Here is a 144,179-nt window from a genome sequence, read left to right on the forward strand (position 1 = left end):
GCGCTCTGCAAATCATAATAACAATAATAATAATAATAATAAGAAGAAGAATGCTATGACTACAAGAGATGAATATGCTCAAGGATAATCCAGGTGCTATGAGGACGATGCCAGTGCCCTAGTGGTTATTCTTCTGACCACAAGTGAGGTAGGATGACTTTGAACATAGAGGGCGGATTTCTTCAAAGTACTCTTTGACCCAGTTGAAGGTCAGCTGTGGGTTGGCTACCAGTCTCCGCACACAGCAGTATCAGTGGTATCCTTTGGTGGAGGGCTGGTGTCCCGCTTGGGTGACTATGCTGGACACTCCCGGGTCCGGCTGACTTTCGTGCATCTTCTGGCAACTTGAGTTTCTTAGGGCTTCCAGCATCAGTCACTGGGGAGTCTTACAAAGTGGCTACTAACTTTTCTGGTTTGGACTACTTCATTTCTTTTGTCCCCGGAGTTGGTTCCAGGGGGTCAGCCAACTCACCCTTGGAATCACTTCTTTGGTCTAGGGCATGACTATACCCCAAGCCAGTAGCCACAGGTACACTCCTCTCTTCGTAAGCCCAAGGTTCAGCAGTTCCAATCCAGCACATGGTGCAGCCTCGTTTTGTGTAGTCCAGGGGTCAGTAGGGCAGTTCTTCTTTGGTCCTTGTTCCAGTTCCAATGTGATCTGAGGCACATGGAGCAAGGAGGTGCCATATTTATTCCCAGAAAGTGCCCTGGGGGAGGATGTGGTCACTAGCAAATCTGCTACCAGGTCATCTACCTCATGGTGATGATTTTTCAGCAATGTGTGGCCTCTAACAATCCCAGAGTGTACTCTCCTGCCCACTCCCATGATGTCTGCACTCATCCTTGTCTGTTAGGAGCTTGGCAGCCCACCCTAGAGGTGTGGCTATTTGTGGGCTACATGCCCACGGGAAAACCAGTTTGAGCACTGGTCTTCCTATCAGTCCCTGTCACCAGCCCCCCTACCTGAACAAAGGGCAGCCCTCAGGAGTGTGATCACAGTTTTCCCCCAATGGTGACTTTGCCTTTGAAGATTACCTTTAGGGTAACATCTTAAGTGGCTTCCTGCGAAGAGGAGGTAACACTTTGCTCTGCAGCAGTCTGCTGCTGCTCTAGCTATTGTTTGCAAGCCTGGGAGTCATTCACACAGCTCCCCAGGAGTCACACAACTTCCCAGGGGTGCAGAATGATGTCTGTTGTCCAGTATGGAGAAAATTGGGTTTACAGAGAGGCACATTTCTACAAATTGCATTTTTTAATAGTGACATTTAATTCGACTTGGGCATTAGGTCGGGGTTACTGTCATGATTAATTATATATTTTACAGTACTCCGATAGGGAGTCCTATTCAGAAGTAAGATGGGGTGAGGGGTCAGCCGGTAGCACTGTGTCAGCCAACGGGGCTACTAGCAATTCCACAGCAAACCAACAATTTAGAGGTATTGCTGTTAAGACATATATATATATATGTGTGTGTGTGTGTGTGTGTTCTACTTAACAATATATAGCTCACTGTCACAGGGCTCCATAGGCCTTTCTTAGGGGAGACTTACATATTATGGCTAAGGGGCTGGTGGTTTTGTCCTTAGTTTGAATGGCAAAATCAAGTTAGAAGTGTAACCACTGCTCTTCTGCTGCTATTGCTGTCTGCAGTGGCAGGCTGGGAGCCAATTTGTACTCAGAGGGTGGCACAATATGTGCTGCAGCCCTTAATGGACACTCTGCCCTACATGCCCTCGATACAATGGCTACGGTATACTAGGGACTTGCAAGTGAGTTAGTACTTGCCAATTGGGTACAGCCAATTCAACATACCCTTTGTAAGGAATTAGAACTCTAGCACTGAAGTCTGGTTAGCAGGCCTTAGTGCATGCTCAGAGCTGAAAAAACAGCAGCACCAGCCAAAAATGTGGGGGTGAACATGCAAAAAGAGGCATTTCCTTACGCATACACCACCAGTAAATTTGGGGGTGGTCCATTACAATTCCCATCCTAGAATAGGAGTTACTCCACTCTTAACTGTGACAGGAAATATACCCTTTCTATTTCATTTTGTGAACACCCACGTATGTATAAATGTGTGGGTTTTCACAAAGTTAAAAGGCTAATCATGACTTGTAACATTCAGGTTCCACCCTTTTGAATGGATTACTTACTGTGGATTTCTCCTCACTGATGGCAGAGTATTCTCAGCAGTAAGTCCATTTATTTCTTCCAGAAAGAATTTTGTGAAATCCAAGCAGATGTAAATAAAAGCATGTCCTACTGCAAACATATCTTTCTGGCTAAAAATACCCTTGTGATTCGGCACCTTGATCTTTACTTCTCTACTCAATGAGTAGACTTGGACTTGTAATTGTGGGTGTACATATCACTTTAGCTTGTAAGCCAGATTGTTTGTTGGTTTGTTTTCAGTCTGTTCCTTCGGGGATGTAGTTATATGGTCATTCCCTAGAGTCTTCTCACGGGTCTTTGAAAATACACCCTTTGGAAATGTACCAGTAAATTGAAATAATTTATGGAATATGACCATTTCTTTCCATTTTGGAAGGTTCTATTGTTAAAATAAAATATTTGCAGAGCAGCTGCACGAAACATGGCAGTCACTCAGCAAACTTACAATGACTTTAGAAGAGCTGCCATGCTGCGCTGTACTGAAGGCACACTGATCTTCTCCAGGCTAGCAGATGTCTTTAAATTTGGCGAGTGGTTATCCACCAGGGTGCTGAAGGTTATGGCCTCCATCCAACCCAGCAAACAGGGAGTAGCCTGCCCTTATTCTAAATAATTCCATAAGCCATATGAAATACTGCACCAACAAATTAAGACGATGTCCCAAGACAAGACAGATGATTTATTATCTTGCAATTATTGGAGAGTGTATTTTGTTACAGACATTTTAGATTATTTTGAGACAGATATGTAACATTTTGTGTTAAAACTGTTTTTGATACAAGTAGGTATTTTACATGTATTCTGGCAGGATCTGAAAGTCTTGATTTGTTTGCTAAAACTACAATAATTTATTAATTGATTGGACTGTACATAAACACCTTGGCTTTACTCCCCAGAGTTAAAATACTTTGTGTTGTATATAAATGCATGTCTGCAGCATTTGTTTGTATGGTCATCTTCGATTGCTGCTTTCCTCATATCTATATAGGCAATCTTATGCTTATCTGCTAGGTTATCATTTGTAACTTTATGTAAATCTGACGCTCCTTTCAACATCCCATGACAATTGTTTTGGCACCTTTGTCTTTAATCTCTGTTTCTATTGCGTTTCCTTTGGTCTTTTCTTTCCTTCAACTCTGATTTTTGCCACATGCCTTAATGACGCCATTTTGGCTCTTTCATTCTTTTTTCACATGCAATCATGACCCTGTGTTTTCACACCTGAGATTTTAGTAGAAAATAAAAATTCATTAAACTAAATAAGACATATGATTGAAAACTAGGCCTAACCAGAAGTGCTTTTTAAAAGTGCACTTTCCTTTCTAAACTTTGCGTGACCCTTATTTTCTTGACTTGCTCGATTTGCGAACGTTGACAAATTCCAACGAGCTCTTACTCAAAAAAAATGTTTCTATCGTAACTTTTCACAGCCTATTCATGACGCAAAGTTCCTTCACTACAAAGAAAATTATATTATTTTATTCTTTCTAACTTCCTGACTCTTGGTATTTCAAAACTTGCTAAACTAATCTAAAACTTGCTTCTTTGTGAACAGGCTTTAGTGTGGAGCTGAATGGTAAAGGCATGATCTAAGTTAATTTGTATAAAATATTTATGTAGGTATCTTTTCTTTTAGAGACAAAGATGGGTGGGAAATTTATCTGGTGTAACAACTAAAAGTATCTTGTCATAGTGTATATATAAATTGCTTTAAACATTATAAGATAGTCGTGCACATTATTTATGGCGAAGTGCATTGACTGTGTTTTCTGTGTCACTAAATGTGAAACATTCAGCATCTATGTTGCTGAAATACAAGGGGGATCAAACCAACAGAGATGGGACACAGACACCCTCTGCCCCCGAGAAAACAATGTTTAATTAAGACATCCAAGGTAAATAGTAACTTCCTTTAGCAATCTGTAGGAGGCTGGTCTGGCTTGTAGTGGGTACCAAAGGTACTTACACCCTGTGCCAGGTCCAGTTATCCCTTATTAGTAGAATAGAGGTGTTTCTAGCAGCTTAGGCTGATAGAAGGTAGCTATGGCAACGCAGCTTAGGCTGAACTAGGACATGCAAAGCTCCTACTATACCACTTATATCATATACACAATATCATGAGAAAACACAATACACAGAGTTTACTAGAAATAAAGGTACTTTATTTTTATGACAATATGCCACAAGTATCTCAGTGAGTACCCTCAGTAAGAAGGTAAGTAATATACACAAGTTATATGTACACAAACGAAAAATCAGGTAAGTAAGAGTCAGAAAAGTAATGCAAACAGTGTAGAATTACAATAGGTTGCAATAGGCAAGCATAGGTATAGGGGCAACACAAACCATATACTGCAAAAGTGGAATGCGCATCATGATTGGACCCCAGACCTATGGGAGCTTGTAGAGGGTCGCTGGGACTGTAAGACAACAGTCAGGGTGTCCATGATACCCCACCCCAAGACCCTGAAAAGTAGGAGTAAAGTGCACCTACTACCCCAAAAGCGCACAATAGTCGTGATAGGGGGATTCTGCAAGAACAACAAACACCAGCCATGCGCTGACAATGGATTTCCGGACCTGAGGACCTGCAAGGCAAGGGGACCGAGTCCAATAGTCTCAACGGTGTCCAGGGGGGGCAGGAGCCCAGGAAACCCCGGATGAAGGTGCAAGGAAGCTGCCTCCGGTTGGAAGAAGCTTGGAGTTCTGCAAGAAAGAAGAGGACTAGGAACTTCTCCTGTGGAAGACAAATGTCCCGACGCGGAAATACCGCAAACAAGCCTTGCTAGCTGCAAAGGTTGCGGTAGAGGCTTTTGGGTTCTGCTGAGGACCAGGAAGGACCAGGATGTCGCATTTTGGAGGAGGAGACAAAGGGGTCACTCAGCAACACAGAGAGCCCTCACAGAAGCAGGCAGCACCCACAGAAGTACCCCAAAAAGCACTTAGAAGAATAGTGAACCGGAGTCCATGCAAAGTTACAAAAGAGGGTCCCACGACGTCAGAGGCCAACTCAGAGAGTTGTGCACTGCAGGGCGGAGTGCTGGGGATCCATGCTAGGCTGTGCACAAAGGAAATCCTAGAAGAGTGCACAGGAGCCGGAGCAGCTGCAAATCACGCTGTACACAGCTTTGCAGTCTAGTGTGGGGAGGCAAGGACTTACCTCCACCAAACTTGGACTGAAGAGTCACTGGACTGTGGGAGTCACTTGGACAGAGTTGCTGTGTTCCAGGGACCACGCTCATCAGGATGAGAAGGGACCCAGAGGACCAGTGATGCAGTCTTTTGGTGCCTGCGTTAGCAGGGGGAAGATTCCGTCGACCCACAGGAGATTTCTTCGGAGCTTCTGGTGCAGAGTGAAGGCAGGCTACCCCCAGAGCATGCACCACCTGGAAACAGTTGAGAAAGCGGCAGGATTAGGTGCTACAATGTTGCTGGTATTCATCTTGCTACTTTGTTGCAGTTTTGCAGGCGTCCTGGAGCAGTCAGCGGTCGATCCTTGGTAGAAGGTGAAGAGGGAGATGCAGAGGAACTCTGGTGAGCTTTTGCATTTGTTATCCGAAGAAGTTCCCCAAAGCAGAGACCCTAAATAACCAGAAAAGGAGATTTGGCTACCAAGTTAGGAGGATTGGCTACCAAGAGAGGTAAGAGCCTATCAGAAGGAGCCTCTGACGTCACCTGCTGGCACTGGCCACTCAGAGCAGTCCAGTGTGGCCCCAACATCTCTGTTTCCAAGATGGCAGAGGTCTGGGACACACTGGAGGAGCTCTGGGCACCTCCCCTGGGAGGTACTGGTCAGGGGAGTTGTCACTCCCCTTTCCTTTGTCCGGTTTCGTGCCAGAGCAGGTCTGGGGGATCCCTGAACCGGTGTAGACAGGCTTATGCAGAGATGGGCAACATCTGTGCCCATCAAAGCATTTCCAGAGGCTGTGGGAGGCTACTGCTCCCCAGCCCTTCACACCTATTTCCAAAGGGAGAGGGTGTAAAACCCTCTCTCAGAGGAAATCCTTTGTTCTGCCTTCCTGGGCCAGGGCTGCCTGGACCCCAGGAGGGCAGAAACCTGTCTGAGGGTTGGCAGCAGCGGCAGCTGCAGAGAAAACCCCAAAGAGCTAGTTTCTGTGGGGACCCCGGAAAGGCAGTTTGGCAGTACCCGGCTTCTGTGCTAGAGACCCGGGGGATCATGGAATTGTCACCCCCAATACCAGAATGGTATTGGTTGGGGTGACAATTCCATGATCTTAGACATGTTACATGGCCATGTTCGGAGTTACCATTGTGACGCTATACATAGGTAGTGACCTATGTATAGTGCACCTGTGTAATGGTGCCCCCGCACTCACAAAGTCCGGAGAATTTGCCCTGAACGATGTGGGGGCACCATGGCTAGTGCCAGGGTGCCCACACACTAAGTAACTTTGCACCCAACCTTCACCAGGTGAAGGTTAGACATATAGGAGACTTGTAAGTGGCTTATGTGCAGTGGTAAATGGCTGTGAAATAACATGGACGTTATTTCACACAGGCTGCAATGGCAAGCCTGTGTAAGGATTGTCAGAGCTCCCTATGGGTGGCAAAAGAAATGCTGCAGCCCATATGGATCTCCTGGAACCCCAATACCCTGGGTACCTAAGTACCATATACAAGGGAATTATAAGGATGTACCAGTATGCCAATGTGAATTGGTATATTTAGTCACTAGCCTGTAGTGACAAATTTGGAAAGCAGAGAGAGCATAAACACTGAGGTTCTGGTTAGAAGAGCCTCAGTGATACAGTGAGGCACCACACAGGGAACACATACAGGGCACATACTATGAGCACTGGGGCCCTGCCTGGCAGGGTCCCAGTGACACAAGGACTAAAACAACATACAGACAGTGAAATAGGGGGGTAACATGCCAGGCAAGATGGTACTTTCCTACACAATCCGTCTACTAGGCCCTGTTTTGATTTGCAAAAAGTTGGGCCTAATGCTCATTTGTCACGAGTTCTACATTTTGAACTATTTAAAACATTCCAAGAACAAACCTACTATAATTGCTCCTCTTCTGTCATCATGTGGAGGGATCAGTAGCATATTAGAATATTTATTTAATATCAACTCATCACATTAATTAAGTTCTGAACTGCATCAATCCATAATGAAGAAACGTTTTACTAAGAATTCTAAGAACTGCAAAGCACCTCCCCTTTCATTAATTCCAGACAGAAACACTAACAATGACTGAGGGGTTGAATAGGACTATCCTGCTGAAAGCTGACATATAGGCTAAGCTTGCCAGTATACTGTGCTAAAACGTGTTGCGACTAGGCTACCAGTTCGTGATGTAATATTTCAGTTCCCCTTCGTTCTCACTTCAAGTCTTCCCTACAAGTCACCTAACCAGAGATTATTAAAATCAGAAACAAATTGAATGGGGTCTTGGAACTGAAATATATAATCCTTTGCATCATAAATCACTTCCAAGACGAACGCACTAGAGTATCGGGTTAAAGGAAGGGAGTAAACATTCACTTCATGTATACCACATTGTTGTTACTTTGCTAAAAAATATTTTTAAATACTAGAGTAACCAAGTTCATGGAACCGAAGCAGCTCAGACCCTTCTTACTATCCTCACCTCTGGGTCACTTCTAAGACCTGAGTATTTATCTGTGCTCCTTCAAAAATTACATCTTGATTGACCTCATAGCAACTTCCCTGCCAGTGTTGGTACAACTAAGCACCTAGAACCGGAGTAATTTTTTCAGAACTCACTTCACTCTAACCTTTTGTTCTCCTTTAGGGCAGACCACTGTCATTATCTGCATTCACTAAACATCTTATCTGGGTTGACAGTACATGGACTTTTGTATTTGTCAGTATTAGTTTTAAAACCTGGAACCAGGAGACCTCTTTCAATTCATTGTTAACTGCAACCTGGTTGACTTTATAGGTATAGGCTATTGACATTAATGTATCTGGGTTCCGCAGAACAGAAGTAGCTTGATAGGGTCCTTGTATGTCACATCTAGTTTTACATTATTATTGCAGTTTCTTTACATGGTGCAAGCTTTGCCCAAGGGCATTAGAGCTCTTTACATAAGCACCCGATTAAATTGCACACAGTAAATCGTTTTTAGGCACAGGCAGAGCAAGAGGTTTGCCCAGAAACACAAGATATTGAGCCAAGGCTGGGATTTAAATATGGATCCCAATTTCCAAGGTTTGCATCACTAGTCAGGTCAGTTCTTATCTCCCTGGTATTGGAATAACCATGGCACCTTGAAAACCACACATATTGACCATTAATCTGAAAAATCCAGTTCATGCCACTCACGATTCTAGGTATGATCTGGAACCAAAACATTTACCAGTTATCATTGCAGATCAGATTTCATTAACTTTTGATGGTGGAGATTTATATAATTTCTTACTTGATATATGTGGGAATGATTTGCCTTTTTAAAGCTCTAGTGACTAAGCTCGACCAACTTCACACGAACATTTCAAATATTTTGCGTAGAACCCTTCCTATTTATTTTCTCCGCAAGCAATTGATGGCATCTCTACGTGGAATTGAAAAGAGCTAATTACTTGCCCACAAAGTAATCCTCAAAGCATAAATGCTCAAAGAACACAGTATATTATCATGCTAGTTAAAAACAGATTATAACATATTATTCTGTAACTTGACAACCAAGATCCTGCCAAGCAAAAGTGTTTTGCATTCTCGAAGCCTTCAATTCGCAAAACCACAGTGGTTTGTGACCGCTGAACACTTTTTCCAATGTACCAAGGCCGTTTTGTGAGCAAGACATATTTTTCCACACACAAAAAGGATTTTTTGATCCTTTCTGAATCACAAATAGGTGTGACTTAAAAGAGGTGTACAGTATGTGGCACAACCATACATCACATGCAAACATTTACCAGAACATATTACTCAGAACATCTCTTATAGATTAATCATAACACAGCAGTACTATATTGCTTCAATGGTGTTCACAACATCGCTGCCTAATTTTATACAGTATTGGGGGAACTGTGTTTTTTTAACAATCAGCCTTTTACCACTGTTGTCCAGAGGTTGTCCGTACTACTGAACCCACAGCTGAGTACGAAGTACATTCCTTAGGTATTCAACCCTAAGGGTCATGAACTCGAGTAGTTCAAGGCTTATTCAGGGAGGTGGTGTGGGATTAGGGAATCAGCACTGAATATACATCAGGTAGAAATCAATAAATCAAGGTCCATTCAGTTTTAAAAAGAAAAGTATTTTCATGCTAACATACACAATGGACAATTAATGTACATAATAAACAGAAGGCTTTCATTACTCGTACTGATGAAACAGAACCCCCCATAATCTTGGCACAGGATCCTGTGCTAACGTGGAATGGTACTTCATCCTTTGTGGGGATCTCAGTGAGACTTTTGTAGTTCATTCTCTCTCAAGAACAAGGTCTCAGCTCCTCAGATAGATGCAACCTCTGTCACCCACTTCTCAGGTACAATGCATTAAGACGTTCCTGTCCTTGGTGTAAGGCTCGTGAAGTTCTTCTGAGGATGCTGAACCAGCAAGTGTCATTGTCTGCAGGAGCAAACCCTCTCCTGACGATAATCATTCCACATAGCCCACATAACAGGAATGATGCTCTCCTTGCGCCCCCAACCTGACAGGATCGTGCTGCACACCACAGGTGCCTGCAACCTGAAGTTAGTCACAACAGTTTCAGCACCAGTCAAAAGGATTACGGTGACCATGGTCTAGAAGCTCTTGTCACTTGTGTATTCCTCAGGCCCAATAAAAGAAAAAAACACCAAAACAAGCAGGGTGCCCACCCTAGGTCATGGCAGTGATCCTTCTTTGCAGGTTCAGTCTTCTTCAAAGGTGTTGCCTTCTTTCGACTCTTGACATTTCTTAACATGTCAGCCACCAAAAGCATTTCAGACACTTCTTGGCACTAATTCAAGCATTATACCTCTAGTATTTCAAGATACCCTCAGCCTCAGGTATCATGTCAGCTAAATACCCAAAGCTGTAGGGACTCCTAGGGCCACATGCTTTATCCTTAATGCATCAGTGCATGTCTCAAACCAGAGTGGCAGTGCTGATTCTTCTTACCTTGGCTCCTTCACAGCCCCCTCTCCTTTAGAGCAGTGTCTTCTTTATGCAAGTGGACACCCGATGGACCTCATGAGCAGTCAGTCAGTTCTCTCATTCAAAGCACAACCCAGGCACACCACTCTGGCAGACTAGTTGACTTGCTGCCAGCTTACTTGTCCAATACATTGTAAGGGCAGTTGAGAGGTCAGGGTGCCAGCCATTATATTCAAAGGATTCCGCCCTTGTCTGCACTTATGTAGAACTCCAGAATTCTGGTCAGAAAACCTTGTCCCCTTGACAGAAAGCATCAGTGCCATCTTTATACCCAAATTGCAGAACGTCTTTGTGTTTCCCAGCAGTTCACTTCAGTTATGTGAAGTAACTAGTTCTTGACATTTTTGCTCTGTTTATATTTCCTTGCAGACTGTTCCAGTCAAGGCCTTTGACAGGGGTGAGCAGGAAGGCAGGGAGGAGCTGGGAGTCTGCTTCCAGAAGCAACCCAAAACAGCCTCTTTCACAAAACAAAGGACAGGAACGAACAGAAACTCCTGTGTCTGGGCCACTATAAAGAACCCCTGGAACATTCTGGGTGCAAGCTCCGCAATTCACGACTACTGCCTGTGCATTTCCCCTCAGACTTCGATCTTAGGTGCCGCTGCAGTATAGCCGATTGGAAATAGCACCCAGTATGGTCGCAGCAGTGTGTCATACTGTCTCCACATGCGTCCTCTACAAAACCATGTGATGTGCACACTCACAACATCCTTGTCTCACTTGGATAGGCAAAGGACCTTTTTGCAGGGGAATGGCGAAACAATGATAAAACAATGGGAGAGGCTTGTAGACTGCTTTCGGTAGCAAGTGACAGATACATTCTACGTTTGTAAAAGAAAAAGTAGTGCGGCCCAAATGTTGCTCAACACCCAGCAGGCGATGCTATCAAAGGCCGGGATGCTGAATAGCAAGGCTACATAGCCTTGATTCTAGCTCATGTCTGCCTAATCTACCACCAGATACTCTCTACCTCTTTATATCTCTCTTGGAGCTTCTTTTGCATAGCCGCGTTCTCCCATTGTCACATTCCTTGTCTTTCTCTTCTGCCTCCTTTCCCTCTCCTGAGTTTTTCTCTCTTTTGCTGTGAATCAAGTTTTGAGGGAAAATAAGTGCTGTTCTACAAAAATAAGTGCTGGTGGTGTCCTCCTACAACTATCAGCTCAAATTAAACATGCCTGACCTGTTGCTGTAGTCATGCTGCTGCCACCACTGCCAGTGCTCTACTGTCTGATGCGGAGACAGTAGTCACATTTACCAGAAGGAGGCCGATCTTGGGGTACCCCTCCGACTACAGAACCATGCTTTAGGTCTCAATCCTTGCACATGCAGGATAACCATGTGTGCTGAGGTTTGAGTCAAACAACTTTACCACGTACTATGGGGAATTCGAGGCAAGGGAGCACACTCTTCAGAGCCAAACGGGAGACCTTCCTCCATCCCACAAGATATAGAGAAACACTTTCTCTCATTAACCTAAAGTTAAGAACACATACACAGAATGTTTCTCATACATCCACAACATCGTAGAATCTTCACTCTTTCGATTTCTAACGTCATTGTTGTAACGAAAAATCTACTCATCTTTCTCGATTGTTCCACTCCTTTCAACATTGTGCATTAATTTATACTTATTGGTTATTTTTCTGGATTTGGGAGCTCTGCTACTTTGATTAACTGGTTCAGGTCTTACCTTTAAGATTGCTTCATCGCAGTCTCCTGAAAACGAGCTGAATTTCCTGCCCACAATGTTCTTTATGGTGTTTCTCCATGCTTGGGGCCAGATGTACGGCCCAGAGTTTTGTGACTTGCAATTTGCGACTCATTTGCATGTCAAAAATTGCGAGCCGCAAAACCATATGTACAACAGTGTACTTTACACTGTTTGCGATTCCCAATAGGGTTGCAAATGACCTACCTGTTTGATATTGCTAACGCTTCCCTTTATGATAAATTATTACACGTTGGGACTCGTTTTAGTCCAATGAATCTTTTGACCCTCTTGAGAGACACGTTAGGACGAGATAGCTAATCAACATGTCAATTAATACCTCAATAATGTCATCAATATTTATCACAACAATGCATTTCACCTTAGTCAAAGACATTAATCAAACTCAAGACGCCACCATGACCTTGCAGTCACGAATAACCACACCAGTTTAGTATGAATTTAGTGATATTTATTCCCTATTGGTTACAATGCTACTAGCAAATTTATTAGTCTCAAAACCAAGAAACATAATAGCATAGTCACAATATGGCAACTCTGATACGATTTCATCAAAGCAAGAATCACAAACATTAGAATATAGCACTGCGTGAACATAAACTATCATTAGCAGAGTATATCAGCGTATGATTCAACAAAGCGTAGATTCAGTCATTTGTCCATTTGCGTCAGTTTTAGTGAACCCCTCACCTAACCTCTAATTAGCATTGGCATGTTGGGCTTCATGCAAAACAATTTCGCAACACCAATTTGGAAAACATCTAACTATGGCTCCTGTCAAAAGAAAAGCAGTTGGTACCTAGAAAGGAAAAGCAAACAGACAATCACAATTTCATTGTCACATAGTTACCCTCCAAGTTTGGTCAGCACTCAGGTTCGGTCTTCGTCCTCAGGACACCAGTTGATTCGCCATCAGGAATTCAGCTCGGGGAAAAGGGGGCACTTCTCTCATAAGGAGGTAAAGTGTAAACGGGTAATCTAAGGGCAAGGATGGTTCTAAGTAAAATCAGCAAAGTCACTAGGCAAAGTAACAAAGTCTCTGGATCATATCAAATAGCATCAGTATCTCCCTAACTAACTAACTAACTCATTTCCGTGTGTCAAGGGGTTTTATCCCTTTTTCATTGTACATTCCCCTAAAATCTAATTGGACAAGGGGTTGCAACCCACTATCTATAACCAATTAAAAACACATTAAGTCATCAAATTTGTCACCCCATAACAGTTCCCACGTATTTTATTGGTGCTTATGATTGACGTCTTTAGCGGGTGGTGTGTCCGGTATGATTTCATCGTCTTGTGGTCCTTTGCACATCTTCGGTCAGTGGCTCCATTGCCCGTACCGGTTTAGGCGACCTTGTTAATCTACACTGTTGCATTTAGCTAAAAATGTTACTATAGGTAGGGTGAATTTCATGAGAACGGATCTCCTACAGTTCCATTCAGCTTCTAACTTTTGAAAAACAAGAGTTCATGTCTTTTAGCAAGTCAGCACACTGCGCGTTAGAAAAATACGTTTAATATGAGAGTCAGGCAGCTAGGCCTCGACTCATGCTAACTAAGGCCTACTGCTTTATTAGCAAGAATCTAATACATTTAGCCTTTCAACATTAATGTAAAATCACAATTTAATAAACATTTCACCATTATTAGTCAGTTTTATTAGTCCTCGCATACATTGGTGGCCACTCCCCGTGGTCACATTTCAAGTGCACTTTTTAGCAAAACCTATTAATACAGTTTCTATGCGGAATTAATATACATTAGTTCATAAACATTTCATGTTAATATAGCTACGCTCTCTCAGTCCCTCCTCTGATGACCCTAGTCATCACACAAACCTTTCCCTTCTAACCTTTCACTTTCAATTTTTCACCTTGCGCATAATGCGCATTTCAACATCTTGCCCTTTGTGTGAGCTTGCCCAAATTTCATTAAACATTTTCTCCCTTTCACTTTCTTCATTTCTTTTGCTTCGTTTTGTCCAATTTCTACTAATTCTTTCATTGATTTTGCATGCTCCCCATAAACCCAATAAACAAATCAGGACAATTAATAGACCCCCTAATATTTTTGCAAGTACCCCATTCCAAATATTACTAAACCAATTCCCTATTCTGGCAATTCCCTTTCCAACTTTCTCCCAAACTCCGGGTTCCTTCAGCTCCTTCAAATCTGCACTCTCTCTAGTTAGGTTAGTAAGCATACCTCTAATCTTTTTACTATTATCAGGAATGAACGAGCAACAATGACGCTCGTTAAGCATCTTACAGACTCCGCCGCTCTTTGCTAAAAGAATGTCTAAAGCAAGCAGATTTTGAAGAGTCATAGCTCTTTCCGCAGCAAGTTCAGTATCCATCAGGAGTATAGCTCCTGTAAAATTTGTCAGCATGTTATCCACAATAGTAGACAACTTTCGAATCTTTATGGAGTTTAAGATAACCCCTAGTGAAGGAATTATGGCTCCAAATATGTCACCAACAACAGCAGCCGCTGTCTCTCTCTTTTGTCTAGCTTGTTGTAATTCAGACATTTTAGGTATTTGTTTTAAGTCGTCAATATGGTAAAGCTTTGGGAAAACTATCCCCAAATAACATGTCCCATACCATCCCTCAGGGAGGCGGTAATAAACATTAAGCCAACATATATTATAGATCCCAGGGATCGCTGGATCCTGTCCATTTTACATGAATGTCCATTTACTCTGAAACAAAAACACATGCCTGCATTCACTCGTTCCCACAAATAAAGTGTCATGATCAGATTTCGGCCTATATATACAAAGCCTACCTACATGTAATGCATCTATAGCTAATTTGCCCTGCGTCTTTATTGCGGTGTAAGCATAATCATTTGCATATGTGCATTTTTTTTAACCCCTTTTCTAGCCTTTCTTTCAGTGATTTGCGTCTATCATCAGTGTGATCTAAGAAGCTCTTCTCTACAGGTGTTAGTAGTCAGGTCAAATTATTGCGGTGTGCATAAGCTGTGCCAAAGGTTAGTATCGGCTCAAAGAAACCTCTAACTAATTTTATGCTATGCTCTTTAGCTAACTTGTTCAGAAACTCAATCACAGGCACAAAAGAAAATACTACGTCTAGATTTGAGTAAAAATATTGCACATGTTCTTGGTCATAGAATCTTGTTAGCAGCAAACTACAGCTTATCCCGTACGTTAGTGGCAGGCTATGGTAAGTGACCCCTTCTTGTACTGATGAAGGAATCTTTGTGCACACATAACAATTTCTTGCATCCATAGTATCAACATACTTATTCAGCAAGCGATAGAAGACATTCGTGGAAAGTTCCCCTCTTGAATTAGTCCCCTCATGCAAGTATTTTGTATCCTGCTCAAACTTTTCCCACGATGTTAGTGTAGCAGTCTCAGGTTTTGAAGCATTGTCAGTCACCTTTTTATCCAACCAAGGCATTCCCACAATCACACCTATAATTATTATTGCACATACAATACCTAATATAACACTTAACCAACCACATACCTTACCCTTTTTGCTACTACCTCTAGTGTAAGCCATGATCTGTAGAGAATCAGATAGCAGAAGATATAAGACAAACAATCAACTTGAGGACGATTTAAAGCTTTTTTGTTTTTGTTTCTAAAGCAAAGTCTCTCTTTCTTTCTGCGAGTATTTACAGCGTTCCACTCACCCCAGGACCCTCTAGTCAAATCAGGTTAGCAGCTTGTCATAATCGGTTTTCAGAGTCAATTCAAGTTATCAGTGTCACATCCGGTAATTTCTTCAGTCTCTTTTCTCAGCTTTTCAGCTTTCAATTTCAATTTTAACACAGACTCTTTCTCTGGTTGATTTCAGGTGCCGTAATATTGGCCTGGTACCTCTTGATCAAAACAGAACTCTAAGAATTCTTGTTGCCATTCAGATGTCGTTGCATATGCCCATTCAGGACCTGCTTACCTTCTGTTTGCGACTCTTTTTCTTTTCAGTCTGCATTCGCTTTGCAACTCTCCTTCACTAAGATCCTCCCTTCTGGTTGTATCAATTTCTACCTCTATTGTATCACCTGGGACAACCTTTTCTCTTGTAGTTTGTTTCTTCGGGCAGTTATCACCATTTCTTCCTGCTTGGCTTTTCAGCACGCTGAACAGCACCCTCCTCTTGTGCTATGGTGTTTTCTCTTGATGGACCTGCAAGTGGCTCAAGAGGAGTCGGTATGCTTTGACCTCCCTCTGCTCCTTCCCCCTCGTCTTCAGGGTCTGTAACGGGTTCAAGTTCTAACCTGTATCCGTCTACTTCTGGGAGAACCTCTCCTTGACTTAGTTCTCCTGCTGCCCCTACTGAGATAGGCTCATTGTCACCTCTCTTGAACTCGTTTACTGTTTGAGCGACTAAGCCGTCCTCAGTGGGCTCTCCTTCAGTCTCAGTTCCCCTTTGAATATTTTCCGGCCCTGAGACTTCCTTCTCTGGAGTTGCTGAGTCGGAAGCTTCAAGTTCCTCATCAGTCAGACATGTCACCTTCTTTGTGTGACTGGCTTGTATCCAGTTTGGAACGCCTGCACATTTCACAGCGGTGGTTGTTGTCAGTATTACTTGATATGGACCCTTCATACACGGCTCCAAACTCGACTTCCTCACGTGTTTCTTGGCAACCACCCAGTCACCGGCTTGCAGGGTGTGACCTGGATCACTGATCGGTGACAATGTGTTAGCCTCCACCTGGTGGGAAAAAAAGCGGACCACATCAGCCAGACCCTTGCAGTAGTCCAACACCATATCATCCGTGATATTCACAAGAGCATTTGCAGGTACTGCGGGCAACCTCATAGCTCTGCCCATCAATATCTCATGGGGGGATAGTCCTGTCTTCTTATCAGGTGTGTTTCTCATTGACATCAGCACTAAGGGCAATGCATCTGGCCACTTCATATTGGTAGCTGCGCACATTTTTGCCATTCTCGACTTCAAGGTACCAATCATTTGTTCCACTAATCCTGATGCTTCAGGACGGTAGCTACAATGCAGCTTCTGCTCAATGTCCAAAGCAGCACACAAGAGCTTAATCACCTCATTGTCGAAGTGTCTGCCCCAATCTGATTCTAAAGAGACCGGAAATCCGAACCGTAGTATTAATTCTCTAAGCAACAGCTTTGCTGCTGTGATACTGTCATTCCTACGTGTAGGATATGCTTCAATCCAGTGACTGAAAACACACACAATCACCAACACGTACCTCAAGCCTCCACACACAGGAATTTCAATGAAATCCATCTGCATCTTGCTAAACGGACCTCCAGCTCTCCCTATTTGGCTCAAAGTCACCACAGTCCCTTTTCCTGCATTCATCTGTTGACAGATGATGCACCTGTGACAGGTAATCTCTGCAGCTTGTCTGAATTTTGGATTGAACCAATCAATTTTGAATAACCTGATCATTGCGTCTCTTCCAAGGTGTGCCTGACCATGATAAAGTCTTGCAAACTGGGACAAAAGGCTGTTTGGCAAAACTAACTTCCCCTCCTCTGAGACCCACAAGTCGTCAGCCCTCTGTACACATTGCATTCTCTGCCAGGAGCATTTTTCCTCTCTGCTAGCTCGGCCCTGCAGTGATTTTAGCTCATCTAATGTATCAACCACTCTTAATGCAAAGTTCAAACATGTTTCATTTTCAGTTTCAGGTAGTAGTTCCCACTGTTCCTTGAACGATATACAGTTCAATGCGCAAAATCTTGCGACTTGATCTGCATAGCTGTTTCCCATTGACACAAAGTCTTGTGACTTGACATGAGCATTTCATTTCACCACGGCAATTTCAAGAGGTAACTGAATCGCATGCAACAAATCCTTAATTTGTTCGCCATTTTTCACTGGTGAGCCAGAAGAGGTCATGAAACCCCTCTGTGACCATAATTGGCCAAAATCATGTACAATTCCAAATCCGTATCTGCTGTCAGTATAGATAGTGGCTTTCAGGTTTGCAAGTAATTCAGCCACTGGTGCAGAGTACACTCTTTCGAGCCAGGAAGCTTCTGTAATACCGGTGATTGTACACACAGCATAACCAGCTCTCAGTATTCCGACTGAGTCTCTTAAACAGGATCCATCAACAAACATAATGTAGTCATTTTCTTCTAACTGTGTATCTTTGATGTCAGGTCTGGGTTTGGTGCATAGTTCTATTACCTCAAGACAATCATGTTCCACTTCCTCTGTATTGCTAATCTCAGCATTTTCAATAGGAAGTAGAGTTGCCGGGCTCAATATTGTACACCTCTTGAGAGCGACATTAGTAGACCCCAGTATAATGGTCTCATATCTCGTTAGCCTAGCATTTGTCATGTGCTGAGTCTTAGTTTGGGTCAACAGAATTTGAACTGAATGTGGAACCATTACTGTCAAGGGATGTCCCATCACTATGCCTTCACACTGTGTGAGGCTCTGACCAACTGCTGCAACTGCACGCAAACAACCTGGTAAGGCTGCTGCTACTTGGTCCAAATTGGTGAAAAATATGCTACTGGGTGGTTTGCACCTCCATGGACCTGTGTTAAGACAGACAAAGAACAAGCATCACGTTCATGACAAAACAGTAGAAAAGGCTTCGTGTAATCAGGCATACCCAAAGCTGGCGCCCTGCACATGCACTCTCTCAATTCCATGAATGCCTCAAGCTCTTCTTCGGACAAAATTACGGTACTCGGGTCATCCTTAACTTCCTTGCCTGTCAGTTTTATCAATGGTTTAGAGATAATCGAGAAGTTGGGGATTCACTGGCGACAGTAGCCCACCATTCCCAAAAACATCCTGACATCTCTCTTTGTTGTCGGTGGATTCATCTGCAGTATGGCTGTCACACTTTCTTTTGATATTCTCCTGGACCCTTTCTCAATCAAGTGCCCTAAGTACTTTACCTCTTTCTGAAAGTACTGCAGCTTCTTTGGGGACACTTTATGTCCATTCTTTCCCAAATGGTTCAGTAAGGCAATTGTGTCATACCTGCAGTCGTCTTTCGTTCTGGACGCAATCAACAAATCATCAATGTACTACACTAGAGTCGAACTGAAAGGCAGCTCTAACGACTCTAAGTCGTCCTTCAATATCTGATTGAAGATGGATGGTGACTCAGAAAACCCTTGAGGAATTCTGCACCAAATGTACACCTTGTCCAAGAATTTGAAACTGAAGAGAAATTGGCTGTCCTCATGAAGAGGCACCGAAAAGAACGCTTGTGACAGGTCCACAACCGTGAACCACTCTGCATCACACGGAACCTGAAATATGATTACTGCTGGATTTGGCACTATGGGGCAGCATTTTACCACAATATCATTTATTTTCCTCAAATCCTGCACAATTCGAACCTTCCCACAAGGCTTTTTCAGACCCATTATTGGTGAATTACACGGGCTGCTCATCACTTCTTTCAGAACTCCTTGCTTTACAAAGTCTGCAATTATCTGTGATACCTGGATGAGGACATCTTGTGCCATGTGGTACTGCAGCACCTGGGGAAACACTGGATTCGGTTTTACCTGTACTTTAACCGGTTCTACTCCTTTTATCAGTCCCACTTCCTTTTCTGTCAGGTCCCACACCTTCTCTGTCACTGTTCCCTGCAACTCGGCTGGTAAGTCTGTCACTGTAAGCATCGGGAATAAGGTTATCAAAGGGTATTCCTCATTTACGGTCTCTGTTTCCAACTCTGAAAACTGCCCATCATCCCCCTCATCATCACTGTTTGTCTGCACCTCAATCCCTTCATTAGAACAGGTAATTGAACATTTAGTTTTGCACAGTAAGGCCCATAATTATACTTTTTGACGCAAAACTGCGCCAACGCAGTTTTGCGTCAAAAAAATTAGCGACGGCTAACGCCATTCTGAAGCGCCATGCGGGCGCCGTATTTATTGAATGACGTTAGCCGGCGTTAGCTGCCGGCGCTGTCTGATGTGCGTTAAAAAAAACGACGTACACCAGGCAGCGCCGGCGTAGGGGGGAAATGGCGTATGGGCGTCCACAAATGGTGCAAGTCAGGCTGAGGCAAAAAAATCGCCACAACCCGATTTGCGCCATTTTTTTACGACGCCCATCCCCCATTGAAATGACTCCTGTCTTAGCAAAGACAGGAGTCATGCCCCCTTGCCCAATGGCCATGCCCAGGGGACTTCTGTCCCCTGGGAATGGTCATTGGGCATAGTGGCATGTAGGGGGGCACAAATCAGGCCACCCTATGCCACAAAAAAAAATAAAAAAAAATACTTACCTGGACTTACCTTAATGTCCCTGGGGTGGGTCCCTCCATCCTTGGGTGTCCTCCTGGGGTGGGCAAGGGTGGCGGGGGTGTCCCTGGGGGCAGGGGAGGGCACCACTGGGCTCATTCTGAGCCCACAGGTCCCTTAACGCCTGCCCTGACCCAGGCGCTAAAATCCGGCGCTAATGCAGGTTTTTTAGACCCGCCCACTCCCGGGCGTCATTTTTGCCTGGGAGTATAAATCCGACGCATATGCATCGGAGTCATTTTTTAAGACGGGAACGCCTACCTTGCATATCATTAATGCAAGGAAGGTGTTCACGCAAAAAAATGACGCTAACTCCATGAACTTTGGCGCTAGACGCGTCTAACGCCAAAGTATAAATATGGAGTTAGTTTTGCGTCTAATTTGCGTCGAAAAAAACGACGCAAATTCGGCGCAAACGGAGTATAAATATGCCCCTAAGTCTCTTCCCAGTAGGGACACTGGACTAGAATCACAGACTACAAATTTATGTAATCCCTGGAAGTTTCCAATCTCAACTTGAATTGGGTCTGTGATCAGGTTTGTCATATACTGATTTGACACACCAACCACCCTTATGGTACGTCCTGAAAGTGGTAATTTCGGAACCTTTGCACTTCTGACTGTAGAGCATGTAGCTCCTGTGTCAACCAAGAATGAAACCTTGTGACCCATCACCTTACCCTCTTCATAGGGTCCCCTCTTATATACTTCTAGGGATGCTGCAAGCCTGCACTCCTCACTGTGAGAACTGTCATCCGACCATTCATTATTTATTCCATCCTCACCACGCAATGGGAATTGCTGCACTGTGTTATTTTGACTCATCATTGTTTGGCCTGTGACCTGCTGAGGAAGCATCACCTGTTGCGGTCCCATTGGAGCTAATGGTAGTTGCATTTGCTGCCTAGGTACCGTTGGAACATGGTGTTGTACCTGTTGCATTTGTGATGGTTGACCACGCAGCATTTGTATTTGCTGCATGGGCTGTAACCCCTGCATCTGAACCATGTTATTCTGGAAGTTCTGATTTTGACCTCTCGATTTTGGACCCCTCATATTTTGAAATGTACCGACATCAGTGCTTTGTTGAACGACACCATCATGTACCACATTTGGGCATTCCCGCTTCCAATGCCCCACGCCCCCGCACACGTGACATGGTGACATCTTTTTCATCCCCTGCGCATCATTTTGAACCACCACAGTATTCAAATCTGGACCGCGATTCACAAAACCCCGACCTCGGCCTCTCGGCTCTGCCTGAAACATGCCATTCCTTTGCGGTTGCTGCTGTACCATCTGCTGGATTCAATTTCCCTGCATACCTGCCTGTGCTGCCTTAAGCTGCATCACCATCACTTTCTCCTTCAACTTTCTCTGAATCAGCTCAATCTCGTCACTGCAGTATTTCGCATACTGCAACACCTCATCAATCGGCTTTGCCTGCCAACAAATCAAATGATTCTTAATCATCTGGCTAACCTCTGGTCTCAGTCCTTCAACAAATCTGAACACGAGATGGTTCATGTCTTTCGGCTCAATAGTCACAGTACCACTGTAATGCTTGAACGCTTTCAATAACCTCTCATAATAAGCATGGATTGACTCTTTGACCTCCTGTGAGGTCCGGTCGATTTTCTGCCAATCAGTCACTTTCGGCGACACTTTCTGCTTCAAGAACTCAATCACTTTATGATAGTACTTCATCACCTTCTCAGATGGTGCTCCAGTCACCTTATCCCTTGCGGGTTCCTGCGTCGGCCAGTCCACACCTCTTTTGCACTCAAGCCATAAGTCAGGTGGAACAATGATCACAAACAGGGTATTCAAGTCCTCCCAGAGACACTTCGCAAGCTTCACAAACCTGTCTGTCTGCTGATACCACTCTATCGGTTTCTCCCTCAACCTGGGATAATCATTTGTAAATGACAGAATGTCTCCCCTAGACCACGGTACATGGACTAGAACCCCTCCAGCTGTTTCTCTTATTGGTAACATCTTTACTGTCCCCGTGTCCGATGGGGTTTTAACCAGACTTGGTTCTGGGCTTTCGCCCTTTTCTTTATCTCTTTTCTTTGCCCATCTGCCTTCCCACTTCTCTAAAGCTCCCCAGATTTGCGCACTGTGCAGCATCTCTTTAAGATGCGCTTTCATTCCGGTAGATCTCATGTGCTCAAAATCTTTAGAATCAAAGTCTAATCTGTAGCTTCTTTTCAAATGTTTAGTATTCTCAATGTCTATATTGTATTTAACTGCCAGGTTTGCCAACCTCTGATGCACCTTGCCCACTTCTTTAGTGATTTTGGGGCACAGGTACCTCAATTCTGCTTCTGTGTATGACTCTAATTGGTTTACCCCCATTGTCCCTTCTACTAGTTCTGCAGCTTCTACTCCCAGTCTCACAAAATTTAGGTATTCTTCCCTTTCTGGCTTTTCTGCAGTTACCACAGTGTTTTGTGAAACATAGGTCTTTTCTAACCACTCATTCAATTGTTGAACAGAAAAACCTTGCAGTGAGATATTCCCTGCATGCATCATTGGTGACTGTGAAGAGTTTGTACTTATTGTCTGTGGGGTCAGCACACCTAACCCTGCTTGCCTCATTGCCTCTAAAGGTGCTTTGATCGGACTAAGGTCTATCAAGTACATGGGTCCTTTAGCTGATTGCTCCCTTGGTGCCATTAATTGGGGAGTTCCTATGGACCCTCCTCTTATTGCCTCTTGGGTCATCACTCCCTGATCACACACACCAGGCTTACCCTGTACATCCAATGGTACCGGGGGATCAACTGCAATTGGTAGTGATATGGCAGATGGTGTCTGACCTGGTCCCAAACCCCGTGGAGCAGTAACTCCCAGAGCTTGACTCACTGTGGCTGGTGCAGGTACTAATGGAGGTCCTGCCGCTGGACTATAACCCGGAATCAGCTGTTGCTGCGGCTGCGGCAGCAACTGCGGAGTTGGCTCAATCTGCACTAACCTTGATTTTGTGTATATCGTGTTAGGCGGCACCATCAGACTCGTAGTAGTCTCTAGGACTGGGACGTCTGGATAAATCCTTTGTATCTGTGGCGGAGGTTGCAACTGTATCTGCATGTCTGGCACAGTGGGTACACTGACACCATTCTGTATCAAAACCGTATCACTAGTCTGCACTGTATTTGTAACTCTCTTACTCTGTGTCTGGTTCCCAGGACCCGCACTAGTGCTTGGGGCATTGTCATTTATTGCATAAGATGGCGGGCGATCATGCAGCAACTGGTTAAGAAACTCTTCATCGTCTGAGTCATCTTCATCTATCCAAGACCTTTTAGTCTCTTTTGGCTTACTAGAGCCCCTATCTGTCTTACAGGTGGCTTTCTTTCCCTGCGTCTCATCTTCTTGTGTTATTGCTGGAAACAATTTGAGTCCGTCAACTATTCCCCTTCTCCACATTTTGCTCTTGTTGTCCCATCTATTCTCGGCTAAAGTCTTCTCTGCCCTTTTCATCCTCCTCTCAAATTTTTGCAGTCTTTGTCGTATGGCCATTAAATCCCAGACTGCTAATGCCTCATACTGGGCTGGTCTCGGAGGTGGTTTCTGCACACTTAACATCCACCTCAAATTTTCTAAAATTCTTATATTGAACGTTCTGTGCTCCGGAAATGCCAAACATCCCTCCTTCTCTGTTAATTTGCGCCACTGCTTCATCCATAGGCAAGGCGCGACTCCCTTTTCCTCCATTACTATATAAGCTGGAGTACCCTCAGGCGGCGTAGGCTCCCTCCCACTCGCCATAATGTATGCGTCTCCTTTCAGAGCGCTCATCAAAGCTTTAAGAAAATTAATTTTTGCGTCCTTTACTTTTGTTTTGAATTTAATCAGGAAGTGACTTTAATTCCCAGGACGCTCTTCACCCACCTTTCTCAACATATTGCATCTCACGGACGGCTGCCAATCCGTGCGCGACCCCTCTCGGCAACTGACCTATCCCAGCGCGGCACTACTGATGTCACACTCATACACTGCAGCTGACAAAGTCTTGCCGCTTGTCCTCCTTACACTGGATTCACACCAACTAATGCAAAAATTAAATGTGAGCACCTTTAACAACAACAACTCAAATTTGCCGGTTTACTACAGGAAAGGTATACAATCGCTTCAGAACTTGACAGAGATTTCACTTGAAGCCTCGGCCGCTACTCTCTCCTTCTCAGTTCCCGCATACACAAGCAGAATTCGACCCGCAAATCCTACTCTCGATTTGTCAATGGTTTGTTCTAGTGCACTATAGAACTTGCTAAATCTCCATCGAAGGTTTCACACACACAATTTGACTCAAACTCAACTTGTCAACCACGCCCGATTGACCTATTAAACCGCACAGATTACAACATAAACCCAAGTGTCTCCTACACTTGTTAATATACTCCGGAGTCTTAGACCACGCCGGGTCCGTACATTGTGAGAAAGTAGCCTCTTTCTAGCCTTGTTACCCCCACTTTTGGCCTGTTTGTGAGTGTATGTCAGGGTGTTTTCACTGTCTCACTGGGATCCTGCTAGCCAGGGCTCAGTGCTCATAGTGAAAACCCTATGTTTTAAGTATGTTTGTTATGTGTCACTGGGACCCTGCTAGTCAGGACCCCAGTGCTCATAAGTTTGTGACCTATAAGTATGTGTTCCCTGTGTGATGCCTAACTGTCTCACTGAGGCTCTGCTAACCAGAACCTCAGTGGTTATGCTCTCTCATTTCTTTCAAATTGTCACTAACAGGCTAGTGACCAATTTTACCAATTTACATTGGCATACTGGAACACCCTTATAATTCCCTAGTATATGGTACTGAGGTACCCAGGGTATTGGGGTTCCAGGAGATCCCTATGGGCTGCAGCATTTCTTTTGCCACCCATAGGGAGCTCTGACAATTCTTACACAGGCCTGCCACTGCAGCCTGGTAAAGGTTGGGTGCTAAGTTACTTAGTGTGTGGGCACCCTGGCACTAGCCAAGGTGCCCCCACATTGTTCAGGGCCAATTCCCCGGACTTTGTGAGTGCGGGGACACCATTACACGCGTGCACTACATATAGGTCACTACCAATGTGTAGCTTCACAATGGTAACTCCGAATATGGCCATGTAACATGTCTAAGATCATGGAATTGCCCCCTCTATGCCATCCTGGCATTGTTGGCACAATCCCATATCCCAAGGGTCTGTAGCACAGACCCGGGTACTGCCAAACTGCCTTTTCAGGGTTTTCACTGCAGCTGCTGCTGCTGCCAACCCCTCAGTCAGGTTTCTGCCCTCCAGGGGGCCAGCCAGGCTTGGCCCAGGAAGGCAGAACAAAGGACTTCCTCAGAGAGAGGGTATTACACCCTCTCCCTTTGGAAAATGGTGTGAAGGCAGGGGAGGAGTTGCCTCCCCCAGCCTCTGGAAATGCTTTCATGGGCACACATGGTGCCCATTTCTGCATAAGCCAGTCTACACCAGTTCAGGGACCCCTCAGCCCTGCTCTGGCGCGAAACTGGACAAAGGAAAGGGGAGTGACCACTCCCCTGACCTGCACCTCCCCTGGGAGGTGCCCAGAGCTCCTCCAGTGTGCTCCAGATCTCTGCCATCTTGGAAACAGAGGTGCTGCTGGCACACTGGACTGCTCTGAGTGGCCAGGGCCAGCAGGTGACGTCAGAGACTCCTTCTGATAGGCTTCTTCAGGTGTTGCTAGCCTATCTTCTCTCCTAAGTAGCCTCTTTTCTGGCTATTTAGGGTCTCTGCTTTGGGGATTTCCTTAGATAACGAATGCAAGAGCTCATCAGAGTTCCTCTGCATCTCTCTCTTCACCTTCTGCCAAGGAATCGACTGCTGACTGCGCTGGAAGCCTGCAAAACTGCAACAAAGTAGCGAAGACGACTACTGCAACTCTGTAACGCTGATCCTGCCGCCTTCTCGACTGCTTTACTGGTGGTGCATGCTGTGGGGGTAATCTGCCTCCTCTCTGCACTAGAAGCTTCGAAGAAATCTCCCGTGGGTCGAAGGACTCGTCCCCCTGCAACCGCAGGCACCAAAGAACTGCATCACCGGTCCCCTGGGTCTCCTCTCAGCACGACGAGCGAGGTCCCTTGAATCCAGCAACTCTGTCCAAGTGACTCCCACAGTCCAGTGACTCTTCAGTCCAAGTTTGGTGGAGGTAAGTCCTTGCCTCCCCATGCCAGACTGCATTGCTGGGAACCGTGACTTTTGCAGCTACTCCGGCCTCTGTGCACTTCCGGTAGAAATCCTTTGTGCACAGCCAAGCCTGGGTCCACGGCACTCTAACCTGCATTGCACGACCTCCTGAGTTGTCCTCCGGCGACGTGGGACTCCTTTGTGTAACTTTGGGTGAGCACCATTTCACTCCTCTTTGTAGTGCCTGTTCTAGCACTTCTGCGGGTGCTGCCTGCTTCTGAGAGGGCTCCTCGTCCTGCTGGGCGCCCCCTCTGTCCCCTGATGCAATTGGCGACATCCTGGTCCCTCCTGGCCCACAGCAGCATCCAAAAACACTAACCGCATGACTTGCAGCTAGCAAGGCTTGTTTGTTGTCTTTCTTCAGGAAAACACTTTTGCACGACTCTCCACGGCGTGGGGCATCCATCCTCCAAAGGGGAAGTTTCTAGCCCTTGTCGTTCCTGCAGAATCCTCAGCTTCTACTGTCCAGTAGCAGCTTCTTTGCACCCACAGCTGGCATTTCCTGGGCATCTGCCCATCTCCGACTTGCTTGTGACTTTTGGACTTGGTCCCCTTGTTCCACAGGTACCCTCGTTTGGAAATCCATCGTTGTTGCATTGCTGGTTTGTGTCTTTCCTGCAGAATTCCCCTATCACGACTTCTGTGCTCTTTGGGGAACTTTAGTGCACTTTGCACTCACTTTTCAGGGTCTTGGGGTGGGCTATTTTTCTAACCCTCACTGTTTTCTTACAGTCCCAGCGACCCTCTACAAGGTCACATAGGTTTGGGGTCCATTCGTGGTTCGCATTCCACTTTTGGAGTATATGGTTTGTGTTGCCCCTATCCCTATGTGTCCCCATTGCATCCTATTGTAACTATACATTGTTTGCACTGTTTTCTAATACTATACTGCATATTTTTGGTATTGTGTAGATATATCTTGTGTATATTTGCTATCCTCATACTGAGGGTACTCACTGAGATACTTTTGGCATATTGTCATAAAAATAAAGTACCTTTATTTTTAGTATATCTGTGTATTGTGTTTTCTTATGATATTGTGCATATGACACTAGTGGTACTGTAGGAGCTTCACTCGTCTCCTAGTTCAGCCTAAGCTGCTCTGCTAAGCTACCATTATCTATCAGCCTAAGCTGCTAGACACCCTATACACTAATAAGGGATACCTGGGCCTGGTGCAAGGTGTAAGTACCCCTTGGTACTCACTACAAGCCAGTCCAGCCTCCTACATACATTACCAACCAAACACGTGGATAATGTTTGAGCACAAAGCGCCACACTCATATGAAGTACGCCGACTTCCCTACTCTCATACTGCAGAGTACGCCCACTCCTCCTAAAACAACATAACCTGGCATAAACACACACAACTTCACAAATCACCTGCAAAATGCATAAGCTGAGCAAGATCAATTCTATACCACACATGCTAAAACGCAGAGAACATTCCCAACTCACTTAGGCAGGCTCCGAGATCCCGGGAAAGTCATGGGAATTTAGAAACGCATCATACCTCTAATTTGCATTATCTCAGAAAAACAATTTAAACAGTAATTCTCCATCCTAAGGCCCCAAAGGGCCTAAACCATCCTCTGCTACCAGAACTGCTAACGCGTCCCTTTATGATAAATTATTACACATTGGGACTCGTTTTAGTCCAATTAATCTTTTGACCCTGTTGAGAGTCACCTTAGGACGAGATAGCTAATCAACATGGCAATTAATACCTCAATAATGTCATCAATATTTATCACAACAATGCATTTCACATTAGTCAAAGACATTAATCAAACTCAAGATGCCACCATGACCTTGCAGTCATGAATAACCACACCAGTTTAGTACGAATTTAGTGATATTTATTCCCTATTGGTTACAATGCTACTAGCAAATTTATTAGTCTCAAAACCAAGAAACATAATAGCATAGTCACAATATGGCAACTCTGATAAGATTTCATCAAAGCAAGGATCACAAACATTAGAATATAGGACAGCGTGAACATAATCTATCATTAGCAGAGTATATCAGCGTATGGTTCAACAAAGCGTAGAATCAGTCATTTGTCTATTTCCATCAGTTTTATTGAACCCCTCACTAACCTCTAATTAGCATTGGCATGTTGGGCTTCACGCAAAACAATTTCGCAACACCAATTTGGAAAACATCTAACTATGGCTCCTGTCAAAAGAAAAATAGTTGGTACCTAGAAAGGAAAAGCAAACAGACAATCACAATTTCATTGTCATATAGTTACCCTCCAAGTTTGGTCAGCACTCAGGTTCGGTCTTCGTCCTCAGGACATCAGTTGATTCTCCATCAGGAATTCAGCTCCGGGAAAAGGGGGCACTTCCCTCATAAGGAGGTAAAGTGTAAACGGGTAATCTAAGGGCAAGGATGGTTCTAAGTAAAATCAGCTAAGTCACTAGGCAAAGTGACAAAGTCTCTGGATCATATCAAATTGCATCAACATCTCCCTAACTAACTAACTCATTTCTGTGTGTCAAGGGGTTTTATCCCTTTTTCATTATGCATTCCCCTAAAATCTAATTGGACAAGGGATTGCACCCCACTATCTACAACCAATTAAAAACACATTAAGTCATCAAATTTGTCACCCCATAACAGTTCCCTCGTATATTATTGGTGCTTATGATTGACGTCTTTAGCGGGTGGTGTGTCCAGTATGATTTCATCGTCTTGTGGTCCTTTGCACATCTTCGGTCAGTGGCTCCATTGTCCGTACCGGTTTAGGCGACCTTGTTAATCTACACTGTTGCATTTAGATAAAAATGTCACTATAGGCAGGGTGAATTTCATGAGAACGGATCTCCTACAGTTACATTCAGCTTCTAACTTTTGAAAAAACAAGAGTTCATGTCCTTTAGCTAGTCAGCACACTGCACGTTAGAAAAATACATTTAATATGAGAGTCAGGCAGCTAGGCCTCGACTCATGGTAACTAAGGCCTACTGCTTTATTAGCAAGAATCTAATACATTTAGCCTTTCAATGTTAATGTAAAATCACAATTTAAAAAACATTTCACCATTCTTAGTCTGTTTTATTAGTCCCCGCATACATTGGCGGCCACTCCCCATGGTCACATTTCAAGTGCACGTTTTAGCAAAACCTATTTAATACAGTTTCTATGCGGCATTAATATACATTACTTCATAAACATTTCATGTTAATATAGCTACGCTCTCTCAATATTCATGAGGTGGGTCGCAATTTGCGACCCCAATGGTTATGGCTGCACTCACAGGGATGATGGCATGCTGGAGACAGCAGACTACCATGTCTGTGACTGCTTTTAAATAAAGCAGTTTTATTTTTTTGAATGGAGCCTGTTTTCTTAAAAGAAAAACGAGATGCATTTCAAGAACAAAAATGACCACTGCCTGCTCTGAAAAAGGATTTTCGCTACCATTCACAAGAGGGAAGGGGCACCATGGGGACCCCTTCCTGTTTGCGAATGGGTTAGCACCAATTTGAAATTCACGGTCACAAAACAATCCTACATTGCACCGCGACTCGCAATTAGGAAGGGAATGCCCCTTCCTAATTGCGACTCGCAAACCATTTTGCGCTTCAGTAAATAGATTACCGAATCGCAAAACAGGGTCTGTTCATCGCAAAATGCTTTTTTCTCATTGCAAATGCCCGATTCTGTGAATCAGCCCGTTTGCGATGAGAAAAAAGCTTTGTACAGGAGGCCCTTAGTCCTTCAGTCTTCTCATTGTATTCAATTCCTTTAGCGTCTGCCATTTTGTCAATTGGTTTCAGCTCTCATTTCTAAGCTGAACACTTGCAAATCTATTTCATCAGCTCCCACAGCTGTTTACAACCCTCGTTCTATTTCCTTTTCCTCCTCCGTGAGAAATCTTGGTGTCAGCTTTGATTCTTCATCCAGCTTTTCAGTGCAGCCTTTTCTGGAAGAAAGTCGCATCAATCAAACTTCTGCAATGTTTTGTTTCCAGATCTCCGACTTATTTTCTCAATATATGCATTTTTTCGCGCATGTAGAATTTAAATAGTGCAAAATCAGCTGTTCATGGTCAAGTGCAAAGACACAGTTAGAGGGCATCACTGCATCATGACGTAGTGCTTCCTAGAGAGGTGTTTTCTCAGCCCTTTGCTAACTTGGAGCAGGTTTGGGGCAGTTATAATGGAGACAGGGATGTTTTCCTGATACTGGAGATATGTAGGGGTGCACAGTGAACTCCGTTCCACTCACGGAGTTTGCAGAGTTCGAAAAACTCTGCATAGCAAGCAGAGTGGAGTTTTTTCCTTGCTCACGCTCACCAACTTAAAGTTTGCTAGTGTCCAGACCACCTCCTGGTGAGATTTCTCAATGCTGGTGGTCGTGGATGGTCAATACCACTTGCATTGAGAAACCTTCTGATTGCATTGAGGAAGCTGCGGCTGGAGTAGATAATCTACTTGAGCGGCAGAAAAGAAGCAGCACCCTCTTGCACTGTGTGTGGTGAAGCTTCTGCTGATTTTACAGTGTGGGACAAACATCCGGCGCTAAAAATCAGTGAGAACGGTATAACCTAACAACCTTTGCCACTTTACAGAACTCCTCGTAGCACTGTGGAGTTTTTTGGTCACTTTGCGGAGTTCCACATAGCAGAACTCCTCAAACTCCACCCAGGCCTAATGATATGTTCTCTAGCTTGTGTAGAGACACGAAGGTCAGCTTTTTATACTTCCATTGTACTGAGGACTTAATCAATGTGCCAACCTGACTCATAAAACCAGTTGTACTGCAACCATTATACAAAATTTTACAACTCACTGAGCAACGTCTAAGCAAGTTGTAATCTAGCTAACGATCAATCACTTGAGATATTACAGCAACGATTAGTGGAACCCCAAATTCTCTTTCATTAAAGGATCAGACAGTGAAGAATACTAGAACAAAAAAGATACATTTGAAATGGTTATTTTAAAATTAAAAACGTATTCTGATGCACCCAATAGGAATTGTAACCACATTAAAGACAAATATTAAGGCAGCAGCAACGATTACCTAAATGTGAATAATAGATACAACTCTAATATGATTGCTGTTATTAATAAATAGCAATTGTATCCTTTTTCTGCTGCTTCCAAATGCTGTTCTAATTCCAGAATTCTAGCGAAACACAAATTGAGCCCATTGCATGTTTTAGAGGTGATACACACCTCCTGTATGCTTAAACAATTAAGTTCTGTGTTCACTGAAATACCAAGGTCTGCTGTTCTCCTTGCACAAGGTGGCTGCACTTATAACTCACAGCACAAAGGCTAGATGCCTCCTGTTCTGGTAAGCTTCAGTAGAAAGTGGAAATGTGATGTACAACCTGTCCCAGTGTTGCCGGTGTCAACTGAGGCTGAAGAGTTTATCTCTTTCTTCATACTAAAGTTGCTTGGGCAGTTGAAGGCACTGAGGATGGTGGCAAAGGCATATTCAATAGATGAGGTGGTGAGGAGGTCTGAGAATGTATCTGTGAAGTTCCTGCTCTGTCCAGGATGTCGTTAGATGATGGAGAGAGTTATAGAGAACTATGGAGATTGAAAAGCGGCATATGGAGAACTCCATGTAGTTGAATGTAGTTTGATTGCTATGATGAAGAGCCAAAGTTGAATGTAGTTTGATTGCTATGATGCAGGGCCAAAAGGATTTACAGATGAGTGTGAACCCTCAACTCCACTTATGAGCATGATCTGCATGGTGTATGCTGAAGCCTGTGGGAAGAAAAAAGTGTGGGATTTGCAAAGATGTTGTGTTAAGCCATGTTTCTGTGATGAAGAGTCCCCTAATGTAGTGATTGGTGATGATATGAGATTTGGAATATCTGGAGTATGGTGTACTGCAGATCGTACAATGACAAGTAAGAGATGGAGTGTGTGTTTGGTTGTTTAAGGATTTGAAGCAGTTAGTTCAATGTGTATGAGATTGGGTACATGTGTTGTGAGCGTGCTCTGTAGGTTGAGTGCTCTTGATCCAGGTGTGTTTGTTGGAAATGGCAATGTAGTGTGCTGGATGAGGTATATGTAGGTTGCAGTGGTGCAGTGATTCTGTCTCAGAGCCCTTTCTGAACTTACCAGGCCCAAACACAGGGAGAGTGAGGGAAGACCAACCTAGTTGCGTTCTCCCAAAATCAAATCAATATACAAAAAGGCAACCAGGTTTTATTAAAAGAAAGTACTAAGAAACCACTTATAGATCCTACTGGAAAATACAAATATTTGAGAGTAGATGACTCACCCACCAAATAGTGGCATGCTTCATCATCAGCGCCTAGCTACACCCTGGTAGGGTAGTACCACCATGGCAGACTCAACCTCAAATTGGAGTTCTTATATAAAATATTTATCTTGATAAAGCAGGAATCCAGTTGAACAAAGAGAGAACGTTTTCTTTAAAAAAAAAACTCATGGTGTTGTGTCAGAACTACTATTTATTAATAGGGTACCATGGGTTTAATAAAAATAAGTACAGGGTTTCAATTGAGCGTTATTTTCTCAATCACCCCTGATTCTTGCCAACACGTTTCGCCCCTCACAGAGAGCCCACATGGGGCTGGGGCCTTCCTCAGGGCTATATGTGTGTGTCCTTGCCTTTTCAGGCATGCATTTCATACACCTTAATGAGGCATAATGCTCTCACCTGAAAATTGATCCTTCTGTATTTCAGGGATAACTACATATATAGAAAAAAACAATATTTTGACAACAAAACACAGCCAGACAACATTTAGTCTCAATCTCTTGTAGTGTCTCAGGTCTGTAAACCACAGGGGCTAATCTTTAGTTACCTGCCAGTGACCATGTTGTTTATCAGCTAGCAAAAACCAACATGCCAATCACCATAATTACTTTCTCTTTCATCTCCAAACCATTCAGAACTCTTGTTCCAATCTTCTTTTTTCCTTTTCTTATCACACTCTTACCTCTCCATATCAAACTCATAGTTAGTTACCTATTTTTCTTCGCCTTACATTTGTTCCCTTTGTATTATTTTAAGTAGTTTCACTGTTTAGTCTCATATTATCTTCATAGGTTTATTTGTAAGGACCAACTTTTTCAGCTTCTTGAAATCTCCTTGAACTTATTTGTGCTTTTGTTCTTTTCCACTTCTTGGTCCTCATTCTTGAAATCATCTTCTGTTTACTATACTTGTTGCTATCAACCTTTCCATTTTATTGAGTCTATACCTAAAGGGAGTTACAGCTATTATTAGATGGGGATCTTGAGATACTGGCACTGTGTGAGAACTCGAAAAAGTAATAAATAATACATCATCCAGCCAGAAAGGATGATGTTACAATAAACGCAGCACATGTGGTTTTCTTATTAACTAGAATGATTTTACTGACAATTGAAAATCAAATGAATTATATGCTAAAGCACAGGATTATAATTAGAAGTCATAGCATGGTGCCAAAATAAAATCTTGTATGTCACCAGCAGACTCTGCAGTCTCCGAGAAACCACAGCCATACCTCAGTAATGTCCAGGAAATTAAGGTGAGGAAAACTATCTTCCTAATGAGACTAGAGGTTTGCCACTAGTAAGGTTTGTTTGGCGCAGGGGAAGTTCTTCTCATCAAAGATGGAATCTGCCTGTAATGTACATTGACTAGCCAATACCTAATTCTTATATGGCTTCCCACTTTGAAGTTAATCACAAGGAAATTATTGTGACCTTTATTATTCTAGTACAATGTTAAATCTGCAGAGATCGCATCTGCACTGCTAATGCCGCTGCCCGCTTTAGACAGTTGTTACTGTATTTTCAATTTTTTAATAGCTCTTATCAATGTTTCAACCTCTGTCATATAATACATAATTGTAATGTAAGTTTTCTATTTAATGTAATTAAAATTTACTCTATCTAAAATTATTTAATATATGTAGATGAAACTATCTTGTCCTCTTCTTAGGGATAAAAACATTCATAAATAAACTCAAACTTCCGAAGGATAGCTTTTTGGCCACAGATGATCAAACTTAGTTGTATGATACCAATTGTTTCACTGCTCAAAGTGTTGCAGGGTTGGTTTCTTTATAAGTGCCGTGGCAAAAAACCTTACAATAAGATAAATAAATCCATATAGTGGACTATCATACTGTTACTGCAAAAAATCTACATTTGACAGAACATCCTACCAGATTAATTGACTACACAATACATTCATACACTTCCAAAAATAGCCGCAATGGAGGTATACTGGCTTCAAACAAAAATCTTACATTAGAGTGAAAATCAGACACATGCATTACAAGCACAAAGAAAACACATTATACATGATACTTCACACGCTTTCAAGACATGTTCAGATGCACAGCATACCAAAATCCAACTCATTCCAGGCAAACCATTTAGAGAGTAATACAGAGTTTTCATCACCTTCCAGCCACTGGCCGTATTGCCAGCTTAGGAGACTATCAAAGTTCATTAGCCACACCTCTCTGACAGAAAATCACATATCTAGAAGTCTATGATAAGCCAAAGCCCAATACCCAAAACACATCATTATCAGAAAGCTCAGATATAGGTCTGCAATGAAGATCTCTAAGCAATGTAAAAAGGTATCACACAGATATCTAACTATGTCTAAAGGAATACAGATGTCAGAATGTTTACTATGGAAATTCCAACACATAACATTACATAACTTAATGTAACATAGCGTACGTAACATAACATAACATATAATCGCGTAAAATAACATAACGTGAGTTCTTCGGCCTGTCTTTATCAGAACACACACAGATGTTTGTTCGCTAGTAGTGCTAAGAGTCTTGATTGTCTCCAATGAATGTTCAGTGCTCAGATACCAGGACAGAATTTTCCAAATACATTCATTGCACCACCTTGCGACCCTTTGCACTACATTATGTATGCAAGGGGGGGCATTCCGGCATTAGGAGGACCGCAAAAAATGGAGCAGGGAAATCTACAAGATTTCACTGTGCCATTTTTGGTATAATTTTTAACACCTGCTCACTGCAGGCATGAAAGTGACACACCCATTGTGATCAATGGGCCTCCTTGCAATTTGCTGCACCCACGCTACAATTTTTGATGCTAGTGCAGCATAGCATCACAATAGAGTAAAAAATGTTGATGCTATTGTCCTAATGTGAGCCATGGTGCTCTGTATTGTAAATATGGTGCAACCATGGAGTCGTCACGTGGCGGTAGGGGCATGCAAGAAAAGTGGCGCAGTGAGACCGATGCGCCACTTTCTCGTAAATCTGTCCGAAAATGTCCTCCATTTACATTGACATCTATTTTTGTCTATTTTTTTCAGTGGTTAGTCTCAAAAAGTTTCAGAACGTACTAACAGAAATTGTGTGCTCATTGTATACACTGACTAAAATGTCAGTTTGCATTTGAAAACAAGTAAAAGTGTCGGAAGATGTTTTGTTATCCAAAAAGAGGATAAGACGCAAGAGCTTTGCACATTTTTCAAACGCATAGATTTCAATTTATATAATGAATTATAAAGATTTTCTAATAGAGGTATTAAATTAGTGGGACGCTGTAAAGGTGAAAAGATATTTCAAAGTAAAAATCATTTTAGGGGGCTGAAAATGAATATTTTTTTAGAGGGAAGTGAGAACTGGTACTGGCCACTGTGAAATTTTGGTTGTTGTGAATGTGACAGCTATCTTAATACTGTTGGTTTCTGTTTTTTTTAAATTTTATGGTGATGCATGAATGTGCTGCTTCTGATGTACTTCTCTGCAAATGTCATAGGGGGTCATTACAACCTTGGCGGTCTTTTAACAAGACCGCCGAGGGACCGCCGTGCGGAAGACCGCCAGTAGTGGCGGTTTGCCGCTCGGCGTATTATGACCGTTGGCTGCTCTCCGTCCTCTTTATGACGGAGAGCTGCCGACAGCCATAGTGGCGGGTGGCGGGGAAGTGGAGGTTGCTCCACCTCCACCGCCATGCCAACAGAACACCGCCCAGCGAATCACATCCTGTGATTCGGCGTGGCGGTGTTCTGTTGGCGGTGTGGTGTCGGTGGAGCAGCCCCCATGGCTCCCGTCCCCTCCCGGAGGATCGACGGACAAGGTAAGTCGATCGTCTGTTAGGGGAGGGGGGTGGGGGGTGTTGTGTGTTGTGTGGGTGCATGGGGGTGTGCATCTGTGTATGTAGAGGGGGGTGTGAATGCGTGTATGCTTGCGGGTGTGTTGCGTGTGTTGGGAATGAGTGCGTGTATGTATGTCTGTATGGATGTGTGCGTGTATGTCTGTATATGGGTGTGCGTGTCTGACTGAGTTTGTGGATGCAGACATGTATGTTGGTGTGTGTGCGTGTATGTGTGTTGGTGGTGCCTGCGTGCGTGTCGTGTGTGTGCGAGTTATGTGATGTTGGGGGTCGGGGTGGGGAGGGGGGCCCTGCCACCTTTGGGGGGTGGCAGGGGTGGTGGGGGGTGTAGGGGAGGGAGTCGGGGCGGGGGTGGGGGAGACCCCTATCAGTGCCAGGGAAATAATTTCCTGGCACTGATAAGGCTTACCGCCATGGATTTCATGGCAGTTCCTACCGCTGGAAATCCACGGCGGTAAGCCGGGTCGAAATACCGCTGGTGGTATTGTGACGGCCGCCGAGCTGGAGACCCAGGTCTCCAGCCCAGAGGTCGTCTCCGCCCTGGCGGGTGGAACGGTGAAGAAGCGGATGACCATGGCGGTAACCGCCATGGTCATAATACTCAAAAAAAGACCGCCAGCCTGTTGGCGGTCTTACCGCTGCTTTAACACCGTTCGCCAGGGTTGTAATGACCCCCATAATTCCCTAAGAGAGCAGGCTCTTTGTGCAAAAGTTTGTTTTGAAGCTGCACAATATGCTTGTTGTGATATGGTGGATTCGGCAAACATCACTTGTAAGCTACTGATTGCCCCAAATGCAACCTATCCATTCAAACTAAAAGATCCAAAACACAAATTGATAGTGCAAAAAAAAAACAGTATAATGGAAGATGCCATGCCTTCCACAAGCTTAGCTTTTGTACAGTAGTTGGGCATTTTAAGTCCCGCATTAGCACACACCTTCAGCTGCTTGCATATGTAATATGAGTCTGCTTGTTTTTGTATTTTTAAAAAGATACATCACAGCTTTACTGCAGACCTCCTGCACCAACAGTGATTCCAGCAATCAACAGCCACCCCAGATATTCGAGGTTTCTACTCTATAAACACTGCCTTAAAGATGCTCTCCAAACAACACAAGAGACTCAAGCTGAAGCATAAACCTCGGAATGCAACAGCTGACCACGATTGGAACTAGAGACACCACTACCAGAGACACCTCATGAAGCACATAGAAATGAGAGAGATTTAAGCCAAAATATTCACCACTTCATGCACAGGAGATATGGCTCATTGTGAATATGATATACCAATTAAATCAAATTAACGAAACAACTACAGAAAACCTCATAAAAAAACCTCTACAGATTATAGCGTGTTCATGCACAGAGCAACTGCACAAACCCCAGCTAGCAATGAAAAACAGCCAAAAGATAGGCTCGTTCGAGAAAAGAAGCACACAGGAGTGGTTCCTGTGCTGTGGCGGAGAAGCGTTGCTCCCCGCCAATAGGAACAACTGCAAAACTTTTAGTATAAAATGATGCTAAACTATGTTTATTATCGTTTTATAGTAAAAGGGGCTGGCCATCGGGCTGTGACGAGACGGAGGGGGAGTCAACAGCTCTCCTCCTCAGTGCGCATGTATGTTTGGCCAGCCGTTTTGGGCCATCCAAACACACATGAGCACTGGGCTCTCATAAACCCAGCAACGCAGGCACTGCGATCCTGGGTTGGAGACAGCAGACAGAGACTTTCACTCTGCTTCAGAGTGCCCTGGCTGGGCACTCTGTCAAATCCTAACACTGCTTCCCTGGTGCCAGCAGCATGAAAGTACCATTAGGATTGGACGCAGGGCAGGCTGGGAGCCTGTGCCTCCAGTCTTGTCGAGGAACAGATGGTAGTGGCGACGCACGGAGCAAAAGATAATATTTTGAAATTATTATTATTTTATTTTTTTGTGTCCTGATGCCACGTGACGCACCACCCCACCCCTCCCCTTTTCCCTCGCATGAAACGCCACTGGAAGCACACCACTGAAACAGCAACTAACATGTCCCATTATTTGTGAGATCTGGCTCAAGTTGTAGACATGCCTTCTATAAGATTGAGGGCTGGTGGCAAGAGATAGAGGAGCAGGGAGCAGGAGACGTGATCCAATCTTCTACATTGAACACTTTAGGTTTAACTCTATTAATCATTTCATAATAGAACTTTGTTTTTTCTTGTTAACTATTTTTTGTTTAACTTCATCAATGTTTTTCACTGCATCAAAGTTGTCTGCTAACTTACCAAACTTTGGAGTAAGTAAAGTTTTTTCCTTCCTACCTCTCAACAAAAAGAAAGGTTAAAATCCAGTTGTAGAATTTACTGTACTATTTTAACTATAAACTTTTTTCACGTAAATAAACACGTACGTTTACATTTGATGCAATAGCTAACTGAATTTGTTCTTTCATTAATTTATTCATACGTTCAACTTGACCATTTGATGATGGATTGTAAAGAGGAGTTTTTTCTTGTTCTATACCGTACCTAATTAAAAATGTACACATCCTTAACGAAGTTAACTGTGTACCATTGTCAGACAAATTCTAGGTAATCCTTTGATTGCAAACATTTTTTTTTTAAACTCAATGGCAGCATCTGTACTAATGTTTTGTAAAAAATCCCAATGGATCCATTTAGAATAGTAATCTGTGACAACAGTTAAATAACGTATTTCAGACTCAAGTAGACTAAACAGGCCTGAAAAATCCATAGCTACTTTTAACCACGGTGCATTAGGTATAATTACTGGTTGTAATTCTTTCTTACTCACTTTCCAATGTTTATCTGAGTTAACACATTCAACACAGCTGTCCAAATACATATTAACATCATTGTCAAGTCCCTGGCCACCAATAATATGTTCTCAATATTTGTTTTTTGTGGGAGTGGTTCATAGATGCCCTTTATGAGCTAAATCAACCAATCTTTTCCTTAATATTTGAGGTGGAACATACAAATCATGTCTCATTAAGATTCCACACTCAATAGTCAATTCATCAGCTACTTGTAAAAAATTGTTGAATATACTATCTAACTTTCTGCCGGGAGGCCTCCCATTGGTAGCATATTTCATAACTTGCTGTAACATCAAATCCTTTTCACAAGCCTCATCCCACTCTTCAGCAGAAATCACACCATCACAATGATCCGCAGCATCCAAATAAGCTACAACACATTTGTTATCTAGCATTTCACTGTCATCACCATCTTCCAAAAGTAACCTAGATAAACAATCCGCACATCTGTTCAAACCCCCAGATATGTGTCTTATTACAAAATTGTATTCTTGCAATTTTGATAACAGCCTGATTACCCTAGAAGATGCCTTTGTGTTACTCCTTCCATCCATCATGTACACAAGTGATCTATGATCAATTACAATTTCAAACTCATTGTCCCACAGATATGTTTTACATTTTTCCACAGCCCATACACAAGCTAAAGCTTCCCTTTCAATAATGCTATAAAAACATTGAGACTTCCAAAGCATTCTAGAAATAAACGCTGCTGTGTACTCCTTTCCTGACACAATTTGAGAGAATATAGCACCTATCCCCGTAGCACTAGCATCTACCGTAATTCTATTTCTCCCTTTAGTATTATAAGGCTGTAAATCTGGTGCCTTCAATATTGCATCTTTTATGTTTTTAAATGCAGACTCTTGTTCACCCGTCCATTCAAATTTCACCTTCTTCCTCAACAACTTCCTAAGAGGTTCAACCAAATTGGCATAAACCATAATATACCTAGAATAATATTCACTCAAACCAAGAAAAGATTTAAGGGTATCTTTATCCTTGGGATTGGGTGCTTCACGAATTGCCTTCAGTAGATCTTTTGGTTTTATTTCATCAGATGATAAAGTGTGCACCAAATATTCAATTTCTATACATAAGAATTTACATTTTGACTTGCTAATTGTCATACCCCTTTCCTTAAAAATTCCCAACACGTTATTTCAAATAACATTGTGTTCAGTAATTGTTTTCATATGGATTAAAATATCATCTTGAAATTTCGGAATGCCTTCCATATCTTTAAACAAAATGTCCATTCGTTTTTTAAATCAACTCGCAGCTGATGCAAGTCCAAAAGGTAGTCGTACATACCTATATGCCCCAAACGGTGTTACAAATGTGGTATAATACTGAGAAGAATCAGACAGTTTTACTTGATGATATGCTGACTTAAGATCAATCAAAGAAAAATATCTCGATCCATTAGTGACTGCCAAAATTTCTTGAATTCTGGGTAAAGGAGGACAGGCCACCACAATATTTTTTTTCAAGGACCTCAAGTCAGCTCATAACCTTATATCACCAGTTTTCTTTTTTGTGACGACAATAGCTGATACCTACTCCAAAGAATCCGTACGTTCAATTACACCCTCATCACACAATTTTCTTAAAAGTTCCTTCAACTCCCCTCTGACTGACAGAGGAACCGGGTGAGCTTTATGTACCTCTGGAGTAGCTTTTTATTTTAATTTAATTACGTGTTCAAAACCTTTTACACATGCAATGTGGTTCGCAAACACTTTCTGATTGACTGCCAAAACCTGTTCAAGTGTTAAAGATGTACCAATATCCTCTGCACTACTGACATCTGAACATGGTATCTCTCCAAGGACTATGGGATTTGGTGAACAAGGTTTCAAAATTATTCTCAATTTGCCTAAGTCTTGCCAACCTACAATATTTCTACCATTTTCAGCTATATATATTTTAGTATTGATACTACGATCTTTAAACTGAAGAGTTTTTCAGAAATACCCTACAATGTTAATATCAAATTCTTGAAGCACTTTTGAGTTCACATCGCTCTTTGACAATTCTTCATCTTTCCTAGTACTGTTGAAAATACCTTGGTCTAAACTGGTAATTGGTGACCCTGAATCCGGCATAACCTTCAATTCTTGCCAGCAATGCTGACAACTCCAAGTGGAGCTTTAAATCTGTTCAACACACTTTTGCTGCAGTCATCATCACTGGTTAAAACTATATTTGCACATATTTCTTCATCAAACTCATCCACACAATTATCTCTAATGTGACTGCCCCCTTTTATACTTCTACATACAACAGCAAAATAACCTAGTTTTTTACATTTGGCACATTTGTTTCTACTGCTGGGCATTTAGAATTGTTACCCAGATGTGTTTTAGATCCACATCCATAGCACTGTACACCTTTCTTTCCACCAAACCTGTTATCCTTGCCTTTAAACGTGAATTTAGCCTTGACATCTTGTACCATATATACATCAGTTTTAGACAAGCCATCAGACATTAAAGCTTTAGTGGATAACATTGATCATTCAATTCCTTTAGCTATTTCGATGACTTCTTGTAAAGTAGGATTTCTACACGCAAGTAATCTTTCTTGAATCTTTTTTGAGTAACATTGAAATACAAATTGATCTCAAATATAAATGTCTGTAATCTCATTGAATTCGCATGAAGATGCTAAGACTCTCAAAGAAGCAATATATTCTTCGATACTTTCATCTTCCATTTGCTTCCTTTAAAAAAACGATGCTGCTCAACCATAACATTAGGTTCTTCCGTAAATTGTTTTCCATTCGTTTGACTGCCTCTTCATATTCGTTCAAAGGAATGAATTGACCTGGAGGTGCTTCAAATTCAGGTAAATTATCGAAAATCTTCTGACCAGCATTACTTAACAGTCCAAACATCAAAGCTTTTTTTCCGTTCAGGATCAAACTTTTTCCCATCAATAGCCGCTAGGTAGTTTTCAAATGCTCCGTGCCAGTTTTTCCATTTCATTGTTGGTTTGCCATGATTGTTTACAAATAAGGTTAGGTGATTTATAATATTACTATGAGCAAAATTACTGATGTTCCAATTGTCACTATCACATTAAGTGTTGTATCACTGTTCCATAAATTGTACTTCTTGGCTTGTCAAAATTGCAATAGCAACTATTTGTGCAGGATTTAAATTATATTCCTGTACACTCGGCAGTTTTAAATGACTCTTTCGATAGATATTGCAACTTAAAATGGCTGCCGTTAGAGTCTTGTTTCTGCAGGAAATCTCCCTTATTTCCCAAACTTGCACAATGCAAGATGGCCGTCGTCGCGTCACTAATTTCTACAGGAAGCCGGCCTTGAGTAGACACATAGCGGTAACACAGCATCGCACGTTTATTTTTAAAAGAAGTTGGGCACAACGTAATTTGCAAGTACAGCAATGTTCAATATACATTGCTCAGCATGCGGTCAATTTCAATCAAATAAATGAATTAGAAAGTACTTGCAGATTTCCAACCATCTATCTTGCTGGCTTGCCGATCCACGCTGCCTGCTTGCCGATCCGCACTGCAACCATCCGTTAATTTGAACTCTTCTAAACACCAACACAGTGACCTCCGCTTCCGTATAAAGTTAGTAAAATAGTATTGATGAGTCCATAGAACGCTTGTTGCCAAATTGTTCTGTAGAGAAACAGACAATTAAATAAATTAAACTCTTTGTTTATTAAACAAATTGTAATCATACATTTAGGCTCATCAATACCGCCCGCTGCACGCTGAGTCCCACCTTGAGCCAATTGACTTGTCCTCATTTTCCCCACATTCCACTTTCCACATTCTAACATATAACACATACCACTTCCAGGTCCATTCTTATAACATGTGTTCATTGCCACAGTATCTACCTCAATGACTGATAACTCTATCTATATCCATGGATTTCATGAATTCCCACTAACAACATGCATCATAAACTTGTTCACTGCATTAGAGAAGAGATTTCCATGACACTTGCCACATTGTGCCTCTTGTCATTGGCTGTGTAAACCCCCTTTGCACCTACGCAATATTGGACATCCCAAATTCTTTCCAGTTTGTCTAGAAGCAGGAAATCGACAAACCATGTGCCAGCAGTCATACTCAGCACTGCTGCATATATGAATATCCCATATGTCACATCAGTGCTGGAAGGGAGTATGTGTAGTGCCCTGTGAGCCTAAACAACTGCACCATGTCGGAGGCCCGCATAAAACCTCAATGGTTAAAATTGAAGGACAGGATTGCATTCACATTTGTGCTCCTTGCACACAAGGTCCTCTCAGTGACCTCTCCAGAGGAATCACTTCAACATACAGTCAGTCCATCAACTAAGATCCTTGGTTACAGCCTTTTACAGTTTTTTGTGGACAAAGTCCACCAGGATGAGTCCCAGAAACGTCCCCACCTTAGCTCCTGAACTGTAGAAAAATCTTCATGACTTAGTACCCAGAAATATCGTAGCATGGCGCTATAAGTGTACCACCTACTTTCACTTTGTACTAGTTCTTCCTTTCTGTGCAGAAATCTCCCTCTTTATGGCTTGGAAATCAATTTAATAATGTTTTTTTGAGTTTTGACCATCATCTTGACAGTCTGTGCTCAATCACAAAGGGGCTCATTTACAAGCCCCTTGCGCTGCCGGTTCGTCATTTTTCATATAGGAAAAAGTGACACACCGGCGGTGCAAGGGTAATCCCCAATGAGTTTACTGCCTATGTACTCTTACCAACTGAGAAACTACTATATAACAAATGTACTCATTTCTTTGAAGACTGGCTGCAAAGCACTGTCTATGAGAGAGGACTGACACCTGAAGATACTACAGGAGTGTCATAGGATAACAGTTGCAGAAACAACAATGATATATTGATTATTGTGCTTTACAGTGTGTGAGATAGTAATGAGTGTGAGGTTGCATGTTGTCCTTAGGTGCTTTAACTTTCTGTTTTTGTAGAGTTTATGTTTTTGCCTTCTGTACTTTACTTACCTGTTAGAAAGATATTTAGAAAATCAAAGGGTCTGATTGTACAGTAAGTTTATTGAACATGATTTTCTGCAAGTGGTATGTGAGTTTCTTTTAGAGTAATCTGTAAGCATTGACTACTCGACCAGGATACCCATGAGAGTTAAATGTACAAAAGGAGTTACCTAGTATTTAGTTGTTCAGCGGCACCGATAGTCCTGAGACATCAGCAGTAAATAGCAGTGCCAACTACGGATACTACCCAGTAAAGACTCACTTCCCCAGGACCCAAGAAAAAAGTTCACTCTTGTCTCTGTAGCACACAGCACTCAATTGACGTAAACTCCTGAAGGATAACTCACATGCCTGGTGATTAACCCAGCAGTAAAATGAAACAACTATTGTTCTCTGGCATGCATATGTAATTGTAAAAATAGCATACAAGAACTTTCACAAAGGTTTTAGAGTCATCAGTAATGATGATTACTATTTCTGGAATTCAACATTAATTTTAAATATAAATAACTATACTTGGTCAATAAATTGATTGGGGACCAAAGATGGGAGGAAAGTAAACACTTATACAACTATAGATTTGGCCACATTCTACTTATGCAGGAACCCACTATAGGCCGGAGAATTCTGGGGTTTTATCATCTAATCTAAAGTCTAAGAGTACAAATACAACATCAAAATAATCAAAGCAATCAATAAACCCACCACTGGAAAATCGATAGGTGCGTAAACTGTGAAGGTTTGAAATAGTTCAAATACTGTCTATTTAACTGAACTAATTGTCCAAATTTGCTAAAAGGCTTTGGGGGTCATTCTGACCCCGGTGGGCGGCGGGAGGCGCCCGCCTGGAGGGAACCGCCAGAAGACCGTACCGCGGTCAAAAGACCGCAGCGGTCATTCTGGGTTTCCCACTGGGCTGGCGGGCGACCGCCAAAAGGCCGCCCGCCAGCCCAGTGGGAAACAGCCCTCCATGAGGAGGCCGGCTCCGAATGGAGCCGGCGGAGTGGAGGGTGTGCGACGGGTGCAGTGGCACCCGTCGCATATTTCAGTGTCTGCAATGCAGACACTGAAATACAAAGTGGGGCCCTCTTACAGGGGCCCCTGCAGTGCCCATGCCTGCAGTGCCCATGCCATTGGCATGGGCACTGCAGGGGCCCCCAGGGACCCCACAACACCCCTCACCGCCATCCTGTTCCTGGCGGGCGGAACCGCCAGGAACAGGATGGCGGTGAGGGGGTCGGAATCCCCCATGGCGGCGCAGCAAGCTGCGCCGCCATGGGGGATTCCCAGGGCAGCGGAAAACCGGCGGGAGACCGCCGGTTTTCCTCTTCTGACCGCGGCCGAACCGCCGCGGTCAGAATGCCCAAGGGAGCACCGCCAGCCTGTTGGCGGTGCTCCCGCGGTCCCCGGCCCTGGCGGTATTTACCGCCAGGGTCGGAATGACCTCCTTAATGTCAAATTCAAATCCACTGCCCTAAAACCTCCTTTGATAAGTTAACACCTTGGGGACTTGGAGTACACAAACAAGATTGAGATTACCCCAGTTTTCCCACTAGGGGCCCACAAGCAACTTGAAAGTCAGCACGGCCAGCAGCCATGCTACATCAACTATTTACACACGTAGCAGGCTAATATGAAGGTTGTTTAATGCAGTTTATTTTGTGTAGTAGTAGTAGTAGCTTGATGAATTGTAATTTGTTTTTGACTAATAGAAATCGTGATAATACAGAAAAGAACAGCCCATATAAAACATATACATATGCAAGCATTAAAATAAAAGAAATATACTTTTTACATTCTAACAGTGCTCTTTTGAGGGTGTACTAATAAATAATAACCCCAAGACTATCATAGCACTAGAATATCGAGGATGGAATATTGAAGAACAAAATTTCAAACGTTAAATGCATATAGAAAAGTATACATTCACTATTCCTAACTTCATATCTATGCGGGGGCTGGGTAGGCAAAGTGGGGGGGCGGGCAAATGTGGTGTTGGGGCATGTGTGCATGAATGAAAAGTGAGTGGTGTATGTGAATAACATGAAAAATACTTACCTTGCTTGCTACACGAAGTCCAAGGTCCCCCTCGCTCCAGTCTCCTCTTGGGCTTCAGCAAATTCCCTTAAACAATCCTGGTGCTACTTTCATGCTGCTAACTAGCATGAAAGTAGCATCAGGATTGGTGGGAGCAGCCTCTCTCAGGAGGCCTGTGCTTTCTCTAACCCAGCTGTCTTTAGACAGTTAGGTTAGAGAAGTATCAAATTCTCTTGTCTGGCTTGGTAATGCAAGACAGCTGGCCTAAAATACATGCGCACTTTAAACTGTGCACAGCTCACAGCTGCCAATCAACAGCAGTGGCCACGCCCCATCCTGAAACTCAGTTCAGGATGGGAGGATGAAAAATAAATTGGCAATATATGAATTTTATTCCCATGTTATTTTCATCCCTGGGGGGCATTTTAGGCAGAGAGGTCACGTTCCTCTGCCCTAAAGGAGGAAACACCACTGCCTCTATGTGTGTGTGTGTGTATATATATATATATATATATATATATATATATATCTTTCAAAATGATAAAGTTCCACTCGTCATGCAGCTGCACCACAGCTAAAATCCACAGCTTCTGAGACAAACAGTCAACGCGTTTCGGATGACGCCTTCTACTGGACACTCTCCACATCAATAGAGCTACCTCAAATACTACATTAGTCCTCGGTCTATTGTTACAGCTGCACAATTGAGACTACTGGTCCCGCCATCTTATAGTGTGAAAAGTATTAGGAGAACAATCATCACGTTCCAAATCCTCTGGTATTCTTCACAGTCCCATTAATATAAATATGTATGGTTCATTTATTAATACAATTAATTAAAACCATACACATGGATAGAAATATTAAACCTGATAAAAATTCATCAACCAATGTTAATAGTGCATGTGTCTATATTTAAACACACATACGGATTCATTTGCCCTTCATAATATATATTTGTACAATATGTATCCTGTTGAAATAAAGTGGCATGTGCATACATGTATTTTCTTCTAAGTTAAAAATACTATGATCAATAAAATTAGTGCATGAATTTTTTTAAACTTTTAAACTGAAGCCATGTGGACTACCAATAGATGAAGCATGTATATAACATCCAACTCATCTCACAACTTTTGCAATAATTTTTATTTGTGATTTTTGCCTTAAAAGTAAATAAATCTCAATTCACGCTCTGTATATAACGTTTGAATAAAGTGACACCCGTGTATGTGCAATTATGACTTCAAATGTTACAACCAATCCGATTAATATAAACTGCCCAAAATAATCATATGGTCCACTTAATAAGTCGACTCTTTTATTGGTGTTATAGTTAAGGATCTAATGACCGATATTATGAGGCACATAATCAATTAATAAATAATGTACAACATGTTTGCCTTAAAAGATATATATGCCTCAATTGTCACTCTTTATGTGACATTTGCTTAAAGTGACATTGTGCATGTATTTATAATAAAAAAAATTACACCCAGTCTGATTGATACAAAAACTCCTCTATATATATATGTACCTATATAACCTTCGGTGCTGCATCTATGTACTGTGAAGATATATATATAAATGTATTATTATTATTATAGTTATAGTTAGGAGCATGTTTCCATAGAAAAAGCGTTTTTTGACTTGCCTATGTCTTTGGCACCGTTTGATGAATCTTTATGAAGATTGTTTTTTTTAAAAGTGGCCCAGTGATCCTTTTTCCACACTGGATGTTTTGAGATTATATGTCAACCAAGGGCTAAGAAAATGGGAGCTAAAAAAACATTGCCTTTCCCATGTTAATTCCCACGGGATCTGTCAATACGTCTACAGCCCGAAACACTGAATGGAATTACACCAAATTTGGCAGAAAGCTAGCTGCTGGTATGCAGATTGTGCTTTTTTGTCATTTGGTGTAAATCCGTTCAGTAGGTTAGGAGATATTTAAGGACAAACAAATTTGTATATCGTCGTGAATATGCGTAAAATAAGCATTGCAATTGGCAGACTGCAACCTGACTACAAAGTTGTGGCTGCCATTTCATTTCATGAGACATTGTCCCCAGGGGTGAAAATCCAAATTGAAAGTGGCATAAGGATTTAGGGTGAAGGTAGCCTGACCCCAGGGTTGTGATATAAGTGTTTTAGGTGAAATGTATGAGTTTAAAATAATTTTGCATCACCATGCGGGACATTCGTGAAAATTCACAAATATGAAAACATTTGAAAGGAAAACCACGACTCATTCACACACTAATTCCTTTACTCTTACACCCACTCAGACACTCATGCACCGCTCACGCCCACTCAGACTCACACAACCACTATCAGACCCACTCAAACACCCACACACTGACTCACAGATCCACTAACAGAGACAGGCCCTGTGGCCAACCGGCGCTACCCACAGCCAAAGGTCTGCAGGCCAGGCCTTCTGACCAAACCCTGCCATTCGGGGTCTTCTGCCATGCACGGCAGGGGTTGGAATAATGTCTATAAATTAAAATTGCTTTACGTTAAAAAACCATAGAACTTCAGTAAAAAAAAATAAAAACAAAGGTTACAGGGACTATAACTGCTGAATTTCTATGGTTTTGAATGAGTAAATTCAGAATCTAACTATAACATCCTTGTAACCTACATTTCTTTCTGGGAATATAGATACATATAGATATATAAATATAGGGTTTACACTTACTTGTTAAATACTTACATTTCATGTTGAAGGCTTTAGTTGTAAAGACATATTCTTTGTAATAAATCTTGTTGTAAAAGCCTTTTGTTTTAAAGACTTTTTCGAGATAACACTTGCATTATATTGTTAAAATTTCTTTATTATGGGTTTTCAGTGTAGAAAAAGAAAAAAAAAGAAAAGCAGAACTCAAATGGTGTCACAGCACCCAACAATCCCCCAGGGACAAACAGGCAACAGGCTGTTATAGTCACTTCTGCAGGACCAGGAATGGGGCTTCTGGCACTGCTACCCTGCGGTCTGCGCATTAGGTAGTCTCCCTTTCTTGTAGGCGGAGAAGTCGCATATATCTAGGACATGTCAATTCTCTGAATTCCCCAGTGTGCAAGGACAAGAATCGGTGCCATAGCTTCCTGTAGGAATGCCCCTATGATGTGAGGAATAGAGTGAGCTTTTCCATCTCCAGAATCGACCAAACCCTGTGTAACCATCCCAGCAGCGTTAGGGTCTGAGGTGTTCCCCACTGAGTCAGTCTGTTTTGAAGGGCTGCCTTCAAGACGAGACTGATCTGTCGGCCCGCATAGATTTAAGCGGAAATGTCAGGGGGTTTAAAAGGCCTAGTACGATGTATGCTGAGAAGCACAGGAGTTGGATGTTCATGTGGAGATCAATGTCATGTAAAAGTCCCTCCTAGTATGAGGTCAGCTTTTGCCATTCCCATAAGACGTGGGTCAGTGTGCCAAGGCCAATGCACCCCCTCCAGCAAGGAGTTGAACAGGAGTGGTCCATTTCATGGAGTTGATCCGGGGTGAGATGCCAGTAAGTAGCTATCTTCATTACAGCCTCTGTGCTGATTGCGCAGCGCGCTGTGGTGTGTGCCCTAATGTAGTTCGGCTCCCAGTCCCCCGGTGTCATGGATCTTCCCAGTTCTGTCTTCAAACAAGCCTGAGTCTGAATTTTCAGAGTCTGGAGTGCCCCTGGAGCAAATCACAGAGCTCTGATACTATGTGTTTGTCTGTCTTTCATAATTTGTGAGGGGTCTACATGCCTTCTCCCTGATAGAGGGGTGTGATACCCAGTGGCAGATCAGGAGATATCGCATTCTCTTTGTTTCTGGGAGAGACTGGGTCCTTATAAAATTTTCTAAAGAGATTATTCCATCTGCATCAAACAAATGTCCAATGATGCTGCAGTAGGGGGCAGTCCAGACACAGTAGGCACCATGGTCCATGCCGAGAGAGAAATCCGGGTTCCCCACAATAGGTGTCAGGAGGGAGGGAATGCAGATTAGGTTGCTTGATCAGGCTGTTTGGTCCCACACCCTCATGGTGGCTCTGGTGACTGGTGGCGCAGTACGAATGGGATCTTCCAAAGTGAAGCACCCACTACCACGCGGTCCATGAACAGCCAACGCTTGTCCGAATCTTGTATAGACCATTTCACCAGTGTCATAAAATTTTAGGTAGGTAGTGATGGCTTTGGCTACCTGGACGACAACCTCCAAGCTCATCAGGAGTGTGGACCGTATTCGCCAAGAGTTGGGGCCATCGGCCTGGAGGGGGGCATTGAGTCTGAGGACGACCACTGCGTGGTCGGATAATGCACAGGGCTCAATATTTATCTCACCCATCGTCTGTGAACTTTCCTTAAACCCCAAGAAATAGTCAATGCATTCATAGGACTGATATGCGTGGGAATAGAAGGTGTAGTCTGTAGTGGTAGGGCGTCTGCCCCTCCAGGGGTCCCAAAGCCCCTACTTCTCCAGCCTCTCCTAGCCTCTCACAGATAGACCCCCAGTCCCACCATATCTGGAAGCGGATCCTTCCCGATCCTTGTGTAAAACTATGTTGAATTCGCCCCCTATGAGCACCTGCCTGTCATGTGTAGTCATGACCTCTGCAAGAGCCTGGAGAATGAACCCTTCCTGACCCTCGTTGGGAGTGTATATAGATGCTAAAACCACTTGGGTACCCTCAAAGTGTATTCTATAGGCCAGCAGGCTTCCCTGTATTTCATTAATCTTGCCACTCACCTTCCCCTGGAAGGAGCATGATACTAGGAGCGCGACCCCTGCCACCTTGGTCCCGCATGAGGAGAAGTGTTTTGTAGGGAAATATCTGGACCACATTCTATGCTGATCTGAGGATATGAGGCGGGTCTTCTGGAGGAGGCATAAGTCGGCTCCTGTGTGTTCTTGATATGAAAGGATCACTCTGCGCTTGATTGGGCTATTCAACCCCTTGACAATGAGTGTGACAATTTTAACAAATATGTGGGTGGTATGAGTGGAGTATCATCAGCCAGTGTGTCCCCATACAAGTCCTATTATTTCCTCCCTCAAGATAATGAGTCTCAGTATGGATACAGGTCCCGTCCAAGGCGAGTGGCTACTGTAACTGCATATTAATATCACGCACTCACCCCCCCCTTAAATCAAACACATTTAAATAACATAGCCAAACAACCCCACGAATGGGAGCCGGGGTGGCCCGCCATAGTCCTGAGGGTGAACCTAATGTTCAGGAGCTGGCACCCTATGCGTTCTGGTGTTCATTGGGCACCCCTCCGCCACCCTCCCCCACCCCATGCGGCTACTTGCCTTCCAGGCCCCAGGCCCTCACCCCTTGTCCTTATCTGCATTCTTCCTGTGGCCATTGAGACACCCCAGGACTGCTCTTCTTTCTGATACCATAATATCTCGGTCTGGCTTGTTGCTTCCATGCGGTACAGTCTGGCAACGTGTGTGTCGCCTGTTCCTGTGTTCCATCTTGGGTGGGCCCTGGCTCTCCCCGAGGGCTCCTCCAGTTCCACGACATTGTAGATCTCCTTCAGTAAGCTCAGTTGGTTCAATTTACCTTCCCTTCTGAACATTAGTCAGAAGGGATGACCCCAGGAGTACGGGAATCTTTTATCTCTAAGGAGGGAGGTGATTGATCGAAAGTATCTCTGTTTTTGAAGGGTGATGGCAGCCAGATCCTGATACAGATGCAGTGGGTGGCCCTGGAAGTTCAGGGGATGTTGCTCTCTCGCCATCCGAAGTATGCATTCTTTCATGGGGAAGTCGTGGAATGCAGGCGGAGATATTTGCTGGTGGTACATCAGGTGGCCTTGGTGGCCCACTCTGTGGACCCTGTCTATGTGTACCTCCCTGTCCGGGGACTCCCTTAAGATTTGGTGGAAGAATACCCGTGCATATGCCAGAATGTCCTCCTCTTCAGCCCCGGTTGGTGTTCCCCGGATGCAGGTGTTGTTCGGCCTCAACCAGTTCTCCAGGTCCTCTGTATGAGCCTGGAGTTCGATTTGTTGGTCTTGTAGCCAAATTATTTCTTGTTGTAGCTGCTCGATCTCCTCGACTCTGGCGTTTTCATGCTCCTCCAGAGCAGCCACTTTCTCACCGTCCTCCTCCAATTCCCGGCACACCACCTTCAGGTCTTGTGATAAGTCCTTCTTCACTGCCTGTATGTCATCCCTAAGCGATGTAAAGAGACCCTCTAGAAAGCTCCTTGTGACATGTGTCCTATTGTCCTCATATGTCTCCTCCTCTCTTAGCTTTCCTGTCACAGGGTTGTCTGCTTTCACTTTGCCAATGCTGGCTTGGTCAGCATGTCTTTGACAGACCTATCTATTTTGGGACATGTGGACGCCACTTCTCTACACCCCCTATGTTTGCCATGTCGGACGCCGCCGTGCTATAATCTTCGCGGCGGGCGTGCAGGTCGCCCAAAGCCTCGCACCTGTGGTTTGGTAGCTCACTCAAGCGCCCCGTCCAGCACCCAGCCCCAGGACTGGGCCAATCATGCACGCCCAGTGCTAACCGGACACCCTCTCATGTCCACTGTTCCCCGTTGGCCTCATCAGGCTCTGTCCAGCTCTGTTCTCCACGGTGGGTGTGTGGACCTCAGCTTCCTGCTAGTCGTTGGGAGACCCCCACTTTCCAGTCTTCCTCGGGCAGGGGGTCAGCACAAACACGGACTCCACCAGGCCCCCCTCGGCGTGAGCAGGGAACCTTCGGGTGCTTCCTCGGGGCCCTCGCGTGGCTCGCTGAGTCATAGTGGACCAGGGGCCCCCCTCCTCACATGCTAAGGGCTAGGATGGCCTGCTCGATCCAGGCCAGGCCCCTCCTCTGCCGCTGTCCCTGGGGCCGTCGCCTACTCCCCTCACTCACCGAGTGGGCAGACGGGCCCCGTTTCTGGCCAAGCTCATTACCAAGTCCCGGTGAAGCCTCCTGGCTGCTCTGTCGGACCCAATGCTGCTCCTGGTGTCCCGCCCCAGGCCTGGATGTCCCGCTCCATTGCTCCTGTCTCTCCTCAGGGTGTCTTAGTGGGGGCGGAACAGGGATGACTTAGGGCCCTCATTCTGTACGCTCCCTCTTTTCTCACTGGCCATCCCCTTCTGTGCTCGCCCCTTGCAGCTCTGGACGTGGCCTGGGTGCAAGGGGCACCGAAGTCCTGGACCGGGGGCCTCCTCCTCTCTGCCAGCCCTGGGTGCCTCTGCCTGCCACTCCCTCTCGCCGAGCTGTGAGGCAGATCCTGCCTCAGTCAGCCCCACCTACAGGTCGTGGTGTGGGTCCCGCTCACTCCTTCACCTCTTGCACCACTTCTGGCACCTCTCCCCCACGGGCCAGCTTCACTACCTCTCTGCCCGGCTGTACGCATCTCTCTCCAGGGCCCCCGACGGGGAACAGCCCACCTGGGCCACCACCACTCGTGGCGTCCCTAATGCTCCAAGGGCTCTGCCATCTTGTGTTATCACGGGCCTTCAGCCTGCATGCTTTGTCATCAGGGGCCAGCGGCACCTGCTTCGTTCAACACTCTAGCTTGTGGGATGTGTCCTGGATTACAGGGGTGCAGTGGCCATGCAATTTTCACCCCAAAGGGGCCAGCGGACAAGGGATACCCTTAAGGAGAGGATGAAGAGGAGCGATCACCTACCTTATCCATCTGCCATCTTGGCTCCACCCCCCCAAAACTTGCATTATAAAGCCATTCGTTATAATGGCATTCGGTATTCCATCATACATCCCATTTATATATTCATCTAGCAATAATGTCACTTTAACCTTTGTTTTTTTCAGTGAATTTTTTTTATTCTAAAACAGATGTTTTCATCACACTTAACTATAACATTACTTTAACCTTTGTTTTTTTCAGTGAATTTCTAGGGATTTGTTAATCTAAATTAATATTTTATTACCATACATGAATCCAAATCACCTGCTGTGCATGATCCGTCATGTGGGGGGTGAGAAAAAAGGGGGCTAAAAATGTTTCTGTTTCCCATGTTAATACGCATAGGACCTTTGAACAAGGCTACAGTCCGAGCCACTGGACGGAATTACGCCAAATTTGGCATAAAGCTAGATTTCGGTACAAAGATTGTGCTTTCGCTTATTTAGTGTAAATTTGTCCAGTAGTTTAAGAGATATTAAAGGGAAAACACATTGGTATATCTGAGGTTGCAACAACTTTGCGAAGATTAAGAGCTCGTGTGAGGCAAATACAGAGTTATGATTGGCTGACAGCACTTCAAACCAGGAAGTGTAGGCAGCCATCCTGGGACTTGACTTAAGCCGAGTCCCACAAAAAAAGTAAAAATCCTTAGCTCTGGTGCTGGGGATCCACGCAGGGCTAAAAAGCATTTTTTATTGAGCCCCTGGGTGGGCCAAGTCCAAGAGGCATTGTTGTTAGTAAAAGGAGGGCCTCCTGACCCCCCTCTGAGCCCCGGGGACCACCACATCCCTGGGCCTATCGTCAAAGGAAATGTGGGGGCTGCCCAGCCCCTCCCCACAGCCCCAGGGTTCACCACCTCCCCAGGGAACTAATCAAAACTAAAATGGGTGGCCACCCGCCTCCCCCAGAGCCCTCAGGTCCACCACCTTCCTGGGGCTTTTATTATTTTTAACGGGAGGGCCACCCTGGAGACTGACACCTCCCTGAGGCTTTAACCAACTGTGATGCAGGGGACCAGGCAGCCCCCCCACAACCCTAGGGACTGCTACCTCCCAGGGGTTTAATGAAATATGATGTGTGGAACCACACACCCCCTGACTGCCCTGGGGACCACCACTTCCTCAGGGCATTCACAAACTTGCATGCAGGGGGCTGTGCGGCAGGCCCAGTTACCACCACATCCCTCTGGCTATTATATGTTGGAGAGGGGCGCGCACCCCCCCTCGAGGGACTACTGATGGCCCCGGGGATCACCAGCCCCCAGGGCCCACTCCTGCTATGTCCCGGGATGCCCACCCCGAGACATAGCTGTTTGCTATGAGCAGCAGCTTTGAAGCTGCTGCCCAGTCATAGCAAGCACTCCAGTCCCATGAAGGGAGAGCTGTCAAACCACTCTTTCTTCATTGAAGCAGAGATTTCCTCTGTCTCCCTGCCCGCAGAAATGCAGGCAGGGAGACAGACGAAACAATTGCTCTCACAGAGAGAGAGCTGCTTCATGACAGCAGGAGGTGGGGAGCCAGCTGGGACAGTGAGGACCTTCAGGCTTCCCTCACAGTCCCCAACATTGTAACAGATCACATGCCTGCGCCCTGGGGGATGGAGTCCCCAGAGCCAAGATCAGCCTGGGGAGGGAGGCTGCGCAGCTCCCCTCCCATCCCCCTAAAAATAAATAATGATTAGGCCTTGCCTCACGGGATGGAGTTCCCGGGGCCAAGATCGGCCTGGAGAGGGGGCCGTGTGACCCCTCCCCCCAAAAACATTTAATATTTAGGCTGGTATTCGGGCTGAGATCGGCCTTGGGAGGGGAGTTGCATGGCCCTCCCCCACCCAAAAAAATATTTAGGCCAGGCCTCAGGGAATGGGGTCCCTTTGGCCGAGAGGGGCAGGGAGGAGCATGGCCCCTCTCCCCCCAAAAAATGTAAATAATTAGGCTGGACCCTAGTGAAAGCAGTCTCTGGGGCTACGATTCTCCGGGGGAGGGGGCCCGTGTGGGGTTGAGGTGTTATAGGGGTTGGCTGCAGGGCATGGCCACAGACCAGGTGCTGTGGCCAGCCCACACTGTGCACAGCCAAAGGCTGTGTGCAGCACAGGATTTGGTGGCTATTGGGGTTTCTTGAGGCTCTGCGGCCAACCACCACCGCACACGGCCTTCAGCCATGTGTGGTGGTGGTTGGGTTAACGTACATTAATGAAAATTACTGTATGTTGAAAAAAATGTAGAAATTCACTTAAATAACCAAAGGTTACAGGGATGTTATAGTTAGGTTCTCCATTTACTTGTACAAAACCATAGAAATTCAGCAGTTATACTAAGAGTTCTTTAAAGCAACTATAACTTATGCCCTAAGGTAACTATAACTCGCGCCCTCACCAGACACTACTAATTACCCCATATATTACAGCACTCATGACAACTGCTATAACATCATTAAAAATATAAGTGAATTATTATCACTTAAATTATTGAAAAACAAACTGTGCATGGTGGGGGGGTGTGTTATAGTCACCTTAGGGTGCGAGTTTACATATATATGTGTATATATATATATACATATACATATATATATATGTTCATTGAAAAAACAAAGGTTACAGGGATGCTATAGTTACGTGGAATTCAGCAGTTATAGCCATATTTACAGTTATACATATCTGTAGAAACGATACCTTGAGGCGGAAAGTAATTTATGCTCTGAGTTATAGTTTCGTACCATAATTCAATATGATATAATTTCATGAATGCATAACTATAACATCCCTATAACCTTTGTGTTTTCTCAGTGTGTGTGTGTGTGTGTGTGTGTGTGTGTATATATATATATATATATATATATATATATATATATATTTATTGTTTTTTCTTTCAATTCTCAAAACTACTGAATGGATTTACATTAATTTACAAAAGGGGTGCTTTGTGCACCAAGAGCTAACTGTCTGCCAAATTTGGTGTAAATCCATCCACTGTTTTGGGCAATAGTTCTGTTCAAAATACCTATGAAAAATGTATGGGGAAAAAGTGTTTTGGAACGCTCCCTTTTTCTCAGCCCCCGCTTGATGGATCACCACAAAACTTTGCAGAAAAACGCTGAAGTGTGCATCGTATATTTTGGGAAAATTGTGGGAAGATTCTTCAAAAGACCCAAAGTGATTAGCAAAACAATCAACTACTTTTCTATAGAAACTAGGGGCCCGATTACGACATTGGTTGCAGTGGCAGCTGGACCACCGCTGTTGGAGACCTGCCAACCTACCGCCGTCCACGCCAGGGTGTTAGATCCGGACAGGCTGATGGCGGGTGCAGGTTGCAATCATCCAGGGTGGCGCAGAACACAGCGCCGCCTTGCTGATTACAACTTTGTTCTCTGCCAGCCCTTTTGTGGTGTTACCACCGCCATGAAAAGGTTAGCAGAGAACAGGTGCAGGTGACCACAGGGGGGCCCCTGCCCAGCAACCTAAAATTGCACACTGTATACTGTGCAGACAGTGAGCGTTTGGAGGGTGCTGGTGCCCCCTGCATGCAGCAACATTGCCGCTTGCTCAATAATGAGCCAGCGACAAACCTGCTGCCACTTTCCCACTGGGATGACCTGCTAGTTATAGTTACCATAGGATGCGGGTCATAGTTACTTCAAATTACTCTAATTATAACAGGTGAGTTTCTATGGTGTTGTATAATTAAAATGTGAGCCTAACTATATTCTCCCTGCAACCTTTGGTTTTTAGGTATGTAGATAGATAGATAGATAGATAGATAGATAGATAGATAGATAGATAGATAGATAGATAGATAGATAGATAGATAGATAGATAGATAGATAGATAGATTACCTATTGGCGGTTACCAGTAGATATTTATAGTTAGGACCTAGTTTACATAGCAAAAGAGTTTTATGTTTTGCCAATAACTTTGGAGTTGTTTCACTAATTTTTCAAAATTAGTATGCCACTCACATCAGCTGTTGTCTTGAAAGTTTTAGGATGGTTCGCCAAGAGGGGACTGAGAAAAAGTGGGGTCCATAAAAAAGTTTCCCCATGCATTTTCACATAGGGTCTTTAGACACGACTACAGCCCGAACTGCTGAACTTAATTGCACCAAAGCTAGAACTTGGTGCACAGATCGGGGGTGATTCTAACCCTGGCGGTCGGTGTTAAAGCTGCGGCCAACCCGCCAACAGGCTGGCGGTCAAAAAAATGGAATTCTGACCCTGGCGGGAACCGCCAACACAGACAGCCACTTTAACACTCCGACCGCCACAGCAGTACAAACAAACAGCGCGGCGGTCACCGGCAACAGCCAGGCGGCAGACAATGTACCGCCCACACTATCACAACTCACCAATCCGCCACCTTTTCCGGGGCGGGAGCACCGCCGATAAAAACACGGCGGAAACAGACTACGAACGGGAAAACGCACACCACTACGCACTCCAGGAGGAAGGAGGACAGCATGGAACCCGAATTAAACATCCTACCTGCTCTCGTCTACCTTCTCATCTACCACGAGTACGAAGTCCGGCGCAGACGACAACGGTGAGTACTGCACCTACGACACACGGGAGGGGGAGGACGAAAGGTTACGGCCACACACATATGCGACCCCACCCCCCCCAACTATGTACACACCAATGCAGAGCAACAAGTCACAGTGACACCACCCAAACACCCCTGAAAAATGCTATGACATAATCAAATTTGGAATAAATATTTATGTACCAAAAAGCTCCTGAAAAATTATCGTACAACCATGAAAGATATTTACAAGAAAACAAATGATATACAGTGTATAATTGAAGTAACAAGTCCTGCACATCCTACGAATTCATCATGTCCGTGGGCCAAAGTTTTGAGAAACAAGGGCAAAGCCCACACAGGAGACCTGAGTCCTTTGGAGAGAACACTGCAGGGGCACTGCAGGGGCATCAGTTGTAAAAACTACAGGCACCTCAGGGGGAAGGGAAGGGGGGGGCACCACAGCCACATGAGTCCACGACGCCAGATCCACGAGGAGCCACCATGCCCACTGTACCATCCTGGGGAGTGCCAAGCCACAGTCTCTCAATGTCTCTACAGTGGGTGGGCTGCCCACTGTACCATCCTGGGGAGTGCAAAGCCACAGTCCATCAGGTGGATGACAGTCTCCACTGGTCAAGGAGGAGGCATGGTGGGCACAGTGAACCATAAACAGTGCTTGAGACGGCGGTGCCCAGCGGAGCGGTGCTTGAGAAGAAGGGCCCAGCGGAGCGGTGTGTGAGATGAAGGGCCCAGCGGAGCGGTGCTTGAGATGGCGGTGCCCAGCGGAGCGGTGCTTGAGAAGAAGGGCCCAGCGGAGCGGTGCTTGAGATGAAGGGCCCAGCGGAGCGGTGCTTGAGACGGCGGTGCCCAGCGGAGCGGTGCTTGAGATGAAGGGCCCAGCGGAGCGGTGCTTGAGAAGAAGGGCCCAGCGGAGCGGTGCTTGAGAAGAAGGGCCCAGCGGAGCGGTGCTTGAGAAGAAGGGCCCAGCGGAGCGGTGCTTGAGATGAAGGGCCCAGCGGAGCGGTGCTTGAGATGGCGGTGCCCAGCGGAGCGGTGATTGAGAAGAAGGGCCCAGCGGAGCGGTGCTTGAGATGGCGGTGCCCAGCGGAGCGGTGCTTGAGAAGAAGGGTCCAGCGGAGCGGTGCTTGAGAAGAAGGGCACAGCGGAGCGGTGCTTGAGAAGAAGGGCCCAGCGGAGCGGTGCTTGAGATGAAGGGCCCAGCGGAGCGGTGCTTGAGATGGCGGTGCCCAGCGGAGCGGTGCTTGAGAAGAAGGGCCCAGCGGAGCGGTCCTTGAGATGGCGGGGCCCTCTTCAGCGGTGCCTATCTTCACGGCGGGGCCCTCTTCAGCGGTGCTCTTCTGCACGGCGGGCCCTGTTCAGCGGTGCTCTTCTGCACGGCGGGCCCTCTTCAGCGGTGCCTATCTTCACGGCGGGCCCTGTTCAGCGGGGCTCTTCTGCACAGCGGGCCCCTGTTCAGCGGTGCTCTTCTGCACGGCGGGGCCCTGTTCAGCGGTGCCTATCTTCACAGCGGGCCCTGTTCAGCAGGGCTCTTCTGCACGGCGGGCCCCTGTTCAGCGGTGCTCTTCTGCACGGCGGGCCCCTGTTCAGCGGTGCTCTTCTGCACGGCAGGCCCTGTTCAGCGGTGCTCTTCTGCACGGCAGGCCCTCTTCAGCGGTGCCTATCTTCACGGCGGGGCCCTGTTCAGCGGTGCTCTACTGCACGGCGGGGCCCTCTTCAGCGGTGCTCTTCTGCACCGCGGGCCCTGTTCAGCGGTGCTCTTCTGCACGGCGGGCCCTCTTCAGCGGTGCCTATCTTCACGGCGGGGCCCTGTTCAGCGGTGCTCTACTGCACGGCGGGGCCCTCTTCAGCGGTGCTCTTCTGCACCGCGGGCCCTGTTCAGCAGTGCTCTTCTGCACCGCGGGCCCTGTTCAGCGGAGCTCTTCTGCACGGCGGGCCCTCTTCAGCGGTGCTCTTCTGCACCGCGGGCCCTCTTCAGCGGTGCTCATCCAGCAGGTCAAGGGAGCCAGACCTGTGCTGCACTCCCTGCTCAGTCGCCCTCGGACCGTGACGTTTCTGGACCCTTCGGCCTCTTTAGTGTCCTCCTTCCCAGCTGGGATGTGACATGTGGGGTCCACCTTCTCCGCGCTCCTGCTGCCCTTCCGCTCCTTTGATGGGGCTCTCGGGCCCTTGCCTCCCCTAGATGGTGTGGCTGGTGAAGTGGCCGCACATTGCTCCTTGGGGGCAGCCCTGTCAGTCCTTGCACGGCGGCCCTTGTTTTTGCGGGTCCTCTTGCCGGGGGGGGGGACTGGACGTGTCCTTGCTGCTGATCGATGTGTCACTGCTGGCAAAGGGTGGACTCCAGAACCCATGCACAACAGTGACACTCGAAGCTGGGCTGGTGGTGGCTGCGGTGCTCTTGGGACTCTTTGCAGATGGAGGGGGGAGCTCATCGGAGGGAAAGAGGTTAAGATTACCCAGGAAAAGCTTTTTAGGTCCAAGGAAAAGGGTAGGAGAAGTGGTGATGGGAGTGGAGGGAGAGGATGTGGTTGTAGGAGAGTCAGGTGTGCTGTCATTGGGTGAAGGTGCTGGTGCTGTAGGCTGACGTGAGGTGGATGGCTGTTGGGTGGGTGTCTGCCTGCGTTTGTGTGTCTTGGAAGAGGGGGTGACAGACACAGTGGGAGAGGACACAGGGGACGTGTAAATGGCAGTGGGGGTGGTGACTACACGAGTGTGGACTGTACTGGAGGGTGAGGTGGTGATGGAAGCACTGGCTGATGTTGGGGTGCATGCAGGTGTGAGTGTAGACGTCACAGGGAGGGAGGAGGGAGACGAGGAGGAGGGGGACACAGAGGTGGTTGTGACTGCTGGAATGTCTGCATCTGTGTGTTGCTTGGGTGAGTGTTTGTGGGATCTGTGGTGCTTGTGTCTGGATGAGCTGCTCTTGGGTGTTGAGGTGTGTGCAGGCTGGTCTGATGGTGTGGATGGGATAGGCTGAGGAACAGGAGACAGAGACAGGCTGGAGGCAGTAAGAAGAGGGAGGCTGGAAACGGGGACAATGGCTGCCGTCAGTGCTGAGGCCAGAGCAGTGAACGCTCGTTGATGGGCAGCCTGACCCGAATGAATGCCCTCCAGGTACACATTGCTCTGTTGCACCTCCCTTTGCACACCCTGGATGGCATTCAAAAGGGTCGTCTGCCCAACAATGAGCGTCCTCACCAGGTCAATGAGCTCCGCACTGAGGGCAGCAGGGGCAACAGGGGCAGGGGCTGAGGTGCCTGGGGCGAAGGAGACGCGTGCCTTCCTGGGCGAGCAGGCACGGAGCGTAGGCTGAGGGGCTGCTGGGAGGGCGGTGCTGGTGCGCTCGGTGGCGGCTGTACCTGTAGAGGCGGGGGGCCCGGATGTTGCCGCCACCGCTAGGGAGCTCCCATCCGAGGACGTGTCTGAGTCGCTGGTGTCACCACCGGTCCCCATTGTGGTGCTCCCCTCGCCCTCCGGATCACTGGTGCCCTCGGTGTCTGTTCCTGGGCCCACCGGGGCCTTGTGTCCTGCAGCTCCCTCGTGCTCCGATGCCAAATCTCCTCCGCCTGATGATGCTAATGCACACATGCACAAGAAGATGAAGAGAAAGGGTGGGGGGAGAAAAAAGAAGACCAGGTTGAGTGCATGCAATGTCAACACCGTTGGCGGAGAGGACAGACACAGGAGCCTCATGCACTAAGCCGCGCATTCGGGGTACACTACTCAGTACTACTGACTAGGACAACAGGCCAAGAGACGTCAAACGCGCACATGGGTGATGCTGGACCATCAATGGCTGTACTTGTCACCCTACAGAGGTGGGGGCCGGGGGCACAGGGCCATGCCTAAGGGAGAGGACTACACTACAGAAAGCGCCCTGGCCTAATGTCACCCACAGCCCTCCTCCCCCACCCAGACGCCTCCACTGCGCAGAAAGATAGGAGAATGTGCTGATACTCACCCCCTTGTGTCTGCTGTGATGTCTTAAAGCGCCCATCCAATTCAGGGTAGGCCACCGCCAGATTCCGGGACATCAGGGGGGTCATGGTGCGACTGGCACCCCTCCTAGGTTGGGAGGCCATCCCCAGCAGTGTTTCTGCGGTCTTCCTTGTTCCGCGGCAGATGTCCTCCCACCTCTTGCGGCAGTGGGTGCCCCGTCTGTTGTGGACCCCCAAGTTCCGGACTTCCTTGGCGATGGCACGCCAAATCTCGATCTTCTGATGGGCGCTGACCTATTTGACATGTACAGGGTGGAAAGGAGGAAATCATCAATGACCTGCATGTTAGATGTGATTGCCCCCCCCCACCAACTTTGCCATATGGCACATGCTCTCATCTGTCGTGCGTTGCACTCCTCATTCGCCCCCCACCCCACCAACTTACATCCACCCCAATCCACACAGGCATAGCCCATTCCATGTGCACCCGGTGTACTCACTTGTTGGTCTGGAGGACCGTAGAGTAGCGCATACTGGGGGAGGACCCCATCCACGAGCTTCTCCAACTCTTCAGACGTGAAGGCAGGGGCCCTTTCCCCAGTCGCAGCAGCCATTGTCACTTCCAGACCGAGGTCACAGCAGCACTTGCAGTATAGGTCCTCTCCTGTGGATGATCAGGTCTCGAGTGATCAATCAGCTAGGAAATGGCGGTCACGCCCGCGGCGGTGCGTACCGCGGCGGTGCGTACCGCGACCGCGGGCGCACATCGTCATTGGCTCCTGAAACCCATAGGGTTCAATGTTAACCAATGCGGCTTTGCGCCGCGGTCTTCGACCGCCACGGTGTGCCCCACCAGCGCATTGACCTCACATCCCATTGTCCCACTTCACAGGTCAGGCAGCCGCCATTTCAAGGGCCTACATGGCTTAATTTTGACTGCGACACACAGGCCTAGGCCTTGCATTGCCACACATACACGCCTTTCAACCCATTGCCATTCTTTATCTGTGCAAGCTGTCTGTACGTACCTGTGGTTTGCCTGACTCTGTGCTCCATGTTGTCCTTCCTAGGCACCGTCCGCTGGGACTTGCGAGGAGAAGGAAGAATCCTCGCGTGTACCGACCGCTGGTGGACCTGTCGACAATGGAAGAACGCCATATAATACTTCGATACAGACTTGACCGTGCCACTATCCATGAACTGTGTGCCCAGCTGGAGCCAGACCTGATGTCCCCCATCCGCCAACCCACAGGGATTCCCCCTCTGGTGCAGGTTTTGTCAGTCCTCCATTTTTTGGCAAGTGGGTCATTCCAGACAACAGTGGCCATGTCATCTGGAATGTCTCAGCCTATGTTTTCAATGATTTTGAGCAGAGTGTTGTCTGCCCTGATGAAACTCATGCGGAGCTACATCATTTTCCCAGAGGAGGGTGACTTGCCTACAGTGAAGGGTGATTTCTATGCCCTTGGACATATCCCCAACATCATTGGTGCCATTGATGGGACCCATGTGGCTTTGGTACCCCCAAAAGACGATGAGCAAGTGTACAGAAACAGAAAAAGTTATCATTCGATGAATGTCCAGGTGGTCTGTTTGGCTGACCAGTACATCTCCCATGTAAATGCCAAGTTCCCAGGGTCAGTGCATGACGCGTATGTTATGCGAAATAGCAGCATCCCCTATGTGATGGAGCAGCTACAGAGACAACATGTGTGGCTAATTGGTGACTCTGGTTACCCCAACCTGCCTTGGCTACTGACCCCTGTGAGGAATCCCCGGACCAGGGCAGAGGAACGGTACAATGAGGCCCATGGGCAAACTAGGAGGATCATCGAAAGGACCTTTGGCCTCCTGAAGGCCAGGTTTAGGTGCCTGCATATGACAGGGGGATCCCTGATGTACTCACCAAAGAAGGTGTGCCATATCATCGTGGCCTGCTGTATGCTTCACAATCTGGCATTGCGACGTCAGGTTCCTTTCCTGCAGGAGGATGGTGCAGATGGTGGTGTTGAAGCAGCTGTGGAGCCTGCGGAGAGTGAAGAGGAGGAAGACTCAGAGGACGACACAGACAACAGGGACAGAGTAATAGAACAGTATTTTCAGTAGCACACAGGTAATAATCACCCATGCCATTTTACATTTCCTGAAAGCCTCCTGCATCTCAACTTTGTCGATTTCCCCCCAGAACTATAAACATGATGTTTGATTTTCCCTTCCCTTTTCTGTGCTGTATGAGCCACTGCGTGACCTCGGCTTGGTTGGCCCATGGACTAATGCTAAGTTACCTCGGTATGTGTAATTCACAATGTTAAAAATACGTAATTGATATGTAATGTGTCATACATTTGTAAATAAGACAGGCTGAGTCCTGATTGATTTCAGTGCAATGTGTGATTTATTATTAGTGCATAGATATTGAATATGATATGATAGTGAAACAGTGATGGGTGGGGGTGGAGTAATGTCCATGGCAGAGTCCAGTTCTCAGTCTCACAGGTGCATTGTCCATATGCCTGTGGCAGGATGGAGCAGGGGCAGTTCAAGGTTTGACAGGGTGGCAATGTTGAACAGTGGGAGGACTTCAGGGGGTATGTGATGCTGGCGGGGGTCTTAACATCCTACTCTGTCGGTTTTTTTGATCTCAGGCTCCTTTTGCGGGGTGGTTGTTGTTCAGCAGGAGGTGGGGTTCTGGTGGGCTGTCGTTGTGGTGGGGCCTCCTGTCCACTAGCGCCGGCGGAGGTGGTAGGCTGTTCCTGTTCCTGGCTAGTGACAGGGGCCCTGTGTGATGCCACATGGTCCCGAAACGTGTCCTCTATACGGTTCAGGGCCTGGACTATGCTCCCCATAGCGGTTGAGATGTTGGTGAGTTGGTCGCTGAACCCCATGTAGCGTTGCTCCTGCTGTGCCTGGATCTCCTGGAACCTGGCCAGTACCGTCGCCATCGTCTCTTGTGAGTGGTGGTAGGCTGCCATGATGGTGGTGAGGGCCTCTTGGAGAGTGGGTTCCCTGGGCCTCTCCTCCCCCCCCTGTCGCACAGCAGCCCTCCGAGTTGCCCTGTTTCCCTGGGCCTCTGTCCCCTGGACGGTGTGCCCACTCCCACTGCCCCCAGGTCCCTGTTGTTGTTGGGTTGGTGGGTTACCCTGGGGGCCCTGTAGTGGTAGACACACCGCTGCTTGACCTGTCCTAGAGACAGAGGCATGGGCCCGCTGGGTGGGAGCTGTGCTGTTGTTCCCAGAGGGGGTTGGGTCTGCAGTGGCCTGTGTCTGGGTGAGGGGAACCGACTGCCCAGAGGTCCCCGATGGTCCGGGCTGGTCATCAGGGTCCAGGTCGACAGAGCTGCTGTCATCACTAGGGGCCTGTTCCGGGGGTGGGATGGACATTTCTGGTCCCTCCTGACCGGTGTGTTGTCGTTCGGGTCCTGCATGGGGTAAGAGGGTATGGTTATTGTTTCTGTGTGTGCATTAGCTTGCGTTTTATGGGTGCCCTTGTCCCCCAGTGCTGGCATTCCCTTGGGGGAGGTCCAGCGAGGCCATCAGGATGCAGGATGTTTAGTACCTCTTGCTCCCATGCTGTGAATTCGGGTGGAGTGGGTGGGGGTCCCCCGCCAGTCTTCTGCACTGCGATGTTGTGTCGCGAGACCATCGATCGCACCTTCCCCCGTAGGTTGTTCCATCGTTTGCGGATGTCGTCCCTATTTCTGGGATGCTGTCCCACCGCGTTGACCCTGTCCACGATCCGCTGCCAGAGCTCCGCCTTCCTTGCTATGGTGGTGTGCTGAACCTGTGAGCCGAAGAGCTGGGGTTCCACTCTTATGATTTCCTCCACCATGACCCGGAGTTCTTGGTCCGAAAAGCGTGGGTGCCTTTGTGGTGCCATGGGGTGGTGTGTATGAGGTGTGGGGTGGTGTATGTGATGATGTGTGTGTTGGTGTGTGGTGCTTTGTGCTTCTATGTGGTGTGTGTGATGTTGTGGTGTGCCTCTGTGTGTCTGGCTATCTATTCTCTGATGTGTCTCTCTCTCCTTCGTCTCTGGTTTTTGTTGGTAGGGGTTTGTGGGTGATGTGGGTGTGTGTTTTATACGGTATTGGATGTGTGGGAGTGGTGTTTGTATGTGTTTCAGGTGTGTGCCTTTCAAATTGTCCAATGTGGTAGGGGTTTGTAAAGGTGTGTGTATTTTGACCGCGGTGTGTACCGCCTATGGAACACCGCGGTTGAATGACCGCCGCGTGGATTTGCGGGTCATAATGGGATGGGCGTATTTCTGTTGGCGTGGCGGTGGCGGTGGAGGTTTGGTCTTCTCCAGTTTACCGCTGGCCGCTGATGTGGCGGACTGCAGTGGCGGGCTGATTTTTGGAGGTTTTGCAGTTGTGGGTCAGAATGTCCGTGGCGGCTGGCCGCGGCGGTATTGTGGCGGCCTTCTGACCGGCGGTAAGCGGCTTTTACCGCCGAGGTCAGAATGACCCCCATCATGTTTTTTTTGTTATTTTGTGTAAATCTGTTAAGTTGTTTTAAAGTATTTAAAGAAAAAAAATTGTATATCTAGAAATATGGACGCTCCGTGGATCCCAGAGATCTCATGCTGAGATATGATTGGCTGCCAATATTTCAACCAGGAAGTGTTGGCAGCCATTTTGGGGCTCTGCTTCAGCCGAGTCCCATAACAAAATGTAAGAAAAAAGGGCAGGGTAGAAATACCTGACCCCTTAGCCTTGGTGCTGATATACCCGTGGGACCCAACCACAGCAAAAAAAGCTTTTTTTTTTTAAATTGTCCCAAAAAATTATAGAAGATCTGTGAATCCGCCAAATGTTTTTTTTAAAAACCACATACACCATGTGCAGAACTTGATCACACTTTAACCCCTTGGTGGACCAAGTCCCGGGGGCATTTGGAATTTTAAAAAAAAGGGTGTGGGCTTATGGGGCCACCTTCCTAAGGCTCTTATGAGCCCTAAGGACCACTGCCTCAACAGGGCTTTTTTAAAATTTTCAAGGGGGTCCCATGGACCCACTCCATTGGGTTCCTATGAGCCCCTGAGACCACCATATCCTTAGGGCTGGATTACTGTTATGAAGGGGAACTGTGCGGACCATACTACTGTAGCTCTTAGAAACCCCGGGGATCAACATCTCCCTGGTACTAAATTGAAGGCTCTGCAGGGGGGAATACAGACTCCCTTGTTCTAGGAGACCAACACCTCCCAAGGGCATGTAATATAATTATAACTGGGAGGGGGCCTGTTCGGCCAACCTCCCGGGTCATATACAGCCACGGTGACCACCACCTCCATAGGGTCAGCCCATGCAAACTAAAGGAGGGGGCACCACAGCCCCCTCCTGGAGCCACTAATGGCCCTGGGGACCACCACCCCCAGGGCCAGACCCTGCTATCTCCTGAGGTGTCCACCCTTGTTCGAAGGATGTTTGGTTTCACTTGGCAGGAACAGTGGCAGTTCCTGCCAAGTGAGAGCAAACAATGACTCTGTTCCCAGCGAGCGGGAGGTGGAGAACTGCTCCTGCTCCCTTGGACAGAGTTTTCCTCTGTTTCTCTGTTGTGCAGGCAGGGAAATAGATGAAAGGATTGCTCCTCCATGCAGCAAGCTGCATTTCTTGCAAGCGGGAGAAATGTCGGCTCCCACAGGAGGCGGGGAGCTGGCTGGGACTGCAGGGATATTCAGGCTCAACCCTGGTACATGGCCATGTATGACGCAGACGTTGGGTGCTTACTGGGAGTTGGCGGCAGGCCCTGTAGCCAAAGTCCGCTGCGCACAGCCAAAGGTCATGCATGGCCTAGAGTTGGGTGAACAGAGGTGGTTGGGTTAACATATAGTAATTAAATATTACCTAACATTAGAAATAAAACATAGAAGTTCACTGAAAAATCCAAAGGTACAGTTACAGATAAGAAATTGTAGGGTAGGGTAGGACAAGTGGGGGTCTTTTGGTTCTCGTCTCTTTACAACTCTCCAAACTGGAGGCATCTATAATCTGGTTGTCACCATATTTTATGGTTGTTTCAATGCTGACTGAGGGAAGTAAGAGTATATTGCTAATAAATGTTTATAACAACATCCCACATGAGTGCCTGATGGGAAGTTTTGAGGAGATAACAGATCTTCTGGACTCCTGTGATAAGTTCCAGGATAATGAGTTTATTATTATATGGGCAGGAGATTTCAATATGCCATTATGTAACCTGGAAGCTTTACATGGGTGCTGTACTCCCATTGAGGATAGAGAGATGTCATTTCATTTTATTCATACAAAACAAGGTGAAGTTTTAAATTCTTTTATCTATAAATTTGATCTTGTATACGCAAGGGAAAAGGCTGCCACACTTACTCAAAAATACCTAATTTCAAGGGGAATTCCAAAGGGAGTATTATCGATTATATCCTTATTAGCTCCCTTGATTTTGATTTAATTTCAGATTTTAACATAATACCGCATTGTGCCAACAATCATAATCCTCTATGTATTAAACTTGCTTGCAATTCAAAATCAGCACCTATTAATAGAGAATTGAGAAGGAATTTTGCTTTTAACAAAAACTCTGGTCAACGTATGAAATGGGAAAAGGTTGATCCTAAAACCTTCAATCAGAAAATCATTGAACAAAAATTGGTCTCCATTAACATGTGCTTGTCGCAACATCAACATTATGTCCAATTAGTATTAGAATTTGAACACCTAAGCTATGCTATTTTAGGGACTCTGATGATTGTCAGAACCTCTTGGGCCCCATGTACTACTGCCCATAGAGATCTAAAAACAGCCCTTAGATCGATCCCTTTTTCTCAGGATTTAGTTAGAAGGGCAAGGGGCCATTATAAGGCAGTCTTGTTAGAGAGGAAAATTGAAATTAGAAACACAGCATGGGACAAGCTTTTGGTAGCCACCAAATTGAAGGATACTACACAATTTTCGAGGGTGATAAACCATCCTTATTTTATGGATCAGGATAATAAAGAGGATGATTGTTTGATACCCGAAGCGGTTTGGGTGAATCATTTTACGAGAGTCTTTCAACCTGATAGTGAGATTTTTTCAGAGGGGGGTGAAAGAAGTGACAAGAGACCTGTGGAATCCAACCTGAATAAAATAGACTTGTCTTTTGAGTTACATGAGGTCATTACAGCAATTAATCGATCAAGACCTGGGAAAGCACCGGGCCTGGACGGGGTCCCGTTGACCTCTTTAAGTCTATGCCAGATTTCTGGGGACCTTTAATTACAAATGTACTGAGAAGTGCATTAAAGAGTAACATTCCTCCCTCCTGGAACTTAGCCATTATTATCCCAATTTTTAAAAAGGGCAACAGGCAAGACCCAACCTGTTATAGGCCAATTTCTCTTATTGATTCCACTGCTAAGATATCGGGGAGTGTGATTTTGACCCAGCATGAAGAATGGGCAGCGGAGGCAATGATCCTCTCCCCAATCCAATATGGTTTTAGACCTAGTTTAGGTACAGTGGAACAAGCGTTAAACCTGCACCTCACCCTCAGTAAACATGTTATTGCTAGAAAAGAATCCCTTCATTTGGCGTTTATCGATTTATCAAGTGCCTTTGACTTGGTAAATAGAGCAAAGCTCTGGTCAGTTATGGAATCCCTGGGGGTTGACTGGAACCTTTTAGAATTAATTAAATGATTATACACTGATTTAACGGTTACAGTGCAGTATGGTTTGCATGGTGAGAGATGTTCCTCATTTCACTCCAGGAGAGGTGTTAGCCAGGGCTGTATTTTAGCACAGTTTTTATTTTTGTTATATATTAATGGACTCTATGATTTTTTTGTAAAAAATGGAAATGATTTCCCTAGAATTGGATTTTGACAGCTTCCTGTCCTTTTGTATGCGGGTGATGCGGTTTTAATTGCCCGTACAGCTAACGGACTTCAAAGTGTATTGGATCTCTTTCTAATTTTTATGCAAGACCTAGATCCAAAAGTAAATTTTACGAAAACACTCTCCATGACTGTTGGTCCCCGAAATACTAGATCTAAACAATTCACTATGGGTGGAAACATCATAAACAAAGTTAAAGATTTTTGCTATTTAGGTTTGCACGTAAGCTCCTCCATGTTATGAAATTCCCATCTCACTATTAAGGCCCATCAAATGGTGAGAAATTCGGAAGTAATTTTTCTCCTTGGTCGCAAACTAGGCAATAGACCAGTTCATCAAATTGTCAGGCTTTATAATACAAAATGTGAATCAGCAACTATTTATGGGGCGGGCCTTTGGGGCCAGACTAAAGTAGATTCCCTTCAACGCATAGAGAATACATTTGTTCACAGATTATTGCTGGTACCAAAGAATGTAGCAAATATTATTTGTTATGAAGAACTGGGTTTACTGCATATTGAAGATTTGATTAGTGTTGCTCCTCTTTTACTGTGGTTGAAATCTTGGTCTAATCCCGCGGCTAGTCTGGTACAAGATTGTATGACCTACTGCATTCAACTAGACAATTTTAATAGAATCCCGTGGCTTACCTATCTGCAAACTACATTTCGGAATCTAGGCATGGAGAGCATGTTCACTCATCAGGAGTCCCTGCCTTCAAATGCTAAGGTTTGGGTTAAAACACGATATTATGAGTATAATATGAATTTGAGATTACAGGGGGCTCTGAATTTGAAAACTTCTGATTCATATGTTTAGATCTCAACGAGGTTTTTGATGGAACCTTTTTTAACTTGGTTACAGAGCTCCTCATCATACTCCCTTCTTGTTTTCTTTAGACTAAATTTGATACACTTTAGAGTGGCCTTTCCAAAGCAATGTACCTGCCAAAAAGAACTTCTGTATTGTCCTTGTGATACTACTTCTAAGCAAAGCACGTGTCACTTCCTTTTATTCTGTTCACCTTATTCGGCTCCTAGACATACTTTTATACTACCTTTTTTATGAAAATTATGTATTTTCTCCTATAAAGATGCACTGATGTACGTTCAAAAACTGCCATCAATTAAAATTTGCTATTCTGTTTTAATTTGTTTTAGATCAGCGTTTACAATCAGGAAAAGATATGAACTGGTGGAAGCAGATGTTTATTAATCAAAAATGTAATTGTATTAGATTTTATTTGACCATGATGTCACTACTGTATTTTAGGTATTATTGTTTTATAGGAATTTTGATACACCTACTTGTAAATAGTTTTTTTTTCTGTATTCTGGAAATGTGAGTTATGTCTGTCGACTATTGCTTCATAATTAATGTAACTGTGTTTTAATCTTTGTACTTTTATGGCATTTTGCCGAATAAAGAAATTTGACTGACTGAATAAAAAAGAATACAGAAATTCACTTAAAAAAACAAAGGTTACAGGCACGTTACAGTTAGGTTCATATTTTACTTGCATAAAACTTCAGCAGTTATAGTTATGGTTATCTCAAGTAATTATAACTCGTGTGCTAAGGTAACTACAACTTGCACCCTTGCCATGCACTAATTACCCCAAAAATTACAACACTCATGACATCTTCTGCGACATCATTGATAATATCACTGCAACATTTGCATTAAAATTATTGATGGGAAAACTGTGCATGGTGATGGCATGAGTTAAAATTACCTTAGGGTAAGAGTTATAATTACTTGAAATAACTCTAAACAGCTATAACGGCTAAAGCAAAAACTGCTGAATGGAATTACATTAAATTCAGCAGGGAAGCTAAATTGTGATGTGCAGATTGTGTTTTTTGTGATGTGGTGTAAATCCATTCAGCTGTTTTTGAGAAATTGAGGGTAAAAAATAATTGTATATATAGACGGTTGGGCTTCTGAGAGTCATGTGAGCCTCCCACTAGAGCTTAAGTTAAAAAATGGAGCCCTGTGATTAATTGAGGGATCAGGTTTTCCCAGGATCCTTCACACTGTTGCTGGAGAGAGACGCTCCTGTGAGTCTTGCGAGAGTGAGTGCTCTGATTGACTGGCTGTTGAAATATTAGAAATAAAATGGTGGCCATCACAGTTTATTGTGCAGAAGTGGAGGTTTTGTGGAAATGTGATAAAAAAAAGCTATACAAGGGGGCAGAAGAAAGGCATGCTGTCCCCCTAGATTTAGAGAGAATGTGTCTAAGGGATACCTACTGTGATAAAAAATAAATGTATATTATTTTTAACTAATGTTTACAAAGTTCTGAAAACACTCAATTACTAGTCCTTGGTGGTCATTATTTTTGTGAGGATGTGTGTAAGATATAAGTACTATTATGAAAAAAAAATTAATTCCTATTTTCAAAAAAGTTATAATCTTGCCAGACTCTTGAAGGATCATAAACAGTAGAGAGGAGTAGTTAATCTTTGAATACACTGTAGTATGCACACTTGCTACTGTAGGAAGGAATATTGCTGGAAATAGTTTTCATCAGACTGCACTATTTATGCTCATCAGCTTTGCAAGAGTTGTGAGTAGGGTATAGTCTGTTCCTACACCCTACTAAGCACATCCATTATCAGACAGGGAGGACAGTCCCTGGAAGGAGCATACTATACACACCTTTCATCTACAAGAGAGGTATCAGCCGCGAGGTCAGTCTCTCTCACACATCCTACTATGCACACCATCATCTGAGACTGAGTTTTGATAGAAGAGGCCCATCCATGTACATAGCCAAAAATAATGCTCATCTGTCTTCTGAGAGGGATCTGACAGGAGAGGCTAGTCCGTGTCACACCCTACTATGATTAGCCATCATCTGAGACATAAGACTGACAGAAAAGGGTAGTCCATGTATACACCCTACTAACCACACCTGTCATCTGGGACAGAGGTCTCACTGGAAGGCCAGTCTTTCTCCATGCAGCCTACTATGCATACCATCATCTGGAAGAGAGGTCTGGAAGGAGAGAGTAGTCCATGTACACACCCTAGTATGCACACCCATCATCTGAGAGAGAAGCCTGATAGAAGAGGCCAATCCTTGAACACATCCTGATACGTACACCCATCATCTGAAAGATAGGACTTAGTGGAGAGGAAGTCTCTCTCCCTACATCCTATTATAGAAAGCCATCATCTGAGAGAAAGGTCTGGAAGAAGAGTACAGTCCATATACACACCTTAGTATCCATTGCCATTATCTGTGAAAAAGGTATAGAAAGAGAGGGCAGTCCATGCAGACACCCTGCTAAGCATACCTTTCATGTAAGAGAGAGTTCTGGGGGAAGAGGCCAGTCTCTCCTCACACCCTACTATCTTCACCCAGCATTCAAGAGAAGGGTCTCACTGTACAGGCCAGTTCCTCTGTGCACACTACTACGTACATGTGTTATCTGAGACAGAGATCTGTGTTGAGAGGCCAGTATCTCCCCACAGCCTTCTACACACTTCTGTCATGGAAGAGATAGGTCTCAGTGAAGACTCTGTCCTACATACTACTATTTCCCTACAATTTTGTTGCAATAATGCAAATGTAGGTCACTAGCTTCAGGGAATGAAGCATGCTACATGGACACATGCAATCTCGTGAGAGGCTCGCGAGACCCAAGGGGAAATTCCTGACCTTGCCATAAGATGTTTTTACGGTCCCGCGAGCCGCTTGAGAGATCCACATGGAATATTACTAGGCCTACCATAAGGTGTTTCACGATCCTGCAAGACTCTTGCAGATTCGTATTAGGTAAGTAGAAAAAAAGGGGCGAGGCTCAGCCAATAGTTTTCATTCTTATTGCACGGTTAAAGAAATGCTGTGATATGATTGGATGTAGAATGAGGCATAGCTTAGATTGTTCTTGGTCAATTTGGTGGAGAAGGAAGCCTGTTGGAGTTGTGCTCAGAAGTGATTAAATCTGAAACTGAGACAGACTGGTGTCTCAGCTGTTTATAAGAAAGTTCAGGTAACTAGAAATATACCTAATGAACTTTGTTGAGAAGTGTCATGATGTGCACTACTGCTGGTAATTGTAATCTGTTGGAAAATGGATTAAGCGCAGGTAAGTACCTACAGGTAACAATAGGCCTCAAACCCTCACTAGGTCCAGTCAAGGTCTCAATCAGTTATTCCTAGATCAACTATTGGTAGTTTGCCAACAAGCAGTTAGGCTTAACTTAGGAGACAGGTGTGTAAAGCATTTAATATCAATAAAACAGTAAATAAGTAAAACAAAACACAATAAAAATCTACCACCCATTTATAAATAAAGAGTATATTTTTATTTTAAAATTACACCGAAATGACAAAAATCCAATAAAGGGAACCGGCGATATAAACTTTAAAAGATTAAGGCCCTCATTATGACATTGGCTGTAAATACCACTTACCGCTGTGGTGAAGGCCACCAACATACCGCCGCGGTGGCGAATATCCATTCGCCATATTATGACACACACACCAATCCAACAGAATACTGCCACATACACAAATCCACCAGCCCAAAGGTCAGTGCTAAAGTGGCGGTACCAGCACCCATACCGTTACGCCAATAGAACAATGCCCACCACATTATAACCCACGAATCACCACTGAGGACATTCAATGGCGGTAAACCATTGGCAGTACATACCGCCGTGCTTAGAATGGACACCCACATACAAAACAACACCACATTGGACAATACTAAAAACAGACACCTGACACTCATACACACACCACACACAACAGCACTATAAAACACTCATTACCCACAACCCTTTACAAACAACAATTACTGCCAGGAGATTGGCACGAACAGCACAGAGACAACTAGACACACACACACCACATACACCCATACATCCCTCACGCACCCCACACCACACACCCCACCACATTACTCAACACACTCTCACCAACACACACTACACACCACACAACACCCATGTCCCCACAAAGGCACTCTTGTTTTACTGATGAGGAGTTAAGGGTCATGGTGGAGGAAATTGTCAGGGTAGAGCCACAGCTGTTTGGAGCACAGGTACAGGAAATATCCATTGAAAGATATCCATTGGAAGATGGAGCTATGGCGGAGAATCGTGGACAGGGTGAATGCCGTGGTACAGCATCCAAGAACAAGGGAGGACATCAGGAAGAGGTGGAAAGATGTACGGGGTAAGGTGCGTTCCGTGGCAGCAAGGAGCAAGTCTTGAATTACTGCATCTTAAGAGACTTGGTGAAGTAGCAGAGGTCTGGACTCTAGTAAGTCAACATTTACCACTTCTCACCCCCATACCTGCATGACATCACACCGCCTCACCCTCACTCCCATCACATCACTCCACCCCACACACTTCATCAACGCAGATGACTAACCCCAATGCCAAATCCTGCATGCCATACCAATACATAGACAGCCCTCCCAGCCCTGCATGGACACCCATCACCAAAGCATACACAGCATAGGGAAACTAATAATCACCCAGTACATCACCATCACCAAACAAAGGTGACAGGGCAACAGCAACAATAGAGGGGAAGCAATATATCACAGGCATGAAGCATAACACATCACTTACATCCCCACAGGTGCCCCACCCAATGTCAGCAGAGAGGAGGTGTCACGACTATCCAGTCCCCCAACAGAAGATGCCTTTCAGAGTCACCAGATCCTCGGGGTCTGTGCACGTTCCCAACAAGTCCACCACTGAACAGCTCCAAGACTCTGATAGATAAATCACAGAGACTCAGAGAGTTCAAGAGGGGAGGAAGGGATTAGGAAGGGAACAGCTGGGAAGGAGACCTGTAGTAAGAAAAAGGTTAGAACACCCATATGAAAATTATATCTCCTGAAATCAATACTAGACTATGATTCTAAACCTAGTCACTCTGAAAACATGAACAATCAAAGAGTTAAGTTTAAAATGACTAAGTTTCAAGATGGCCGGATACCTGTAGGAGAATCAAGATGAATTAAATGAAAACTTTCTTATTCAAGTACTTTCCTTTACATGAGAATCAGAAAAAAACATTCTGACTATATTTTAAACCAGTCATATAAATCCTGTTTTGAGAATGTATACTAGGACCATACAATATTGCATCTAGAAGCTCTGGCCTTCTGTGTACTCTTAAAATGTTTCAACACAAATTGCTCATATTGCAGATATATATATATATATATATTAAATACCATAAAGGATTGTGCACCATGAATAACACAATATGGATTCAGGAAACAAATCACATAACTTGTCAACTTGAATATTACATAATAAATATCTTAGACTAGTGGCATACAATAAACAACATGAATTAAACTCGAGGAGAGAATCGTGCGTCTTGCCGATTCGAGTGGCACCATGTAAAATACCAAGAAATGGTAGCGTGCCATGAATATCAAAGTCAAATCATCATTAATCGAATCGCGCGTCTTATCGATTCGTAAAACACAATGTAAATGTCAAGAAATAACAGCTCACAATAAATAACAAGATCAAAGTACAATGAAACGAATCGCGCTTCTTTTGCCGATTCTTAACCCACCATGTAAATGTCAAGAAATGGTAGCGCACAATGAACAACAAAGTTAAATCCTCATGAAACGAGTTGTGCGTCTTGCCAATTCGTAAAACATCATGTAAATGTCAAGAAATAGTAGCGCGCAATGGACAACAATGTTTAAACACCATAAAACGAATTGCGCGTATTGCCGATTCTTAAGTCACCATGCCAATGTCAAGAAATGGTAGCACGCAATGAATAACAAAGTCAAACCTTTATGAAATAAGTCGCGGGTCTTGCCTATTTGTAAACTACCATTTAAATGTCAAGAAATGGTAGCACACAAGTAATCTGTTACTCATTTAAGAATTAAAACAAGAATATGAAAATTCTCAATAACGGTGTCGGGACAGTCCAACCCCCGTCTTACCGCCTGGAACAATGATCACCAATGAAGGATGAAGAGCATAAGTCTGGAAGATCCAAATAGGCTGCTGGGATAGGAGCTCAGGAAAAAGCTGCTGCTCTGCACCGGGACCTCTGAATAGTGAGCACTGGGAGTTGGGCTGGCTCTCTTTTATAGAGTCTTGGCCCAGCCCAGAACTACGCCCAGGTATGTTGCAGGGAAAGTCTCTGGAAGACCCTGGAAAGGGGCCACACCCTAACACAGTCTGAAAACCTGCAGCAATACATTGCAAAGGAACAGTTTTTGTAAGCATATTAAAAATAGGTTTTCAGGATTGAACTCTGCAATGCAAAAGGTTAAACCACAACATATCAGCACAATGCATAAATTATGTTATTTTGAGAGTGCTGGGTTTTTGAATTTTTGTCGCCAGTAGAGCGCGTACTGCTCTGGTGTTGACAATGCCCCCAGTAATGACAGTAACTCTGGACTTCAGGATTTGGACCAACCAACAACCTGGCCCATCAGGGACCACTAGACAGTAAGTCACCCAAGCCCACTCACAGTCCACCACAGAGCCTCCCCCATCACTATCCAACACCACAGCACCCACTCAGCGTACCCACACCTCTGTCCCCAGGACAATTCAATCAGCAGTGTGCTCACCTGTACAGGGACCCCAGTCCACACCTCATACCCAAGACAATCAGGGACCTGGGTTCAGTGGCAGTGGACACACCATTCAGGGGACAGAGGCACAGGACAACAGGTACACTAGGAGGACCACTGTGTGACAGGGGGAGGACAGGCCCAGGGAACCGACTCTCCAGGAGGCACTCACTGAGATCCAGTGAGCCTACCAACATTCCCAGGACACGATGGGCCAGACCGTAGACAACGTGCAGGAGAACAGGCAGCTGCAGGAGGAACAGTACCAGAGGATCAGGGAGGACCTGCAGGCCACTAACACCACCATTATCTCCATAGCAGGGGTGCTGGCAGACATGGCCAACATCATGAGGGAGGCAACAGCACAGTAGCCGGTCCCTACCACTAGCCAGTCCATTGACCAGCCCTCCACTTCCACTGCAGCTAGTGGGCAGGAGGCCCCACCACAGGACCCACAGGCCAACAGCACCCCTCCCCCTGCAGAAGGTAACCACCCCGCAAACATTCCCTGAGACCCAGACAGAAGCCAGAGACACTTGCCAAGACCACCACTAAGAAATGAGACTCTCCTGATTGTCCTCCTTGAGTCCCACACAGTCATCTTGTCCATTTTGAACTGCCTTTGCTCCCCTTCCCATGGCCCCTTGGACACTGGACCTGTGATACAAACAGACTGGAACAATACCCTGGACTTTCCTCCATCATTATCCCATTCAATTGTATTTTTCCCTCAACTTCATAACACTACAATAAGCACCCTTGAACACAACTTGACTACTAGTATTTTATATTTTGAAAATGTGCATTTATAGAAACAGTCACATCTACTGCAAATGATCTGAGCACTGTGAATGCATAGAAATAAGGACCTGTAGCTGTCTGTGCTCATCACATTGGTACACAGTTCTTATCTCACCAACATCTGGAAAATGACAAGCCATAGGTGACAGTAAGTTGAGATGCAATGGAAGTTAATGTCATCATACTACAGCCACACAGAATACATAATAGTCAGAGGAATGGTCAGTTGCACTCGCACCTGTGTGTCATTGGAAGTATTGACAGATAACTGATATTCTGTTGTCCTCATCCTCAGCCTCCTTACCCTCACTGTCCTCAGGGTCCACTGCTGCCACAGGGGAATCTCCAGTCTCCTCCTCCTGCAGAAAGGGTACATGCTGTCGGAGGGCCAGGTTGTGCTACATGCAGCATGCCACTACTTTCTGGCAGACCTTCCTGGGTGAGTAACACAGGGATCCACCTGTCAGATAGGGGAACCTCAACTTGGCCTTCAGGAGCCCGAAGGTCCTCGCGTTGATCCTTCTGGTTTGCCCATGTGCCTCATATAGTGGCATGCTGCACGTTCCTCAGCCCCTGTCCTGGCATTCTTCACAGGGTTTAGCATCCACAATAGGTTTGGGTAGCCAGAGTCACCTGCAAGTATTGAGGGACAACATTTAGCCTCACACAATGATTTGGAGATGACACCTGAAGGCATACACTAACAGACAGTGGGTGGGGACCATAGCTCCCCTATTAGCCACACCCTGTGTCTCTGTAGTTGGGCCATCACATTTGGGATGCTGCTATTCCTCCGAACAAAAGCATCATGCACCGACCCAGGATACTTAGCATTGACGTGGGGGATGTACTGGTCCGCCAGGCACACCATTTGCACATTCAGTGAGTGGAAACTCTTCTGATTCCTGAACACCTGTTCATTCTGGTGGGGGGGGGGTTGACAAACGCAATATGTGCCCCGTCAATGGCCCCAACAATATTAGTTATATGTCCCACTGCATAGAATCCGGCCTTAACAGTGGCCAGATCTTCCACCTGGAGGAAAGCTATGTAGCTGCACATGTGTTTCACCAGGGCATACAAAACTCTTGCCAGCACGATTTGGAACATTGGCTGTGACATTCCTGCTGCCAAGCCCACTGACACTTGTAAAGAACCAGTTGCCAGGAAATGGAGCACTGATAGCAATTGCACAAGAGGGGGGATCCCAGTCAGATGATGGACAGAAGATATTGGTCAGGCTCCAATTGGGCACACAGCTCTGTGATTGTGGCCCTGTCCAGACTATAGCTGAATATAATGTGCTTGTCCTCCAGTGTAGCCAAGTCCGCAAGGGGCCTGTATAAGGGGGTATGTCTCCTCCTCCTATTTATCCTCAGTGGGAGGTATCTGAGGGACACAAGAGTGAGTAGGATGTCACAATTTGAGCAATGGAACCCCAACCTCAGTGTACATAGTGCATTTATGTGATGGCACAGTGGGAATGGGGAGGTATGTGCTAATTTAGGTTGTGACGCAATTAAGGTTGATATGACCATTGTCCGCCACCATGAAATGGCGACTGCTTGTCCTGTATGTAGGGACAAGTGGCAGTGAGGTAACTCTACCGACGTTGGGCACCATGGCCGCCGTGCAATTGGATAATATGGGGCTCTATGGAGTACAGTGGCCAATGGGGATCTGCGCTAGCGGTGACTGTGTTCAATGCTGCGGATGTGACTGCCATTTTCTATCTGATTCCTCACTTGTTTCCTGATGTTTAACAGGAGGACACCTACACTACACTGTGGTTCTGTGACCTGTGTCTGGAACCTACAATGGCTTATGTGCCCAGGGAAAGGGCCCCTGCCTTCACTTTGGAGGAGCTGGAGCGATTGGTGGATGGGGTCCTACCCCAATACGGGCTGCTGTTTGGGCCTCCAGACCAACAGGTGAGTACACCTTGGGCACAATGCATGTGTGAAGGATGCATGGAGATGTGTGTGCAAGCATCATGTCATCAGGGGGGAATGTCTTGTGGTGGTGTACATGGTGTGCGCTGGCCGATGTGTGTGCCAGTGGTGACGGAAACGGGATTGGTGGGCCATATGTGTGACAGGCTGGATTGTATGTGTAATGGTGTCCTCCTGTCTGTATTCCCTCTGCAGGTCAGTGCCCATCAAAAGAAGGGATTATGGTGTGCCATCACCAAGGACATGTGGACCCTGGGGGTCTATGGCAGGCGGAGCACCCACTGTCAGAAACGGTGGGAGGACCTGAGATGTTGAGCACGGAAGATCGCAGAGGCCCAGCTGGGGCTGGCCTCCCAACGAGGAAGGGGTGCCCGTCGGATCCTGACTCCCCTGATTGCCCCCATACTGGCAGTGGCCTACCCGGAGCAGGCTGAGTGCTTGAGGGAATCACAGCAGCCACAAGGGGGGGAGTACAGTGGGCATTCTTACAATAATTGGCAGGTGGCATGGGATCCGGGTGGTGGGTGCCCCTAAGGCCAGGCCAAACATTGCAGCGTGATTCAGCTCAAGGGTAATGGGTGTATGTCAAATGCAGGTAACCTAGCTTGTGAGCATTCCATGTCAGTCAGGGTTTGTGGGTACCAGGAGGGGTGCAGTTGATGGTGTGTGGCCCTCATCTTGCCGTGGCATCTAGCCAATTCACTGGCAGTGCAATGCACAGTACTCAAGCCTGATCCCTGTGTGTGACGGCACTGTGTATGCCAACTGTGGTGTTGGTGCAGTAATTGACCCAGTGTTTCCTTTTTCTCTCTCCCCTCCTATTTTCTTCTGTCATCCTGTCCATGTGTGCATTAGCATCATCTGGCAGAGGAGCAGGGGCACTGGTGGCAAAGGGAGCTGCATCCCACAGGATGCAGGAGGTGGAATCCCCCAATGTCGAGGGAACCAGTGGGATGGAGGGCAAGGGGGGGCACCACGGTGGAGATAGGAGGTGACAACACAGACTCAGGTACCTCTTCCGATGGAAGCTCCCTGGTGGTGGAGGACACCTCTTTGGCCACCCCAGCTGCAGGTACAGCTGCCACCCCCGTACTAGCACTGCCTTCGCAGTAGCCCCTCAGCAAGTTGCCTGTGGACGCTCGCCCAGGTGCATGTGCATCTCCTTCGACCCAGGCATCTCATGCCCTGCCGCAGTGAACCTTGCTGCCCTGAGTGAGGAGGCCATTAACCTCCTGAGATCCATCTCTATAGGGCAGTCAACCATTATGAATGCCATCCAGGGGCTGGCATCCCAGATGCAGGAATGCAATGCATTCCTGGAGGGCATTCCAGGTGGATTGGCAGCCCAACAGAGATCAATTCAGGCTCTGGCCTCCTCTCTGATGGCAGCCATTGTCCCTTTTCCTACCGTCCCCCCTCCAACTACCACTTCCCAGTCCCAGTCTCCTCAACCCCAACCCATCCCATGCACACATACAGACGAGCATGCACACAAGACAACACCCAAGAGTGGCACAGTCAAACACAGGCACCACACTTCATCCCACAAGCACTCACGCAAACACCAGACAGTTGCAGACACAACCACATCCACTGCCTCCACTGTCTCCCCCTCCTCCTTCTACTCCACCTCCCTCACAATCTCATCCATACTCACACCTGCATGCCCTGCATCAACATCCACCACCAACATCACCACACCAAGCAGCACACACACCTCCACAACATCCATGCACGCGTCCCCTTTGTTCCCTCCCATCATGTCTGTCCCCCCTCCTAAAGGACACAAACGCAAGTACTCACATACCCAACAGTCATCCACCTCACATCAGCACACTGCCCATGCACCTGCACCCAAATCATCAGACATACACCTCCTACACCCACTCCCTCAACCTCCATTCCCATCCCACTGTCCCTAAGAAGCTTTTCCTTGCCCAACTTGACCTCTTCCCTTCCCATCCCCCTCCCATCCTGCCCGTAAGAGCAGGGTCCCAATGACCCAGCCCAGCACCACAGCTAAACAGTCCATGTGGACAGTGGTGGCACCACCTATTCGTGGTGTCAAGTCAGTGAAGGATCCCACTCCACCAGCCAGGAAGGTTAAGGATCCCACACCCCCTGCCATGAAGGGGAAGAAGCCCTCGAGTCCTGCCCGGAAGGCTAAGGAACACGCTCAACCTGCCATGAAGGGGAAGAAGATCACTCAGCCCCTGCCAGGAAGGGTAAGGATCCAACGCCTCCTGCAATGAAGGGGAAGAAGCCCTCGACTCCAGCGGAGGCTGCCAGGGTGGCACCACCACCAGTGGTCATGGGGCCCCCACAGCCAGCTGAGGAAGTGCATCCCTCACCTCCAGCAGAGGCTGCCTAGGAGACACCTTCACCTGCCACCACAGTTCAGTCCTCACCTCCAGCAGAGGATGCCCAGGAGGCACCTTCACCTGCCACTATAGTTCAGCCCTCACCTCCAGCAGAGGATGCCCAGGAGGCACCTTCACCTACCACCACAGTTCAGCCCTTACCTCCAGCAGGGGCTGCCCAGGAGGCACCTTCACCTGCTGACACTGTGCAGCTCTCACCTCCAGATGACAAAGTGAAGCCATCCCACCAGTGGAAGCCATGTAGGCAACCCTCCAGGGACTGCTGTACAAGGGGTCCCCTCCAGGAGCAGTGGGCATGTTCCCCAACTAAGAGATTGTGACCTTGCAGTCCCCAGGACAGAGAAATGGGCATGGAGCCCCTCCAGAACCAGTGGAAAAGTCACCCACTCCAGAGACTGTGGTCTTGCACTCCCCAGGACAGAGAAATGGGCATGGAGCCCCCTCCAGAACCATTGGGAAAGGCACCCACTCCAGAGACTGTAGCCTTGCACTCCCAGCATAGAGTAATGGGCATGGAGCTCCATCCAGAACCAGTGGGCTTGTTCCTCCCCACCCACCCTGAGGTGCCTGCCCACTTGCAAACTGATGACCCTGCAGAGTTCTATCCGGATGAAGTCAGGATTCGAGTTGGGCCTTGGACTGTGCCCTGTGGCCATGTGGCCCCTTAATACATTGGGCTGAGCATTGGTCCTTTATGTACATTTGTACGTATCTGTTTCTCATACAATTGGTTTATTTGGTAGCTGTTTATATCAATACATTCTCATTAATGCATTCTTGTTGTCCTTGCATTATTGTGCCGTGTATCGTGTGTCATTATTTTTCGTCTGTAGCTGGTTGTGTGTATGGTATGTATATGGTGTGTGTGGTCCGTGTGTGTGCCACTCTCGTTTTCCTCCCTCCCTCCCTTGTGTGCTAGGCGGCTGTACTCACCATCATCGTCTTTGTCGGTGTTGGCGTTCCAGGTGGAGCATGACGTAGATGAGCATCTGGAACACTTGCAGTTACGGTTCCATGGCAGTGTTGTTCTTCCCTGTGTCTCCGATGGTGAGTGCTTCTTCTTCTGTGCAGTGTTTCCATCAGGCTTTTGATGGCGTTGGTACCGCCCCAGAAATCGTGGTGGATTGAAGGGTCAAAATATGGTGGGTGGTACTTTGTCTTCCACCTGGCTGTTGTTGGCTACCGCCATGGTGAGTGTTATTGACGCCCTGGCGGTTGATGTGGTACATTGGCTGTCTATGGGAGTTTTCACCGCAATAGTCATAATTTGAAGGTAATTACCGCCAGCTTGTTGGTAGTCTTCCCGCCACTTTATCACTCATCACCAGGGTCATAATGAGGGCCTAAATGTTTTCTAGCACTTAGAAATCAAAAGGGCCACTCTGGGCATCTGGTGACACTCAACTGGGGCAAAGGGTAAAGTTGAGGCCAGCTGCAATGGAGCTCTGCTCGACTATTCTGAACGGGAGCCCTCTGTCAAAGATTTACCTTCACACTTAGAATTTTTTTTGTAGATTTCTCACCAACCAGGACAAAGTCACAAGTTAAGGCCGACCTCGCTGGAGCACTCCAGATATGTGTCATGGGAAGCCTCGGTCAAGTGTTCTACGTTCAGACTTAGAAACGTTTTGGGAGATTTTCTTCACTGACGTTGGATGGTCTTCCTCAGCAAACCATTTCAATTGCCTTTCAATGAGCCCCCAGTGAAATCCTGAAAGTCTGGGGGCCTGGAGCATTTTCAGCAGGACAAACCTACAAGTGAGGCTGTTCCACGTTCGACGATGGCCAGCTTGGCTCACGACACTGGATCAGCCCACTTATATATCTTTTTTCCAAAGTTGTTCCAAACTTCTAGATCTTCTTCCAGAAGTTCTTTTAAGGGCCTTTAGGTGTCCACAACTCACTTCAAAGTTACAGAAGATCTCAGTTGCTCCTTGGGTACTCCAACTCCCAGAATGCACCTGGTTCAGATAAAACAATGACCACTGGCCAACTGGGCTATTTTTGCAGGACTTGATGCAGGGGACTCTGGTCAGATCCCTTCTACCTGTAGTTCACAGGGAGTCCCTTCTTGAGTTTGTAGGTGTAAGGTAAAGTCCTTTTCTTGGTGAAGCCCAAGGTTTGCAGCTGGTGCAGTCCTTCTGAGTGCAGGTTCCAGGTTCAGGCCAGGAGACCAGCAGGGCAGTTCTTTTTCTTCTTCTTGTCTTGTTCCAGTAGGGATCTGAAGTGGGGTGCAGCTCTTCAATATTTATCTTTGCTCCTGGGTTGGAAAGCAGAGGGCTGCTCCTCTCCAATCACGTGCAGGCCACCACCCTCTTGAGTGACCACTTCCTTGGAATTGTGGCAAAAATCACTCCCGGGGAGCAACATTCCTCCAGTATCCAAGATGAGAAAATTCAATCTTAGCTCCTGATTTATGAAAAGTTAGCGCCGCCTTTATGTCATTTTCTGATGGTAAAGCGGTGCAAACTTACAAAATATAACTATACAAACTTACAAAATATAACTATATTTTGTAAGTTTGCGCCGCTTTTCTGTAAAAAAATGACAGAAAGGCGGCATTAACTTTCATAAATCAGGCCTTTAGAGTTTAGATTTGGCTAAGTCCACCCAATGTTGTGGCCAAGTTTCCCTTAACACACCCATTTTCAGCCGTCTCCTAATCTAATCATGGGGCACATGGTTGTCTGGGGCTGCAGAAAATGTGGGAGGTACAATTGCTGTCAAAATGTACTTCCCTCCTTTGAAGTCCAGTTTGGCTGCTCTCACCCATCCTTTTCTACCATCTACTGAGGTAGCTCTCCTCCCACCAGATGCTCCCTTTGTTTTAGCCCACGCAACTTCACACCTCATCAAAACAGCCTGGCTCAGGCTGCCAGAGACAGCCAATCAGAGAAGGACACTATAATGCAGAAATGGTAACTTTTAGCAAGAGTTCTAAAACTCCTTCCAGGTACAAGTTATATTAGATTCAACACTGTGAAATTGTTGGATTTATTATAACTTTTAATTTGATACTAAACTTGTGATATCTAGCTCCTTCCTATGGAAATTAAGGCCTTAGTATTTTAAAATAAAGTTTCTCCATGTTAGCCTATGGAGCCCTTTCACTAAAATAGGGAAAAATGAATTTGGCTTTTTTTCCCTCACCAGGCCTTATAAAATATATTTTATAAAGTCCCTGCTTATAGTTACACAGCACCCAACCCTGGGGCACTTAGGGCATACCTTAGGGTAGGTTAGGACATTGGAAGTACTTTTAAGTCTAAAATTGAATTTGAGGTTACATTTAAATTAAAAGCAGCCAGCAAGGCAGGCCTGTCTTTAACACAACACGGGACACCATGGAAGCGCACCTATGGGTGCACTATCTATTCTGGGGTCCCTAAACCTACATGCCCTACCATATACTAGGGACTTATAGGTAGGTTGGTACAGACAATTATTATTAGCCTAATTTGCATATTCCTTTTTACACAGAACACTGGCCCTGGGACTGGTTAGTAGTACCCCTGGCACAGCCAGAGGCAGTAACCACCAGTATCAGTCAGAAGGTTTGGAGTGACAAGCGCAAAACAGAGGACTTTATTATAATTCCATAAAAGGTTTAGAGAGTGAAAATCTGTTTGTAGAGGTGCATGTTTATTAATATTGTTTTCCAGAGCTGGACGTTAGAATGTGGAAAGATATTATCAAGTATTGGGTGATGTGTTAAAAAGCGAAATGTTGAATATGTCTGCAGTTGGAGTAAAAGAGGCAGTGCTTTTGAAGTTATAAAACAAGTATCTGCAATTGGTTAATACAAGGCCTAAGGTTTTTACGATCCTTACTGTGCAGACATTTTACCCCATGTTTACTTTGGAAGAAAGATGGAAGAGTAACTGTATGGAAAGTCAGGACAAAAAATTAATTGCACAACTGATGTTGTTCTTACTGCCCACAGTGAAATTTATACCATTGGAGAATCATGTTATGTGTAGCTCTACTATACTTGTTTTGATAACAAAATGTTCTGCTTACTTAAGCTGAAACAAGTGCTTTACTTATATAAAGATGGTTTTTAATCTGCTTGGGCATTGAGTACCTGGGCTGGCACTGTGTCACTGGGCTCAAAAGAAGTGGACGCTTCTGGGGAGTTATCAACTTCTGCAAGATGGGCTAACTCAGCCCAAGTAAGTTTTTTAGAATGCAGCTCTCAAATGTTGTCACATCTCAGTGGTAGTCTTGCAGTATTGTTTGTTCTTGCTGCCCTTGCTGAGCTCTTTTTGTATATTTTACAAATGAGCAAAGATAAATAATAATTTGTGAAGCTTTTTGTTTTTACTGTTGTTGTTGTAGTGTATCAATGTTGTTATTATTTGTTATGTTGTTAAACTGCTTTTTTTTTAATAAAATGTTTGAAGGTTCTAAGGTCCATATTTATACTTTTTTAGTGCCGCATTTGCGTCATTTTTTGATGCAAAAGCAGCGCAAACTTACAAAATACAATTTTATTTTGTACGTTTGTGCCGCTTTTGCGTCAAAAAAAGGAGCAAATGTGGCGCTAAAAAAGTATAAGTATAAATATGGGCCTAAAGATTTTCTTCCTTAATAGCTTTAAAAGTTTTGAAAATTAATGAAGTTTTCTAATGTTGACTTTAAGTAGCAGTTAGTTCTTCAAGAACTGTTCTCCTGCATATATGTGTATGTTTAAGGGAGCATACAGAGATTAGTGCTTCTTCCAACTGTTGAATAAAGATTTTTATATAAGAGGCAGGTTTTGGTACAGAGGGGAATGCATTCTCATAGTATGCTACTCACTGCTGTCTGCTGGTGGAGAGGGTAGTTCTTTTGCACATCTTAATATATATGCTTGTCGCTCTGGAGAGAAGTGTCAGTGCAGAGCTCTGTCTTTGTGTACACCTTAGCACACATGCCGTTTCCATAAGGAGATGTCTGGGAGAGAAGGTGAGTGTGCCCTTACATTCAAATGTGCTCACTGGTTGTGCAAGACACAATTGTCAACTGAGAGGATACTCTTTTTTACACTTTACTAATGATATTCATTATCATGAAGAGAGTTATGAGGAGAGACAGCAGTCCCAACCCTCATTATATTTTGCAAGTTTTACTTTGGGGAGATGTCTCAGCTGATGCGGTAGTGTGTTTTAATATCATAGTTTCAATAATTGTTATGCAAGATATATTTATGAGCAACTGCATACTTTATTTGTACTTCTTTAATAATGTGGGGAGGTGTGAACACAAAGGCAAGCCACTTTTCACACCTTAATTGGCACAAGCATTATCCACGAGAGGCTTACACACACAGCAATCCATACATTCATGGCCCAAGCATCATGCTCACAGTGTAATCACCTGTTTGTTTGGAGGACCATAGAATAAAGGGTACTGGGGTAGGACCACATCCACCAGTCTCTCCTACTCCTCCGAAGTGAAAGCAGGGGTCCTTTCCCCAGACACTCGAGCCAGTGTTGCTTCCAGACACAGGTCACAGCAGCACTTGCAGTGTAATTCCTCTCCTGTTGAAGGTCAGGTAGCAAGTGAGTGAACAGATAGAAAATTATGGCACGTCCACGGCAGTGTGTACCATCACCGGCGGCGAACATCACCATTGGCTCCTGGAACACATAGGGCCCAATGGTAACCAATGCAAAGTTGCGCTGCGGTCATCGGCCGTTGACCGCCATGGCGCACAACGCCAACGGAATTAACTCATTTCCTCTTGTGTCTCCTCACAGGTCAGGCAGCCACCATTTCAGGGGGGCACAGGCCATGGCACCTAACTGCGTCACAGCAGACATTGGCACATCAACTGACTCTTGAATTCACATACTGTTTCTGTAAAGGAAGAAAGGCATTTTTATTTTCACACATGTGGGAATATGACCCTCTGCTCATTGTTTTTCACTCTAGAGTTCAACCGCTGAGGATGAATAGGAGATGGAGACATCCCCCCGTGTACAGACCCCTGGTGGACATGGCGACTATGGAGGACAGGCACATTATCCTGACCTACATACTTGATAGGGCCACAATACAAGACCTGTGTGCCCAATTGGACCCAGACCTGATTTCAGATATCTGTCACCCCACAGGTATCCCCCCTCTAGTGCAGGTCCTGTCAGTGCTCCATTTCCTGGCAAGTGGTTTCTTCCAAGCGACAGTGGCTATGGCATCAGGTATTTCTCAGCCAATGTTCTCCAACCTGCTGACCAGAGTGTTATCTGCCCTGCTGAAACACATGCACAGCTACATCGTATTCCCCCAGGTGGAGGATTTAGCCACAGTGAAGGCTGACTTTTATGCCCTGGGACATATCCCCAACATCATTGGTGCCATTCATGGTACATATATAGCATTTGTCCCCCCCCTGGAGAAATGTGTTCAGGAATAGAAAAAGCTTTCACTCTCTAAATGTGCAGATGGTGTGTTTGGCGGACCAGTACATTTCCCATGTGAATGCCAAATACCCTGGCTCTGTGCATGATGCCTTTATCTTGAGGAATAGCAGCATTCCATATGTGATGTATCAACTCCAGAGGCACTGGGTGTGGCTAATAGGTGAGCCCATGGTTCCCACTCAGTTGCTGTAGGTATATGGGTGTGGGTTTGGCCTTAAGGGTGAGTGTGTGGCTAACAGGTATCCACTGATATTTAAAGGTGACTCTGGTAACCCCAACCTCTCATGGCTACTGACCCAAGTGAGAAATGCCAGGACAAGGGCAGAGGAACGTTACAATGAGGCACATGGGCGAACAAGGAGGATCATTGAGAGAACCTTTGGCCTCCTGAAGGCCAGATTCCGGTACCTCCATCTGACAGGTGGATCCGTGTACTACTCACCCAAGAAGGTGTGCCAGATCATCGTTGCATGTTGCACAACCTGGCCTTGAGATACCAGGTGCCTTTTCTGTAGAAGGATGAGGCTGGAGATGGTCGTGTGGCAGTGGTGGAGCCTGTGGACTATGACGAAGAGGACGCAGAAGAAGAAGATGTGGACAACAGAAGTAAACTCATTCAACAGTACTTCCAGTGACACACAGGTAAGACACTGTAATTTCACTTTCCATTGCAGTTTTGTGTTTGACATTGAACATGGCAGCCTGATTTCCCTATATCTTTGGCCACTTACTGTACCCTTTGGTATCTCTATTTTCAGATCTCTGTGCCCTACACTGGCTCCTGGTGTGTTTACTGCTGCCCACTACAGGTTATACCTATGTTAATATTACAGTAGATTAGAAATGCAATGTTTACAGTTTGTGAAACTAATACATGTGTCATATAACCCACAGACTACATACTTGAATTTGTTCAAAGGGTGTTTATTTTGGTGCTAATAAGTGGAGGGGGTATTGCAATGGGCTGGGTTGCTGATGGAGGAAAGTCCAGGGTAGAGTCCAGTCTATTTGTATCACAGGTGCATTGTCCAAGGGGGCATTGGAAGATGAGCAATGGCGGTTCAAGGTGGACAGGGTGACAGAGTGGGACACAAGGGTGACAATCAGGAGAGTCTTCTTTCCTGGTGGGGCTCTTGGCAATGTTCCCTGGCTTCTGCCCGGATCGCAGGTGACTGTTTGCGGGGTGGTTCTCCTTCTGCGGGGGTGGGGTGCTGGTGGCCTGTTGGCCCTGTGGGGGGGCCTCCTGTCCACTAGCGCCGGCAGAGGAGGAGGGCTGTTCTTTGGTGTGGCTAGTGTCAGGGGCCTGTTGGTGTGCCACTGCCTCCCTCATTGTGCTGGCCATGTCTGCCAGCACCCCTGCAAAGGTGACCAGTGTGGTGTGGATGTCTCTCAGGTCCTCCCTGATCCCCAGGTACTGTCCATCCTGCAGCCGCTGGGTCTCCTGCAGCTTGGCCAGTATCTGGCCCATGGTCTGCTGGGAATGGTGGTATACTCTCCCTGTCCTCCCCCTGTCGCACAGCAGTCCTCCCAGCTTCCCTGTTGTCCTGTGCCTCTGTCCCCTGAACTGTGTGCCCACTGCCACTGACCCCAGGTCCCTGATTGTCCTGTGTTTGTGGGGTTACCTGGGGTCCCTGTAGTGGTCTCCTGGGGACAGAGGTATGGGCCCACTGGGTGGGTGCTGTGCTGGTGTTTCCTTAAGTGGGAGGCTTTGTGGTGGTTTGGAACTGTGGCAGGATGACCGACTGTCCAGAGGTCCCTGATCGGCCAGGTTGGTCATCGTGATCCAGGCGTGCAGAGCTGCTGTCACCACTGTGGGCCTCTTCTGTGGGGGGACTGGATGTGGCTGGCACCTCCTCTCCGGTGACATTGAGTGGGGGTCTTGTGAGGATGTAAATGCAGTGTTATTGTATCTGTGCGTGCCATCTTGTGCATGGATATGTTTCCCTCTATGGTTGTTATTAGCAAGGCAGCTTTGGCTTGTGTGAGTTGTGTTTGGTTTGGCTAAATGATTGTCACTAGTGTGCATGCTGTGATGATTGGTGTCCATGCAGGTCTGTGATGGGTGTCCACGCATTGGTGTTGGATGCAGGGCTTGGTATTGGGATGGGTGGGTTGTAATGGTGGGGTATATGTGAGGTGGTGGAGTGATGGGGTGAGGGTAGGGGTAGGAGTTTGTGATGGCATGCAGGTAGGGTGGGGGATAAAGTAGTAGAGATTTGACTGGCCAGAGTCCAGTCCTCCTGCTACTCCTGCCAAGCCCTCAGGATGCATGATCGCCAAGACTTGCTCCTCCCATTTTGTTAGTTGTGGGGGAGGAGGTGGGGGTCCACTGCTAGTCCTCTGTACTGCTACCTAGTGTCTTGCAACCACGGAACGCACTTTCCCCCGTAGGTGGTTCCACCTCTTCCTGATGTCATCCCTTATTCTGGGGTGCGGTCCCACGGCGTTGACCCTGTCCACGACTCTCCGCCATAGCTCCATCTTCCTAGCAAGGGACGTCTGCTGTACCTGTGATCCAAATAGCTGTGGCTCTACCCGGATGATTTCCTCCACCATGACCCTTAGCTCCTCCTCTGAGAACCTGGGGTGTTGTTGTGGTGCCATGGGTGTAGTGTGAGTGGTATGTGTGAGGGTGTGTGGGGTGATGTGTTGGGGTGTGTGCTGTGAGGTGCGTGGATGGTGTATGGGTGATGTTGTTATGTGGTTCAGATTCAGTGGGCGCTCCTGGCTTGTCTCTCTCTCAGTTGGCAATATTTGTTTTCATTGTTAGGGGTTGTGGGTATTGCGGGTGTGTGGTTTTATATTGTATTGGTTGTGTGAGTGTGGCATGTGTATGTGTGTCAGGTGTGTTTAGTTTGAATTGTCCAATGTGGTGTAGTTTTGTTGGTGTGTGTGTATTTTGAGTGCAGCGGTGTGTGCCGCCAATGGTTTACTACAGGTGAATGACCGGCGTGGTGATTCGTGGGTCATGATGCTGTGAGCATAGTTCTGTTGGCGTAACGGTGTGGGTTTTGGTACTGCCAGTTTATCACTGACCTTTGGGCTGGCGGACTTGTGTGGGTGTCTGTATAGTGGCAGATTTATCTGTATGGGTCATAATACCGTAACGGTATATCGCCGTGGTCACGGTATGTTGGCGGCCGTCAGCACGGTGGTAGGCGGCATTTACCACCAATGTTGTAATGAGGGCCACAGTCTTTTCACCACTCATCTGACAAAAGTGCCATACCAAGGACTCTATTTGTGGCTTAGGTTACTGACTTATAGGGCACGATAACGGAAAAACTAATAGGCAAATGATGCAACAATGAAGGAATCTTTCGTTGCTAATTAAAGGCATCCATATGAACCAATAACAATCCTCCTTTGGGATGTCTTTGCTCTCCCAAGTGTCTTGTGGGTGTCTCATGAGATGCCCACTAGATTGTGAGAAAAAGACAATGGGGGTCATTCTAAGTTTGGCGGGCGGCGGTCGGCGCCCGCCAAACTTACGCCGCCAAATGACCGCTCTGCGGTTAAAAGACCGCGGGGGCCATTCAGACTTTCCCGCTGGGCCGGCGGGCGCCCGCCAAGAGAGCACCCGCCGGCCCAGCGGGAAAGGCCCTGCATCACAGAAGCCGGCTCCGAATGGAGCCGGCGGTGTTGCAGGGGTGCGACGGGTGCAGTTGCACCAGTCGCGATTTTCACTGTCTGCTATGCAGACAGTGAAAATCATGCTGGGGCCCTGTTAGGGAGCCCCTGCACTGCCCATGCCAGTGGCATGGGCAGTGCAGGGCCCCCCAGGGGCCCCAGGACACCTGTTCCCACCATCCTGTTTCTGGCAGTGAAAACCGCCAGAAACAGGCTGGCGGGAAGGGGGTCGGAGGATTCTCCCAGCCGGGGCTAATCTGGCGGGAAACCGCCGGACCCGGCTGGGCGACCGCGGCTTTACAGCCGCGGTCGGAATACCACATGAAGCACCGTCAGCCTGTTGGCGGTGCTTCCGTGGACAACCACCCTGCCGGTCTATGACCGCCAGGGTTGGAATGAGGGCCAATGTTCTTAATATCTCAACGCAATACATCAATACATCAACTGTTTTTGTACTTTAAGCAACACCTGTCATGCCTTACTTTCTTCAAACAGACAAAAATACACTGTTAGGAACTTAATTGAAAATGTACAATCTCGCGAGAGGATTCCGAGAGTCGGACAGGAAGTATAGCCCCCTTGTAGTCCACACAGGGGATTGTGTGTTCAGCTCTTGTGATTGTCTTGTGATAGTAATTAGTTGGCAAACAAAATAATTGATACAATATACCTACAATGTATATACTGTACTGACTTTAGTATTAAAGATTAGCATTCAAGATTAGCATTCAATATTCCTGTTTGCTTTAGAAGAAGGAATATCTCTAAAGTTTTTGCCACTGTATGAAGGCTGCAGGTAGTATGATCTCTAGCACTTTCAGATCTTGTTTATTTTTTAGTCAAATAGTTTTTTTTTTACAAGTGTTGCATAGAACGTACACTGTTCTTAGGAGATTCTTTCCAATACTTTGTGGTCTATTTTTCTAATGATAATTTCACTTTTTGCAAACAGTATGGTATAGATAGAACTCTCTTTATAGAGTAAACACAGTTTACAGTACTCTCTTCTCTACTGATATCAACTTTACTTTTTAACATAGGTTCAGTGTGTGTCAGGGGTTTGACACACATAAAAGGTGCCCATAGTAGGACCTTTGTTTTGGAATTGACATTCACTATTCTGGCTTTCTCTGAACAGTTGTATACAGATTGAACACCGTACTCAATGAGCGTTTTTCCATTTGTCTGTGGTTCATTGTGAATGTGAACTCTAGTACGTCTAAAGCTACAGCAATTTATACAGCAATGGGGGAAACTAAGCTTGGATGATGTCATCATTCATGTCATCGGTGATGTCGTCATTGATGTCATCAATTATGTTATTTAAGATGCTACTAGTGATGTCATAAATTAAGTCATAGAACATGTCATGAGGAATGTCATAAATGAGATCAAAAGCAGTGCATGGGTTGGGCGCAAGTTATAGTTAGGGCTGCTAGCTATAACTGGTGAATTTCGATTTTTTATTTTGTTTTTAGTTCAAAACATTAATATCATCACTGAGAAATTCACCTAACTATAATGTTAATATAACCCTTTTACCCTTGTACATATATATATATATATATATATATATATATATATATATATATATATATATATATATATTTGTTGTTTTTTTTTTTCACTGAAAAAACAAAGGTTACAGGGATGTTGTAGTGAGGAAATAGAATTTTTTAATAACATAGAAAGTCACTGAAAAAAACAAAGGTTACAGGGAGGTTATAGTTAGGTTCACATTTTAACCGTACCAAACCATAGAATTTCATTTCACCAGTTATAGTTAGAGTTACCTCAACTAACTATAACTCATGCCCTAAGGTAACTATCACTTGCATCCTCCACATGTACAGTTTTTTCGTCAAACTTTTTCAGCAAATATTACATTGACATTATCAATGATGTTATGAAAGATAGCATGATTGCCATTATATGTGGTCTAAGGGCACAAGTGATTGTTGCCTTAGGGCGCGAATTACAGTTACATGAAAGAACTCTAATTATAACTGCTGAATCCCTATGCTCTTGTAGGAGTAAATTCAGAACCTAACTACAATGTCCCTGCAATCTTTGTTTTTTCAGTGATTTTCTATGCTTTTTTTAACATAAAGGTATTTTAACAACTATACGTTAATCTGACCATCGCAGCACATGGCCTTTGGCTTACCACAACAGCAGTTGGTTGCAGGGCTTGGCCTCTGACCAGGCCCTTTGGCCAACCCCCTATAACCACCCTACCCCGCACCGCACACTGCCTATAACTATATCTTTACTCACAGTTCTGTAAGCATAAACTACGTGAGAAGAAAGAATAATGTTAACATCTGTCTCTCTTCGACAGCTCCAGCTGTAGAAAGAAGGTGTGTCACAGTTGGCTGTGCATGTAAACTTCCAATGGGTGCATTAGGCTGTATAGTTTATCTCAGTGCCATATACTGACATACTCTGCAATGTGAAATATCACCCACACTTTAGAACTTAGGGGCATATTTACAAGGAACTGGTGCATCGGCTCTGATGCACAGGTTTCCTTGTCTCACCCTGCTCCCCCTAACGACACCATGGTAGCACTGAATTTACAATACAGTGCAACATGACACATGCTAGCACAATAGCATCAACATTTTTGATGGGGTTTTGCTGGACTAGTGCCAAAAAATGTTGACACTTGACAAACAAAGCTCAGGGAGGCCCATAGGAAATAGTGTAGCATCACTTTAACACATGCCCTGAGTGGGCATTAAAACATGACACTAGAATGGCACAGTGAAATCTTGTAACTTTCAATGTGCTATGTATTTAGGCCTCCCAGTGGGGGAACATCCCCATCAATACATTATACCGGGCGTAAGTATAATGTGGCACACTGGTTTACAAAGTGGTGCCATGGAGTAAGCATGGAGCAGGGATGGGGGCTGGTTAGTGCTGTTGAAGCATAAAACGAAATGACTTGACACAGCCCTAATGGGCAGAAGGGCTTGTAAAAATGCCCCTTATTGTTTATAGAGTGATTTGTAGCACTCACCTCCCATTTCTAAGCACAGAAGATTTTAATATCTTACAGTTTATCATTGCTCAAATGGGTGTAATTTCTGATATTTATATGTTTCCTTCCTCTTCATTGCTTGATTTTGCTCGCGAGAAAGTTTCCCTCATAGTTATTGAACTGTCACTCATGATTACACTGAAGTTATGAAACTGTCACACATAGCAATTTTAAACCTTGGCAGCTATGAGGACTGCGGGGGGAGCCTCAAGGCCTCCCCCGTAATCCTATTGTTTTTCCACACACGGAGCTGCTGGACATGCAGCTCCCTGCAAGGAAAAGCAATTAATTCATCTGTCTGCCTGCCCACATCTCCGCAGGCAGGCAGACAGAGAAAACCTCCACTCCGATGAAGGGAGAGCTGTTTGGCAGCTCTCTCTTTATTGGACCAGAGTGTTTGCTGTGGCTTGATGGCAGCTTCAAAGCTGCTATCAAGCCACAGAAAAACAGATATAACCTGGGGGAGGGCACTCTGGGACATAGCAGGAGCTGGCCCTCAGGGTTGGTCCCCAGGGCCATCAGTGGCTCCATGAGCAGGGCCATGTGGCCTCCCTCCAACATACAATAGCCCCGGGAGGTGGTGGTCCTAGGGGCTGCAGTGGGTCTGAAACGCCCCCCTTTCTATTTTATTTAATATTTGACACAGCGAGGTGGTGGTCCCAGGAGCTGCGGACAGAGCGCATGGCCCCCGCACTAATTATTTTTAATGCCCACTGGGAGGTGGTGGTCCCCAGGGCTGAGGGGTGGCCAGATGCCCCCCGCAGTGAATTTCATTCAGTCTCTGAGAATGTGGTGGTCCCCGGGAGCCTGGGGTCTTGAAACAAACCCCCTTTATGGTTTTCTAAATGACCTGTGGGGTGGCAGTCCCAGTGGCCCCAGTGTTAAATTAGATGGCAGCCCTGGGGAGATGACAGTCCCTGAGGCTGAGAGGGCACCCCCTCAGAATTGTATTAAGCCCTGAAAAGGTGGCTGTCCCCAGGCTGCAGGGGGGCCATGTCACCCCCACATATTTCATTTGTTCTGTGTCCCTGGGAGGTGGCGGTCCCCAGGGCTATGGGGTGGCCGAGTGGTCTCCCATTACAATTAACTATGCCTCCAGGACGTGGCTAACCCAGGGACTTCAGAATGATGAAGCAAGGGAGCCTATACTTCTTTTATAAAAACATTTTACCGGATCTGCCGCGAATTGCAGCAAAACTTCAAAAAAATAATGCTTTTTTGCTTTAGAGGGGTCCCTCTGGGACCCCAGCACCAGAGCTACGGGGTCAGAGTTACTCTACCTTGACCCATTTTCTTTTTTTTAACATCTTTTTTGGGGACATGGCTGAAGCCAAGTCCCAACATGGCTGCCAACACTTCCTTGTTCAAGTGTTGACAGCCAAACAGATCTCAGCATGATATCGGGAAGGGTTGCAAATCCTTTGTTGTCCTAGATATGCAAATCTGAATTTTCCTTAATTTCTCAAAAACTAATGAATGGATTTACATCAAATAGATAAAAGGGCTCCTTCTGGACCAAGAGCTACCTTTCTGCCAATTTTAGTGTGATTCCGTCCAGTGGTTTTGGCGCTATCTCTGTTCAAAACCCCAATGGAAAAATGAATGGGGAAAATGCATTTTGGGACCACCCTTTTTCTCGGCCCCTGCTTGACGCATCACATCAACTTGCCTATAACTTTGGCACCGTTAGACGAATCTTAGCAAAATTTTCCAAAAAATGTTGTGCCATGATTCTTGCTGCGCATGGAAAGTTTTGGAGTGATTCATCAATCATGGGCCGAGAAAAAGGGGTGGGGTTAAAATATCTGTGTTTCCCATGTTAATTCCCATAGGACCTTTAGACATGACTACAACCCGAACAGCTGGATGGAATTACAACAAATTTGTATGCAGATTGTGTTTATGGTTATTTGGTGTAAATCTGTTCAGTAGTTTATGAGAAATTAAGGAAATTTGTATAATCTGGCCGCGAATAAATTGTGAATATTTGCAAATTTCCGTGAAAGCATGCCTGAATAGAAGTGCTGTATTTGACTGGCCACAACCTGACTAGAAACTTGCAGCTGCCATTTTATGTTATGGGAGAGGGTACCCCAGGCTGCAAATAGAAATGATAAGTGGTATAAAGTGGAAAGGTAGAGGTACCCTAATCCTAGGTTGTTCTATAGGGGTGTTTTGCGGTCAAATTATGGGTTTGAAATTATTTTTCTTCACGTTGCACGATATTAGTAAATATCCACAAATATCCTCAAATATTCAAGGATATTTTTGAATATCTGAGAATATTTGAGAACATTCAAGGACATTCCAGAATATTTGAGAAGATGCAAATAAAGAAATTCACAGACTCATTCATACACTAGTTCATTCACTCATAAATGCACTCAGAGACTCATGCACATTCTCACATACCCAGTCAAACACTCAGGCACCCACTCAAACCCACTCATTGACTCACTCACCCACTTTCAGACACACTCAGACACTCACTCAAAGATCCACTGACAAAGACAGGCCCTGTCTCCAACCCCCAGCAACAGCCAAATTCATGGGTGTCGTGGGTTGGGTGGTTACGAGGGCTTGGCTCCATGACCTGAAACAGGCCAGGCCCAGAAGCCAACACCAGACATGTATGGCGGTGGTCGAATTAATGTATTGTAATTAGAATTATTTTATGCTAAAAAAAACATAGAAAATCACTGACAAAACCAAAGGTTAAAGGGACATTATAGTTAGGGTCTGAATTTACTCGTACAAAACCACAGAAATTTAGAAAGTATAACAAGGGTTATTTCAAGTTACTATAACTTGCGCCCTAAGGTAACTATAACTCGCGCCTTTACCATGCACAGCTAATTACTCCACATTTTAAATTATTGATGACATCTTCTATGGCGCCTTTGATACGATCACTACAACATTTGTGTTGGAAACGCGATTATTGGTGAGGATAAGTAGGTACCTACACTTAGCAATCGCCACAAACCTCCACTAGGTCCATCCAAGGTCTCAGTAAATTAATCCTTTCTCAACCCTTGGTAGCTTGGCCCATGAGCAGTTAGGCTTAATTTAGGTGTGTAAAGCATTTAATATCAACGTGCACAACAAACAATACAAATCCAACACCAATTTATAAAAGTAGCCAGGAGATATACATGTTTAAAGATTAAATGTAAAACATCCTTTCTAGTGCCTAAAAACCAAAAGCAACATCCAAAGAAATCTGGTCGCACTCGACCGGGACAAAGTCAAAATTTTATGTCACCCGCGATGGAGCCCTGCTTGGATACAGTGAGCGGGAAGCCTTGATTAAAGTTTTACCTTCACACTGAGAAAATTTCTTTGAGATTTTCTTTGACCGGTACAAAGTCAAAAGTCTAGGCTGAATGTAATTGAGCCCTTCTGAGACACACTGCACGGGAAGCCTTGGTCAAACTTTTACATTCACACTTAGAAACATTTCTGGAGCTTTTCTTCCCCTATGTCGGACAGCCCTCCTCAGCAAGCTGATTTCACTGCAACATCATTGGATTGCCTTTTGGTGAACCCCCAGTCAAATCCTGGAAGTATGGGGCTCCAGAGCTTTTCTGCAGGACAAACCTGAAATTCAGGACGGGTTGCAGCTGATGTTAGTCGGTTTGACTCTCAATGTCAGGTCAGTTCACTTATGGAGCTTCTTTTCCAAAGTTGCTCCAAAAGTCTTCTAACTTCTGGATCTTTTCTAGAAGTACTTATTGGGTCCTCAAAGTGTCCACAAACATGCTCCAACATTCCTGAAGCTCTAAGTTGCTCCTTGGAAGTTGAGACTTCTGTTCCCAGAATGCACCTGGTCAGAATCCTGGACACTGATCAGCTGGGCTATTCATGCAGGATTTGATGCAGGGGACTCTGGTAGGCTACTTTTTACCTGTAGCGTTCAGGGAGTCCACTCCTGGAGTTGCAGAAGCAAGGCAAAGTCCTTTTCTTGATGAAGCTCAAAGTATGCAGCTGGTGTAGTCCTTCTGAGTGAGTGCAGGGTCCAGGTGCAGGCCAAGGGTCTATCAAGGCAGTCCTTCTTCTTCAGTATCTTCTTCTTGCAGGGATCTAATTGTGGGGCAGCTCTGCCAATTTATCCTTGCCCCTGGGGGTGGGAAGCAAGGGTGCGTTCCTGTCTAATAGAGCAGTGTTGTCCAACCTTTTTATCGCCGCGGACCGGTAAATGTTGGATAATTTTTCCGTGGCCCGCATGGGAGGGCGCAATGCTCTGCGCCTCGGCCGCCCGCCACAGTGAAATGAAGTTCCTCGGGCGGCCCGGTGCCGATTGATCCACGGACCGGCACCGGTCCACGGCCCGGGGGTTGGGGAACACTGAAATAGAGTACAGGCCACCACCCTCTTGAGTGACCATTTCCTGGGACGTGTGGCAAAAATCAATCCCAATTTTAGATCTGGCTGAGTCCACCCACTGGTGTGGCTATGTTTCCCTTAACACACCCCTTTATAGCCCCTCAACTAATCTAATCAGGGGGATCTTAGCTATCTGGGGCTTCGGGAAATGGGGGAGGTCCTGTTTCTGTCGCAAGTGGCTTCCCCTCCTTTGAAGACCACTTTGACTACTCTTCCCCCATCCTGTTCTGCCATCTGCTTTCTTTGTGTCAGCCCAGACCACTTCACACCTCATCAAGGCAGCCTGGCTCAGGCTGGAAAGGGCACTACAGGGCTGAATTTGGTAGTTTTCAGAAAGAGTTCTAAAACTCTTCCTCTGTGCTAGTTATATTAAATTCAACATTGGCAAGTTGTTGGATTTATTATAACTTTTAGGGCAGCAGCAGAAAACTCCCCACAGCATTGACTCCCACTCAGTCGCACTTTTCACTACCCGTAATTTGGTCAGTAACAAGTGTGACAGGGCTGTCCATGATGGCCCATGCACTGCTCATGCATGGGCAGTGCAGGGGCCCCCATGGGTCCCCCGGCACCCATTCCCTGCCAGCCTTTGCATGGCAGTGGGACCGCCATGCAAAAGCCAGCAGAGAGGGGACTCGTAATCAGTGCTGCCCTGGTGGATTAAGACTGCCGGCACCACCAGGCTGTCCACTGGCGGTGCTGCTGGTCGGACCGTGGCAGCTCCGCCACGGTCATAATGCAGAGGCCGGACCGCTGCTTTGACGGCAGTCCGACCTTCTCCGCGAGTCTGGCGGTCCCAGGACCACAAGACTCATAATGAGAGGCTTAATGTGGATCCACACTTGCTATATTTAGCTCACCTCTATTAAAAATAAGACTTTATTATTTTAAAATAAAGTCTCTCCATGTTAACCTATGGAGCCCATCGACTACAATGGGGAAAAATGAATTTGACTGTTTTTCCCTCACCAGGTCTTATAAAACATCTTTTATAAAGTCATTGCTTATATTTACACTGCACCCAAACCTGGGGGCACTTAAGGAAGACCTTAGGGGTGACTGATAAGGTAGTTTAGGACTTTGGAAGTACTTTTAATTCCAAAGTCAAATTTGGGGTTAACTTTAACTTAAAAGTATCCAGCAATGCAGGCCTGCCTTTAAAATGACACCAGGGACCACAGCGGTGCACCCCGGGGTGTTCTATTTACCCTGGGGTCCCTGAACCTACATGCCCTATCATGTACTAGGGACTTATAGGTAGGTTGTCAGAGACAATAATAATTATGCCTAATTTGCATATACCATTTTACACAGAGCACTGGCCCTGGGACTGGTCAGCAGTGTCCAGGGCACAGTCAGAATCAGTAACCACCAGTATTAGGTTGGGGGATGATCAGGCAAAGAAAAGAATGACTTTCCCACCTATTTGCAATAAAATTATTGATAAGAGAACTGGACATGGCAAGAGCGCGAGTTATAATTATAATCTGTGTACTGGCCTGCAGAGAGGCAGGTAGGCACACAGAGGAAATTTCTCTCAGAGAGGGAGCTGCTTTAGCTTTAGCAGCACCCTCTCTGTGACAGCAATGCTGGCTCCCACAGGAGGTGGGGAGCCAGCTGGGACTGTGGGGGCCCTCAGGCTCCCATCCCGATCCCCAACATTGTGACAGGGTACCCTGAGGGGCACCCAAGCCACATGTGCAGACCCAAAGGTTTGAGGTCCCTGGGGCCAAGATTGGCCCTGGTGAGGGGGTCCACATGCCCCCCCAAAAAAATTAAATAATCAGGCCAGGTCTCCAGGGATGGGGTCACCAGGGGCCGAGATCAACCTTGGGAGTGGGGCCATGTGACCAACCTCCCCTAAAAAAATATAGGCCAGACCCCGGGTGATGGGGTCCCTGGGACCGAGAGCAGCTTGGATGGGGGCACACAGCCCCCCGAATCCCAAAAAATAAATAATTAATCTTGGCCCCAGGGGATGGGGCACCCAGGGCCAAGATCGGCCTGGGGAGAGAGCCACACAGCTCCCCTCCCCCCCAAAAAAATTAAATGTTTAAGCCAGGCCCCGGGGGTGGGATCCCGAAGGATTAGATCAGCCTGAGGGAGCCACGCACCCTCCCCCAAAGATTTTAAGATTTACAATCGGGATATGGGGGATTGGGACCCTGGGGTCAATAATGGCCTGAGAAGTGGGACCACACAGCCCCCCTCTGCAAATAAAAAATTAAACATTTATGCTGGGCCCCGGGGATGGAGTCCCGGGACCAATATCGGTTTGATGAGGAGGGACATGTAGGATTGGGTTGTTGTAGAGGTTGGCCAGTCCCTGTGGCTGGCCACAGTTCAGGCCCTGCAGCTAATGCCCGCTGCGCATGGCTGAAGGCTCTGCACAGCTAATGGTTAGGTGGTTATAAGGTTTGGCTGCAGGAACTGGCCACAGGCCTTGAGCAGCATGGAATTGGGTGGTAATAGGATAGGCCCTGAAGCCAACCTCAGCCATGCATGGTCAAAGGCTGTGCACCGCGGTGATTGTATTAATGTATAGTATAAAGGTTACAGGGATGTTATAGCTAGGAAATAGAATTTGAAAAACATAGAAATTCTGTGAAAAAACAATGGTTATAAGGATATCATAGTTAGGAAATAGAATTTAAAGAAACATAGAATTTCTCTGAAAAAAAAACAAAGGTTACAGGGAGGTTATAGTTAGGCTCCTATTTTAAATGTTTCAAACCATAGAAATTCAAAGTATGAACACCTGTGGATCCTTTGTTTTTTTAAGTGAATACATATATATATATATATATACATATATATGCTGACTTAAAGTTCAAACGCATGGCCTGCTGATTATTAACTTTGTAGGAGTATTGTAGAACATTGTAAGAAGAACTGTATGTAACTTGGCACTTAGCAAAATGATAAAGTATAATTAAATGTACCTATTGAATATTCATTGGTAAACTGGATAAGCAGGAGCTGCGCTGAATGCCATACATTCAATCAGTTAAGTTACAGTGTTAGAAGGACTCCCAGTTGGGCTACGTTCAAAATTATAATTCCCAGAATGCCTCTGCGTTCATAAAAGGCATGCTAACAGGAACAACTTGTGAATACAGACTGAAACAACTTGAGAAAGACCGAAAGTTGAAACTCGTTGCTGTGTCGGGTGTAATGCTGTCTGGCAAATAAATGGAATTCGCCAAGTGGAGTCTCTGAGAGTGCAGCAATTCTTGTTGGTATATAATTCCTAGGGGTTGTGGTCCTAACCCCAACGCTGGCACCAGAAGTCAGAGCGCTCCACTATTTTGACCACTTTTTTTGTGTGATTGTGATATATATCACAATATATATATATATATATATTACCTAAAGGTGGTCCCCAGTGGGTAGTTTTAGTTAGGACCATGTTTTCATAGAAAATGTATTTTTGACTTGCTTATATCTTTGGTGTCATTTGATTTTTTACAACATTTTCTAAAAAAAAAAAGTGTGTCAGTGATTCCTGTTGCGCGTGGGAAGTTTCAGCGTGATCCGTCAAGCGGGGGCTGAGGAAAAGGGGGAAGGTCAAAAAACAAAATTTTCCCACGTTAATTCCCATAGAAGTTTTGAACACGACTACAGCATGAACAGCTTGACGGTAATTTGGCAGAAAGGTAGGTTTTGGTACGCAGATTACACTTTGGGATATTTGGTGTAAATCCATTTAGTGTTTTTTGAGAAAATAAAGGGGAAATATATTTGTATACCTGAGGTTGCAAATTAATCGCAATGTTTTCATGGTGATCGTGGCGTATTTGTGAATGTGAACACCAACAAGAATGATGTGATTGGCTGACCACAACCTGACTAGAAAGTTGCAGCTGCCATTTTAGGTAACGGGACACAGTCCCCGGGGCTGAAAAGGTATAGCAAAAGAAGTATAAGGGGTCAGGATGGACATACCCTGACCCCAGGGCTTTCATATAGGGTCTTTGAACGGGAAATTATGAGTTTTACATTTATTTTAACAATGTTCTAATTTGCAAATACCTTGTGGGGCTCAGCACGGCCCCCATGTAACTTCACAATGAATTCATGTATATCAGAGACAACAACAAAAATTCACAGAACCTTCATACACTAATTCATAGAAACGTATGCACCTACTCACAGATCCACTCAGACCCTCACCACACACACACACACACACACAGACCCACTCAGACACCCATGCACCCAGTCACAGACCTACTCATACATTCATACACCCACTCACAGACCCACTCAGATGCTCATGCACCCAGACACACCCACTCAGACACTGATGCATCCACTCACAGACCCACCCAGTCACTCATGCATAAACTCACAGACCCACTCAGACCCTCACACACCTATTCTCAGGCCCACTCAGACACTCATGCACCCAGTCACAGGCCTACTCATAAATTCATGCACCCACTCATAGACCCACTCAGACCCTCTCAGATACACCGAGTCACAGACCCACTCAGATACTGACACACCCACTCACAGGCCCACTCAGGCCCTTACGCACCCAGTCACTGACCCACTCAGACACTGACACATCTACTCACAAACCCACTCGGACCCTAATACAGCCACTCACAGACACACTCACAAACCCACTCACACACTCAAGGACTCACTCACAGACCACTCAGACACTCACCCATCCACTCAAAGACCCACTCAGAAACACATGCATGCACTCACAGACCCATTAAACGATTCACACATCCACTCATAAACCCACTTAGACCCTAACCCACCCACATAGACCCACTCAGACATCAACAAACCCACTCACAGACCATCTCAGATTTTAAAAAACAAACAATGTTTTAGTTAGGAAATAGAAGTTAAAAAACTGTAGAAATTCACTAAAAAACAATGGTTACATGGATGTTATAGTTAGGAAATAAAAAATGTTTTTAACTTTAAAATTCACTGGAAAAACAAAGGTTAGAGGGACATTATAGTTAGGCTCACATTTCATTTGTACAAAACCACAGAAATTCAGCAAGTATAGTTACCAGAGCTAAATATATCTTGCACCTCCTCAATGCACTGCTTATGACCCCACATATTATATCACTCATGACGTGGTCAGTGACATCACTGATGACATCTCAAATGACATAACTGATGACATCATCCAGTAAGTGTGAGTGTTTTCCAAAGGTTTGTGAGTGTTAAGCATATATATCAAGGTAGTACAAAAGTTAACATAATATATTTTCTATACTACTGAGTGATTCTATTTCTAACATATATTATGTGAGTCATTGTGTAACTGTGTAATTCTGTGTGAGTTAGTACCTGAGTGTCTTCATTGGTGTGTGAATGAGTGTGATCATGCATGTATGGTTGTATTAATAGGTGTGTAAGTAGTTTTGTGGGTGACTGAGTGGATGTGTGAGTGACTATATTGGTGAGTGAGTGTGTGTATCAGTGGTTTTATAGGATATTGAATAGCTGTGTGAGTGAGTGTATAGGTGGAAGAGTGGGTATGTAAGTGGCTGTGTGAATACTTGTATAAATGAGTGGGTGGATGTGTGAATGGTTCTATGGTCAGTGAGTGGTTGTATCACCAGTTGTAGGGGTTTGTAAATTAATGTATCAGTTGTGTGAGTCTATGATTGGGTGTATGAGTATAGGTGTGTGAGTGGGTTGTGGGTGCTTCTGTAGATGATGTCATCAGTGATGTCATTTGAGATGTTATCAGTGATGTTATCAGTGATGTCTCTGACCTTGTCATGAGTGATGTAATATGTGAGGTCATAAGTAGTACATTGCGGGGTGCAAGTTATAGTTAGCGCTGGCTGAGGTTTAGTATTTTTAAAATGTGAGCCTAACTATAATGTCCCTGTAACCTTGGTTTTTCAGTGAATATATATACATCTATCGCCTGACGAATCTTCAAGAAATTTTCAAAATGTATACTTTGCTTAGTTCAGCTTCTGTCTTGAAAGTTTTGGTGTGATCCGTCAAGTGGATGCTGAGAAAAAGGGGGGAGGGGGAATGCATTTTCCCCATTCATTGGTCCATAGGACCTTTAGACACGACTACAGCCCGAACCACTGAACGCTATTACAACAAATCTGGTGTGAAGCTAGACTCTGTTCCACAGATTACACTTTTGTGGTTTGGTGCGAATCAGTTCAGTAGTTTTGGAGTAATTTAAGGACAAAAAATATAGATATATAGGGACGTTGATCGCCTGCGGATTCAACTGTCCCAATGCTGATATCTGATTGGCTGCCAACACTTCAATAAGAAAAAAAAAATGAAAAATCTGAGGATGGATCTGCTGATTTTTTCTTGATTTGAAACAAAAAGTAGTCTCCCGTCCTTTTTTGTGCCTACTGCCTCCCCCACTGCCCCAGGAACCACCACAAATATGAGCGGGGGCAGCGGGGCCCTCCAGTGGCCCAGGGATCAACACCCCTGGGGCAAAAATATTTTAAATAAGTAGGGGAGGCCCCAATGGCCTCCCCACAGAGCTTGGGCCCCCACCTCCACAGGGCCTACACTGATTTATGAGCAAGGGTCCATGTGGCTGGGACCACCACCCAGGGCTGGCTCCTGATATGTCCCAGGGTGCCCACCCCCAGGACATAGCTTTTTGATGTGCCTTGGCTGCAGCTCTGCTAAGCCACAGCAAACACACCGCTGTTTGACAGCGGGACCTCTAAAGCAGATCCCACTGTCAATCAGAGTAGCTTTCATATCTGTCCCCTGCACGCATGCAGGGGATACAGATGAAATGCTTCAGCAGGCTCAGAGCTTCTTTCAAAGCAGCTCCATGATTGTTGAAGTAAAGGCATCGCGAGGGAAGCCTTAGGGCTTCTCCTGCAGTGCCAGAAAGGCCATAAAGGGCTTTTTCTTGGAAAAAATAAATATAAAATAATAATTTTAAAAAAAATCAATAGGGACTGTGGGGGAGTCCTTGAAGGCTCCAGTGCAGTCCTAGTTAGCCCATAAAGGGCTGAAAGAAATTAATAAAAAACCCATAACTTAGCGTGAAGGTCTCAGACCTTCACAATAAGCATTGGGGGTTCAAGTCCAAATAGAATCATTTCCCTTTTCTTTTTTATAAAAATACATTATTATATCTTTTCGAAATAATAAATACATTTTTATTTTAAATTGTATACATATATCTCATCCTAAGTATATCAGACATCAAAGCCTAAAAAAATCTATCCCTCCCCCTCTCACATTCTTTTTGTCTTTCTATCAATTTCTCCCACTCACACACCCACTCAGACACTCACGCACCCACTCACAGACCTGCTCAGACTGTCGTGCACCCACTGACAGACCCAATCAGACCCTCATGCACTCACTCACAGCCTCAGTCAGACCCTGACGCACCCACTCACAGACACACTTAGACAGTTACACACCCACTCATACATCCACTCAGACTGTCACACACCCACTCACAGACCCACATGCATGCACCCACTCACAGACCAGCGCACACACTGACGCACCCACTTAACACTGCTGTAGGCACTCTCACACCCAGACCATCTGACAGCCACTGCCACCCCCAGATACACTCTCTCAGACCTATTCTCACACCCAGAGTGGCCGCAGGCAACTCCCGCCATGCCAAAGGGCAATGCACAACATGGAGTTGGGTGGTTAGGGAGACTGGCCGCAGGGTCTAGCTGAAAGCCAGGTCTTGCAGGCAAACTTCAGTGCACATGGGTGAAGGCAATGCATGGTGTAAGGTTGGATGTTTATAGGGGGTTGCCTTGTGGCAAACCGACACATCGCATGGCCAAAGGATGTGTGCAGCGGTAGTTGGATTAACATATAGTAATGAAAATTACTGTACGTTAAAAAAAGATAGAAATTCAATTAAAAAAACAAAGGTTACAGGGACGCTATGGTAGGCTCACATTTTGAACGTAAAAACCTTAGAAATTCACCAGTTAGAGTCATCTCAACTAACTATAACTTACGCCCTCGCCATGCACTGCTAATTATCCACAAATTATGGCCCTATTGACATTTTGATAACATCATTGATAATATCAATGTGATATATGCAGTAAAAATTTTGAGGATAAAACTGTGCATGGTGGGTCAAGAGTTATATTTACCTTAGGGCACAAGTTATAGTTAGTTGAGATAACTCTACCTATAACTGACGAATTTCTAAGGTTTTGTATGTTTAAAATGTGAGCCTAAGTATAATGTCCCTGTAACCTTTGTTTTTTTAAGTGAAATTCTATGTGTTTTTTCAATACTATTTCCTAACTATAACGTCCCTGTAACTTTTGTTTTTTTTCCAGTGAATTTCTATGTTTTTTTTATCATAAAGTAATTTTTAATTACCATCCATTAATCCAAACCCTGCCATGCATGGTCTTTGGCCCTATGGCAAACCCCCCAAAGGCGGTCAAAAAAGGTGGGGGGCATGCAGCCTCCCCTCTGAGCTTAATTTGTCCCTCAGGGACCCCATTCCTGTGGCCTCCCACCGTTTTATAGGGGTGGGGGGTACATGGAACCTCTCCCTGTGCCGTATTTGCCCCGGGGATCCCATCTCCTGAGGCTTGCCCTTATTATTATATGGGTGGCAAACAGCCACCCTCCCTGGGCCAGCCCAGTAAATGGTGGGTGCCCTGGGGCCCATTCAGGCCACCCACTTCATATTTTAAAGGGGGAGGGGCATGGTGCCCCCCTCCCCAGGCAGATTTTGGCCCCATGGACCCCATCTCCTGGGGCCTAGCCTTATTCTTAAGGGGTAGGGGGCATACAGCCCCCTTTTCGGACCAATATCGGCCCTGGGGACCCCATCTCCAAGGCCTGGCCAGTATCAAAATGTGGGGGTTCATGCAAAACCCTTCTCTGGGCCAATATTGGCCCTAGCAACCCCACCCCCTTGGGCCTTTCAACAAAGGTCGTCAGATGTATCGCTCTATATAATAAATTATGCTAATGATCACTTATAGTGTACTTAACTAATTTAATTTTCCCTATTTAATGTACTTTTATATCTCTACTCATTACAATGTAGGACAGCAGAGCCCTTTATTTCACACAGATATTTTACCTAGGAAACGACACATACAAATGTATAAGTCAACATATTGAAAATGTTACATAAAGACATGAGGATTACAAGGTCTAGGAGTTATATATCATTTATAATGGTTGGCATAATATATTGAGTGCTTTGTCTGTACAAACAAAAAGTCAAGGTTTAGGAAGTATTTGGGGTATGCAGAATGCAATGGTTTGGGTTGTCTGTACTAATGAGTCTTTACTACTGCTCAAAGGGACCCTTTTTAGTTCCTTTGGATGGTGCAATAATGTAAGACAATATTGGAAGCTTTAAAGGTCTCCGCTACAAAAGCAGTACCCACCTGAGTTATTTAGAAATCAATGATCCCCTCACTACCAAGTCCTGAAAATCAATGAAGACCTGGCTCTTTGACTGAACAACTGGACATCACCAGTGCCAGGGTACCCTCACGGTGACAAGCAGCACTCTAGAAATCGACTAGTTAGTTGAGTGGATGAATGACTTGCATGCTGTGCTTTGCAGCAGTCACATTACCCTATATGCTATTTTATGATGAGGCAAACCCATGACTAGACTGCACTGAGATGTCTCCCAAAGGATCATTAATTAACAGAGTTATCTTCCTGTTATTAGACTCTGGGAATTGAGATATAAACAAACATCTAAGCATTAGCCGTCTTGTCCACATAAGTTATTTTAATCAGCAGCCTCTTTGTGGGGAAATGAAGGTAACCTGAGCAGATTTGCTGTCTTGTTTGTCTTTCTGGACAATTTTTTTCTGGGCAGAGTTTTTAAAAAGTAATGGGCATATTTAAGAGCCCCTATCGCCACCTTAGCACTGCCACAGCTTCATTTGTTTACGCTAGTTAGCGCTAAAGTGGCAATTTCCCTGCGCCTTATTTACAAACTGGCGCAATGAAACCCTGTGACAGGCATAATCTATGCAAGGGGGGGTGTTCCCCATTAGTGGGGGCCGTAGAAATGGTGCAAGGAAATCTAAGAGATGTTGGGGCATTATTTAGGAGCCCCTAGCACCACCAGAGCATCACTTTTCATGATGCTCCGGTGGCGCAATGCTTTGCACCATATTTACAAGGTGGCGTTAAGCCACTTTTTGTGGCTTAACGCCACCTTGTAAATACGGCCCCTTCACACGCAGTCCTTTGCGTGGAAATGGCGTGCAATGGGTGTAGCTGTGGGCATGCCACAACAGTGGCCATTGTATTTTGATGCTGCATCAGATTTATGGGTTTTAGTAAACCTGAGGCAGCGCCAAAATCTAACGCCACCCCAGGGTTGAAGTTAGCAAGGCGCAACAAGAATAAATACTTTTATTCCTCCTCATTTCTTGTTTTTTCTATGTGTGTTGCATTCTGCAGCACGCATAGTAAAAGCAAAATGCCAGAAATGATTGTTCATGTGTGGGAAGGTGTCTCTTTTTGCACATAAACAATCATTTCAAAATGACGCTTTGACACTTCTGTGTGTGGTGCATTCTGCAGCGCACACAGAAGTGCCAAATCGCCATTACTGATTGTTTATGTGCAGGAAGGGAAACCTTATTATTTATAATGGGCCCCTATGTACTCTACAGGAGTAGCGCCAGAATTTTGGAGCTACTCCTGCAGAGTATATCAATAGTCTAAAAGGAAATGACGCTACTGCCCCTTACCCATGGATTTTAAACACTGCCCACACATGGTGGCGGTAGGGGTCACTAAGGAGCTCAAGGAAAGTGGCACTGCACTAGGTGGAGCGCCACTTTTTGTTAAATCTGCCACTAAGTGTAAACAATTTGACTGTCAGACTCTGTGGCTCCACCTCTTGTAAATCCAACCTCTTTCCGTTGCCGTAATATGGCCCCCAATTGGGACATTACGGAGCAATCGCTTTCTATTTACAATTCCAGTACTGAAGTTAAAAGTAACGTTCGAGGCAAAAAGTCAAAAGGATCCAGGTATACTGGGCAGCCTGTGAAGAGAACTTAGCATGGGTAAAGAGGCTCATCTGAAGTCGCTCCCAACTTCAGATGTGTTGAGCAGTTAAAGGTGACGAGACTTTTTTAGGGTAGGTGTGTTGTTAGCGTAGTTCGCACTGTACTGAATTAAAGAGTTTACAACTGGGAGATGGAAGCTGGCGCCCCTCATCCTGGTAGACTGGAGAATTCTACATGACGGCACTTTCAGCTGGTACCCGGGCACCCTTTGCTTTACAGACCCACGGCAACAAGCAAGGGGACTTTCATGAAGAAACGACATTACAGAGCGAAACAGCAGCAAACATCTCCAGACGATCCTCCTCGCGGCTTCATACAATGTAAAGATACTTTGAGAAGGAAACGTGACCTAATACGCAATCTCTGGACTGTGGCTCTTACTTGCTGTTGTCGTGAAAATATTTCTCTGAGCCTCGGGTCGCTAACTTGCTCGAACTTTGGTCGTCAAATGTCAAATGTCGATATTATATACAGAGAGCCAGTGATCTATGTAGATTCCAACCGCCCTGCTTAGATTATCACGTGACACTGGGATCAGAAGGCTGGCTTACATTAAAGTAATGCTAATGGGAGCCTGCAGCCAATAGGAAAACGATATAAGAAAACAGTGCAGCAGTTTTTTCCACTAAAATTTGCAAGACCTGCGACGAGAGTTTTAATACGAATGGGTGATTTCTGCCACAAGCAACCAATCATGCTTTGTGTCTTGCTCGTTGCTGAGTGGACAATGAGTAAAACTTTAGTCAAACGTGAAAAATGTGCGCTTGGATCAAAAAATTCAAAATGAGAAACAGGTGATCTTCCATTATAAACAGGGCAAAACATGCGTGTGATTATTGATCATCTTGTTCATGTCCTGGAACATGCATGATGAAAAAGGTTTGTGAACATTCATAATCTTCCAGGCATTTCTGTCTGTTTACTGTAGGACCTTTTGCTAAAACAATTAACCCATTGTTTTTTCGGAGACTCACCTTAATAAAGCGTTTCTCCTTAATAAAGCGCTGGTCTTCGCAGTCGGGGTAGTCAGGGAGAACGCCCACCTTAATTTGTGAAAAACAGCGGATGTTTCGCCCAGTTGCTGTATTCGCCGTATCAATAAAACTGCCCGCTCTTAGCCAGAGCTAATTACCCTCTAAGAAGTCACTTCCGTCACGACTCCCGGCGCAAGTTATAGCTATGCCGGTGATGGCTGAACATCTTTGGGGGGCTGCCGCCTTCAGCTGACACATCCAAGCCCGGAGTGGCAGTGCCTTTTGATTATGGCGGGTTTCCCTCTTTTACTCTGAGTTCTTGAAAATGGGACCCCCCTTAAAATATGCATCCTGGTAGGTTCCTCATTGTCTGCATTCCGAGGTGACCCCCTATCCCCCCCAACCACACACACCTGGACAAGGACTGCTGGAGGAAAGTGCGTGGTCTGGTGTTATCATTTCATGGTCACATAAAAAAGGAAGGACCCTTTTCTATGCTCATCACTCAGGCTTAGCTTTGCCTTTCTTCTGTTTTTTGTTTTTTTTTAATAGACATTACGTTGAAAATGATTTGCAGTAAACCCGGCACAATATCTAAACAACTGCTTCTGTCCGCTGCTCGTCCCTTATCAGGCATCTTAATGTGCGCAGTCCGGCGGCACTGAGGGGCTCTCTCCTCGGGTCTGACAGCTCCAGCCAAGAACGCCCCAGCCCTGTCACAGAGGAGACTGCGGTCCAAGAATGATTATAGGCAGAGCGGAAAGGGGTATTTTAGGCGGAAGCAACAGGGTGGGATACGGAACCAACGTCAGCCCATTCGGCCCCAATTCAAGCTGTTATTTAGTGGCCCCGTTTTTTTTCTAACCATCTTTTGAAAAACAAACACAACCTCCGGATGCAGTGTTTTTGCTCAAAAGGTATACTTTTCCGAAGGTGGTGGGTCGGAAGAAATAGCTCATGTAGTGTTTGCCACGCCCAATAAAATGAAATAGAGTGACCTGGCCGCGCCCGGTTTTAATGTAACGTCCGAGGAGTGGGACAGGTCATTTACCTGGACAGAGAAAGGATACCGAGCGCAATGAATGAAATTTAATTTCTGATTGTTCGGGCAGAATTTGAGTTTGATGTTTTCAGCAGGAAAAATCTTCCGTGAAATTGGCGCACCGGTTTCTATTGTTCAGCACATATCGGAGACATCGTAAGACCAAATACTGTGAGCTCCGTACTACCAGAATGGATTTCAAATTGGATGGATGGATATGTAGGTTTTTTGGTGAGCGACATCCCCGTATTGAATCAGTTTTAAAACTGCCTGCCGTTATCACTTTGACCTGCAATCTAGTCAGCGCTTCAAAGAACTCTATAATCTACCTCTCAGCAATTTTAGATACATCTTGGTTTTTAACTCGAGTTGAAATGTTTCGAAAGCAAAACACGTCGTCATTTTATGCTAAAGAATAATTCGTTCAACAGTTAACCGCAACGACAAATTAGATCGTTTTAGCTGCACTTACCTTTTTAGTTTTTTTCTTCTTTTTTTAGAAACAGTGCGGTGTAAATCTTCCTAACAGGGACCGAGACAGTAATCCTCTGTAAAAAAAAATGAAAGGCGAGATTGTTATGGACTCATTTCCACTAGTAACAGTCATTGGAAAGGGTAAAATGTTGATTGTGATTGCATGAGAGTGCACGTGTTTCACACACACTGTCGGCGCATGCATACACGTACAAAATATACACTAGTAATACAATAATGGTATACATAGAGTTTTATACCCACATACACATTTTCAGCTTAAATAAATGTAACAATGGATTTAAACGCAGGAGTAGCACAAAGCAGTGTGTCAAGCCATTACACATGGTAAACCTTACCCTCTGCATTACACATTGAGGGTGTTGTCATTTTCAAGCCAGCTGTGTTTTTTCTCGGTACATATGCGTAACATGTCACATAAACACAGACACGCGCGTGTACATCCACATACATGGATTATAAATATAATCTACATATTACACTTATGATAATGTATATACCTATTGACATTTCTGTACATAGTTGTCACATTTAGATTTGTTTATGATTTAGATAGATAGATAGATAGATAGATAGATAGATAGATAGATAGATAGATAGATAGATAGATAGATTATACAACATTTCTTACATATCTTTGTATAAGTAAAGTATTCCAGTGTCCCCTGCATGACGAAGTCGGTGCTCAGCGCACACTCTGATTCACCGTGTGATCCTCTGGAAGCTCTCCCAGACAGACAATATACGTTCTCCTTTGATGCGGCTCCAGGCACCGCCGTTGCTCGCGGCTGAGCTGGGATTTATTATCGTTGGGCTGGTGGACGCTTATCTGCTCTTTGGTGGGCTCTTCTCTCATGGACGGACCGGAGGTGTCCGGCCTTCACTGCAACGACTCCTCCGAGGGCCCCATCGCGGGCCCTTTCGAAGACAAAACCCAGGTACCACTCCTCGGAGGAGCCCAGAGGTGCGTGACTGGACCTCTGAGACTAGGGCGAGGCATCTCTTCCGCTACAGAGTAAGGCACCGAGCACAGCCGGGTCCCAAAAAGGATGTGTCTGAAATAAAACACGCGAAACTATGGGTCACAGTTAAAACAAAACCGCACACGTGAGTTACATTTTTAGTCACTTGATTGAGAGCAGCAATACTCAACGTAAAAACGGTTTCCAATCTTAAATTCCGGACATTAAGGATGGCACCGGCACCCTGCTGAAGTGGCACCTTCCAATACTAAAACTCACCCAGACCAGTAACTGCTGCCAATAACAAACATCGGGGCACTAATGAATTAATAATTTAGACGCACTATTAATAAAAAACCATTGACATTAAGTTTTTTAAAAGAAAAGCATCCAATACGTTAGTTACACGAAAAGTGGGGGAACAGATCGAAGAAAAATGAAAATAATTTAAAACCAACATGATGAGCTATAAAACGCAAGAGGCTACAATGACATGCGCCGGCACCGTTTGCGTAAACTGTATAAAGCTAAATGTACAGTTCAGTATTAGTGATACATTAGAGACAGCACAACACACGGAAGACCTATAACTACCGACAATAACAAGCACCGTGACATTAAAAAAACACCCGAGACCGATAACTGACACCTATAACAGACAGAATGACTCTAAAATACACCCGAGACCAATAACTGTTGCCAATCAGAAGCACCATGAAACAATAACTACCTCCTAAAGCAATCATGACACTAAAACACACCCAAATCCCATAACTGCCAGCAGTAGCAAACAGAGTAACTCTAAAACACACCCGAGACCAATAACAAACACCGTGAAGCTAAAGCACACCCGTCAGCAACTGCCATCAATATCAAGCACCTTGACACTGAAACACACCCGAGAAAACAGTTGCCAGTAGTAACAAGCACTGTGTACCAAATTGTGAAACTATCCATGCGTAAAGATTATATACATAGGAAATAAAAAAATAAAAAAAGAACCAGAATCCTAAATTTCTCAATGCGGTGGTATAAGTAGAGTCATTAGGTAAAATGTGGGCATCGAAATAAAATGCAATGCTTGACTGATGCCTTGTTGGGTACAGCACGGTCAATACTAGCACTATATGAACATGGGTTCATGTTTTTTAAAGGCGGCGGATTCATTGGACAGGCTTTTAGCTTGAGTGAAGTAATGGCATCTTTTGTGAAGTCGGTGCGTTTGAGATGTGCAGCGTACAAGAAGTGTTCGGGGTCGAAATAAAACAGCAGGTGGTTGCTTTGTTAGGCGGACGCGAAGTCGGTAGTAACTCCCTGAGCGGCTGCCGCATATCACAAGTGTGAGCACTGCTGCGTGGGCAGCCGAGATTGGTCCAAGATAGGGATGGCCAGAAAGCGCAAGGGAGATCGATAAAGCGCGAGAGGGTTAAGTAAGGTGACCAGAACTCCCGGATTTCCCCGGACAGTCCTGGTTTTTAGAGGACTGTCCCGGTGTCCCGAGGCTTCTCTTAATATTAAATAAATGTCCCAGTTTTTAGGACAAAGGTCAGATCATTAAATAAATGTCACAGTTTTTGGGACAAAGGTCAGGTCATCTAGGGAAGCATAAGTTAAAGACGCCTACAAATTATGAAATAATTAAAGTAATTTATCTGTTACTGTCAGGCAGCACAGTCCCCTGTCTGCTCCCAGCAGACACGCATATGTGTAGGCACACATTCACAAAGCCAGGCAAGCAAAACGGGGCAGGCCAGATATCAAAGTTAGACTCAAGTCTGTAGTCCTTCTTGTATGTCTGACCTCTCCTGGTTTTTACTCCTCAAAATCTGGTCACCCTAGGGTTAAATGAATAGAGAACGGGTGTGTGCGAAAGAGAAAAGGTGATTGTGGGTCAGAGAGATAGGGTTTTTTTTTTGTGTGTGCTTTTGTGGGGTGGGGGCCGTGGTGCGAGCGATAGGGGAAAGCGTCCACGGAGAAATGTCAGAAGAAAAAGTATGGCTCAGGAGGAAGGGTGTGTGCCGTGAGGGAGAATTAAATGAAAACATTTGAGTGTGGGTTGGGAACAGAAAGCCTGGAAGTATGAAAGAGAAATGCGCGAGGGGGAATGTAAGCGATGAAATGTGCAAGACAGGAAAACAAAAGTTGAACCGTGAGAGAAAACGCACTGACAGTAAGAGAACTGGCGTCATGTAATTGTGGGATCATCCCCAGAGAGGATTAGTATCCTAACCTAGCCCTTACGTATCTTCTGATTATGGTCGGAAATGCATCTATTCTTTCTAATCCTCTCTTGGTTGACCTCGCAAATGCAGTAAAATCATGATACTCCTGTAAGGATGTCAGAAATGTTCATTGGGTGACTATTATTACGGGTTAGTGGTTTGGAAACCATTGTTCGTACGATTATAAAAATAATAATACAGATAAAAAAATCAATACATGGTTGGATGGCTTTGTTTAACTAATGGTGGAGGCATCATCATTCACATTCAACGGGGATGAGGGGTTGCCTAGTAACATCTCCATAAAGCGGGTGCATAACAGAATTCGGAAGACGATGGCTTTTATTCCATAGGAACCTGGCTTCATCTAGTCGCAATGTAATGCCCTTCCGCCAAGCTCATTAGAATTGAAGCAGGACAAGGTGTGCAGGTAATGGTGGCTCGGAACCAGTCTGCTGAATATCGCCATTATCTCCGGTGTAAGCAGCAAGACATGGGCATTTATTGTTACAATCAGGGACTAGTGTTATCTGTACCTTGCAAAGAGCAGCTTCAGATAACTCTCAGTTCTGAAGACAGAGTTTTTTATTTTAACAAACTAAACCATGGTTTTCGTGAAAACTCCAACGTCTAAACTAAATAATTAAACATTTTATTTTCTGTTACTGCACAGTACTTTCCACAGAGGATCTAGACCCCAGGCCTTGTATATTTTGAACTTTTTAACTTCATTCCCACACCTTTCAAATAGCATCAAATAGCATTCTGGAATACGAATTTTTAGGTTGAGCATAACAGCGCGCAAGCACTGCTTTTCTTAGTGGTGGTATGTATCTGGGCCTTTAACCACGCCCATCTCACGCCCACTACAATCACTTTTTCGTGGGCTTGCCTTTCCAAAACCCTTTGTTTTGGTTGGTAGCTGCTGTTGGTTTGTCCCTCCTTATGGCCTTTGTTACCGCCTTGGCCAAAGACCTTGTTACATGGAGAGTTGCACTTTTGCCGATAACTTTGACTGCCAGCGAACTTCTTTTTCCTTTTATCTCTCTCTTCACCCTCAGGGCAGTGCTTTGAATCGGCTTGAATAAGTCAACAGTTTCACTTTTTATTTTCAGTTTGTGTAGGAAGAAAAGTCCAGTTAGGAATTTACACCTGCTAATAGCTCTACCTCGAGCAACGCGAGACCCATTGCAATACAAATGCTTGCTACGTTTTGTGGACAGCACTCAAAAGTCCATAGGTTAAAACATGTTTTTAAACACTTTTTGATATGCTCTTACCATAGGATACTCCACAACACAATCTACTTAGAATGTATGAAATTGCACTTAGTTTAACATGTTCATGTAATTATAGTAAACGTTGTACAATTCCAAATTAGTGAGAAGTGATCAAACAGAATTAATAACAAGCGCTGGCAAAGCTATTCACTGCCTTTAAAAGGTGACTGCCAAACTGTTGGGTTTGCCAATACCTGTTTGCAGTGGCAAAAAAACAAACATCCAAAATAAAGTGTAAAGGTAAGTCCCTTGTGTTAGTATTGGAAATATTAAACCTACTCACCCAAAAGAAAATTCAAAGTGCTATGCTTCAGGCGGAGGACAAAGCAAGAATTAGGGGGGAAAGCAACTGACTAGAGAAAGGATGAGAGAAAGAAGAAAAAGCCATTCAATCATGTCCAAAGGGGCGGACCCAAACCCCACTATGCATATTGCATTGTTCATAGTAGGTATTCAGCAGCAAACAGCAATAGCTCTCTATGTGCAAGACCTAAAAAGCACTATAATCCTTGGTCAGCCACGATCCAGAAATGCTAATGCGCCTATCAGTTAAAAAGCCACTTTGTTTGAACCCATGGAATTTATCAGAATGTACATTTGGAAAAAACAGAGTATATTTGAGGTGATGAACATATATGTGATCTGTCGAATATACTCTCGAATTAAAAAGTGAGCATCCATCAAATAGCGTGGACATTGATGTAGTATCGCTTTATTGGGTTAAACTAAACTCTTATGAAGTGAAAATCAAAAAAAGAGGTAAGCTGCCATGAAAAAGGTAATTTTACACATTGGCATTAAATGCGCTGAAGGAATGGTGAGAAAACACATATTCAGACTGAAGAAGTTTGTTCCTGGGCACCACACGCATCTCCATAGTCAATGTCATTCACTTTAAAAAAGAACATTGTTTAAAAACACAAATCTGTTGGCACTGAGGTGAAGAAAACATCATGGAAAAATAATTCCATCGTGCTGAACTTGTTGGTTGTGCTCCGGAAAAGAAATGTTGAGGGTAACATATTAATTAGTCATGATTTTTGTTTCTTTCCAGACCTTTTTAAACCTTTACATTAATTCACAGGAGTGGTAACAATCTCAGTAATACAGTCCAAGCTCCGGAAATTACCATGTAGTCTGTGGGTCTCTTAAAGACCGGCAGAAAAAAAAAATTCACCTACACCGTCGCTAATGTTGATACCAGGCCAACCATTTCCACTACATTTACACGGTAAATTCTGGGCCTCAAAGTAAAAGAGCTCCGTAAATGAATCTGGATCTGGGAGACCTGGGCTTAATGTCAAACGCAGGCATTTCTGCAGTACTTTGAATAATGCATGCGTGTTTTAAGACTACCGACTGGCAACACTGCTTCTGTGGAACGTCTGTAAATGTCCTCCGGATTATACAAATTGACAGGCACCTCAGAAAATTAGTGTGCGGTGTGAGTTTCCCCCTAATGTCGCAGCATCAGCTGCCAGAAATCACCAGAATCTTTTACATGTGTGTGCAAGGCCTTCCATTAGGACTCCGGAAAACTTAGAATTGGCAGGATAGCAACAGGAACGTCCGCAATATTTTGACGATGGCCTGGGGGTTTGGTGAATGACACTGCTTCCACCAGTCATTTCTGCAAGTCTCCCCCAACAGGAAAAGAATCCATATGCACTAAACAGTGTTTCTGGAAGGGGCGCGGTATTTCCCTTACTCTAGCGGTATTACCGCATCAAGAGTCATTGCAGTGCATGTTTGTAATACTTCGGAGAAGGCAAAAGGACTGTAAATGACATCTTAACCTCTCCAGAGCATAACCAGCAACTTTAACAAGAGGAGACAAGTCTCAAAAGTACCGCAGTACATTGCAGAATGTACTTTATTGTATATAAAAAAAAACTCCTTTCACAGCGCTGCACAAAACCCTTAAGTCACCCTGAATAATCACCAGAACACCGCAGCTCAGCATACACAATCACCCGGTGCATTATTCACGAGTTAATGTTTGGTATAGCGCTGCATATTCACTCATTTCTCACATTGCGCAGCTCTACATTATAAACGGGGCTCATTACGCGCACATACAGGAGGTAGTAAATCTGCCGCGCATTCTTTGAAGAGAGTTGATTGATGCCAGCTTTTCAATTAATACTAAATTCCTTGAGAACATTATTAAAGCGCGCACAAGCAGACAGACTGCACATAACTGCCTCCTGAACCTATCATTAGCGGAGTCTCTCGCTGGAATACCGCGCATTCTTCGCCAGGCAGCTCTAGAAACGTCCCAGAGGGGGAGGAGCCAAGGAGCCCGAAGAAAATGAGATATGAATATTGGGAAATAAGTCTTGGGCCTTGAGAAGAAGGTGTGCTCTACCTCGGGCCGGTTCTGCTGCTTTGGCTCTGCTCGCGGTGTGCGCGAGTGTGTGAATATTTGCTTTTTTTTTTTTTTAACAGACATGTCAAAAGTAATCGCTTGTTGAAAGCAGCGCGCTCAAGCTTCCGTGGGCACTAATTGTTTTAATGGCATTTTTAAGAGGCAGTCTTTCAAAGGTTCAGAAACCTGATCCGAGGGAGATTCCCCCCAGCAGCCTTCTGCTCGCGAAAAGTTGTAAGCTTTTTCAAAAGTCTTTCAAAAGGAGTCCAAAAACCCATGTAATTTTTTCCCCCGAGAAGCCGCTTAATGGGTGTTTACAACATCTCGTTGTTTAAGATGTGGTGCGGATCAAGCGCGAGACAGAGACGGTTGTGTGGGACTGCGGGCGCCGGGAGCGCAGACAAGAGGAAAAACCCAGTGTGTGAAGCGAGTGGCGCAGTGAGGCTCGGAGCATCGTCTGCACCAGATGTACGAGAGGAGAGGGAGGGAGTGAGAGAGGGAGAGATGTACGGACAGGAGAAACGAAATAGGGAAATAGGAATTAAAATCTGATTCAAAAAGAGAGCGGGAAAGACAGAATTAAAAGAAAAGATAAGGAGTTCCAAAGGGACTGGCAAAAACAACGAATCGTACAGAAAAGCAAAAATAAACCCAAAAATATATATATCCCGGTACAGCTGAGGCCAGAGTTCCGTTCCCACAAGTCCCCTCACATAGGACCGCATGCCTCCAGTTCAGCCTCAGCGCAGCCCTAATGAAACACTGACAAATTATACCGTGATTGTGAGAGGAATATTTTAATAAACACACGAAACAAACATCTTGGCCCTGACCATTTCTCAAACAGCACCGAGGCACCTCTGGCAAACCATTGGACCACACAGGTGAAACCACTCATCTTTATCTGTGGGGGGCTGCCCCACCTCCCTGTCCCTTGTCCTCATGTTAGAGGCTCTGCTCCTGAACAGTAAGCTGCCATAGGGGCTATGATGAGGTGGCCAAGAGCTGAAGGCCCCTCCTCCCCCGTGGTCTGGACACCCTTGCCACCAAGCTGGTGTGTACATCTGCTGGTTGGTTCAGGACTGCAGGACCCAACCTTTAGTGTTGTCCAGAGCACCTTGCTTTGAGGGACCCTTTGCTGCCTAGGGGTACATTTTATACTGGAGATCCCACCACAAGGGTGACCAGGGGCCAACAGGTCCTTCGTCCTCCCTAATCCCAAAGATCCTAGGAGCAAAGGACCAAATGTCTGCCATAAATAGATCTGTACCAGCATCAGATAAGTGTAGGCCGTCCTTGTGAAACATGCGTTCACCCTTCAACAATTTGGGTGGGATATTCCAAAGGTGCCCCAGGTCAGGGCACAGCTTAGCCAACTCTGAGTTCAATCCCCGCAAAGACACAACAGACACATTGATTGTCCGGACCTAATGTGTCTGCCTGCTCAACAGCCGCCTCTGGGAAATCTTTTACGAGCTGGACAAGTTCCTTCAAGATCGCCTCCTTGAGGGCCTTGCACCCCAGGGTTACTAGGATAGCTCCACCTAGATGCACAACAATGACCTGAAGTCCTTCGCAACCCTTTCATACCTTGATCAGCCGCTGTAACTGTGTGATGTGCAGGCCTCTGATTCCACACCACCAGAAGGACACATCACGTAGAGGCACCGGCTTGGGCTTATGGAGCTATTTCAACCTGTAGGCTGCCTGCCGGATGAAGGAGTGACTGAGAACCCACACTACACGAGACAGCATACTACTGCAACAGAAAAGACACAAGTGTGAGTACACAATAATAAAGTGCGATTGCACAGTCATTGCAAGTCAGGGTGAATGTAACTTTTGTAAGACATTGATGACCAGCAGCATATTGTTTGGACCTCCTTGGATGACATGCCTGCGTCCGCAGCCAACATGGCCACACCTATTCTGAAAGAATGTGAAGAATAGCCAGTCGGGTTAACCCTGGCTGCCTAAAGCGTGGCAGGCAAGACTGCTGGAAACTGATAGCGCAATAAGCAGTCCCCATTCGAATGGATGAATAAGGTTGGGGATCGTGTATCCAGCCGAACCACTATGTAGAAACCCAAGTGTTCAATGGGACAAAGTGGGGAGCCCGGTGCCGCCCTGAGTTTGATCGCTGCCCCTCTTTTTCTCCTGGTCAATCTTGGAACTGTCTCACCCAAATCAACAGCCAGTTCACACCTAACCAAACATCCGCCCACTATAAGCCCCCTGTGAAATCAGTCTTGGAAGTCCCCACCAGCTCACTAACCGGGAAGACACCAGAAAAAGCCACAGTAGATGCTGCTGTAAAAAGGGTAGTCTTATATGAAGAGGCACAAACCCCTTGCAGGTTGGAAAGAAGGAGACCCAAAATATGCAGAGTAATGGGGCATCTGCTGTCTTTTCACTGCCCTCAAGTCTTGCCCAGCCAGCCACTGCTCTCTTGATAACTAATTTTCACAAAAAATCTGATGGCAGCGAGGTGAGCCCTTACACATGATACTGGCTTGCCCCGCTCTCTAAGCTTACCCAAAAACATGCAAATGGCCTCTGCTAAGAAAGTATCTGCCACCAGCGCACCTGCAGGAAAGATCTTTTTTTGGGTGAATAACTTTTCATAAGACCCTCATGTGCACTTCGCCAGTGATGCTGCCACTAAATCCGGTAGGGCGGGACTCCAATCCTCCACAGATGTGATGGGAACTCTGTTATCTCCACTGCTGCCCATGGATGATATTCCAGAAACTCCTGCATCATGGAGCGAGATGAGGCATCTGCAGCGTTATTATGAATGCCAGGAAGGTGTTTAGCTTGAAACAGCATATTAAACTTCACACAAAATAGGACCAAATGCTTTAGTAGTCTCAAAACAAACCTGCTCAATGCCCCTCGCCTGTTGATGGCTTCCACCACCGCCATATTGTCTGGCCAGAAAACAACACAGCTGTCGCGCAGCACCTGTGCCCATACAGTCGCTGCCACTACAATGGAGAACAATTCCAAGAAACTAATATTCCTGATGATGCCATTATCGTTCCAGGATGACGGCAAATCCCCTCTGCACCATTCAGGGCCCAATATAGCTCCCAGCCCTACGCTTCCTAATGCATCAGTGAAAAGACCCATAACAGAACTAGAGATCAGACGGGAAGGGCATATAACAGTACCATTAAATTGCTGTAAGAAGGTGGACCAAACCTCTCAAGACAGGCGAGTATGGTGATGTTTTTCTGTGAGGCCTGCAATTGCCTTAGCGATGGACCGAGAAAAGGGGCAAGCCACAGAGATAATCCTGAGGGCGAAGTTCAGCTGACCTACCAGAACCTGGAGCTGATGCAAAGTGACTCTCTTTTGTGGCAACACAGTGTAAATCAACAGCCTAAAAGGCCAGACCATATCAAAGGGGAGGCGGCATTCACCAGTGGCTCCTGGAATTTCAATACCAAGGAATGTAAGGCAAGTTAAAGGGCCTACTGTCTTCTCTGGGGCTAAGGGAGCCCCCAGATCCTCAAAAATGAAAGTCAAAGTGGTCAACCCCCACAAACACGTCGCCAAATCCAGAGGGTCCAACACCAAAAAATCATCAAAGTAGTGAATAACTTCTTTATGGCATGTGCGCTTGGTAAATATCCATTGAAACAGGGAGTTAAATTGCTCAAAGTAAGTATATACAACACTACACAAATTGACATGCATTTATCATTATAATAGGATCCTGCAAATTGGATCCCTAAAAGGTGATAATCAACAGGGTGCACCAGCAGTAATCAGAAAGAAGACTCTATGTCAGTCTTCGCTATAAGATCCCCCCGTCCGAGTTCACGTAGCTTCACATGCACCTGGTCTACAGATGCATACTGCACAGAGCATAACTGTGGGTTGATCACCTCATTCACTGATGAGCCTTTGGGCAGAGAGATTATGAATAAGCCTGAATTGCCCCAGGTCCTTTTTGGGAACCACCCTCAGAGGGAAACACACAAAGTTCCTCAGAGGAGGGTGGAGAAGTGGCCTGTTATCCTACCCAAAGGCCTCTCTTTCTCAGTTTTCTTGGAGACCACCTCCTGATGCATGTGAGCAGACAATACATTGCTACAATGAGATGCAGGGATCCTCAAATCAGAGGAGAAACCTAGATACAATAACTTTGCAGCATTCTTTTTTGGGGTATGAGTGCAGCCAAGGGATCAGTTTAGTTATTTGGACTTGAGAGGGCAAGATATGATCAGCCGGGACTGGGTTGGACAAGTCATGATTGGCTGGGGACTTTAATCCTTCTTTACCTTTGTCTTTGGTCTCTTTGTTGCACTTGAACTAGGGGTGAGATGGGTGGTCGCTAAAGGAGCAAGCATGCCTATACTTGCAGAACTCAGCTGGGAGCATGCAGACCTTCCTACTAAAGGCCCAGCAAAAACTTTTCTTGTCTCCTGCCTGTTGTTGAAGAAAAGGCTGCTTCAAAGGTGTCTTATTATTAACACTTTCCAGCCATACATTAACCTCAGTTTGATCCCAGCCTATGTCAGGATCCTCCTCTTTTGCCCACCTGAAATCACGATCATAATCCAACCAGGCGGTCTCCCCATAAACATGATGCGCTTTTAATATTTTATTTGAATAAAATATCATGGACGTTGCAAACTCTGGCCTCTTCTCTAACATCACAGACATATACACAATAAACCCAAATATCCAATTTGTTCTGTTCTCGTCATCGTTGGGTTTCTTGTTCTTTGTTAATGTGTCATAACCATCTTTATCTTTCTGTTCACAGTCCAGTCTCTTTGTCCTAATCAATGAAAATATATCCACAAATTCCCCCTTCCAAATGTTTTTCTTTCTCATCCATAGGAACATGTGAAGCCAACTTTCCTAGTCTATATAATAAAGTATCCTTCCTGACCCTTGCAAACAGAAGCAGAAACAGAACCCATTTTTTCCATGCTTTGGTCAGCAGCATTACCTGGCGCTGCATGCCCTCTAGGGGGCTCCTTCCTTCCAGATGGAGTAGAGCTATCCGTGCTATTGTTGGAGATGACTGTTGTCCTGCTAGTGTGCATTTCACTGATGGTCTCTACCTGCTTTCTAAGGTCTGCAATGGCATTCCCCATGTCATTAGAAGGTGCCTAGGGAGTAGTAGGTAGCACCGTTGCTGGGGGGTGGGGGGACAATTGGACAGCAACTGGGCCACTGAAAGCAGAGCCTGAGCCATGGTATTGCGTGCTTCAGTTGGTGGCCCCTGCATGAGAGAGAAAAGCTGCTGAGTGGCTGGCGGAACTAAGGGTGACCTGTGGGGGGAAAGCTACTGTGGATAAAGGTGGGCTGCCCTGCATTCGGTTATTATTAGCCCCAGCTGGTACGGAGGACAAGGCCATAAGTGTCTGTCTGAAGTCAGATAGGACAGTGCCATCCCCCTGTGAGTCTTCCAAAAACGCCATGGGTGGGACAGGGCTGGGTTGCATCATGTGACTGCCTTAACAATCTCACACTTGCCCACCCTTCTTGCTGCTGCACAGTAAGGGTAGTCGAGGAATGTGTATCAGCAGCAGGCATATCGGGCACCCTGTGAGACACTATGGCAGCACGAGTTCCAAGCGCTGCTTGCGAGGGGGCCTGTACTGACCCGGACACCACATCCTTAGGGTGGGCATAGGACTGCTACTTCACCCTGTGCTTGACTGGGGGAAAAGCAGATCGGGGGCATGTGGGACCGTCTAGGGCAATCCTCTCCTACTCTGCCTTCCTTATTCTCTGACTCAGACCCAGAGTGTTCGGAGCCGCCATGCTCCCAAACCTAGCCAACACCAATTTCAATAGCTGGGTCAATTTAGGGTCCTTGCCTTTCCTCTTACCTACTATACCTCCTCTGATGCCATGACTCAGAATCGCCCACTGAGCAAATGTACAGAAAGAGGAGCTTCATAGCAGGAGCCCTCCTGCACCAGTAAGGTAAATGACTATCTCTCTCTCATAGGTTAACACGGGGACTGCCTTTCAATATCTTTTAAGTGCAGTTTCCCATTGGGAGCAGACAGAAATATGGAGTTTGGGGTATCTGAAATCACAATTTAAAAATACACCTTTTGGTAAAGATGGTTTTCAAAATTGTCATTTTGAAAATACCACTTTTAGAAAGTGGGTATTTTCTTGCTTGAACCATTCTGTGCATCTGACTGCTTGTGTATTCCACATCTGGGTTAGACTGTCAGCTGGACTGTTGTAAATTCCCTCTAGACAGTGACACAAAGGGAGCTGGGGTGTAGCCTGCATATCCTGATGAGTCTCCTGGGCCAGAGTGGGGAGGGAGGAGATGACGCATCTGAAAGGGCTGTGCCTGTCCTGACACAATGCAGTCTCCGACCCCTTGGAGTGTGTCTGGGGCGAGGTGTGGGCAAGGCAGGATCTTGTGAACAACAGAGTCTTTCCTTTGACGTTTGCCTATTTCAAAGGCCGAAATGAGTATAAGTAGTGGACCCCAGACTTTCAGAACGCTTCTGGTTCAAGAGAAACCTCTGCCAAGGAGAAGAGCTGAAGATCTGGAGGAGGAGTACTGCTCCTTTGCTGTGCATGCTTTGCTGGGTTGGCCAGCAGTTGCTGATTCTGCCTTAAAGAGGACAGAGACTGGACCTTGCTGTATATCCTGCTTGTGAAGGTTCTCCAAGTGCTTGAAGTAGAGCTTGCCTCCTGTTGGAAGTCTCTGGGATATCAAAGACTTCAGCTTCATCCACCTCCAGCACTGGAAACTGTGTGTTTTGTGTTGCAACAGAAGAAAACCCTAAGTGACGCCGTCAACGATGCCACTGCCTGCACTGTGATCTGACGATGCAACACGGAGCCATTCTCCATGTCTCACCGTAACCCTGGTCTCCCCGACACCACCACCAGACACCATCACCGAGCCGCTGCTTGCACCGTGACATGTGGGCCTCGCACTCCACATCGCCTTGCTCACACCGCAGTCTTGGCATCCCTGACGATGCCGCTCCACACTGACACAGATGCTGCTGCCTGCACCGGGGCCTGAGGACACCTCTTGTGAAGTACACAATGCAAAGTCCTGTCCCGCACTGCAGCCCTTGTCCACCGACACCAGTGCCATCAAGTCCAGTATCATCAACAGTCGCCTGGTCGCCTTGTCCTGGGTGCCAAACTGGCTGCCACAAGGTCTGGTAATCATGGGCAACAATTGGCCATTGATGCCCCAGGAAAGGCATGGGGAATTCTGCTCCTGGATGGTGGAACCTGAAAACCTGTATCTTAAAACAGGACAAAGCATCAGCGGCATTGTTTAACATATCAGCTACATGTTTGGCTTTGAAGAGCACATTTAGTCTCAGACATAGGAGTAAGTACAATTTCCTTCAGAACCCTCAGAATCATTGTGCATCTCGCAGGTTGATTGTTAATGCACTCCGCAATTCCTCACCTTTACATGCGACCTGCTGGTCAACAGCAGCACTGGGCTGCTGATTACTGGACTCCGCACCAACATTACAATTCAGATAGACAGCATTTATTTACAGGTTATTTGAAGTTAAAGAAAGGAGGTAATTAGGTGTTGTGCATGCTTAACTTTAGAAACACATTCATCCTGAAAGACATCTTGCAACAAACGTGAAAATATGGTAAAACCTATTCAAAATTCTAAACGTATATTTAATTAATATGCAGAACCATTTCTTCTTAGTACATCAGATTATATCAGTGGATTGAGAAGTATTTTCTTTTTTAAGTGATAATTTTCAAAGATGATTTTATAAACATTCATGCTTCCACCCACCCTGACAATGATGCCTTTGTGAACTTAGAGGCAAGTCACTTGTTATGTTCACCTTTTTGGTGACCTAGGTTGCTATTATACACGGCCAACATTGTAGTTTATTAAATAAAATGCTGGAGAAGGTTTTGTACAGTACACAACCTGCAGTCATGTATTTCAAGGTCTACTATGCGACAATGAAGAAAAAGGAGGGAAAATGAAATACAACTATTGCCTATAATCACACAGTTTGGTCAAGTGTGGAAGCTAGGATTGATCCTAGGTTTTGTGGTTTCACGTTGTGCAAATCAGAAAATGGATATACATGCTTTGCTTCCCCAACACCAAACGTATAGACCCCCCCACTTCCCAGCAGCTAACCTGGTGGCATCAATGCGGACATCGGTCACACCACAGAGCAAACATTTTGGCCCTTGGGAAAATGTTTGCAAGTGGCATGCCCTAGAACATTCAGTGCTGTACACCAATCCACTTAATTAATCCTGGTATTTCAGGGTATTGTCGAGTTAAATCTTCCTATAAGTACATCTCACGTCCATGCATTACATAAATTCCCTGAGCGTTCAGTACTATATTCAGGCCCGTAGTAAACTCTCCATCCAATAACCAAATGAAGTATTAATAAAGACACCAATGAAATGTCCTACCTGTGTGCTTTTTGAACCCAATGCACAGCTCAACTTTAAATGGGTTTGATGCAACAACATATGAAACTTTATTTGTGAGAATAGTCGAGCTGTGGTTACTTACAAAGTTTATATTGATTAGATGCTGAGACTTGGTTAATAGTCAAGTCGACTGAGCTTTAGTTAAAGTAGCCACCCGACTTTGCCTGTGGCACTATTTTCCTTTGACAACTGAGGCTTCGTTCCACCACAGTTTCATGAAAAGATAAAACATCCTGGTTGTGCGTTCTATCAATTGATGGGTGTGGACGGTTCGGAAATGCCTCCATTAATACAACCGTTATGTCCCCGTGCTATATCCCAGCCCCAAGACGCCCCTTCTCGCATCTCTTGGTAGAGTCCAGTCAGCATCCGTGCTGCACGGTCGCTGTGCCTGGATGTGGAGAAGCTCCAGTCACTCAGATCAGCAGGTTCCTCATAATAGAATGATTAATGACTGTTAATGCTGCGATTTCTTCCTGGCAGGGGAGGGACACGAGGCGGTGGGCAGGCACAGGCCCCTGTCTTCGGAGTTTGGTGAGGAGGCGGTTCCCCTACCCCCTCCTGGAGCCGTTCAGACTCAGCAGCAGCTTCCCCCAGGAGCTTCCCTTTCATCTCACCGCTGCTGGCGCCTGCAAACAGCCTCACTCCGTCTGCAGCCGTCCAACAGGAGCCCCCTACCGCCCGCCGCCCTCCCTCCCTCCAGCTACAGAGACGCATACCTCAAGCCGCAGCAAAACTGTGTTCAGAAATGCGAATGCTCAGGGGGAAGGTTCTCACCCTTTGACGGGAGTGATTGTAGAGGGGCTGGGGGCGTTATTATTTTGGGGGTGGTTGCTATAATTGAGTAAAACGCGACGGAGGGGGCAAATTCACTCAACATGTTTCCCTTGTACACCTGTATGCTTGTATTTCAGAGTTTTTAAGGTTGCGGGTAACCCACGTTTGTTAGCTGAATTCATGTTTTTTTTCCCGGCTCTGTTGAGTGTTTCAGCATCCTAGTACACTATCTCAGAGCGTTTTTGCTGGCAGGGAACAAGGCAAGATATCTCAGCGAGTTAAGCGCCTGTTGATGACATCTAGGGCTAGATTTACTAAAAAGTGGCGCAGCGCGGTGCTGCCCCAAAATTTGCATCATCGTGCTGCGCCACCTTAGAAATGCAGGGATGTGCCGTATTTACTGAAATAAGCCACACCCCTGGGACAGAATTACTAAAATGTGGCGTAGTGCGGTGTTGCGCCAAAATTTGCTGCACCACTTTAAAACCGCAGGGATGCACCGTATTTACTGTAATACGGCACACCTCTGTTTTTCCCCCTGCGCCGGCGCTAAATTTAGGTGTCAACGCAGGCACCTTGCATCATAGTGCAAGGGTGTCTGCGCTGAGGGTATTGATTGTTTATGTGCAGGAAGGTGTACATTCTTGCACATAAACAATCTACCATGGCGATTTGGCACTTCTATGTGTGCTGCAGTATGCAGCACACATAGAAGTAGCAAATCGTCGTTTTTGAATGATTGTTTACGTGCAGTAAGGGAGAACTTCCTTCACATAAACAGTTATTTATGGCATTTTGCTCTTTCTATGTCTGCAGCAAAATGCAGCACACATAGAAAAGCAAATATGAGGAGGAATAAACGTATTCCTCCTCGTTGTGTTATGCTAACGTTTTTGGTGCTTCCACAGATTTATGCTTTCTTGTAAATCTGTGGCAGCGTCAAAAGCAATGGCTGTTGAAGTGGAACGCCCACAGCAACACCCATTGTAGGCCCCTCTGCCACAGAAAACTATGTGAGAGGGGCCCACATTTACAAGGTGGCATTAAGCCACAAAAAGTGGCTTAAAGCCACCTTGTAAATGTGGTGCACTGCACAGCAGCACCGGGGTAACACAAAAAGTGACGCTCTGGTGGCGCTAAGTCCTTGTAAATCTGGCCCCTAGTGTTGACCATCAGGCGAGGAGTGATGGAGGCGATGGCCTACTTAGCCTTTTCTTTTTTAAAGTGCTTACAAGGTACCACTGCAGTATGAAGCAAAATGTTCAAAGCAAGTCATAGTGATTGTACATGTGTATTCAAAGTGCAGTCTTACAAAGGAACCCAGTAACCATGTTAAGACTCCATCACCAGTGCCTCAGTATTGAGTGTTATTTTTACCCCCAATAAATAACAATACCATGTGTTATATAATTTATCGAACAAGATACCTTAAACCAACTAGAGTTCTAAATTGAAATGGCGAATAACACTCAGCTCGTGTTCCACGTTAAATCAAATTCCACGTCTTGCCATTGAACAAACATTTTTCACCCAGTAAATTTCAGCAGGTCTGATCCGAGTGTCTGCTTTTTCTGCAATATTATAGTTCTGACACCCATTTCAAATACTCATTTACACGGGTTTCATAATTTTATGAGGCATTTGTATTTGAGGTCTTTGTGCTCACTACCCATACCACATGTTTAGAGGTCTTAGGGCCTTATTGATCAGCAGGAGACCTGTTGAAGGTGGTCCAATTATGGGCTTAATGAAGGGGCAACATTCAGAAAGCCTGCAGGTAAAAAGAACTCCAGCACAACGTGATCCTTTACATAGGATAGGCAGAACTGAAGATGTTTGTCTTCAGATCACAGCAAAAGTTGAATAAGTCACTCTAGTGTCTCAAGTGGGTAGGCAGGACGTTTCCAGAACATGATGCATTGGACGTGCAGGAACCAGTAACTAAATCTACTGTGTCTAGCTGCGTGAATGGCCAGTTAGTTCTGAGCAGTGTCCCTCAAATTCCTGGTAGGGAGGCAAGGTTGCAATACTTTTGAAAGATAAGCAAGGAGAATGGTAATGTGGTTCTTCTGAGCAACTTCAGGTGCTTTGAGCTGATTTTGATTAGTGGTTAGCAGTCAAGAGCAATGCGATTGCGCCACTTGGGGCCATCGGATTTGGGTGGCTTGTGTTTAAGTTATTTTGTGCCTTGAGGTGCACTGTTGACAGTCAGGGTCACACTGGGAACCTAAAGCAGGCATGGCAAATTTTGTCAGACCAGCCTCCATAGGATGCATAGCAAGTGAGCCTGACAACTACAATAGGACTTGGGGGGGTTCTACACCCACAAGAACATTTGGGAAAAAATGGCAAAATGGCACATTCTGCAATACATTTTTCATTACATATTCAATTGCATTCTTTTTTTAAAGCCTAGTAAATGGCGACCTACCAGTGCACCAGGAGACAGCAATTTTTATTAGGGCTGTTCAATGATTCCCTCACCGTCACCCTCCAACAGTGTCTCTCATCTGTCCATTGCCCCTCTCTCACATATAATTCAATTGTTTTATAGCAGCTCTCTTACCAGCATAGGGAGCTGGAGCACTTTACATCACACACACATATAGAGACAATGAACAGTATACTCTCCGACATGAGGGTGTGCGGCATTTAGGAACCAGGACCACCATAGCCGAGACCCTACTTGATCCAGTGACATGCTGGCCAAAGACGACTTCCTGTCGCCTCACTTCGAGAGATGCGGTGGGGGTGATGGGAAGTGGTGGTGTTGCGGGAATGCATGTCACATCCACCCACTGCCACCGTGAATGACTGAAGGATATAAACGTTACCTTGCCACTGGCCCCTGCCTTTTGCATCAGTGGTGGCGGCTGGCAGATCGGCAACAATGTTCTTCACTCACCTTAGTGCAGCTCCTCTTCATTTGCAGCAGAGCCGGACCCAGAGACTGATTGGAGTGCATCGGCCTGGAGATCGAGAGGTGGTGCATTTCCCTGCAAAGTGGTGCAGGCCACCCATTAGGTAGCGGGCCACGATGAGATCGCCGGGGCTCCCGCCTTAGTGATTTGAGTGCAACACAGAAGGCCTGATTTTCCCTGATTCCCTACACCTAGTGGTGGTGTACGCAGGCCCCATAAAACCCATATTTCACTCAATTTCACCCTGTGAGCTGCCGCATGAACGCGGTGTACAGCTCCACATTCAGCCCTACATCCTGTCCTGACCCTCCTTCCTGACCCAGTGGGGAGGAATAGCAGTGCCCACAATTGGGATTGGATTACCAGCCTAGGAGGTTCAGGAGCGCAGCTCAGCTGGACAGGTGGTGGTGAAGAGAGGGGTTTGTATTTATGGGTCGGGGCTTCGCATAGCTTGCCGGTCCCCTTGTTCTGGAATAGGCCTTGTTATTTTGCTCTGATTGATTGAAGTAGCTTTAATTGAGCTTACTTGCTGGTGCTGCCTTGCAAGGGCAGTCAGACACTGAACCCTGCCTTTTCTGTTATCTGTCACTGTGTGGTGCCCCCTGTTAACAGGCAGCAAATGGCGAGAAAAGATGCCCAGGTTGGAAAGAGGAAGAGGAGAAATCGGGAATTAACACAGCTATTGAAGCTAGTTTTAGCTAAGTTGGACAATGAGTGGAGCACAGACTTGACAGTCGCAGAGCCTCCACAGCGGTCCCATGTCCCCCCCCAGGGCTGCCTTCCCACCTGTCAAGCACAGGATTAAAACAATGGTGCAAGCTTTCTCTGATACCTTAGGTGAGGCAGTACCCTCCCTACCAACAGTTGCACCTGATACCACAATATCACCTGCCCCTTCAGGTCATCAGGGCATCCGGACACACCAGCTAAGTGTTGAGGGTGTGATTGATGCAGTCTATCCCTGCTGCCTCCCTGCAAGTGGCACACAACCACAACAAACACTTATCGATTGTGACTGAATCCCAGGGGATGGTTATGTTGCTCTAGCAAGCATTAGGCATGCGCTCCTAGCCTTGTCTTCAAGTGCAGCGGGGCCTCACAGTGAGGAACCCAAAAAACAGACAGCGAATGCTCCTTTAACAGCCCCTTAGCTGTCCACTCCCTCACCACTGAATGTGCCATCCACCCAGGAGCCACTGACTCCTCATTCCCAGGGACAAATAACAGGCTCACAGGATGCTACTGCACAAGCATTGATTTCAGTGGCTCAATTGTTGTCCAAGATGGCCGTCCCTGTGGACAAGGTAGCCCACATGCCCCCCCCCAACGAATTGCTCCCTGAGCCCTGTCAAATGGAATTATGGTAGCCATTGCGGACTCTAAGAAGCAGATGGAGGCCATCGTAAGGCACGCTGTGGTGAGACTGGGGTGCACATCACAAGGGGCCAGGCGACTCCCAACCATCAGTAGCAAAGGAGCTCTTCAGTGTAGAAGCAGGTAAGAAAGCTGACCAGAGCGGGAACAAAAAAAAGTGGGTTCTGCTTCAACTTCTATGAGTGGGGACAAGGCACTTTGTTATCTAGACCTTGGAAGTTGCCTTCACACATACTGGCGGATGTAAAAGAAAAGACCTGGAAAGGGGATTTTGATTACATATTTTCTTTGATAAGAGACAATAAAAGAAGTGTGAAAAAAAACACAGAGCAAGTAAAGAAACTGTATTGAAGGATAAGAAGCCCAAGGTTGATGAAACAATAACAAATTAGGTATTTGGGTATAATGCATATATGTCTATTATGTTAGAGAAGAAGCCAGACCTCTATGATATTTTACTCTAATATAATATTGAGAGCACACCATATGTATGGGGACACTGCTTGTTTGGATTATGGCTGAGATTTTAGGTGGGCAAAAGTTGAGGATCTGGAGATAGGTTGGGCCCATACTGAGCTCAATGTGTGGCCGTAAAACGTTAATAACAAGACTCCACCTACGACGTGTTAGAAATGGGGTCTCTAGTTGGCAGTGAGTTTGCACCCTGTTCATGTAGGGACCCACACTCTAGTCAGGGTAAGGGGGATTCACTGCTCAGATAACTGCTGTTCACCCCTTGGATGCTTGGCACAAGCAGTCAGGCTTATGTCAGAGGCAATGTGTAAAGCATTTGTACAAACACACACAGTAACTCAGTGATGACACCACAATAGCACTTAACACCAGGTTTGAAAAACAGCCAATGTTTATCTGAGTAAAACAAGACCAGAATGATAAAAATCCAACATACGCAAGCACAGATAGGAATTTTGAAAGAGCAAACTTCAATATAGCGCTTAGAAACACAATAGCCCCAACTTGGGCTATGATGGAGTCATTGATGGAGTCATTCCCAACAATCCACCGCCACTCGCGAGGAGGGTGCAGCCGGACATGGAGTCGTACGGACCCCCAGGTACAGGGCCTTTGAAACAAGCTGGTGAATGGAGGTGGGGAGGTGAGGTGTCGCTGGATCCATTGCGGCATTGGTTCCTTGCTGCAGAGCAGGGAGGTGATGCAGCATTGGTGCAAAGCATCAGTTCCTGACGATCCAGCCGGGTTGATGAATCTGGAGGGTCAAGATGCATTGAGCAACCTCACAGTCATGCTATGGGTCTACAGACACTACAGCGGAGTCGGGTGTCACGGTCATCGGTGACACAGCTCTCAGGACTCATGCAGTCATGCAACTTCAGCGAGGCTGCGGCGATGTCGGCCTACGGGATTGGTCTGGGTAATCGCACTCCAATGGGGACCACAGCTTCATGTTGCAGGCAGCATCGTGGAGTCATGCAGCAGCACCGGTTCTGTAGTCATCCAGAATTGATGCCTGGATGTTCTTGATTCTCAGCAGAACTCACTTTCAAGGGCCCAGGAACTGGATTGGCAACACCTGGGAAGCCAGGGTCCATCACAGGAGTACCCAGGTGCTGATAGGTGAAGTCTTTGATGTCCCTGAGACTTTTTAATAGGAGGTAAGCTCAGTCCAAGCCCTTGGAGAAACTTCACAAGCAGGATTTCAGAAAGCAAAGTCCAGTCCTTTCCCTCTTAGAGGCAGAAGCTGCCGCAGCAGACCAGCGCAGCAAAATAACAGGCAGAGTGGCAGGTCTTACTTAAGCATCAAGCTCTTCACCTTGGCAGAGGTTCCTCTTGATCCAGAAGTAACTTGAAAGCCTGGGGTTTTGGGTCCACTACTTATTCTCATTTCTGCCTTTGAAGTAGGCAAACTAAGTCTCTGTTGTCCAAAAGATCCTGCCTTGCCCAGGTCTGGCCCCAGACTCAGTCCACAGGGTTAGAGACTGCAGTGTGTGGAGACAGGCACAGCCGTTTCAGGTGCAGGTGTCAACTCCTCTCTCCCCACTCCAGTCCAGGAAAACTCATCAGGATATGCAGGACACACCTCAGCTCCATTTGTGTTACTGTCTAGAGGAAATCACAAACAGCCCAAATGTCAGTGTGACACAGATGTGGATTCCACAGTCAGGAGAAGGCCCATAATGGTTAAGCAAGAAAATGCCCACTTTCGAAAAGTGGCATTGTTGAACAGACAATCTAAAAACCAACTCTACCAAAAGATGTATTTTTAAATTGTGAGCTCAGAGACACCAAACTCCTAATCTGTATCTGCTCCCATTGGAAAACTGCACTTAAAATACATTTAAAGGCAGTCCCCATGTTAACCTAGAGGAGGGATAGGCCTTGCAATAATGAAAACCGGGTTTGGCAGTATTTCAGTAACAGGACAAGTAAAACACACATGTTCTACCTTTTAAATACTCTGCACCCTGCCCCTGGGGCTACCTAGGGCCTAACTTAGGGGTGACGTACATGTAGTAAAAAGGAATATTTGGATCCAGCAAGTGGGTACACTTCCCAGGTCAAATTGGCAGTGCAAAACTGCACTCACAGATACTGAAGTGGCAGATTTGAGACATGTTTACAGCGCTACTCATATGGGTGGCACAATCAGTGCTGCAGGCCCACTAGAAGCATTTGATTTATGGGCCCTGTAACCCATAGTGCACTCTACTAGGGACTTACCAGTAAATCAGATGTCTAACACAGGTGATAAGAAGGGTTTGTGTTAGTATTTCAATAGGAAGGTATGCATATGCCCTGCATGATCCTGTCAATATAAACACATCTGTTCATTTTGCAGCCATTCGTCCCATCCAGAGTTCAAATGAAACAAAAAGTCAAATGAAAAAGGGAAAGAGGCAGTTAATCCTTCCAGATTAATGTGAGTTGCCCACCCTATTCCACATTACCAGGCTGGTTCAATGGCTGAACTTGTACCCGAGCAGACAGACAGCAAAATTGTTGTATTTAGAGTTTTTATCAGGTTTTAGGATTCCCACAGTCAGAGTGGCTCCTATCCCTCACTGTAACAATTTACTTTCAGCCCGTAAAAATCAAGATGTTGTTTCCAGGAAGATAAAGCAGGAAGAATACCTTGGGTAGGATAGCCGTCCCCTTTTCCTCACCTCCCCTCGCAGACTTTGTGCGTTCTCCTCTGGATGTGATCCCAGAGAAAAACCAGGGCAGTTTAGGTTGATTCATAATCTCTCAGCCCCCAAAGGTTCATTGGTAAATGAGGCTATTGACCCTCAGTTATTATTTTTTTTTTTTATATATATTTTTTTATTTATGTTCAGTGTGGCATGCATTAGTAGACCAGGTGCTAGCTAAGCTGCAAACGTGGCCAAGGGTCTCTCCTAGCAAAAACAGATATAGAATATGCATTTAGGCTGCTCCCAGTGCATTCTGATGACTACCAAGTCTTGTGGTTCCAATTTGCTGGTTTCTAGTGCTACGATAAGTGCATGCCAATGGGGTGTGCTGTGTCATGTGCTTATTTTGAACGGAAAATGTCTGTAACAATGATTACGCAAGCAACGCAAGTGTAACCATGCTTGCCGGAACAACGACTGCATTTTTCTCTGCTTTAACCATGTATGTCCTGAGTGGATCAGAAAAGGATGAGGTCAGGTAAGTGGGATTGGGGCAGGTTTGCGGTAGTTTTTAGGGTTGTTGTGTGAATTAAGGGCTTGGGGCAGAGGTCGGGATAGTTTGTTTTTTTGGGGCAGGTTGGGGGGATAGGGATAGTTCTGGATTTTAGGAGCAGGGGGTTGGGGTAGATTGGTTTTTAGGGGTGGGGTGGAGGTTTTGGGGTAGTTCTGTTTTTGGGGGTTGGGGTAGTTTTGTTTTTGGGGAGGCGTGGGGGGTTGGGGTACTTTTGTTTTTGTGGGTGGGGGTGGGTTAGTTTGGTTTTTGGGGTGGGGGATCGGGATAGTTAGGTTTTTGGGGGTAGTAGGGGTCAGTGTACTTTTGTTTTTGGGGTGGGGGTTGGGATAGTTTTATTTTTGGAGGTGGGGGATCGGGGTAGTTGTATTTTTTGGGCGGGATTAGGGGGTCAGGGTAGTTTTGTTTTTGGCGGTGGGGTAGTTTAGTTTTTGGGTGTGGGGGGCTCTGGGTAGTTAGATTTTTGGGGGGTGGGGATCAGGGTAGTTTCGTTTTTATGGGCGGGGTGGGGGAGTCGGGGTAGTTTGGTTTTTGGGGTGGGTGTGGGGGTATCTGGGTAGTTTGGTTTTGGGGATGAGGGATGAGGGATCAGGATAGTTTGGTTTTTGGGGGCGGGAGGATCAGGGTAGTATGGTTTTTGGGGGTGGGGAAAAAGGATACTTTTGTTTTTGAGGTGGGGACAGGGTAGTTTTGTTTTTAGGGGGGTTGGTTGTTTTTAGGGTGAATGGGGGAGGCTGGGGAAGGGTTTAGGGCTCAGGGTTGGTGGGAGGTATCTGGGGTAGTTTTGTTTTTGGGGTAGGGCACTTCTGGGCCTTAGGGCAGGTGGAGAGTGGCATGCTTGAACCACGCATACCATTCCCACACATGCCTTTAGTAGGCATGCTTTTACAATAAAAAATAATTATAAAGGCATGCGTGGTAAAGGCATTTGTGGTAACAACTCATTGTTGTTCCGACGGCGTTCATTCATTTTAAACAGTTCAGCTCGATGTTGTAATGGATATTCATCTCACCCACAGACCACAAGGGGTTGTTTCATTATCTAGATGATTTTCTGATATTGGGGCCTCCTGACTCACGGGTGTGCTTGTGGGTTCTGAATGCATTAACGTCCCTCTTTAAAGAACAAGGGGTCCCAATAGCGCCAGAGAAGACTGTAGCTCCCTCCACATGTCTTTCCTTTCTGGGTATTTGTAGGTGGCTGGCCTGGTTTGTAGTGGGTACCTAAGGTACTTACAGCTCATAGCAGGTCCAGTTATCCCTTATTAGTGAAATGTAGTCAGTGTCTAGAAGCCAGGAGCTCTAGGGGTAGTGTGGATGAGCAGCCAAGGCCTAACTAGGAGACATGCAAAGCTCATGCAATACCACTGTAGTCACACAATCCTCACACACATAAAAGAAAATACTCAGTGTTCCAAAAATAAAGGTACTTTATTTTGGTGACACAAATGCCAAAAATACCATAGAGATTATACTCCCTTAGGAGGTAAGTAATACACAAATAATATACACTAGTATGCAGAAATAGCTGTAAAAACAGTTAGAAAACAGTGCAATTAGTGAAAATCACAATAGTTAGAAATGGGCCTGGGGGAACACAAACCATATGCTAAGAAAGTGGAATGCGAAAGTTGGTTTCCCACCTAGGCAAGTGTAGTCTGTAGAGGGGTGCTGGGAGTGTTAGAAAACACCAAAGGTAAGTAATTGAACCCACCGCAGAGCCCAGGAAAGCAGGAGTAAATCACAGTAACTTTCCTAGAACACACAAGAACACAAGAAAGAAGATATTGAAAGAACCAGAAGAGACCGCAAGACACCAACGATGGATTCCTTGACCTAAAAACCTGTGGAAGAAGGGGACCAAGTCCAAGAAGCACTTAAGAGTCGAGGGAGAACAGGAGCCCCTGCTAACCCACATGGAGGTGCAAGAGAAGAACCACCGGTGAAGAACAACAGTCAGTACTGCACTCAAGAAGACGAATGCAGGTTCCTGGTTGGTGCAGATGATATCTCACACCGGATGGATGATTGCAGACTGGTTTACGTTGCTGGATTCCGCCAACAAGCCATGGCACTTGCAAAGCTCACAGTTAGCAGAAAATGGCTCTGCCCGGGACCAGGAGGGACCTGGTGGACTCTACCCAGGAGGGGGAGTCAGAGGTGGCTTTCAGCAACTCAGAGAACCCTCAGAAGACCAGGCAGCGCGCACAGGAGTCACACAGCACGGGGGCAAAGAAGGTGCAAAAGGAGGCCCATGCAGCACTACACAAAGGGAACCCACACCACCGGAGAATGACACAGGAGGCTGTGCATCACAGGAAGGAGTGCTGGGGGCCGGAGCTGCACGGTGCACAAAGAAGTTTGCGGAAGGATGCCAACAAGCCTTGGCAACTGCAAAACACACAGTGCATGGGGGTACTATCTTGGTGGTGCCTGAAAAATGAGCACAAGAGTACAGTGAGGTGGGACCGCCCCTCACGGATGCAGGTGGTTACGTCTGTGTTGTCCAATGGCGTATGGGATTATGGAAGGGCCCTGGTGTTGTTGATCGTCAGCCACTGTGGCCTGGGCTCTTTCTTGATCCAGCAATGTAATGGTCAAAGACTAATTCCTGTCACCTCACCTCCTGCAGGGGGTTGCAACGGGAAGTGGTGGTGTCGCTGGGGAATGCGCGTCACTTTCAACAGCTGCAATGGCCGGGGGTGCATCTGCCTTTTGAAGCAGAGCATCATGGCAGGAGGGTGGATCAGCAGCAATTTCCCCCCCCTCCCAACCCTACATTTAGGCGGGGGATCTTGAATCCTAAACTCACCCCTAGTTAGCAGAGGGAGTTCCAATTCGGGCTCCCCGAACAGCACCATGGGTAAGGTCCAGCAGACCTAAGCTAACCAGATGATGTTCACACTGGCTTGGGGGCTAGGGTGCACAGAGTATCGGGGCACAGGGCAACAGCTCCTGGCCACCTCCTCACAGCCCCTCAGACAGCTTGGTATTTGGGGGACAGTGCCCAAAAAATGAGGAAAAGGGTACAGTGAGGTGGGACCCGCCCTCACAGATGCAGGGTTATGCCTGTGTGGTCCGATGGCGTTTGGGATTGCAGAAGGGCCCTGATGTTGTTGATTACCAGAGACAGAGTTCACATAATTCACTGCTTAATTGCGTTTTTATTTCTCTGATATGCCAAATTCTTTGAGCTGTTTCACAGGGATCTGACATAAGAATGCTGACATGTGAGTGTGTTTTACATTTAAACTTACTGTTTTCACTTGACTGTAATAAAATCTGCTCAACTAACACCACAAATCTAGATCCGTTGGTGTCTCATTTGGGTCAGGTTGGGGTACGGGCCGGACTGAGGGGGATGTTGGTCTTATGAATCATACGTTTGTAAATCAGTGTATAGAAAAAGTTACATATGACAAAGTGGACTACAAGGTGTAGGATTCACATGTCACTCATACTGGTAGGCATTTTTAAGAGTGCTTGATCTGGGGAAGTATAAACTCAGGATTCAGAACGTAACACAGTGGTTAGTGTTGACTTTAGTAATAATAATTTAGTTCTACCTAAATAAACCTTTTTTTTAGCAAAATTGTCGTAATCAAAGACTGCGAAAAAAGCATAACTTTCTAACCTGTACCAGGCAGTTTGCATGCAGCTGTTTGATGACAGTTCATAGCTCACTGAACAAGATTATGATTGGAATTTATGAATTGCTCAGTAACAAAAGGATCTTTGTGACAGAAGCAACATCCTGCTGATCACTGCACATAAAATAGTGTTCTATAATCTGCATAATACACATTTTTTTGCAGCAGGAGCATTAACCCTCTGTGCTACCCTAGACGAGTCAAAAGTGCCACTAGACAAAACTCTGATCTCTCTGCAGCAGGTACATTAATCGTGAGAATTATCATGGAATTTTTATAGTTGCCTGGAAATTGTTGGATATACAAGGAACTCTGCGATGCTTTTAAAACTGCTGCACTGTTACACAACCAACCTCCCAGTAACAAAAGCAGTCAACACCCTTCCAGCCTCCTGGGGAAACGCCCAATGCCCCATACGGTCATTCAAGCCTTGTTGGCAGTGAACGGTGGACAGCAATGACATCATACAGTTTAAAGTGCCAGGGACTACTGAGGCAATGTGTGTTTTTTTGAGAATCAAAAATAGTTTTGCTGTTAGCCATTTTTTTCAGATTTATGGGAGCCTAGCAGGTTCCCCAGGAATAAAGATAACAAAACCATGACAAAAAAACAAGCACTGACAGAACCAAAACATTGTCTGCATCAGCAGACCAATTGGCTCGGGCAATCCTTGTTATATTTTCTAGCACTATCTTTCCTACCTCTATAATTTAAAATAAATACAAATATTTATCAATTTAGTTTCTTTAGTGAAACACAGTACACCAATTTTCATGCACTACCGTGCTCTTTTTCAGGAGCAAAAGAAAAGGATTAGAAAGAAAATAGACAGCGAATGACATTGAAGACATTGGCGTAGACAATAGTTGATTTCTGCCCTGGAGACATAGACGTATCAGGTACTTCGAATTGTTAGGAGTCCTTGCAAATTTCATATTGTCTTCAGTTCAATAAAAAGCATTATATTGCCGTGGCAAGTCACAGAGGTCATTCAGTCATTGGCAACTATTAAATACACATTGTACACGTAGCAATACAGTTACGACAGTGGGTGTCAGCAGAGACTCCTCCGCTATGGCAGAGCAGCGTCACCTCTGCCAGCGGCCGAAGCTGTAAAATTTAAAAAATAAAATGGTATGGAGGATATGGGGGATGACAGGCAGGGAGGAGGAGTGGTGGCACTGCTGTCTGTGCGCATTTGGTTTTGGCTGGCCACGCCATGACGACCAAACCCACATGCACACTGAGCTCTCACCAACCTGCGCTGCATTGCCTGGTTAAAAACAGCAGGCACAGGCTCCCAGTCTGTCTGGGAGCACAAAGTGAAGGTACTCAGGCCAATCTAAATGTTGTTGCCATGCTGCCAGAAGCATGAGAGCAGCGTTAGGATTGGCCCCAGGGCAGTCTGGGAGCCTATGCCTATTGGAGCCCGAAAAGCAGGAATGCAGATGCAGCCGGGATTCAGGTAAGTTTGTTTTGTTCACCTCACGCCCGCTTCTTTACCCCGCCACCAGCTGCAACTGGTGAGTGTCTTTTGAGTTTTCTTTTTATCTTTATTACTGATGTCTGTATTGTAGTGCTCTAATACATAAGTCCCTATGGACCCTCTTTTGCTGAATATCACTGTTCGCAGGATGTGTCTGGGCTCTCCCTCAACCCAGAAGTGAATACATAACTTAAAATCTTTACACAAAAATGTTTGAGTTGCCTTTATTTGAAAACAACTCATTTTTGTAAATCCAAGAAAACCATCAACATTAGTGTTATCCGGACATGCAAATCAAGGATTGTTCATCAAAAATTCTCAAGACACATTTTCTTCCTTACAGTACTGTTGGACATAGCCCTTTCTACACGATCATTCCCCAAACTTTTTGCCTTCTTGACGTTATTGTTCTGACCCTTTTTGGCTGCCATTATGACTCTGGGCACTTTACCACTGCTAACCAGTGCTAAAAGTGCATGTGCTCCCTCTTGTAAACTTGGTATTATTGGCTTATACCTAATTGGCATATTTAATTTACCTGTAATTCCCTTGTACAGTGGTATGCCTATACCCAGGGCCTTTAAATTAAAGGTGACTAGTGGGCCTGCAGCGCTGCTTGCGCCACCCATTGAAGTAGCCTTTCAAACCTCTCTCAGTCCTGCTAGCTCAGGGCCTGCATGCACAGTTCTCTGCCACAGGGATCTGGCATCTAAATTCACTTGGCAGGCCCAGAACTCCCATTTTACTACATGCAAGTCACCCCTAAGGTAGGCCATAGGTAGCCCTATGGGCAGGGTGCTATGTGTGTAGAAGGCAGGACACGT

At 45.6% G+C, this 144,179-nt stretch overlaps 1 long non-coding RNA gene across 1 annotated transcript; it reads right to left on the minus strand.

The window, feature by feature from the left end:
• Positions 1-39,736: 39,736 nt before the first annotated feature.
• LOC138304526 (uncharacterized) lies at positions 39,737-115,320 on the minus strand. Its single transcript, XR_011205587.1, has 3 exons — positions 114,815-115,320; positions 114,161-114,236; positions 39,737-43,091 (listed from the first exon to the last, which is right to left on the minus strand). It is a non-coding gene; the product is annotated as an uncharacterized lncRNA (long non-coding RNA).
• Positions 115,321-144,179: the final 28,859 nt, after the last annotated feature.

Source organism: Pleurodeles waltl, chromosome 7 (assembly GCF_031143425.1).
Source record: "Pleurodeles waltl isolate 20211129_DDA chromosome 7, aPleWal1.hap1.20221129, whole genome shotgun sequence".
NCBI lineage: Eukaryota > Metazoa > Chordata > Amphibia > Caudata > Salamandridae > Pleurodeles > Pleurodeles waltl.